At 34.9% G+C, this 127766-nt stretch overlaps 4 protein-coding genes and 2 long non-coding RNA genes across 9 annotated transcripts; 3 read left to right on the top strand and 3 right to left on the bottom strand.

Moving 5' to 3' along the window:
* The first annotated feature begins 28137 nt into the window (after positions 1-28137).
* On the top strand, positions 28138-43944 carry LOC132274244 (uncharacterized). Of its 3 annotated transcripts, none has more exons than XR_009470373.1 (8): positions 28138-28591; positions 29131-29274; positions 29725-29833; positions 29980-30244; positions 30413-30473; positions 30558-30602; positions 30729-30874; positions 31242-31358. It is a non-coding gene; the product is annotated as an uncharacterized LOC132274244 (long non-coding RNA). The 3 variants fall into 3 exon arrangements; XR_009470372.1 differs by lacking the exon at positions 29131-29274 and adding an exon at positions 43270-43944 and having other exon boundaries at positions 28146-28591; XR_009470371.1 differs by lacking the exon at positions 29131-29274 and having other exon boundaries at positions 28145-28591.
* Positions 31239-45624, bottom strand: LOC132274243 (putative laccase-9). Its single transcript, XM_059775483.1, has 7 exons — positions 45410-45624; positions 45000-45151; positions 43938-44182; positions 34188-34313; positions 33086-33674; positions 32235-32584; positions 31239-31943 (listed from the first exon to the last, which is right to left on the bottom strand). The coding sequence occupies exons 1-7, from the start codon at positions 45497-45499 to the stop codon at positions 31738-31740; spliced, it is 1758 nt and encodes a 585-aa protein (XP_059631466.1). The 5' UTR covers positions 45500-45624; the 3' UTR covers positions 31239-31737.
* An 11945-nt stretch (positions 45625-57569) lies between these two features.
* Positions 57570-61479, bottom strand: LOC132272792 (putative laccase-9). The gene is made up of 7 exons (XM_059773885.1): positions 61387-61479; positions 60406-60557; positions 59859-60103; positions 59549-59674; positions 58807-59389; positions 58173-58534; positions 57570-57772 (listed from the first exon to the last, which is right to left on the bottom strand). Exons 1-7 carry the CDS (start codon positions 61477-61479, stop codon positions 57570-57572), a joined length of 1764 nt encoding a protein of 587 aa, XP_059629868.1.
* A 7491-nt stretch (positions 61480-68970) lies between these two features.
* Positions 68971-70312, bottom strand: LOC132273334 (uncharacterized). 2 transcript variants are annotated; one of them, XR_009470088.1, is made up of 4 exons: positions 70020-70312; positions 69843-69924; positions 69471-69602; positions 68971-69142 (listed from the first exon to the last, which is right to left on the bottom strand). It is a non-coding gene; the product is annotated as an uncharacterized LOC132273334 (long non-coding RNA). The 2 variants fall into 2 exon arrangements; XR_009470089.1 differs by lacking the exon at positions 69471-69602.
* Positions 70313-76682: 6370 nt separating this feature from the next.
* On the top strand, positions 76683-114108 carry LOC132274241 (exocyst complex component SEC6). Its single transcript, XM_059775482.1, has 26 exons — positions 76683-76820; positions 76997-77217; positions 83709-83747; positions 83933-84021; positions 84175-84265; positions 84650-84739; positions 84847-84926; positions 86263-86355; positions 88809-88835; positions 89136-89243; positions 89407-89545; positions 89641-89685; positions 98434-98489; positions 99706-99814; positions 100879-101019; positions 101133-101312; positions 104029-104112; positions 104205-104291; positions 107828-107872; positions 111064-111142; positions 111951-112020; positions 112144-112231; positions 112384-112473; positions 112648-112764; positions 113021-113083; positions 113602-114108. The coding sequence occupies exons 2-26, from the start codon at positions 77089-77091 to the stop codon at positions 113731-113733; spliced, it is 2271 nt and encodes a 756-aa protein (XP_059631465.1). The 5' UTR covers positions 76683-76820; positions 76997-77088; the 3' UTR covers positions 113734-114108.
* Positions 114109-115847: 1739 nt separating this feature from the next.
* On the top strand, positions 115848-116261 carry LOC132272791 (ethylene-responsive transcription factor LEP-like). Its single transcript, XM_059773884.1, has one exon. It carries the CDS (start codon positions 115848-115850, stop codon positions 116259-116261), a length of 414 nt encoding a protein of 137 aa, XP_059629867.1.
* Positions 116262-127766: the final 11505 nt, after the last annotated feature.

Raw genomic sequence — 127766 nt, 5'->3', positions numbered from 1 at the left:
TTTTAATTACTTATACATATTGCATTATGGATTTATATATATATATATATATATATATATATATATATCTATATAATTTAAATTCAATATAAGAATGTTTTGGTACGTTTTTTTTTTAATCTTTTCTATATGACAAGTAATAATATTTAAAAAGGGTCAAATTTAAAAGAAATGCCATTTTAGATTTTTATTAATAATTAATTAATTTGCTTAGGGATTCGGTGTTCTAGGCCTCTTATTTAAGGAATTATAAAAACTAAATAAATAAATAATAGTCAACAAAGATATCCTAATTGCCATGAAAACAAATTCGTTGACAAAAATGGCATTTTGCCACAAGGATTGAAAATTCGTGGCAAAATAGCTCCTAATTACCACGAAAACAAATTCATTATAAAAAAGACATTTCGCCACAAGGATTGAAAATTCGTGGCAAAAGACACTATTTGTCATGAATAAAGCATCGTTGCGAATAACTAATAGTTTTGGCACGAAAGTAATTTCGTGGCAATAGAGCATATCATAGCCACAACTAATAATTCGTGGCAATATCCATCTTTTACCCAAGAGAAAAAAAACTTCATGCCAAAAAATTATATTTGCCACGAGAATAATATCATGGCAAATTGTAAAGTGATTTGCCACGAAAATATATTTGTGGCAAAAGAAACATACAATTGCCACGAATAGAATTTCGTGGCACAAATAGCATTTTGCCACAACTTTGTATGTCGTCTCTAATTCGTCGTAGCAAAATTGACATTTTACTATAAATTTTTAGGTCGTCCCTAATATTCGTGGCAAGAACTAGTATTTGCCACAAAAAATTTACTCCGTGGCAAACACTCATATATTATCCACAAGAAGTTTATTTTGTGGCCAAAAGGTACTTTTTGCCACAAAATTTTACGCGTGACAAAAAATTTCGTGGCAAGAGCCCAAATTTGTTGTAGTGTTTATATATATATTTTTAGTCATTGTTTTTTTAAAGTGGGAATGGAATGATCATTCCTTTTGTTTGAAAGTGGAATGATTTTGATGAAATTATCATTCTCCAATAATAGTGGGGAATGATGAATTCAATTATATATATATATAGTCATTGTTTTTTTAAAGTGGGAATGGAATGATCATTCCTTTTGTTTGAAAGTGGAATGATTTTGATGGAATTATCATTCTCCAATAATAGTGGGGAATGATGAATTCAATTTTAAAATTGCACACCAAACACGAAAAAAAAAAAGAAAAAAAAAAACACTATTCCATTCCACTTTCTTTTATTTCATTCCACCATACCAAACTAGCCCTTAGAGTGAGTAAAGTGAGTACATATGCACTAAAATTGTTATACATACTTGTTGAGAATATTATATTCGGCTTCAATTGCACCCATGTGTCAATCTATTGTTGGACCATGGATTATTCAATTAGTTCATTTGTCCATGTCAGCATTGAAGTGGCGCCACATGAGTTGCCAATTTTGTATGGTAATAAATCGATATTTCTTTGATTTTTGGGAATTAAAGAAAAGACGAAGTATACTAAAAAAAAAAAAAAAAAAAAAAAAAAAAAAAAAAAAAGCTTGTTTGTGCTGCGTGTACAGTGCACCTTATTAAAAAAAAAAAAAAAAAAAAAAGTGAATCCCACCACTGCTGTGAGTGAAGTGCACCATAGACTCGGCTCAAACAAGTTTTTCTCGAAGTATACTACTCTCTGTGCTGCTTCAAGCATTTAGGAGCTTCACTGTGTATCCAAGTTGTTAATATTATCCGTAAGTATAATGTAATTACATGAATTTCAAAATTAACATTGAGACTTTCCACCAAAACATGATCGGACTTACATCATTCTAGCATGAATTGGATGATTCTGATGTGGTATTAATCCTTTGAATTTGAACCTTTCCCATAAGTGTCGGTTAAATAAAATATTATGAACCACAAATACAATAAAGCGACATTTTATTCTAATACAATAAAGTTTGGAGCACCAAAATCACTACCTTTAATTTATATTTCTTTTCTATCCGAATGATAAAATTGTCGGAGCTAATTAGTGAATGGAACTTCATACTGAGGCAAGTTAAGCGGGGGATCACGAACACTCGTCTCAAGAGTGTCACCATTTTTTACTATAAAAATTGTGCTCATACCCCAATTTAAATGCTTAGCAAAATGACAATGCCAAAACCACACACCTAGTAAAAATATCCAATATTTTAGTGTTAGTATGCTCAAAAAATACATAAATACACAAAAAATAATGTGGCATACCTGGATTGCTGGCCACAAATCTGCTGGTAAGCCATCCATTCTTAGGGACTGCAAAAATAATAAGTGTACCTTCTACTGTTCGTGGTGCACGGTCCTGTCTCCCATCTGGAACAACTATATAAACCCTTGCACCTCCGTGCTGCTGTGGTGTTTGAACTTTCTGTTGGTCATCCTTGCGAGGCTTGGGACAATTACAAGCCATATGTCATTTCTCACGACAATTGTAGCAATGCCCGATGAACTGATGTGGCTATGCATCATGAGGTGTAGCTAGTACCAAAGCTGTGGATTAATCACCTTCACCAACTCTCTAGCGTTTCCCTACTGGCTAATCTTATCTGTCTCTCTGCTAAGACTGATCCTGCCAATTTCTCTGAGTCTGCTGCTGTTGAGCACTCTGATTCTGTAGAGAGTTGCTAGCCCCCTTACTTTTTTGTTCTGCCTTATGTTCCTTCTGTTTCTAAAAGATAATGTTATTATTCTCCTCTATCGCCATTGCACATTCCACAACATTAGTATATGTGTCATAACAATGACCAACCACAAACTTCTTCACATAAGAGATCAACTTTCGCTCGAACTTTCTGACCTTGTGTAACTCATTCGCAACATGTAATACTCATAATTTTAAAAGGATAGTCTCGGTATTTTAATTAATGATTTTATTGCATTTTTATTGAATTATGTGCTTATTTGCTTAATTGATTAATGGTGTATGTATTTAAATTAATTGTTTAATTGTAATTGTTTATTTATTTTAATTTAATTACTTAATTATTATTTAATTTAATTATTTGATTAATTGGTGTTTCAATTGACGTGTTTTATTTAATGGCTTGTATTACTTAATTGGTTTATAATTTTTATGTGTCGTATATAGTTTAGGTTTAGGGTTTTATTTTATGAGGTAGTGGTAGCTGACCTGTAATTCATTTGGGATTTAGAATTAGGGTTTAGTGAAAGCTTATATATATACTGTATAATCTGACTTAAGGTTTAGCGGTATATATATATTTTTGGTTATGTCTGCTAGGGTTGGAGAACCCTATTCACGTACTGTGAGGCAGAGAGATACAGAGAAAGATTTGGGAGGAAAAGAGAGAGAAACTTGAGAGGAAGCAGAAAGGCTCAAGGAATAAGGAAAGGGAGTTGTTTATGGGTGGAACCAAGAGGCAACAGAAGAGGAGAACAGTGAATAGAAGTGGAGAACAGTCTTGGGATTCGCCGAAATTCAAAGATGGTGGTTTAAGGTTTCAAAACTGAAACTGAAGGCAAGTTTTATTCTATCTCGTTCCCTTAAACCTGTGTTTTGTGCATTCTATATAGTCTCCAGGAATTTAATTAAACTTTAAAATGGATGTGTGATGCATGATAAATTAAACTGTAATCCGTTGTATGCCTTTGTTTAAACTGTAACTGTTTTGTTCATTAACTGTTTCGATCATGATTTAAGCTTCTGTCAATTAATTCATACTGGAATTTGAGGAGTTTCTAGGACTGTTGAAACTTAAATTGAACCCTAAGAACTTTAAAAAAAATATTGGGACAGAGACGTTGAACTTCGCCGGAAGCGAAGAAGAAGAACAGATGCGGAGAAGCTGGGCTCTTAGGGAAAGAGTCGGCTCCCTAATGGAGGGACCCGGCTCCCTAGGTGAGAGAGCCGGCTCTCCATGAGGGAGAGTTGGATCTAGAAGGGAGAGAACCGGCTCTTATGAAGGGGGAGCAGGCTCCCTTACTGAAACACCTACGGTGTATGTTTTTGGTATTTTTTCGACTGCAGGGGCTGAAATAAAAATTCTGGAAGGTCACAGGGGTCTTTAAATCATTTATATAGTATATTTAAGGCCAAGAATATTAGTTTATGCTATATTATGGGACATCATGAAATATAGAAAAATAATATGTATGTTGTCAAGGAAGGAGAAAGATTTGATTGCTAGTTGTTTTAGCCAATTGAATGGACTGAAAAGAAAGATATTTTTTTGGGATTTTATATCAAAGATATGTATCATATAATTAAGGCCCAGGAATGTGGGTTTATGATCTGGAAAGGGACGTCATGAAATTTAGATATTAATTTATATGCTGTCAGGAGTTGAGGAAGTTTTAATCGCTGGTTTTATTTTAGCAAATTAAATGGATTAGTATGAAAATACTATTGGGGTTTCATATAATGTGCAGTTTAGACTTCTGAGTGTCATTATATCATGCATAGGATTTATAGTTAAGGATTAAATGGACGTCGTGAGATTTAAATAGTAATTTGCAAGACGTCAAGGATTGAGGATGATTTAATTGCTGGTTTTAATTTAGTAAATTAAATGGATTAGTATGAAGGTATTTTTGTAATTATAGTATAATGTGCTCAGTTTATAATTCTGAATATTGTTATATCATGCTATGAATGTTAATTGATGAACTGTTTTAATTTATATTCTGTCAATTATATGGATATGGATATTTTAAATTGTTTATCATTACTCTAGCAATTTAAATGGAGGTTCTATGATTATAATCATATATTGGATGCATAATAGGATCTTTTCTATATCTGATTTCTATTATGTTTGTCTCTGGATGTATTTGATGTTCAAATGAGTGCGCATCATTTATAGATTATATGCATTATATGCACTGGTATGGGATGGTGGCATATTAGGGATGGATTAGATCAAAACGCTAATGCCTACCCATTAATACATACGGAATGGATTAACTAAAACAGTTAAATCCTACATGGATGCATATCTTGTCAACTAAAATAGTTGAACGACATATCGGATGTTTGTTTTATTTTTCTATATTATGAAGGATTTATATATATACTTATGGTACTATGATATGAGCTTGAGCCTCAGGATCATGGTTAGGGTGCGTATATTGCAAAAGATGGGTAACTAGATATTGCTGATGTTCCCTGATCGGTCTAGGTGCACATGCACACCGTAATATGTGATTTACATGTTACCTTCTATTCAGGGTGAACTACACTATAGGCTAGTAAGCATCCTATAGTGTGTATCTATATCTATATGGACTATTTTAGTTATTACCGAGCTATCTAGGATGTATCTGCGCATCGGGTTTCTGTATGGATTATTGTAGGATAGAACTTGCATGTGGGCCTGACCCATTCTTATTTTTTAGGTGTTCGTCAGTTCCAGGCTTAGAGCTTGATCGTGCTGAGCAGATACAGTCACTCACTCCTTCGACTATATAGGACTTCCGTTCTTATTTTTGTTTTGGATTTTGGTTCTGTAGTTTACTTTCATTTTGGATTATTAGGGGTCTACTATATGGATTCCCGAGTTATACGGATTGGAAAGTTTAAATTATATTAATGTATAATCTTTTGGAGGATTTTCATATTTAGAATTCTTTTCAGTTTTAAATTTATTTCTTAATTCTTTTGTATTCCTGCTTGTTTACATATTAATTGTCTGATATCCCTCGGATCTGTGCTTGGACTTGATCACCCGTGGCTTTAGAATCGAGGGGTATCATAGTTGATATCATAGCACTCCAGGTTCTAGTGTCCTTAGGAGTGTCTTCCGTTATATGACTTACGCGTTGCGTCTCTTAAAACTTAGAGCCATATTAAGGTTCGTTATACTCTATTTACGGTTCTTTAGGAGGAGCAGATGTCAATTATATTCCATAGTTATGGAATGGTTGATATTAGGAGGACGATGGGGTCCAAGGCAAAAGCGATACAGACCCAAAGGAGTAAAGGAGTACGTTATCGAGTTCTTTACCAGAAGCAAAACTTGGGATCGAGGGTTTAGTTCTGGTTGGTGTTACTTTTAAAAGTATAAGCCAATGAAGGATTTAGGTGTGTATGATAAGTCACCGCATCTTAGGCCTATAAGATTTTAGTTTTCTCAAAAAGGAGAAAATCGAAGAGGATGAGGCTGAAAATATACTGAATCTTAAAGATGAATGATCGCACAAGAGTGATTTTATTCGCTAGTAGTATAGTGAATGATACTGATAGAGTTGGTGTGAATCAATCTACATATAGTTAAAACTTTCGTTTTACCTTTAAAAGAGGTAGATAAAAAAACTCTTCAGGAGTTTAGGAATCGGATGGAGGTTTTATTGGAATGAAGTAATAATTTTATATCACATTCCGGAGAGTATGGGGATTAGGTTGTGAGGTTCTAAGTTGTTGTACAAAGCTACGTTAGATGGTTTGCATTCTGCATATAAGGAGGATGAGGGTTAAGCATTTGGTATTTGTTTAGGCACATAGATTTTGTTTTTAAGCTATGTTTAAAGGATATGGTTCGAGGTTGGGTAAGTACCTATGAAACTATAAAAGGAAATTGTGAACCAATCTGGAAAGGTTGATTCCAAAAGAGACTTTCTTTTCTAGAAAGAACAATATTTTAGGTAGGGTTATATTTTTGTTTATTATATGTATCTTATGTGTTTCATTTTCGTCAATTATTCAGGATTGGGAATGTAGTTTAGTTAGGAACGCAAGTGTGTGATCAACCAACTACTGTTTTGGAGGAATAGCATTACTTATGCTAAGATTATGAGCATGTGATCATAGGATTTGGTAGATATACATAATTTTAGCCAATTTATTGAACCTAGACATGCGTAATGATAGTATGTTTTCAGGATGGGATAATTAAACCAGTAGTACGAGTCAAATAATCTGGTACGATTAGTTTGATATACTTTAACGCCACGATAATATATCGGAGGTACTGACTTTGCTGAACATTTTTTTAGGAATTTCAAAAGTTGTTCCCAAGTCGGCTGGAGGATTTAGTATTGGTTTAAGTACTTATTGGAATGACACCGACTGAGGATAGTAGACGGACTAACTATTCATTAGTCTATTCTTAATCAAGAATCTAATTCATGAGAGCGGGTCATTAGGAGGAGTTGCCGGGGTTGTATATCGAGGAGGAAGAAAAGTCTCTTCATTTGCACAAATAATATGGGAAATTTTTTTTTTTATAGGTCACAGTTCACAACAAATAGTTGTTGCTAGGAAATTGCTGACTTTTTGGAGGATAGAAAGATTCCATATTCTTTTGAAGTTAGACAGGAAGTCTAATAGACACTTACTTATGTTAGTGCAGTAGGATGTCAAAGACATGAAGGTGAGACCAAACACCTAAGGAAGAGGTGTATGATGTATGTGGAAAAGTTGTAGTTTGTAGACTTTTGATAAATAGAATTACCGATTGACTTTCTATATCGGTAAGTATATCATGGATCAAAATGTATAGATTTAGATGCAGAGTTAGTTTTTAACGATGCTCCAAATTAAACAATGAGTGCAGATAAAAGCTGGTGGTACCAGACTACCGGTACTTTCTGTAGACAAATTGGACGGAGGATGTAAGGACTGAGGTTCACAACTCTTAGTTCTTTATTTATTTTGGTGGACACATGATGTTTCATGGAATGAAGCAGATGTTTGGAGGACAGGCAGGAGGAGGGACACAGTGATTTTGTCTCAAAGTCTAATATCTGTTAGATAATCCAGATGGACCATCAGAGATCGCTGGATCCTGGTAGCCATTTCTCATACTAGAGTGGGAATAACAGAGTAGGTTCCACGGATTTAGTTGAGAGATTGCTGATTCTACACAAGGGTCAGGATTCTAGTTGAAATATTGTTTGACTGATAAAATTAAATCAGCTTCATTTTGTTTATTTAGAACTAGTAAGATATTAGTTCATACGAATAGCACGGATCACGAGACGGCTTAGATGGATAGATGTGGTGATTCACACTTTGCATTAAGTTGCGTCTAGTGGAAGTAATAGGGAGGAGGATGATTTTATCAACGGATATGGTAACTGAACCTTCGGTGGTTATTACGCAATCAGTTGAGTTTTAGCATGTGTAAAAAAATAACATTTTCTATTACCAAGGTAATTAAGGAGGTCACCTTAGAATATTGGAGCTGACCTTAGAGGAGATGGTACCTTACTTAGATGAGCTTAGGGTACTGAAGGAGGATTAGTAGTTGGTCTAAATGATGCTAGAAAAGGTCGGGATGACTAAGATGTAAAATTCATAAATTTTACGGTGCAGTCAAATGGTTTTGAGTTGCATCACGTCATATAATGTTAGTTTTGGTAAGCGGTACGGATAGGGATATGTACATAACTGTCTCTAAGTGTATCACTTGTTACCAAGGTGGAAAAATTGATACTTGGATATCATTGGAGGTTTTTAGCTACTTCCTATATCAAAATGGGAGTAGGACTAATCAGGAGTAGATGGTTGGTAGAAATTACCCACATTGGTTGGAATTTTAATTCCATATGGCTTAAGAGTGGTGGATAAAGCAAGTTTAGCTTGTGGACATTAATTCTAGTAGTGTTTACTTTGGCGTTTCATATCAGTTCTGCATTGCACTGATAACGGAGTTATAGCATGTGGTTGTTCATTATAGTAGATAAAAGGTGCGCTATGTCAAAGAAATTTTCTGAAGATGTGGGAACAATAACTTTGCTTCGCATATCTAGACGGGAGAGTTGATCGAGACATTATATTTGATCATGGAGGATATACTTAGGAAATATATCCTAAGTTTGCATAGGTAATTGGAAGTGTTACTTCGTTTTTCAGTTATTATCTGTGCTATTGTTGGCACAAGGAGGTTAGGGTGACAACATTGGAGGTTTTGGATATTACGTGGTGCAGATCTCTCACTTGTTAGTCTGACATGGAAGTGAGGGTTATATAATAAGACCTTAACTTTATTTAAGGATACATTGGAGAGAAATACTCTCTTTTGTAGAGGATTGTGCTCGGTATGGAGGCGACAATTGGATTTTGTAAATAGTTGAACTCGTACATTAGAGTTTTCTAGCAGGAAATGGTTAATTGGGGATGTCTTTCGTATAGGAAGCAATGTGTTTTTGTGGTGGAAGGTCATTTTTGCATATTAAATTGACTTTTCACGGATTTTGTTTATCAATTTAGGCAGTGGCCTATAGTTTAGCGTTACCAACTTGTTAAACGCTGCATGCTAGGAATTCTGTGCGCCCTTGGGGGATTATGGATTTGTACCCTGGTATAAATACCAGATGCAACATAATTGGAGCCACCGAGTCGTTTTATCGACCGTCGGGATTAAATTATTCGGCATAAGGTTATCCCTTTAGTGCGTGTTCCGTAGGGTCACCACAATGAGGCTGAGTTTACCTAGAAATAGGAAGATGTCATTCGCTTGCAGTTTCCTAAAATCAAGGAAGAAGGTAAGAGCGAATTCCGAGGACGGAATTCCTTTTGTTAGGGGGGAAGAATGTAATACCTCTTATTTTAAAAGGATGGTCTCGGTATTTTAATTAATGATTTTATTGCATTTTTATTAAATTAGGTGTTTATTTGCTTAATTGAATAATGGTGTATGTATTTAAATTAATTGTTTAATTGTAATTGTTTATTTATTTTAATTTAATTACTTAATTATTATTTAATTTAATTATTTGATTAATTGGTGTTTTAATTGACGTGTTTTATTTAATGGCTTGTATGACTTAATTGGTTTATAATTTTTATGTATCGTATTTAGTTTAGGTTTAGGGTTTTATTTTATGAGGTAGAGGTCGCCGACTTGTAATTCATTTGGGGTTTAGAATTAGGGTTTAGTGGAAGCTTATAAATATACTGTATAATATGACTTAAGGTTTAGCTGTATATATATATTCTTGGTTATGTCTGCTAGGGTTGGAGAACCCTATTCATGTACTGTGAGGCAGAGAGATACAGAGAAGGATTTGGGAGGAAAAGAGAGAGAAACTTGAGAGGAAGCAGAGAGGCTCAAGGAATAAGGAAAGGGAGTTGCTCATGGGTGGAACTAAGAGGCAACAGGGGAGGAGAACAGTGAATAGAAATGGAGAACAGTCTTGGGATTCGCTGGAGTTCAAAGACGATGGTTTAAGGTTTCAAAACTGAAACCGAAGGCAAGTTTTATTCTATCTCTTTCCCTTAAACCTGTGTTCTGTGCATTCTATATAGTCTCAAGGAATTTAATTAAACTTTAAAATGGATGTGTGATGCATGATAAATTAAACTGTAATCTGTTGTATGCCTTTGTTTAAACTATAACTGTTTTGTTCATAAAATGTTTCGATCATGATTTAAGCTTTTGTCAATTAATTCATACTAGAATTTGAGGAGTTTCAAGGACTGTTGGAACTTAAATTGAACCCTAAGAACTTTTAAAAAAATTGGGACAGAGACATTGAACTTCGCCGGAAGCGAAGAAGAAGAACAGAGGCGGAGAAGCTAGGCTCTCAGGGAAAGAGTCGGCTCCCTAATGGAGGGAGCTGGCTCCCTAGGTGAGAGAGCCGGTTTTCCATGAGGGAGAGTTGGCTCTAGAAGGGAGAGAGCCTGCTCCCATGCTGAAACACCTACGGGTGTATGTTTTTGGTATTTTTTCGACTGCAGGAGCTGAAATAAAAATTCTGGAAGGTAAGTGGGGGTCTTTAAATCATTTATATAGTATATATTTAAGGCCAGGAATATTGGTTTATGCTATATTAAGGGACATCATGAAATATGAAAAAATAATATGCATGTTGTCAAGGAAGGAGAAAGATTTGACTGCTAGTTGTTTTAGCCAGTTGAATGGACTGAAATGAAAGATATTTTTTTGGGATTTTATATCAAAGATATATATCACATAATTAAGGCCCAGGAATATGGGTTTGTGATCTGGAAAGGGATGTCATGAAATTTAGATATTAATTTACATGTTGTCAGGAGTTGAGGAAGTTTTAATCACTGGTTTTGTTTTAAATGGATTAGTATGAAAATACTATTGGGGTTTCATATAATGTGCAGTTTAGACTTCTGAGTGTCATTATATCATACACAGGATTTATAGTTAAGGATTAAATGGACGTCGTGAGATTTAAATAGTAATTTGCATGTCGTCAAGGATTGAGGAAGATTTAATTGCTGGTTTTAATTTAGCAAATTAAATGGATTAGTATGAAGGTATTTTTGTAATTATAGTATAATGTGCTCAGGTTATAATTCTGAATATCATTATACCATGCTATGGATGTTAATTGATGAACTGTTTTAATTTATGTTCTGTCAATTATATGGATATGGATAGTTTAAATTGTTTATCATTACTCTAGCAATTTAAATGGAGGTTATATGATTATAATCATATATTGGATACATAATAGGATCTTGTCTATATCTGATTTCTATTATGTTCGTTTCTGAATGTATTTGATGTTCAAATGAGTGTGCATCATTTATGGATCATACGCATTATATGTACTGGTATGGGACGGTGGCATATTAGGGATAGATTAGATCAAAATGCTAATGCCTACCTATTCATACATACGGAATGGATTAACTACAACAGTTAAATCCTACATGGATGCATGTCTTATTAACTAAAACAATTGAACGACATATCGAATGTTTGTTTTATTTTTCTATATTATGAAGGATTTATATATATACTTATGGTACCGTGATATGAGCTTGAACCTCGGGATCATGGTTAGGGTGCGTATATCACAAAGGATGAGTAACTAGATATAGTTGATATTCCCTGGTAGGTCTAGGTGCACATGCGCACCGCAATGTGTGATTTACATGTTACCTTCTATTCAGGCTGAACTACACTATAGGCTAGTGAGCGTCCTATAGTGTGTATCTATATCTATATGGACTATTTTAGTTATTACCGAGCTATCTAAGATGTATCTGCATATCGGGTTTATGTTTGAATTGTAGTAGGATAGAACTTGCAAGTGGGCCTAACCCACTCTTATTTTTCAGGTGTTCGTCAGTTCCAGGCTTAGAGCTTGATCGGGCTCAACAGATACAGTCACTCACTCCTCCGATTATGTAGGACTTCCGTTCTTGTTTTAGTTTTGGATTTTGGTTCTGCAGTTTACTTTCATTTGGGATTGTTTGGGGTCCACTAGATGAATTTCCGAGTTGTACGTATTAGAAAGTTTAAATTATATTAATGTATAATCTTTTGGAGGATTTTCATATTTAGAATTATTTTCATCTTTAAATTTATTTCTTAATTCTTTTGTATTCCTGCTTGTTTACATATTAATTGTCTGGTATCCCTCGAATCTGTGCTGGGACTTGATCAGCCGTGGCTCTAGAATCGAGGGGTATTACACAACAATGTGAGGAGCGAATCGAGATAGCTCTGTAAACTTCCTATCGTACTCATTGACTGACATATCACTATTCTGCTCCAGCTGCATGAACTCAGCTGCCTTCTTCTCCTTCACCGCTAATGAAAAGTATTTGTCATTGAACCGAGTTTTAAAATCATCCCATGTCATAGCTGTAATATCCCCAACAGTCCTGATCTCTGACTGCTACCACTGGCGCGCCTCACTAGATAAGAGAAAAGCATCAATCTTCCTATTTTATACCTTAGTGCAGTTCATCATTTCAAAATATTTGTCCATATCTTCAATCCAATTCTCGGCATCAAGTGGATCGGTAGGTCTGACAAATTCAACAGCTCCCAATTTGTGTATATCTCTGATAAATCCAATCATAGGATTCGGCACATGAGGTACATCTTCCAACTGAACATTTTCATGGTCAACACCATCACGACAGGCACCTCCCAGACCTCTGTCTTTAGCAAGTCGTCCTCTGCCCCTTCCAGCTCCTGACATCCTATTTTCAGTAAAGAATATCAATAATAAGTCTCACAAGAAATTGTACTTTAAACTGGAGTATGGTAAAAAAGCAAATAATTCGTATAATTATATACTTATATTCTTATTATCACTTCACTTAACCAGGTAATTCTTAACCTAGGCTCTAATAGCAAACTGTCACACTCCAATTTTTAACATATATAAAATCTGGAGTGTAACTTACATTACCTCTCAACATAGATCCACAAAAAAAAAAAAAAAAAAAAAAAAAAAAAAAAAGGAGGAAGATTATTTTCCATCTTACAATTTTATTAAACACAAACATTCACGACAATCATAAACATCGTCTAAATTAACCCATGATACTCGACCAACTGAATAAAGTCTCACAAATAATAACATCCTTATTACAATGATCCCAATAAGGAAAACTGAACTAAACAAAATAATGCAAGAAAGCTTGCTAAATCTATCCCCTTCATTTGATTCCATCATGTTCCAACCCAACGTATACCTGAAATGTGATAATAGGGTGAGCTCACAAGCTCAGCAATAAATGCTAAACATAATCATAATTCAGTAAACTAACCTTACCCTGTATTCCCATAAATAAAAACAACTCAAATAAGTGTATTAATAAAAAATGTTTAACTTCAGTTAATCGTAAGCTCAATAACCATCATTTAATTTTTATTAAGTCTACATAACTCACATGAACCACGGGCTCCCCTCCAATAAAGTAATGTGAAACGTATAGTTCCGAACTACTGAAAACACACATGTGGCTGGGTTATACGTCTACTCCCCAGATGATTCCGGACCACGTCCACACAATAAAGGCACATAAGCCTATAACCATAATAAAAGAGTAATGCATTCCCAAATAGGCAGGTCCATGTCCATACCCAAAAAGTCATCATAAGGTCAGTCTCTGACTACCCCTCCGACTAATCCATCTCATCCATTAAATATCAATTATGGAGAATTATGAAAGACATTAATATTTAATAATCCTAATTAATATTTAAAGCACCAAAATACACTTTTAATTCAAAAACAGGACTCTAATGACCCAACTACTGAGAGTGCAAAAATTATGAACATAGCCTAATATTAGATATAAGATCCTGTAAAATTTCAAAGTCTAACTCTTAATAGTTTTTCCGTACTCTCCTCTGTAGCGCTAAAAAATAATACTTTTTTGAATTTTAATTTGATAAAACTCTTAAACATCATCTAGAAATAAGGAATTCAACAAACTAAGTTCACTATACCTAGAACTAATATTCTGGAATTTTTCTCAATTCTTGGGATAACAATACTATTTTTCATAGTTTCCTTTAATTAAAATCAATTAAAAAGAATAATAATTAAATAAAAGATGTACAATTTTAATCTGCACAGGAGACTCCAAAGTGGGTCAGGTTCTTCTACTGCATTAATAGCTAGGTTCTGACCCATTATATATATATATATATATATATATATATATATCACGTAGTAGCTAGATTCTGATCCATCTGATATATGTGTGTGTGTGTGTGTGTATACACTATATTATTTATTTAAGTTCATCCTCATAGTAAACCCATAGAAACCATTCACACATCCAATTGACCATGAATTTGATCAATAATAATTAAAGTGAAAACAAGACCCGCATTCCAACACATTCCCCTAGCCATGTGTGTGTATATATATACACACACATACACATACCACCACCAAAAGACATGCATCTAAATAAAAATAACCCTATAATACATGCACATGATTACTAAATCTCAACAAATCAATTTCTTTACACCAAATTTTGTACGTACATTGCCAGCTTCAATTCACGGTTGATAATCTTTGCATATAATTACTTCCAATTTATTAATATAAAGCAAAAGAAACATACCAATATATTTATACGTGGAATTCACTTACAGATCCATAGAGATCTTAAAATTTCTTATCACATATTTGATTAAAAACAAAAGATTGCATACAATACGTGTCCTAATCTTAAATAATAAGAGATTTATAACCATAGTTCATTAAAGCATGTTATACTAATTTATCAACAAACTAATAGCAGAGTCACGATTATATATATAAGTATACAAAATAAGATTAACTTGACTGATATCGCTAGTCCTGCCTTTCTATATGAATTTTCAGTTACCGTCCCTTCTCCCGACTATTGTAGAAAAGCACACCGTCAGATCTTTACTCTCTCACCAGGTCTCCTTCTATCACGATGTATCATAAGATACAGGGAGTTGATCTCACAGGTGAGGTAATTTATCGATCTTTATTTTAAATTTATTTATATACTAAAACTATCTCATTAACTATAATATCTCGTTTAAATTCAAAGGAAGGTATCAATTTATTTATATAAATATATATATTTACATGAGTATTACAAGTAATTTGATGAATGATACTATGTTCTGAACAAAATTCAACACATGGTGTTTTGTATTCACCACCTCTATCATTTCTTAACACCTTGATTTTATTTTTTTATTTTTTTATTTTTGCCAATTTAGTTACCAACCTCATTTTTGTAATGTTTAAACATTTCTAACATTTCGTCTTTGCTTCGTAACAAATATACATAACAGTATCTTATACAATCATTGATAAAAAGTAAAGAAGTGTCTTTTTTTCACCTCTAGTTGGCACAAATATAATATACTACATAACATCATATTACAAAAATAACTCAACTAATATTGAATTATATAAATAAATCAATAAACTACTTATATAACATGCTTCAATTTCACATAATATTGAACGCATCAATATTTAGCATATTATCATATAATAATATATATAACATTATTTTATTATATCTCAATTATTAGTATAATCTCTCTTGTTTGTATCTTAAATAGAAGTATATAATAAAATCGAAGTAAGGAATAAATTGTCTTAAAATTGTTGGAAAATATATGTTTCATGTGATATTTAAGATATAACAAATCTTACACTAATATGATATGAGATAATTAACAATATGGTAAAAAATAATTAATTAAATATTCAATTAAATATTTAATTAAACATAAAAGTTAAAGCAATAAAATAATAATTACTAAATAAAAAACCTAGATCGAGGCTAGTATTGAATATTATGTCCTTAAGATAATTTACGCCCCGTATGGTGTTGACAGACTCTATGGTGCTTGTTTCTCATGATACAACGGTCTACATCCACTAGTAACAGAACTTCAAACTCATGAATACGGCGACCATCCTCTGTGTAATACTCTGTTTGATTAAAAAATGCATCTATAATATATAAATAATGAATTGGATGCAATCTGAATCAAATGGATCAGACCAATTTTAATATAGCTCATCCATATTGTTCTCAAGTCTAAGTAGCTTGGACCACTCGACCTATGGCTTGAACCTATGCCCACTTGGGTTGGGTTCATGTTGAGAGAGTGAGAGAATAATGAAAAATGAACAGCACTACTGAAGCATGAATTTCTGAAAGTAGGGTTGATGGGTATTTATAGATTACATGGTGTCTATTGAGATTAGGTGTGTCACTTCACCATCCATTGCACCAATTCAATTCAACGACTGAATTTCTTTATTCAACAGACACCAAACACACTCCCATTAGACACAATGCTTTAATGGGTTGTATTGGTTCAAAGCTTACAACTGTCATACCTCTTCGTTCATACAGTTCTTCTCTATCGATAAACAATACGTGAATAATATAGCGTGCAACAATATATAACTCTTTCACACCAAATATTCATGTTGCAACCAACAACGTATAACATTTTCACACAAAAATATTCATGTTGCAACAACATACATAATATGCATGTACACCAGTATATCAATTATTGTACAACGTAATATACATGAACACCTAAAGCCATTTTCACATCACAGTTTTAATGTGATGAATGGTTGCAGGCAAGTTTCTTTCATATATGCCAATAGTTTCATGTATCTGTCTGGGGTCTAGCTATTAATTTCCTAGTGTGTTTTTTCTGTCATTTCTTCTATGTTTCTTAGCCAATGTACTGCCTTCCATAGTATATTTATTAAAAATAACAGGTTTTGAGAAAAGAAATATACAAACTTTTTATTTCTATATACTTTCTATTTATAGATTTATTTATTTTGGAAAGTATTCTATACATTTAGGGTCTGCTTGGTTTGTAACTCTGAAAACAGTTCTCAATAATTCAGAAAACAGAAAACTGTTATTAGATAACAATATTTTATAGTTATCTGAAAACAGACATTTTTATAACTGAACTAAACATAATTTATTTTACAATTTTCTGTTTTCTGAAAACATAAAACTGTTTTCATACTTTTCTCATAACTTAAACTTTTATATTTTCAAAGGTGAAAAAGAATCACTAAGTTATTGGTGGATAAACTATTGACTTTAATTAACAATGTAGAATGTTGTTGAAAAAATATATAATTATAATCATTATCATCGAACAAAGTTAATCACATGAATTATTTTTTCCCATTGATTTCATCCGTCCATTGGTCTCTTATGAGGCTTTGTTTGTCTTGATATAAAATATTTATTTTTTTATTTTTTGGTTTTTAGTTGTCGTAAAATATTTACGAAGAAAAAAAAAATATTAAAATTGAACTAAAATAGCTTACCCATCAATTTTTGACAAATTATTTTATACGCCCCGCCCGATGGACTTGATCTCAACCCCAACCTACACTTTAGCCAAACACGGATGAGAATCTGCTCTATTTCCCCCCTCACTGGAAACTATCCATTGAGAATTCAATGGCTGAGATGCAGCCACATGTCATAATCTTGCCATGTCATTGCTGAGTCATGCTAAGTCACTAATAATTTTACTGAGCTACGTTATGTTTTACAATACCTACAAATACTTCATACTTTATACATTATACACTATACACTACATCATATACAATGTTATTTTATTTCCATATATTTTCTCTCTTCTTTAAAAATTCCAAATCTCCTATCATAGAAGAAAACCTTAATATACAACGTTATGTTCTCGCCTCTTCAGACGGCGGCCAGCCATCAAAGGAAACCAACACTCAAAGTCACCTCATCCCCCACTCAAAGGAAACCAGATCAGACGCTACTATTTGATTTTTACAATCTTATGAATGAGATTTCTTTCCTGTACTGCAACTGGGTATTCAATTCTTCACCCAATCAAACACTACACAAGGCATCAAATTTCAGCTTTTGCCATGAACTCGATTCGTCGATGCCTGACTGTGAATCCCCGAATCTATAAAATGTTCAGAACCAGATCCAAGGAACTTTTAACCTTAAATAAAATCCAAACATATTAATTAACAATAATTCCAAAACCCATTTAAATTTTCAGACATTTATAAAGAATAGACAAACCCCAAATTAGCAAAAATGAGAAAAAATTTGGTCTGCAACTGGAAACATGAAAAGCAAATCGATCCATATGGCAATGAACTCCGTAACAGATCAGACGCAACTATTTGATTTATACAATCTTATGAATGAGATTTCTTTGTAAGGTTGGATTGGAGATAAGATACTACTCTCTTTTCGGTGTTGAAGAATTTGACATAAATTTTGTTAATTCGTTACATTTTTTTAGTGGATAACCAAGCCATTTATAATATTCTTATACCGTTTTAGAAAAATAACACCATAACGATTTTATAACTAACATTAAAACTAAATTTCATATAATGTAGGAACACATTTGTAATAAATATCATAACTTATTTCTTTCAATGTAACTTAAATTTGTAAATTTAACCAAAGTCAAGGGAAAACCAACCATGTATTATTACTAACATCATAACGATTTCATAACTAACATCACAAGTAAATTTTATATAATGTAGGAACACATTATATAAATATTGATTATGTATCAGTACACTTCAGTATCCAAATATAAATTTATTTGAGATTTTAGTGTATTGAAATAATTGACTAATTATATAGATTTTAGAGTTGTGGAAATTAATTTTTTTAACATGTTAGAAAAATATGTTGATGTTATATGCAATTCATATATGACACATGTTTTAAAAAGTTCTGATAATAATAATTTAATCTCTCCAACTTTTGTATTGTATGCTGTTACAAAAAGTAGATGATGAAATATGCAAATCTTCTTACATATATGTTGAAAGTATTTGTGGTTCTTATTATTAATTTAGGAATTGTGAAATTGAGTTGTGGAAGTTAATTTTTGTAACTGTGTTAGGAAAATATGTTGATGCTATATGCAATTCATACATGATACATGTTTTAAAAAGTTGTGATAATAATAATTTGATGTGGAAGTTAATTTTTTTAACGAGTTAGGAAAATATATTGATGCTATATGCAATTCATACATGATACATGTTAAAAGAAAGTTGTAATAATAATAATTTGATCTCTCTAACTTTTGTATTGTATGTTATTACAAAAAGTAGGTGATGGAATATGCAAATATTCCTATGTATATATGGAAAGTATTTGTGATTCTTATTATTAATTTAGAAATTGTGAAATTGAGTTGTGAAAGTTAATTTTTTTAACGTGTTAGGAAAATATGTTGATGTAATATGCGATTCATACATGATACATGTTTAAATAAGTTGTAAGCATAATAAATTGATCTGTATGCAGTTAGAAAAAGTAGGTGATGAATTCAGCTTTCAAATCACAATTCCATAATTAAATTGCAAAGCCACACATGAAACACCAAAATATTTATATATAGTATTCGAAGAAAATTTAACATTCATCGTCTAATATTAATATAATAACAATAATTGAACAAGTCATTGATTGTTTCAAATAAGCAAGATAAAAGAATTCTATAAACAAATCACAATGCCAACGACTTTGGACCTAGCATCAAATGGACAACTTTATGGACAACTTGTCCTTCTGTTTGTTTCTGCATTGGTAATTTCAATAACTTTCTCTGCAACAATTCCATCAAAATATTAGTATAACTTAATGCTCACAAAATTTTAGAACTCTTGGGTAATTAAATTCAGTTCTCATAAAAAATAAGGGATGTTGCACACAATAATACATTAAAGTGTCAAATAAAAATATAAATTCAGTTCTCATAGAAAATAGGGAATGTTGCACACAATAATGCATTAAAGTGTCAAATGAAAATATAAGCATATTGGCTCATCTTATCTTGGAAATCAAATAATGAGTTAGTCACATACATGAAAATAAAAATCAGCATTAATATATGTAAAAGAATAAGAAATCACCCGACCATTAACTTATTATACTTCTATTGAATAGCTATTAGCTTACATAAGGCTTCATTTTGTTCATCCTGGTAAAAGCAATTTTAAAAAGAGAAGGGACAAATAATTCATCCTTATTGCATAAACTTTAATCCGAAATACATTAAGATATGAAATTTGTGTACATACAGATTCCTCTCGTCCCTTATCTAAGTTATCACAATATTCAACAAGTTCAATAAATAAATTAAATTAAAATTAATATTCAATGATGCGTCCTTCCTTCACTTATCAGGTCCATTGTTTCCTTTAATCTCCAAAACCCTGGTTGCCTACAAATTTAACAGCTTTTGGAAGCTTAAAACCTTCTGCCTCATGACCCATGAAAATTTTATTAGCACCATTACTTCTCAATTTTTTTGCACGCCATTTTCTACAAACAATAAGAATATCCTTACAAGTCCAAAAATTTCTTTAAATTTCCAATTTATGAGGTAAGAGATCATGTTAAGCGATAGATCCTTAGATGCAGAAGTAGAAAGTCAAATATCAATTGTAGCATACAAAAATTTATTTAATATTCTATTTTTCATACCATCATTGAGAGAGAAGACAATATTAAATATGAGTTTGGTACCACCAAAATAATAGAAAAGAATGTCAAAGCTCCATCATATCAAGATATAACCTTTTCTAATATAGTTACCACAAATAGATCATATATGAACTCAAAGAGGCCAAGAGCCTAACATGTGAATCAAATTAATGAGCTTAAAAATATAATCATTGGCTCATTTGGAATAAATTAGTTAAAATATTTTCATCCAAAAAAAAAAATAATAATAACTGATAACTAAAAATATGAAAACATAAGTTGTTTGTCTAATGATACCTAATAAAATAAGGGGTTTTGGAAAAAAATTCATTAAAGATCTTGTATCAACTTGTTACACTTAAATAGCAATATATATAGGTAAATGCCACAACCATATTCCTATATTCCATGTCAAATTTATGTTCTTCCTGGCTTCTCCATTTTCGCTTAACACTCCTAGATAAAGATATTGTTGGAGTTATGTTTCAAATTAATTAGTTATTAATTTACTAAACCTCCAACATATGTCTCAATGAAGTTTTAGTAAACTATAAATAAAGTTTTCTTCATCTGATGTATTAACTTACTTTAACTTATACGTTATTTATGAAAATTAAATGCTTTCATTAATATTAAGTTTATTACAGTCCCACTTCTATTATGATAAATAGTAGGTTTACGAATCCTACAAAATATACACTCTCAATACAAGTAAGAGAAAAAAAGATATTTGAAAAAGTGTTTTCAAATTATTGAGTTTGAGTGTGTGAGTTTCATATTTTCTGTTAATCGGACGGAGATAAATACACAGGTTCATGAAAAAGAAGTACAACCTCCATGAACATACAGTTTTGATATTTGGGCTTAGTTGAATCTCGGAGATAGTGCTGCCATTTGTCTTCCGTTGCACGTGGGAGAGGCTTTAACTATCTTCAAGAAGCGATTACGCGCCTCTAAGGCTCGATACTCACCGTTTTAATATATCGGTTCCAACAATTTGAAGATAGTTTTCTCTCGAATGGATTCATTTTCGTTGTTGTCCAACACTGATTTTTCGGTTTCTCAACCGAATATCGAGGCTTTGATGGTGTGTGTGTATATATATATATACACCCTAATGGTGGAAAAGAAAATTTTATTTTTCCTTCGACAATTGAAAATCGCTTATGTCATGATTAAGCCATGTCCAGCTGTTCTGGCTGACAAAACACCATTGATCAAATTTTAATTTGATTAATGAGAAAATCACAAGGTGGATTGAATTAGCATCTCATCCTACTAAAGGTGACCAGAATTCTTCCATACCTAGTGGGGGAATCATGTAACCCAATATCATATGTTGGTGGGCACAAGGGCAATTGGATGAAATTGCAATTCTCGTAAACTGGTCATTCTAAAGGATGAACACCATATTCCTAATATTCATATGAATATGGTTTATAATTCATTTCCTTTCGAGTGTGGCTTCAAGGTTATCTTTAAATCTGGTATGTTCCTTGAAATAATCTTTTCATTAAAAGTATGTCTAAATTTGTGCAATAATTTATATTTATATTGCCAAAGTCATTGATTAATAACGTGTTATAAACATGGTCAATGAACTGAATCTTTTATCAAAGGATTTGCCAGGGATTGGTCGAAAGGTTATGGTAAAACCTATATGGGTCTATGCATTATAGATAGCATATGAAAATTTAGTGGTCTTTCATTTATGTTGAAAGAAATACGGTACCTTAAAACTGATCTCCATCAGTCACATTATTGATGCTCATTTTGAATATACTTATGTTTATTCCTTGAATTTTGAAAGCTCTAGTAGGTCACTTTCCGCATGATTAGATCATATTTTGTGATAAACGAGAAGATCACAAAAGAAGTTTATTGCCTTTCGGGACGCATGCCATCAGTTGATTGAAACTAGATAATCTCTCCACATTACAATTAGTTAAAATCATGCAAGATCTATGACTTGTGGGGGGGATCAGATGATAATATAAGAGGAAAACTCTTCAGCTTCTAAAGTGGCATGCATAAGCATAATTTCTGGTAAGTGATGCATCTGAAAGAGGTCTTCAGATTTGCAAATAATGGCTTCGAGGTGAGTTCTAAATTCATCAATTTTTCATCCAAAATTGGTATAATTGTTGAAATGAGCCACTTTATTAACGGTATGCTTTCCAGTTATAAAACTGATTTTTGGTTACTATAAATTTCTTAATTTATAGCATGTTATATACTTGATTACATGAGTTTAAATTCATTAATCAAAGGATAACCATTGGTAAGGTACATGTGGATCAAAGCATTACATGTAGCATGTAAACTTTTATTGATATGTTTTAAAAACACTAATACTGGAAATTTGATCCATATTGACATGTTTGAAATGAGCTAATTATTTTCATGAAGGAAAGTGATATGTTATCATTTTATTGATGATATTAATTTTTATACTTGAAAACTCATTTTTGAAAGCTCCTAAATAGAGGAATGAAAGTTTAGGAAAGTAATGATTGCAGCTGAATTTCATATTAATAAAAGGAGATTCCAAGGGAATTCTGGAAATTATTATATGCGTATTAAGTTCTTAATTTGAACTTTTAACATGATGGATCTTAAGGAAGCTGGTGTGATTGTGTAAATCAAAGTGTGGGGCCTCAACATGGATTTACTTTCACACAATCCAATTTTTTCAATTAATCTTGAAAGGTTCAAAATCTTATCAGATGCTGCAGTCTTTGTTCTTATTGATCCTATATCAGAGTCAATTTGCAATCAAGGCAGTGCAGAGAATCAACTTGAATTCTCAAATTGGTGGTCTTTATGACGCAATGAACTGCACCAGGGCAAACACAATTTGTTATCAAGTACAGAAATAATCTGGGAAGAGATCATTAAATTTCTCTTATGAGAATATAGAGGTACTTGCAAAGTACTATGGATCATGGGTCACATTATTGCAAACATCCAGCTATTCTTTGCTATGGATGCTCAATGTTCATAACAGCTTGGATCTTCACCCTGGGTGGTGTTGTGATTTCTTGGAAATTAAAAGGGTGGACGTGTATAACTCATTCCTCGATAGAATCTGAATGTTATTGCACTTTCTCAGCTGGAGAGGAAATTGATTGGGTAAAAATCTTATTGGAGAGTATTATTCCAATACGAAGTAAGCCTATACCGCTCTTGATATATTTTTGTGACAATAAGGTTGCGATGCTTCAAGCTCACAACGAGTGTTACAATGAAAAGTCCATACATGTGCAGTTGAAGCACAATCATCCGGAAGAAATCCTGGTAAATGGATTATCATAATTTACTGTGTGAAGGCCAAATCTAATTTGGCAGATCCACTGTCGAAAGACATATGAAAGGACTCAGTGTCCAATGCCAAATCTCATTTGGTAGATCCACTGTCGAAAGACATGTGAAGGGACCTAGTGTCCAGGGCCGAATCTAATTTGGCATATCCAGTGTCGAAAGACATGTGAAGGGACTTAATGTCTAAGGCCATATCTCATTTGGCATATCCACTATTGAATGACATGTGAAGGGACTTTGTGTCCAAGACATCTAAAGGGATTGGAAAGAGCCTGTAATTGATGTTGTGATGTTATGGGAACCCAACCCAGTGATATTTCTCCTCGATTCAATGGGAAAAACAAGTAACATAACAACTTATCATCAATGTTTTTTTTCCTATGATGTGATATGGGTGCTCAATCCTGTAATTAAGGAGGTTGAGATTTTAGATTTATTAATGAATCTATAGATCGATTTTAAATTGGAGTGTACAGGATCACTCTTGATAGATGCATCGTATAATCAATGAGGAGGTTGAGACATGAGTCTCTTAATGAATTCTATAGATCAGATTTCCGATTAGGGTGTTCACAAACACTCTTGATAGATTCACCGATTTATCTTGCAATGAGAGGAATGAGATTAAATCTCTTAATGAGTCCATAACCGGTATTCGGTTGGAGTGTGCAAGGTCATTCTTGATGGACACACCGATCTGAGTGTGGAAGAAGGGCCACTTCTATAGGATCCAGACAGGCTTGATCCTTAATGACACTCAGAAGTATGGATTCCGGATACGTGGCCGAAACGTGTCAAGCTTTAGTACTTTATCTCCGAACAAAAGTGTGTGTGTAGTATTTCTTATTCATCAATGTGGTTCTTGGTTCAAGACATCGTTTACCAAGTTCCTAGATGAAATCAAGGGTGCTTACACTAGGTAATGGTTCAAGTCCAAAAGACACCATTATTGATACACATGACTGTACCGATCAACAAAATGAATTTGAAACAAGTGGGGGATTGTTGGAGTTATGTTTCAAATTAATTAGTTATTAATTTACTAAAACTCCAACATATGTCTTAATGAAGTTTTAGTAAACTATAAATAAAGTTTTCTTCATCTGATGTATTAACTTACTTTAACTTATACGTTATTTTTGAAAATTAAATGCTTTCATTAATATTAAGTTAATTACAGTCCCACTTCTATTAGTATAAATAGTAGGTTTACGAATCCTACAAAATACACACTCTCAATACAAGTAAGAAAGAAAAAGATATTTGAAAAAGTGTTTTCAAATTATTGAGTTTGAGTGTGTGAGTTTCATATTTTCTGTTGATCGGACGGAGATAAATACACAAGTTCATGAAGAAGAAGTGCAACCTTCATGAACATACAGTTTTGATATATGGGCTTAGTTGAATCCCGGAGATAGTGCTTCCATTTGTCTTCCGTTGCACGTGGGAGAGGCTTCAACTATCTTCAAGAAATGATTACGCGCCTCTAAGCCTCAATACTCACCGTTTTAATATATCGGTTCCAACAGATATCATGTTACCAACATTAACCAAAGAGAATTTTACAGCATATGACTCCCACAATCCCCAATCCAATAAAGGATTTAAAGAAGACCTATCGGAGATTTTAGGCTCTTGTTGCTTTGCACTCCATAACCACCAAGACAAATAGGTAAATACCACAACCATATCTCTCATAATCCAAAATTTTCAATGTACTTATGCTTTGATAATTTAAAAGAGATAAAATATTCCAAAGATGGATTCTATTTCTGCCAGTTATGGGAACAACTTGATAAGAAAATTGATTAAGTAAATAGAAACAAATAGCAATAAAGGTAAAAACCTAAACAAATGAACAATGATATTAGTGTCTACACTAAAAATATTCTTTGTTTTTCTCAGGTTCTTTGTTAGCAAACAAATGAGTCATATAACATCCATTTTAAACATTAAGTGGATTGACACCCCATATTTGACAATAGATCAACAGCTTAAATACAATTGATATCACAAACTAAACTGAAAAAATAAAAGTTAAGAAATAAAACAAGAGAAAAATAAAATAAAATAAAAAACCATCATGCAGCCCGGAAATAAAGAAAAAAAGAAAAATCTCGGAAACTAGAACCTGAAAAAGTGAATATATTAATAAATCTTCATATTTTTAAAAAATAAAAAAATAAAAATTGATCCAACATTGAAACGGAAACAATCCGTTTTCAAGCTCAAACTTTTTTAATGTTAGAAAAAAAAAAAAAAAAATTTCCACCTTTAATTGTTCCGATCCAGGTATCAGGAACAAAAGAAAAAAAAAAAAAAAAAAAAAAAAAATCCTAGATTTTGCCTTCTCTCAGAAATTTGGAATATCAAAAGAAGATTTGAAACAATAAAAATAGTAAGGGTTCTAAAGAAGATTGCAAGAAAAAGTAAAAAGAAAATAATCTGTGCTTTATATATACAAGGGATAGATATGAAGAGAAAAAAGAGGACCAGACATCTTCACAAATGGCGAGTGAATTGTGACTTCCACCAACTACAAAGCGGACATTTTGGGGCTTGAGAGCTTTCATTGTGCAAATCCATTATTTCTCTTCACTGTTACCTTTTCTGGACTGCAACTTCTCCAGAGCCCCTGAGAGGAACATAGGAAAGGAAGATAATATTAAACCAAAATTAATCTTTTCGCAAACAAAAAACCCAAATCAAACCCTAAAAAACTCTTTTACGACCCAACATATATAAAAGATCAAATCAATCCCAAAAAATTATAAAAAGGAAGATAATATTCGGGAAAAAAATGCTTAGATGTGCTATTCTTGTTCGTCAGATACAAAACCCCAAATCAAATTTTATAGTTAAGAGAAGAGAGAAAGAACTCACTTTTGTTTTGTTTGGAAGAGCTATTTGGAAGAAGATGATGATTCGAGGAAATTTCAAAATTAAATCTAAAATTTTCAACAAGCACACCAACACATTAATAAGTCTTTACATGATGTGGGATCCAATAATTAAATAAATAATATAAATATACGATGTATAACTAAGTATGTATAGAAATGGTATAAGAAAAACTATAGTAACTATTCATTTTACCACCTCTGCCACATCAGTCGAGGGCCCACCACTGGACACTTTCTAGTGAGATGCGAATGGAGACGATTTTTATCCACCAAACACCGAAAAAATAAAAATAAAAGCTATATACAAGTGTAAATAACCAAATCACCTAAATTCAATTCATCAGTAATAAGCATCAATTCTATTTTTATTTTTATTTTTCATTCTCTCTTAGTTACACCTATCCTTTATCATTATACAATTTAAAAACCTGTGGTTAAAATAACAACTTTAATTAGCAATTGAAAGGTACACACACCCCTTCAAAGACGACCAGACTCCTAGCTATATTTTGGCCCAAAGACCTTCAGACTCTTAGCTACAGTTGGTCCTAAAACCTTCAGACCATTGGCTACACATTCACTATCCACTGCCGAGCCGAGCTTGAACAGTGGCAGCCGAAGCTCGAGCATGCTTTTTTTTGTTACGAGCCGAGCCCAAACACTCCAATCTCGGCTCGGCTCGACTCGGCCCGTTTACAGCCTTTGTTTATCGTGTTAGGACAAGTGGTATAGTGCTAGCAATACATGCTAGCAAAGCTTTGTTGGATTGCTAGCCACGTTAACAATTGTGTTGATGTGACTAGCAACAGTATATTGCTATCTTGTTTACACGGTGTGGGTTAATTGATATTCATTATTTTATTATTTTTTGTTGTACTTTTTTAATACATTTAATATTTTGAGTAAAAAAAAATTAAAAACATATTTATTTTTTTGTTTTCTTGTATTTTTTAAAACCATTTCTAGCAATATGATATTTTGTTTTAAAAAATTCGTTGACAAATTTTTTAAATTTTTTTTTCAAAAGACTAATAAGAAATAGAAATCATAAATATTTATTTCTAAATAAAAAATAAAATAAAATAATCAAAATCATAAATTTATTTTTTATAATAAAAATAAATTACATATAAAAAGAAATAGTAAAGAAAAAAACCAAAAGAAAAAAATAAAAAATAAAAAAACAAAAAATAAAGGGAAAAGAGCCGTTACTTGTGGGCCAAAGAAAAAAAAAATAAATAAAAACAAAACAAAAAAGAAAAAGAAAAAGGGATAACAGCCCGTTGTTGCAGGGCATGTGGGGCTTGTTTGGCTCGCAAGGGACTTGTTATCAGTTGCGATGTCCTTTGTTAGCTTTCCTCTGTGTCCACAGATTGCTGGCTTTATACCAATTCACATTCTAGCAACAGTGACTCCAAAGCTAGCAAACAATTTCATCTCTCTCTCTCTCTCTCAATATGAGTTAGGGTTCATCCCTCTCACCCAATTATCGCATGCAAACATATTAATGACGAGGAACGCATAACTCTGTCCACACGAATTTCATTTCTCAGCGATCGATTAAAGTGATTGATTCAGAAGGTCTCTGTGTTCGATTAATCGATCAGGTTAGAATTTTCTAGTGCTTTCTCTGTTTGGTTGTATCAAGAAATGCACCTGAATGTGTTTTTCTGTTACGATCTCTCTCCTAAATCATTAATTTGATAGCTTTGCAATTGAATGGTGTATTGATTACATTGGGGTCTAATTTGGTTTCTTAGGTAGGGTTTGAGGCCATGTGTCAATTTGAGGTGGATATTTGTTGAGTTTGCATGTTTTCATAGATATTGGTCATTTTATGTTCCAGAGTGTGTAAAGAAGAAAAAACATTTTAGTACAATAATTTATAGATATTCAACTCAAGTAAATATGTAATTTAATATATCTTCATCAACTGCATTTAGTTTAACATTTCATTTTTACTCCAGACTTTTGGAATTAATAATGGTGTTTTGCTTTAAAACACTGCATGCCCACAGAAAAGGAAGCTCAGCTCCCAGTTCATGGTGTTCTCCTACTTTTTCAATATATATCAAGAGCAGCATCATATTCATGTGTGGCTTCTTTCTTTTAATTGCTTCTCCCACTGTATTTTTTTCAATTTCAGATTTTTTTGGCCTGTCTGGACATTCTATCTGCAAAAAGATCAGCCACTTACCATTTGCTCACCATGTCTGGACATGTTGAATTACTTGGTGCATCTGTTGTTGTTACTTCACTTAGAACTTCAATATCACAGTGGCACCAATAGGTACTTGATTATTACCAAAGAAGTGGAGATGTACTGAATATATAGATATTACAAATTCTAGCAATTAAATTTTTTGAAGAAGAAAATATGATGACCCATTAGAAATCTCATAATTCTGTAAAGCCGAGAAAGTTAAACAGGTCTTCTTTTCATCGTAAGAAGACTAGAGATATTATTACAGACTAAAAAGTTTAAAAGGAAGAATGCTTAGGAACTTCAACTTCTCCGAATGCTTGGGTTGTTATTTAATTTCTTTTTGAGATTATCCTTTATTGGATAGGAGTACTATAACTGGCTCTTAGAGCATCGTAAATGTATAAATGTTTTAGTTTTATATGTTTCTGAAATTCTAAAATCTTAATAGTATTGTTTTGTATTTATAGAACAAATACTCTATGCTTTCCGGCAATTATTCAATATAAACAATCTTTAACTGCTTTCATTCTTCAGGTTTCCTCTCTGGCTGCTCAATAGCACTTGCACTGGCTATTGCTGTAGTTGTACATGCAAGAGATGTTCTTAAGAGTGAGCAGTGTGTAAAATATATTTCCACTTTATGGTATGTTCTGGTGATCACAACCATCTGTGGCTAGTATGGTTGTTAACTCTTTTGTTTGCTGTTAGTTTTGAGTTTATTTTCCTTTCTTCTTGTTCTTGTTAACCAAAAAGAGCATGACTTGATCAGTTAGCTGCAACTTTTTACAGCTTGTTTGTATTCATTGTTTTACACATGTTCATGGATGCTGGGAACATATACTTTGGGAGGCGTTACCAGATTAATTATCCCATAACCTTTATATTTGGTTTCAAGCAAGGGACAGGATTGGGTAACAGTGAAGGCCTCCTCCTCAGTTTTGGCCTCGCAGTACTCACAATGGCTGGTGTAGTCTCAAACTTGAACATGGAAATGGACCCCAGAACAAAAAGCTTCAGAGCTTTAACTGAATTGCTACCTTTGGGCCTAGTCACTGTAAGCTATTCATTTATCTCTTTTATACATCTTCCTTCTTGTTCAAATTAATTTTTATTATCTTTTTCTATGAGGTAATAAACATCATATCTAGTGAGTATAAACTAATGATATTTAAAAGCAGCGCGTCCTTCTTATAACATTCTATCCTTTCAACATCATTTACAGTTCAAGTCACTTCTTCCTTATCATTGGCGCATTTCAGTGTCTTTGTACTCCTCTTTATAAGGTAACGGGACCGAAATTTCAATGAATAAGACATATATGTAAAACTAGAATTGGATTTTCATTTTTTTTTTCTCTGCTTTTTTAGGTTGTCGTCCCTGATTTCTTCTTGGCAGATCAGCTTAGTGGCCAGGTTTAACATCATGCCGTTAGATTATTATTTCTTTTTCTGCCTTGATATTCTGAGATTTTTATTTTCTTTTTACTCAAGTTATTTTAAGAGAATTATAAGAATTAACACACACTGTTTCTATTTCAGGTTCAGGCTTTCAGGAGTTCGGAATTTTATATCTGTTACTATGGTTGGAGGGACTTCGAGAAGAGAGAAAACACATGCAAGGACAATGATGTTTAAAACTTTATGTCAGTGTCGCAGTTGTACCATATTGGATGCATTTTCTTCAGGTATGCTTATTTTTACACATACATATATGTAATGCAAAAAGTATTGACATTGCTATGAGATATGCCTCCTGGACACATTGACATACAACAATGACACTTTAAATATCTCTGTTTTATTTTCCTTTTAGTTCTTCAAAAATGTTTTTTGTGCTACGCAATTCTTATAGGCTTATAGGGTAATTCCAATATAATGTTGCAGTTTGTGCGACAGTGACACTGCGATGAGATATGCCTCTTGGACACATATTGACATGCTACAATTGACACTGCATCTCTGTTTATTTCCTTTTGGTTCTTCTAAAATGTTCTTTTTTTAATTCTAAAATGTTCTTGAATGGGCTCAAATACTTCTCAATGGTTATTGCAGTTGTTTTGAGGACAGGGTATGATCTGAAGTGGGGTATGCCTTTACTCCATAGAAAAGCCATTGCAATTATTGCGAGTTTGGAGAAAATTCATCTGTGGAATTTTGAAATTTCTTCAGGTTTGATATGTACATATATATATGTGTGTGTGTGTGTGTGTGTGTGTGTGTTTATTTTTCATCGTGAGAGTTTGTGTTGATGTGGATGCGGAGACGGGTCTTCCATCATCGGTCCCTTTGTGGGTCTCATCAGAAAACCATATAGTAAAATAATATATGAATAAGTACTAATAGTTGTCCTCCATATAAAAAAAAAAAAAAAAAAAAAACCTGCTTGTGACCATCCCAATAATTGGATCAATCTGTTCAGTTCATGTTTTGAAACACTGCTTCTAACTGAGGCTATTTTGATTGTGTTCCAACTTTAAATTCATGAATACAAAGACTTAAATAATTACTTTAAGGAATGGTTCATTTTTATAACTTCAACAGCATTCAATTAGTTTTCATCTTTTTCGTATAGTTCTCCGCCATCTGAATGATAAAATTCTTGAAGCCCGTCAATGAATGAAACTTCACATTGAGGTAAATTAGCTGGGGGATCACGAATACTCGTTTCTGGAGTGCCACCATTCTTCACTATAAAAACTGTACTCATACCCCAACTCAGATGTCGAGAATAATGACAATGCCAGTACCATACACCTAGCAAGAATCACCCATGTTAGTATCAATCTGTTAATGATATTCACATAAATGTCAGGAATTCATAATCAATTGCAACCTGCAACTTTTAGGTGACAATAGAGTAGCTTTACAAACAAGCCACTGGCCAGCGGTACCAGGCCCCTACTTCGCAAAGAGAGGTCAGGGGTTCGAGCCTCAGTGGAGGCATGTGTGTATCAACTAATAAAAAAAAAAAAAAGTGGCTTTACCATTGATCCAGACCCATATACCTTCACGCAAAAATTCATGTTTTCAGAAAGAATTATATACCTGGATTATTGGCCACAAATCTGATGGTCATCCATCCAACCTTAGGGACCGCAAATGTATTCACTCGAGGTGGATCAACTAAATTGTACCCTTTGGGGTCAACCTCTGGGTCAAAATTCCCAACTCCTGATCCGACCACATAATAGTCATGACCATGCAAATGCATCGGGTGAGACTCTGATGCATTCATGATATTCGTCCCTTGGAATATTATCTCCACTGCTTCATTGTAATTCAACATCTTCACCTTAGTCCCCAGAACAGTTAGTTCACTCTCCTCGTCCGATGTGAAGTTAAAGTAAGTAGGAGGTTGATCTGGAAAATCAGCGTTGTAAACCCCACTCATGTTCCTGTATTTCGTATCAAAATGATGTTAATTATCATCATTCATCAATGACCAGAAGCAAAAATTCATCAATGACCAGAAGCAAAAATTTACTCTTAATGAAAACAAAAAAATACAAGATAAAGATTTGTACATAATGACCATAACTTTTTTTTTTTTTGTTACTTTTCTAAAACAATGAATATTCCTAAAGGCTTAGTTTCTTTTAGAATTAAAGAAACTAATTAAAAGAGGCAAATTTTAATTTTAAGTACACCAATTCCTTCCCCTAAAATTAGTTAGATGTACCATTAGTTCATCTACCATCCTATGTTAATAGAAAAAAGGGTGTCTAAAAAAAACATGAATTAATTTGCAAAAAATCATCAGATGCCTAGATTAATTCAACTAATGTTTCTCTGAGCGATGATCACTATTTATTGATATTTATGGAGATAGCTATATGATTAAATTTAGGAAACAGAAATTGTCAAAAATAAAAAACAACAAATGGAAGGAAGCATACCAATAATAGGCGTGCAGCACATCGATATTAGGGTTCGCAAAACTAACATTGTTTAAGCTGGAAGCAAGCTTCTCTTCAGATGAAGTATTTGCAACAAGACCAAAATTCAAAGAAACTACTATAAACATACTGGTAGTTATATTTTGCGGTACATCCACCGGGTGGTCATGACTTGCTAAGCTCCTTAGGAGGAACAGGAATTTCGTTGCAGAGATAATATCATCATAAGAAGGAAGGTCAACTGGGTAGGTAGGGTAAGCCGGAGGGGTATAATTGCCTCTATACTCTAAAATCGCGGTAGCATTTGTTTGGTCATAATCGTCAAAGTTCTGATAGCCAGTAAAATATGTTCTGGTGGCCATGTAGTAGTGACCAAGGGGCTGGTTTGCTGTGAGTAGAACGTCCATGGTTTGTCCAGGAGAAATCACAATATAAGGTGTTGCTATAGGTTTTAGATAGTTTCCGTCCATTCCAACCACTGTGATGTTGTGTTCAGCAATAGCAAAGAAGATATCTGCATTCATCCCTGCATTGACTATGCGAAGAAGATAGGTCTTACCATAATCAATCGCCCTGCGATACGTTGTTCCTGTAACACATGATATATAATTAATGTATCAATGATGTCCAATTTCATTTTATCCTTTTAGGTTGGCCATAATATTATGCACTTGTATTTTTGTAAAACCATGCATGCTAGAAATTAAACTCATTATTAATTTGCTCTTATTTTTGTATACTTGCACTCCACTGATATAAGAAAATGGAATAACATAACCATCCTTTTAAAACATCCTCACAGTCCATTATTAATGGAAAGAGTAACCTTTATTGATTTTTTTCCTTCATGGCGCCGCGCGGGGGGGGTGGCGCGGGGGGTGGGAGCAATGAGTTGGGGATATCACATCATTTTCTTCTTTTATATTATATATATATATATATTAAAATTATATTCCAAGGTTTGAAAAATACGATTATAACTGGAAAATGAATTTTATTTTCATACAATTATAGAAACAAGTGGATTTTATCAATTAGTGACTTAGTGTCCTCCAAAATACTTGATGTTAGGGAAGCTAATAATCAGTTCTGGAAAACGTACCATTAGAGCAATCGCAAAAATCTCCTGGTTGGCCATTGATAAGATGAGCGTCTGACTGTGGCATGCCTAAACCAGTTTGGAGATCCTCCAAAACTTCTTCGTAGAGATCTCCTTTATACCAAGAGCCTGCAATGAAAAGAGTAAGGTGTATATATATATGAGTAATGTCTTGGAAGGATTAATTGGACATCCATTTTGGAATCTGTAGTTTCTTTAATTTTAAGATCTCTTCTATTCTCATTTTATAATTATGAATTGAATACACTGACCTCCCTTGAGGTTTGGCCTAATCACACTCGGATGAAACTTTTCCAAATTTTTGCAACGATCTCCCCTCTAGCTTACTATGTTAATATTTAGGGTGAAATGACCTTTGTGCCCCAATATTTTAACATACGAAAACACCAAAATATCTGCTTATCCAGCAACAACCACTTTGCCCCTATCTTCTTCCATCTTTCTTTCTCTCTCTTCTCTGCGTTCTTTTCCCTCTTCATCTCTCTTATTCTCTCTCCTTTTCACTTCCTTCGGCCGCTGCCACCTCCTCTCACCATCGCCACCACCCCTCTTCTATCTCCTCCACCTTATCCCACGGCCGCCCAACCTTCCACCGCCACCTACTTCCACCATTGCCACCACCCGTTTTCTCTCTCCTCCTCCACGGTCGGCCCAACTCTCATCTCCCCCATCTCTCTTATCTCTCTTTTTTAATTCTCACACACATATACTAAATACTGTATTCAAATTAGGTTTAATTTTCAGTTTGGAGATTTGGGGGTTTTGATTAGGATTTTGAGTAGGTCCATAAGAATGTTGTTTAGGTGGTGTTTGGCTGATGGTCTTCTGTTGCTGGCAACGAGAAGTGACAAAGGCTGGGATATTTGATGGTTGTATAAATTTCATGAGCAGCAACAAGAAATTGATGATCCCTGATTGTCAATGCTGTATAAATTTGAAAACCCATTTGCTTCCTTTGAAGGCCCATTTGTAGGAGTGGAAAGATAACAGAGAATGTTTGTTGAATACCATAGGAATTTGAAGACCCATTTGCATTTGCAAAGGTTTGTTAATTCAGTGAATGAGAGATGGGAATGGGAAGTACAAGTACTACCCATATATAATATATTTATATATATATACATATATATGATATCACTAAGTACCTAAATGTTTCTGATGAAGCAAAAATTCAAGAATTGAATATATTTTCCACTTAAATTGTGTAATCAATATATCATATTTGCTTTTCATTAGTTATCGGCATGGGTGATTTTGCCATTCTCTCTCTTCCCTTCACTTGGATAAGATTTCAAGAATATCAGATTCAAAGTGACCCCACTTCCCACCTAATTTTCAAACCTATATAAACAATTTGTTATATCTTCTACTATTTTATACTATCTAATCTAATCCCATGCAATTCAGGGGGGAAAAAAAAAAAAACTAACCCCATATAGAGAAATTCAGGGGGAAAAAAATCCCATGTAGAGAATCTAATTTCACTTATGTAAAAAAAAAGTAGAGAATCTTGGCTGTGAAATTTGAAGAATTGGGTGTATCTTCTTTTCTGATTGTATGGGTGCTTGTGTGTATATATATATGCACATATATAATAGAGAGCAGGTAGAGGGGGAAGAAGAGAAATGAGAAGAGGAATACTCTGTTGGTGGTGGTCGTGGGTAGGGGTGGGCAATTGTGGCTGGAGAGAGAAAGAGAAGGGCAATTTTGTCTGTAAAAATAAGGTATTTTGGTAATTAAAAGTTATTTTAAGGTTACCCAGGAAAAGAAAACTTATGTTAAGGTTATAAAAGTCATTTCATGTTGAGGGATGGACATTTTGGTCAGATCATAGGGGTGTTAGTAGCAATTGAGCAAACATGAGGGGAACACGGTACAAAAATTTTGAAAAGTTTCATCCGACTATCTGAGTGTAATTAGACCAAACGGAGCAAGCTCTAGCAGAAAACAAACAAAACCAAAGCAAGAGCTCACTGCTCTAACAAGTGGACTACTTTGGAAGCTTAATAAAGGAACTTGGAAGAGACTAATCTGCAGGCAGCAGCAATTTTTCTAGCAGAAATAGAGTCTTTGATTTGCAAGAACAGCGACATGAAATTTAACAGAATTCAAGATAAGTTTGAGAACCTTAGAGGGAGAAGAAGCAATGTTTCTAAATGCAACATGAAATTTAACAGAATTCAAGATAAGTTTGAGAACCTTAGAGGGAGAAGAAGCAATGTTTCTAAATGCCCAGAAGTTTTTCACCCTCCAAAAATGTTAAACAAATTCTAGTAAGGACCAGCCTGTTAACCATATGAACAATAGAATCATTACTCCAGTGGTTAGAAACCCAATCCAACAAGGACTTCAATCATTGGGCAAAATATAGAACCCACAATCATATTCTGCAACTCAATCCAAATAGCACCAGAAAACTCAAAATTGAAGAACAAATGGGATTGATTTTTTGCTTCACTCCAACACAAATAGCATCGAGTCATTGACAAATGGGATTGACAATCCAATCTTCTTCTTCTTCTTATTATTTTATTTATTTATTTTTTTACTCCTAATATTGCATCCAAGAGTGTAGAGCCACAGGAGCCATAGGGTAATTTTTAGGAGTTTGACATGTATCCATACTATCTAAAGAATTGTTAGGGTTGATGTGTGCCTTTCAAAGCCATTGATTGTAGTTTTAACATTTAGATTTAATAAATTTTGTTTTATTTATTGTCATACATATATGGTGAATGCTTGTATTGATTAGTTCATAAGTTATGAATTAAGTGTCTATTAATTATGATAGGATGATTTATGTGCATATGGAAGTGGTCTATGCTTAGGAAATATAAATCATTAGTATTCATAAATTCATAATTATAAACTTGTTCACAATCATTAATAATTTTATATATTTTTTAATTAAGAAGAATGTAACAAATTGGTTTCTACCTGTAGGGTGGCTTATCTCAATCATTTGAGTATAAAACTCAAAACCACACGTGTTGGTGTGTTGAACACACTGAACTAGATTGAGGATAAGTTGACAATTACTTGAGCCATTATGAGTATTTTCCTTATCAATTACTAAAGCAGACAGAATCTTAATCCTGATAGATTTATGGACTCTAGTTTATGCCTTATGGTCATGGTTACTTTGATTTACTTGAGTAATTGATAATTATGGGCTTTGCAATATATTTTCAAGATGCATGTGGTGTTTAAATTTTAGATTTGTTTGATCACAACTGGTCATTTATAAACCTAGTGGCCAAAATATGGATTAATCAGTATCTCGGATTGATGGTATTATGTATGCTAACTACTAATTAAGATAGTTTACAATATTTAGTGCCTGTTTGGATCGTCTTTTAAAACTCTGTTTTTGACTTTTTGAGCTCAAAAATCATTATGTAGTGTTTGGATGACTTTGAAAGAGCTTTGCACTAAGACGAGCATTTAGACGAAGCCTAGGTGAACAACTTTCAAATTGAGATTTCAGGAAGCTGAATTGTATTTTTTAAAACTTCCATAATGTCAGTATTACCCTCATATTCTGAACTAAAAAGAAAGAATTCCGCCCGTATCCCCTTACATGGCAATGTAACCTAATCGTTTTCAGAGACGTCGAACCAAGAACAGTAGCTGGAACCATCTATTCTCCAGCTGGAGAGAAACCCAGAAAGGTCAAGAGAGGGAGAATTATTTTCTCGTACGACATTTTTTTTCTGAAATTGAAGAGAGCAGAACAGTAAAAAACACAGAAACCAAGTTTAGGATTTTAGTAAACAGATGGTGATGCTTTTCCATTGCAGCAAAACAAGGTTCTCTTGAAGATATTCCAGCCTCTTCATCTTTTACAGTTCTTTTGTGTGTTTTAATGTTCTATTCTCTGGTTATGGAGGTTAAGGGGAGGAGCCTCTGTTGCAATAGTTGATGGTGTGTTCAATTTGAAGTTTGATTTGTTAAAATTATAGTGTTGGAATTGCTGATTTGTGTGTGACAGTTGGATATTTTAGAGTTTGAATCCACGCTGGTCTCTTGAATTTGGATAGTTTAATTTTAATATCAAAAGCGTTTATTTTTCGGTGGTAAGACTAAAATTTGGGATTTTAAATGTTGATACATTCACTATTCGTTGGTGATTCTAAAATTAAGATTATGATGGAAGAAGAAATACCACTATTTACTGATTCTAAATGCTTGTTTCTTCAAGTTCTGGTTCCCCCATCAACACTTAAAGTTCTGAATGCTACAACAAAAGTGCCAAAACTGTGCTTTAATATTGTGTGTGTGTGTGTGTGTGTGTGTATTGTATATATTGATGATTTGGTTCTGAATGCTTGTTTTTAATATAATTTTTGTTACGTTTTATATCTTTCATGAACCATAATTTGCTTGTTTGCATTTTTAGTGGGTTTTAACAATGATAATATCGGGACCACTAGCGAACTGTTGGGTGTCTCTTGTGGGGGCAATCGGGACTAGGCCTTAGCGATTCTTCATGCTACGGTGGAGGGAAAGAAGGGGGAATGGTTCAGTTTTCTAGAAGGAGCAGGAAGAAAAAGATCCTTTCGCCTTGGAAAGGGGAGAGGAAGCTGAGGAATCTATGTTTAGATGTGAACTATGATAGGACGCTTGTGGGGGAGAAGGAGAGGGACAGTGATAAGGGGGGAGGGAGGGGCAAGGGGGAGGTGGGTGTGCATGTTTCCTCATGAAGCTACGACTGTTGTCTTGGAATGTCCGTGGTCTCAATGACCCGGGCAAGCGGAAGGTGGGGAAGATGGTTGTGAGGAATTGGGGGGTTCATTTGGTGTGTCTTCAAGAAACGAAGAATGACTCTATGACTGATAGGGTGGTCAAGAGCTTGTGGGGTAATCGATTTGTTGAGTGGGAGGCACTGGATTCTGTGGGAACCTCTGGCGATGTCCTTATGTGGGATAGAAGATGGATGGCTAAGGCGGATGTCTGTAGGGGGCGTTTTTCTCTGTCTTGTGCCTTTGTGATGGAGGAAGATGGTTTCCATTGGGCTTTTTCTGGGGTGTATGGGCTGGTGGATGATCGTGAGAGGGATGGGTTGTGGGAGGAGTTGAGTGAGGTGAAGGGGAGGTGGTCTCTTCCCTGGTGTGTGGCTGGAGACTTCAATGTGGTTAGATCCCCGTCAGAGAGATCTACAGGTGGTCCGTGGATGCAGGCTATGATGCATTTTTCTGATTTTATTGATGGTCACCAGCTCATTGATCTTCCTCTAGAGGGAGCTTCTTTTACTTGGTCCAGCGGAAGGGAAGAGCCAACTTTTTCTCATTTGATCGGTTCTTGGTCTCTGGAGATTGGGAGGAGGAGTTTCCGGACGCTGTCCAGGCTGTGTTGGCTAGGGTGACGTCAGACCATATTCCTTTGGTCTTGGACTGTGGAGGATTGAGATCTTGTAGCACTCCTTTCAGATTTGAGAAAAGGTGGCTTCGAGCGGAGAATTTCCAGGGGATTGTGCATTCTTGGTGGGAGGAGGATCTGGTGGTGGGTACGGCAAGTTTTATTTTAGCAGGAAAGCTTCGACTTCTGAAAAATAAACTCAAAAGGTGGAACAAGGAGGTGTTTGGGAATTTGGTGTGGAGGAAGAATAGGGCCTTGGCTGATATCACTGAGATTGATAGATTGGAAGGGGAAGGTGTCCTTTTAGGAGAGCAGCTTGTCAGGCAAAATGTGTTGAGATTGCTGTTTTGAAGGAAATCTCATGGCGTTAGAAATCTCGGGCCTTGTAGCTCAAAGAGGGAGACCGAAATACCAAGTTTTTCCATAGAACTGCTAATGCTTATAGGAGGGGCAATCATATTGGGCGGTTGTGTGTGGATGGTAAGGTTTTGACCACGGAGGAGGAGGTTCGAAGCGGTATTGTCTCTTTTTATCAAGGGCTCTATTCTGAGCCTCTTAGATGGAGGCCACGGCTGGATGGTCTTCACTTCGATTCCATTTCTACGGTGGAAAGGGATGGGTTGGAGATCCCTTTTTCGGAGGAGGTGCTGAAGGCTTTGAAGAGTTGTAATGGAGATAAGGCTTCAGGCCTAGATGGCTTCACTATGAGATCTTTGTTGGAAAGCTGGGAGGTGGTTAGACATGAGGTTGTGGGCACCTTTCTTGGGTTTCATTCTACCAGGAGGTTCGAAAAATCATTGAATGCATCCTTTATTGCCCTTATTCCTAAGAAGGGAGGCGCTTATAGTGTTAAGGACTTTAGACCAATCAGTCTGATCGGGTGTATGTATAAGCTTATCGCTAGTCCTTGCACTTAGATTGAGGGTGGTTCTGGATGGGGTCGTTTCTGAGTCTCAGAATGCGTTCATTGGGTAGACAGATTCTGGATTTTGCTCTCATTGCCAGTGAATGTATGAATTCTAGACTTAGCTGTGGTGTTCCTAGTGTTCTGTGGAAGATGGATATCGAGAAAGCCTATGATCATGTTTGCTGGAATTTCCTGTTCTATCTGTTAGAGAGGATGGGTTTTAGGGAGAGATGGAGGAAATGGATTGTCACATGTGTTTCCTCTGTCCGATTTTCGGTGTTGGTGAATGGATCTCCTTCGGGGTGTTTAGGCAGTTCTCGTGGCCTGAGGCAGGGGGACCCTCTCTTCCCTTTTCTATTCATTATTGTTATGGAGGCCCTTAGTAGGTTGATGAGAAGGGATGTGGACTTGGGGTTCATTAGGGGCTTCAAGATTGGCCCTCTTTTGGTTCAGCAGATAGAGATTTCCCACCTGCTTTTTGCGGACGACACTCTTGTTTTCTGTGAGGCAGAGGAGTCCCAGTTGTGGTATCTGAGATGTGTTCTGGTTTGCTTTTAGGCTGTTTCGGGTTTGAAAGTCAACGTGGGAAAGAGTGTGCTCGTTCCTATGGAGGTTCTTCTGGAAGTGGATTCTCTGGCAGCTGTTTTAGGGTGTGGGATGCGACGTTTCCCCATTTCATATTTGGGCTTGCCTTTGGGTGAGTCGGCCAGGAGGGTGGGAAGTTGGAACCCGGTGATTGAGCGGTTTGAGAGAAGATTGGCTGGATGGAAAAAGCAATCTCTCTCCAAAGGTGGTAAAGTCACCTTAGTGAAGAGTACTTTATCCAGTCTCCCAACGTACTTCCGGTGGAACCCGATGATTCAAGTACCATCTTGTCCAGTGGGAGCAGGTTTGCAGGCCTTTTCAGTTGGGAGGGCTTGGGATTAGGAGATTGGCCCCCTTCAACAGTGCTCTTCTTGGTAAGTGGCTTTGGAGATTCGGCAGCAAAAGACATAGGTTATGGAGGAAGGTTATTTCATGTCGCTTTGGGGGGGAGGAGAGGGGGGTGGTCAACTACGCTAGTTAGGTCTGCTGTTGGTGTGGGTGTGTAGCGTTCCATCAGGAAGGGGTGGGATGAGTTCTCAAAACATATTAGATTCAGAGTTCGGGATGGAAGGGATGTCCGGTTTTGGGAGGATTCCTGCTGTAAGGATAGCCCATTGTCTCTTTTGTTCCCAAGGCTGTTCAAGATTGCTGTTGACAAACATGCTATGGTTGCTGACTGCTATCGCCTTGATAGCGGTAGGTTGTTTTGGGATGTGCGGTTCCGGCGATCTTTTCAGGATTGGGAGTTGAATGATGTCACTGGTTTGTTGGGTCTCTTATATAGACAGGAGATGAAGGGCACTGGTGCGGATTCCTTGACTTGGGTGCCTTCTGTGCAGAGGATGTTTCAGGTCCGGTCCTTCTTTTTCTATCTCTCTGGGTTTCATGGTTCCACATTTCCGTGGAAGACGGTGTGGCTATCAAAGGTGTCTCTTAGGGTGGCATTTTTTGTGTGGACCACAGCTTGGGGTAAGATTCTGACTTTGAACAATTTAAGGAAGAGAAGACATATTATTGTCAATCAGTGCTGTCTTTGCATGATGGATGGAGAGTCCGTGGATCACCTTCTGCTGCATTGTCCTGTGGCCCATGACTGTTGGAGTCTCATTTTCGGTCTGTTTAGTGTCCATTGGGTCATGTCCCGGACCATTAGGGAATTGATGGACATTTGGAGAGGCTAATGGGTGGGGGTGCATGCTAGAGATTTTTGGAGGGCGACTCTCCTTTGTGTTTGGTGGAGTCTTTGGAAAGAGCGGAATCGAAGATCTTTTTATGGGGAGGTGTCCTCTATTGGGGCGCTGAAATTCTCTATTATTTGTACTCTTTTTTGTTGGGGCTGGGGAAGAAATTATTGTGGATATTGTGGATTTTTTGGGCTCTTTGTGTTCATAGGTCTTTTCCATCTTTTTTCTGGTTGTGTACAGCTCTTGGGATGCGTTCTCCTTTTGAATGCTTTCTAATACATTTTACTAATAAAAAAATAATAATAATAATAAAAAAAAAAAAATGATGAAAAACTGAAATTGATGTCCTGTAATGCTGGAACGAAATAGGTCTTAGTGATTAGTTGTTACATCATCTTCAACTCTTGTCCAACCATTCCATGATGGCTAGATGACGCACTAAACTGTCATCCTATAATTGTTATAGAGCAACATGTTGAGAGAGTTTTCTGTTCTGGAGTTTACTAAACTGTCTCTCCGTTACTGTGTATTATGTTTGGTTAGAGAAAAACGCCAGGATGTATAAAAATCAGTATAAAGATGCGCAGTCCTTCAGCTTGGAATTTACAACCCAATTATCTTTCCAAAAGAAAAACAAAAAAAAGGAATTTACAACCCAATTAGACTCAGATTGTTTGGTTGTCAAAATGTTAACCGTCCTACATGGTTTAAACTTAAGCAGTAACCTCCTCCTTAGTTTGAGGTGTTGTGCAATTGTCCACAAGGTTTTGTTCGTCTATGCAGCACTTGGGGATTCCTCGTTGCTGACTTGGTTGTTTGCAAATTTGGGTGTTTTGTTGGTTGCTTGGCTGGTATTTTAGCATACCGTCCCTGTTAGATTATTATATCTTTTTATAATTGTTATACTTCAATTTTTTATTTATTTTTGATAAGTAATATATTCATTAAAAGGCGATCAATATATATATTGGATTGGATATATATATTTTTTGTCTGCATCTTATGCTCCATAAATTGTTTACATTTTCAGGTTGTGAAAAGGAGAGTCTGCTTTTCAAATTTGAGACTTTTTTGTTCAAAAATTGTGCAAATGGGGAGATGTTTGTAGTATTGGAGGGCCCGAAGAGCCAACTTGAATGGTTGAATGATCAACAATCACACCCCCATACCAAGTCATGCGATTTTGATATTTGGGAGAAAATGTGTTACTTGTGGTTTTTGGGCATATAATATTCTTGCTATGTATTAGGTTTTTGGGACATGGATTAATGATGTTAATATATGGTATTGTTGCTAGGTTTTTGGGCATATACTCCTTGTTATGTAGCGTCAATAACTTATTTTTGGGAATAATTTTAGCTGGCTGTTGCTCTATGATGACCTGCTTGAACTTAATTTTTATTACTAATAAACAATTTATAGGATATTTATTCCTGGAAAAGGATCCTCTCCATGGCTTGAGAGGGCCGGAGAGAATGTGGTTTGAGATTGAATTGGTAGATGAGATCGTCAAAGTTTTGCGGTGAAGATTGAATCATTAGATGGGACCCACTAATAATGGTCTACTCTCGTGAAGTGTTGATGTATAATCTCCACCTTTGATGGAGTGCAAGACGTCCGCAGTGCTCGAGAGGACCCAAGTACCCAAGTCCATTTATTCACACAAAAGCAATTACACTACAAAAAGAATGATGTTACCTAGTATGACGATTTCTTCTTCATCAGGGGTGGGAAAAGGATAACAAATTCCGGCGGGCGGATGTATAACAATGGCACCGTGAACACTGTTCCGAGTCCAATCGCTATGAGCATGCCACCAAAGGGTTCCTTCCTCTGTAGAAAGTATGACCTCATAAGTGAAGTTTGCACCAGGCTGAATGGGGCATTGTGTGATGTACTCTGGCCCATCTGACCATGGATTTCTTGGTTGCAGTACTCCATGCCTGAAAGTTACATCAATACCCTTTAGCCAAACACTTTCATATATTTGATATTTTGCATCACTAGAGTGGTCCAAAGAGTCAGCAAGAGATGCAGACAAGAATCTGCATAGGTGACTCGGGTGTCGTAATTTCGGAAGTTATAAATTCAACTATTATTGAGTGTAAAAATATTATGTGTGATTTGCCAGTTATTGCACGTATTTAAAATTCATGTGAGTTTCAGAAAAATATGTATGAACCTGATCCAGACTTGTGTAATTGTATATCTCTCTTATATATATATATATTTTCTAGGTCACTGGACAAGGGGAGAATGCTTTTTCACAATTTTTTCCTTTCTTGTGTAATTTTGAGTGACTGTAGTATTTGATTTATTGATGTTGGACCCATATGAATCCAAAATCAATGCATGTAACGATTAAACACCATTCAATCAATGCAACTCCACCAGTTACTTTAAAGTATTTGATTTATTGATGTTGTACTCCATGCGAAACCAAAATCAATGCATCTTACAACTAAACGTCATTCAATTAGTGCAATCGAACCGTTTTTGCATCTTTTTTTTTTTTTTGGTTAAATCTAAGGCAGTGAAAATTTGTAATGAATAATCTAGGGACAAATGTCCCACCAACCATATGGTAGATCTGTGCCCGTATATATGCACATATGTATATGTAAGAATTTTTTATTACCTTTCAAAAAAAAAAAAATGATTTTGATTCAAAGTGAAGATAATATGATATATATATTTTCATAGAAAAACTGAAAACAACATCACTAGATATATATATAAATATATAAAGAGAGAGATTACCAGTGCATTGTAACACCATAATACCCTTGATTGTGAACATTTACGTACACAGTATCTCCTCTATAAACACGAATTACAGGTCCCGGAAAACTATCATTCACAACTAACATGCTCTTCGTGCTACACAGCCTTGTAAAATTGGCTTCTCTCAGCTATAATAAAATATAAAACAAAACATTAATAAATATAGAGATTAAAATTTACAAACAAACAATATATCCTAAATTATCAAGCTTTAAAACAAGCTATCCTAGAGTAATAAAATGAAAATACAATCATAAAACTAACTCATAAACTATATATATTTAAAGATAAAAAAATAAAATAAAAACATTACCACATTGTTATTTGTTCGAAATTTTTTTTGTTACAGATATATATATATATATATATATATGTTGTATACTTACCACAAAGTCATAGTAATGGACGCGGGCCTGAGCCACGCAAAGAAATGCCACACCCAGAAACACAAACCTAAGAACCTCGTACGGAGCCATTCAATGAAGTGGCTTCAGAGTCTAATCTCCGCTGAATCGCAACTCTGTTGGCTAGTACAACATATGCACACACACCACACGAGAAGATAAGAAAAATGTTGTCAATTTCAATACATGTTTGTGTCGAAAAGTGAATGTCCACGTTTTTATGTTTTTTTGGTATGGATTGTATTGTACGTTGACTGTTTTTGTTTAGCTAATGGTCCAATGGTAGAGTTCACAGCATTCATAGATTTACAGGTGTAACTAGTAGTCCAATGGTATCAGTGTCTGGTCTCTGACTTGAGAACCATTTTTCTCACTAGCTACGCCAACTAATTAATTCTAGGTTTGATTTTTTCCTCCCTCCTGTACATCCGGAAGAAAATTCGTACTGTGACCGAAGAGATTAGACTCTATGCACGGGGCTTACTGTTGCTCTCGGCCTTGGAACTTGCTTTGTAAATTGGGTTTGACCACGATTAATTACTAACTATTGTCGGGTTAAAAAATAACAAGTTTATTTGGCTACAGTTGGTCCTAATACCTTCAGACTCTTAGCTACGGTTGGTCCTATTACCTTCAGACCATTTCTCTCTGTCGAGATCGCATCTGAATTTGACGTAACCACGCTATTGAAGGAATTATTATTATTATTATTATTATTATTATTTTTCTCCTCGAAAGATTAAGCCAATTGTATAAATACGAGTTAATTACAAGTGGGCCTTGCACATGCTCATTGACTTCTGTGATATGACATCTACTTTTCTAAGACTTATATGACATTTACTATTTTAAGAGTTAGAGAATCTCCGGCGGTAAAATGCTAAATTCGAATGCCAAATTTATATTTTGACAGTGTTATAGTGTTAAAATGTTATATTTTAGTAATTCTGCTCTAATGATGCATTTTATGCAAAATGTTATTTTTTATTTTTTTTCAACTACCATTTCCAACATTCATATTTGCATTAGTAATATTAATATTAGGTACATTCCAAGTCAAGTTGTAGACATTAAAAGTAAACTAAAATTAAACTAAATTAAAAAGAATAAAAAATTTAAAATATTTGGTCAAAAAAGAACCCAAATATATATATATATATATATATATATATGGCAAATCATTTCAGCCTCCCAAATCACCATGTATAGTTTTAGGGCAAATCATTTCAGCCTCCCCAATCGCCTCCATCTCTATTCTCGTTCTCAACTCTAAAATTGCCCCCCCCCCCCCCCCCCCCTCTCTCTCCAACTGCAAACTACAAAATCAACAAGAATCAGAAGTTCAAAAGCCATATCTTTCAGTTTCCATCGCTCGCTGTTCCAGTTCGGATTCGCCGTTCGCAAGCTTCAGTCGCTGTCTCTCAACTCTCAAGCTTGTCCCCCCTCTCTCTCTCCAACTGCTAACTTGTATGTATAGGGTTTTTTTTTTTTTTTTTTTTTTTTTTTTTTTTTAAATCAACTAATCAATGTCTTTAATTCTTGTTTTGCAAACTAAATCCTAGTTGGTGAAAATTTTTATGATCTTTTTCAAAACCAATATGAGAAGAAAGAGAGATATATATATATATATACACACACACACACATATGAGGATGAGAGGGGAAGAGAAAGAGAGAGAGACGGATAGGATTGAGAGATATAGAAATAGCTGTTGCTATAAGTTTTGCTAAATTTGGCACCAAAAATAGCAAAAGCAATTTTTGGCAGGTGAAATAGCAGCTCATTAGAGGGCCTAATTTTAACCCACCTGCTATATTTTGAATTGACAACCCATATAACAGATGGGCTGGAGATGCTCTTATATACCATCTAAACCAAGAGCTGAGCTTGACCGTTCAATTTTTTTGGTTTTTTATTATTATTATTATTATTATTATTATTATTATTTATTTATTTAACTCTTGACGTTGTATCATACTATCATATTCGCACAACTCTTTTTACATCAATCGTTTGCCCACAAATAACTCAAATTTCAACTAATTTTTTCATATTTGATTAGATAAATTATAAGCTAGAGTTGTTATATTGAAAAATAATAATAATAAATAAATAAACAATAAGTTAGAGTGGTTATATATATATATATATATATATATATATATATCAATTATGCTTTTCACCCTCTTACTTTTTGTAACTTATGTATTTTATACTTTCTCTACCTTTCTAATTTATATATATCACATAATAGATCATCTTTCCTTGAGATGGTTCTTTTTTTTTCTTTTTTTTTTTAAGGTTTAACTTAAATCGTGTGATGACAATGTAAAAATAAAAAATAAAAAAATAGTACAGGAAGCAAAATGTATGAGGATTTGGGGTGTCCTCTGCCCTTTTTTAATATCTATGTAATAGCAGTTGTTTAGATAGTTCAGAACTTTGAATTGGCTTCAACTAAATCACAGTTCGACTAAAAATATATCTTTGTAATACATGGCAAATTATGTATCATATTTTTCTTTTCTTTTTTCTGGGCAAGTATATTCATCCATAGACCCACATGCACAACACAGGAACACCCACATGATATGATGATCACCAAATCACTATTTAAAAATACTAAATCACTGTGAGTTTGTGAGAATCATTTAAATTGGTAGTCATATTATATAATAATTCTCCTAATTTAATTATTAAATACCTTTCCTTGACTCATTTGCCCAACAGGAAATCAAAGTCTCCAAAACCCACCCGAGGATTAGCAGATAACTAATTAAAGTCCATTCAAACAACTATTTTCTTAACCATATAATTATATAAGGACCCACATGGAAATTAGTCTAAATTAAGTTGCTTTCATATATAAATATTATTGAAAGACCTTTTTTTAATATGCAAGTGTTACATCTAGTTCTTTGGTGGAAGGCAACATTCATTATTATGACTTTTATTGTAATGCTCCGTTTGGTAGGATGGAAGAAATTTGGATGGAAGAGAGAGAAGAAGAGATAAATAAAACATTACTAGGAAAGAGATTGTGTAATTTCTTTTATTTCTTCGGTTGGATGGAAGAGAAGATAAGAGAATACGACAATACCTTATTTTGTTTCTTGTAATGCATTGTAATATACCATAATGACCCTTAATTGTGAACATTTACATATACTGTAATCTCCTCTATGAACACGAATCACGGGTCCGAAAAACTGTCACTCACAACTAACGTACTCTTCGTGTTACATAGCCTTGTAAAATTTGTTTCTCTAAGCTATAATAAAACATGGAATAAAACATTTACTAATAAAGATGAGGTAAAATTAACAAACAAGTTATCCTAGATTATCAAGCTTTAATTAAAGAATTAGGAAAAATATATACTCCGTATATGTATGTGACATCCACGGTGAACCCTAAACTAATTAATAAACAATTATAAACTATATTACACACACACACACAAACGGTATATAACATAAAAATGCAATTATAAAACTAATTAATAAACTATATATATATATATATTTTTATTTATATTAAATTCTAAGTATATATTTAAATATAAAAGAAACTCTAAGACATTATTTATTTGAAAATTTATATTGGTATCTCGGTTTTTCAATTGTGAGATTTTTTTCCCATTGAGATTTTGTGTTCGAGATATGTATTTATGAGCGAATATTTTTTTTTTAAGAAAATTAGATTTTGGTGCCCAAATTTTTTTTTTTAAAAAAAAAAATTACTCTAAAGTGATCTTAAAATTTAAAAAAACAAAAATTGCTCTAAGAACCCTACCAATTTGAATTTAACTAAAAAGACTTAACAATTTGAACCCTCGCCTTTTAATTTAAAAGGAGAGGAGATATCATTAGACACAAAAATTACTAATTAGTGATATATCATATTTATATGAATGTAACCCAAAATATATATGTTGTATACTTACTAATTAGTGATATATCATATTTATATGAATGTAACCCAAAATATATATGTTGTATACTTACTACAAAGTCATAGAAATGGACATGGCTTGTACCATGCAAAGAAATGCCACACCCAGAGCCACAAACCTAAGAACCTCAAGCAAGCCCATCTTTTCACTCTAATTCCTTGGATTGAAAGGAGACAAATTGGTCCTTCACTCTGATCTTTGAATCTTAGCTAGCTCTACATTTGCGTCGAAAAGTGTCCACAGATTGTTTTTGGTATGGATTGAACTGTGCGTGTGGACCTCTTTGTAGCTAATGGTCTAAAGACTCGTGTTATAAATGGTTCATAGTTTGTTGGCCCCGAATGGTCTAATCAAAGCTTGCATGCACCATTCATATATTCACAGTTGTAGCCAATAGTCTAATTGTAGTGGTTCTCTTATTTGTGAACCCTTTTGCTCAATAGGTGCACCAACAAATTAGGAAGTTCTGTTGCCATGTGAACCCAGTTGTGCGTCCTTCACCCCAATTGAGAGTTACATATGAGACAAATCATTTGAGACAATATTTTTTTTTTTTTTTTTTTTTTTTTTTCTCCGTTTAGGCCATAGATTTATGTTCTGTCCACTTGAATAGACAATCACAAGAAGAAAATGGAAAACTTTTGGATCAGGGCGGATAGTCGAATTATTATAAGGATCAAGTGCAAAAAAACAATCCCTTATTATATATACACAATAAATTATAACAGATGAGTTTACTTGTAGGTAAGTTTTAGCCTTAATTGCCATGCTTAGTTATTTTTTTCAACGCAATTGAGGTTTATGTGGGAGAAGACTATGAAGTGAGCTAACCATGAAAGAGCAATTTGTGTTTTTTTTTATTTATTTTTAAATGTTAAGCAACTGACATAAATAGTAAATATTTACAATAGTGGGCCTTTGACCAAAACAATCCAGTGAACTCGAAACAAGAAACAAGCCTAAGTAGGCAATTACAAGAAAGAAGCCCAGCCAAAGTGAAACAAAATGAATATAGGAGAAGCTTAACCCATTGGGTCCAAACAGATAACCACAATTAACGACTTGAATTAGCTATTGATGGTGGGTGTCTGTGTATCTTTTCGGTAATCAATCCCTAAAATTTAGGAGATGATGAACATGGTGAACAATGTTGATGAAGCTCTGTCCGGTGGTCGTGGTGGTAGACGACAACAAGATGGGGAAAGATTCCAGTCATTTAGAATCGTTCTAGCTGCTAGGCAATCTTTGAGGAACCCTAACTTGAGAATAACAGTGATGGTAGAGCAGACTCTGGCTAATGCTACTATTTGTGAAAATCAGTGCATTGCGTTTTTCCTATGTGTGATACACCACTGATGAGAGGGATACCTTGTGTAACAAATTTGGAGCTGAGTTTGACTTCCATCTATTGCTGATCCAGAGAACCAGAATATCCCAGCTACGAATTGAAGTGAAGAAATGGCATTTATCTCTGATGAATCTCCAAATTTGAAGAAGATGATGGTCAAGTGATTCAGTAGAGATTTGGCATAGGGCACATATGTTATAATGATGAGCCATTGATTTGCTATCAAGAGTTGGTAATCTGGATTAGACTGCCAACCATAAGTTGAACTTCATAGGAGGGATTATGGGAGACTGCCATAGCAAATTGTGCCATGGGACTGGAGGACATGCACCTGCAAGGTAGGATGAGGTGTGCTTAAAACTGTACAACCCTGTTGGAGATGCAATCCATATCTTTGTGTATCTTCTAGATGGACATGGTGGATTCAATAAGATCGAGCAATTCAGGGATGACAAAGGTGATGTAAGATGGAAATGACCATTATGTATTTGCAATGAATGTTTGAACTGTGGTGCCATCATTCACACCAGCATCAGTGAGAACATGTAATGGAAATCTTGAGCAGAAAGGGCCTCTTGGAGTCCAATTATCCCACCAAAAGGAGGTCTCAGTACCATTGCCAATTCCGTGTTTGATAAGAAGTCTTGCAGGGGGCCTTAGTTGAAGAATTTTTCTCCAGCTCCAAAAACAAGGTAATGGATACTTAAGTGTCTAAAGATTTTTGGATTTAATGAGGTGAGTTTTACACCATTTTATCCATAAAGATTTTTGGATTGACAGAATTGAGGTAATGTTATAACTTTGTAATAATGTTGGGGTTTTTAAAAATAGGTTAGGGTTTTATGATAAAAATTTGAAAGTAGTGGAGGGTTTAATGGATGGCGCATGTTCTTCAGGGGTAGTTTTGTCACTAAAATTTGATATCAATGTATGTGAAGACTACGCAATATCCCAAACTAACATAACTGGGGCAAAGTGATAACTTTACAATACTATTAGGTTCTTACAAACAAGTTAGAATTTTATGATTAAAAAAAAAAAAAAATGATAGTATTGGAGGTTTTATGATTTAAGTCTTTGTAACATTGAACCTGTCATTTAACCACTGAAAGATACATTAGTCAAAAAAAAAAAAAAAAAAAAATACATACATACATACATTCATTATTATATATATTGCCATTAAACCACTTATGGAAACAAATGTAGGTTTTTTTTTTTTTGGAGTATATATATGTATGTATAGTGTGCGTTTATATATGTTCATATAATATATATATATATATATATATTGGTTATTTAAAAGAAAAAATATAAGGAGGCGATATTCGCAATCCACTTTTCTCTAATTGCACTCCAATTATTTTTTTTCTTCTAAATGAAGTGACAAAAAGATCCTTAAATTCATTAATGCACTATAGCTTATTTTATAATGTCATACCTACCCTTTATACAATTTAATTTTTTTTTAACCTTCTTTAGTTCCTTTATTTTTATTTTTTTCTAGTGATATACTTTCCTTTCTTTTCAAATGTCCTCTCAAAAAAGATAATTTATTCCATACTTGATAATTTTATTTTTGACAGTTAAAAAAGATAATTCATTCAATAGTGACTTTTTTTTTTTGTGCAATCAAACAAATAATTTATTCAACTAACTTTTTTTTTCAGTCCTATCAAAAGAGGTAAAAAAAATTTTTTGTGATTTTTATGGTCCCGTCAAAAGAAATAATTTATTCAATAGAAATATATATATATATATATATTTGGGTCTTATTGAAAGAGATAATCTATTTAATAAAAATATATATTTTTTAATCCTCTTTTTTAGTACCTTTTTTTTATCTTGACAAAAGAGATCATTTCTACAATAAATTATTAATATTTTTTTTGTAAAAAAGAGAGAATTTTTTTAATTGTTACATTTTTTTTTAAGAGAATTTTTTCAACATAAATTATATTTTTTTGGTTTTGTAAGAGATCTAAAATATTAAAGATTAGAGGAAGGAGAGAAAATTTGAAAAGAGAGTTGTGTGTCATTTAAAAAGTAATAATCATTTATTTGTAAGGTTAATAATATAGTTATCATTTCCTATAAGATTGTAATGCATACATAAAAATGTGGAATGCAAACAGCGTCTCCCATATACATATACATATACATATACATACATATATATATATATATATTTTTATACATATTTAAAACTAATCAATTCTATGTTAAATTATATTTGGAAACTTTAAACTTACCATATATATTAGTATATTTTAAATTAATTAATATTTATCTTTATCTCTTCCTCAAGGTGTGTTCTATATTTGCCACCACCTTGCCACCTCCCTTCCTCTCCCTCCCTTCCCAAACCCTAAAGTCTAGGATCCAAAATCTCCTTGGCCCATTTTTACCTCTAAAATCCTTCAATTTCTCTTTAAACCGATAAAGCACCACTTGGTATGAAATATTTTTAGCCTTTACATCTTCATCATCTAAATTACTAAACAAATAGCATAACAATAAATACTTACACAAAGATAACTCCTAATAGATCATAATAGCAAACAACAAGATGTGACTCACCCAAAAAAAAAAAAAAGACATCTGAGATCTGATTTCGCAATAAAATAAATAAATAAATAAAAACACCCAAATCCACTTCTTAGTCAGATCCACCTAAATCCACCACTACAAATCCAATACTTGATCAGATCTTCTAAATATAAGATTCGAAATGTTACGGGTCTAGGTTTGTCTCGTCCTATTAGAGTACACCATTAAAGAGATGGGAGAAGAGAAAGTTGGGGTAGTCACGGTGAGAACGGAGATGATGGTGCCGACGGTTGGAGAGAGAGACGGTATGATCCGACGCCGTTGGACATGGTGGTGGTAAGAGGTGATGGAGAGATGGGGTGAGGAGGCAGGGGCGGTGGAGAGGAGAGTATAAGAGAGAGGAGGAGGAGGAGGAGGAGAGATGGTGTTTTACACAAGTTATAATAAGGGTCTCCATATATGACTTCTCACTTAAAGAGATATTTGCATATTCGATATTATTATAATATAAAAGGCATAATTGACTCTTCACATTAAAAGTCATTTTCTTACCCACATTGGACAGAAATGAGCATATATTATTGCCATTTTAAATTTCAAGGGCTATTTGTACCAAATTAATAGTATAGGGATATTTTACATTACACATGAATTATTTCGTACTATATCGATAATAAATGAGGGTTTTTTTGCACTTAACCCAAGATTAAATTTATAACAATGTTTTGGTTTGGTGAATATATTTATCAGGCTCTTTAACAAAGGAAGCAAAAGTAAAATATTGAATAGAATAGTTCTAAGAATTTAATTGTAATCTAGTAGCTTAGATTCAGGGAGTGATTTATTTCATTTTAGGACTCTTTAATTTGCTATAAATAATTGTAGAAACATCGTTGCAAAGGGCCGAGCACCTCACAATCAATCATATCAATACAATTTTCCTTTTCAATCACGCTTTCCTAATTAAACTTGATTTCCTTAATGTATCCATTATAAATTTCCTAGTTTAATTCACCAGTTGTTAGTTACTTCTTCTAGTAAATTTCTGTTTCTTTAGTTAATTAAATTTGGAAAAATTAGATGTTAGTGATCAAACGTAGACAAAATTATTAAAAAGTGACCTTAAAGTTAAAAAAGGATGGATAGTGACCGATTTTAAAACTTAATTGCTAATAAGTAACCATTTAAGGACAATTAGGTCAAAAAAATACTTACTTGTTTATAAAATATTCTAAAAATAAGTTTTAAATGACAAAATTGTTTATTAATTCTCCTCTCTTTTCTTGTTCTATTTTTTCCTTTTTAGTTTGCAACTTACCAGTTAAAAAATTAGAATTTCTTTAATAACCTTATATCTTAAATTTAAAATTTCTTTATTAATCTTATCTTCTTTATTTTTACAGCTCTCCACCGTGATCGAAAAACATGCTAAGCACAAAATTAAGAATATTATATCCATAGTTATAATTTATATGGATTTACATACTTTCAAATTTGATCGTGTGTGTGTGTCTATATATATATATATATATATCTTGTTTACAAAATAAAAGATTAAAAGCCACGACACCATTAAAATATGCTTCCATTCCCTTCTCTCTTCGTCTTCATCTTATCCCATTAAAGTTTTTCCATTCCTTTTGCAATTTCGTTTCCATCAAGATTCAATTCTGTTGTTTCATATACTTTCAATAGTATTAATTTCTTCTTTAATCGTCGCACACGCAATTTCTTTTCAATATTAATTTTATTTTATTGTAATTCGTTCCCATTTAAAGTCCTAAGGTAATTAAACTCATTAAAGAAAGTTCAATATTCTCTCTTTCTACAATAGCTTGGTTAATTATTTTCCAAAAGAGACTCGTTTGATCAAGATCTCTAACTTGAACCAGCCAATTGGTTCTGGCATGCCTACATCAGCCAATTTCTTAATTGACAGACTTTGCCGATTTAAGGGGTCAACAAAAAGTATCCCCAGCTTCTTTGGTACAGATTGAACTATGATCTTGCAATTGTAGCTAAGGTTCATGTGAAGAATGTTGTAGAATATTTTACCTATTGAGTTTAATATTATGTTAAGTATATAATATTATTTGAAAGTAGTGCTTAGATTAATCTTGCTATATTTTATTAAATTATATTGTTACATATGTGAGTTCAATATTATTTCTATAAGTGCTTATTTTTTTTTGAGATTACAATTTTGAGTTATGTTGTTAAATTACTTTGTGTATATTTTAATTCACTTTTACAATATAGTTTATTTGATGTGTATTATTGTCTAAGATATGTATAACAGCAAATGATTAATGAACTAAATAAGAAAAAGCTTTCCGATAATTTTAAGGAGTTTAATGAAAAATATTATGGATACACTAAGCTAGTATACCGAGAGACGAGTTAAATCAAGCTAGTTTGCTATAAAATCCAATTTAGCTAAAAGCTAAAACGTTACTAAGGTGCAAACTAATAATGATTGCTAAGGTGCACAGAACCTAAGAGGCATATAAAAATCTGTTAACTAGTTCTAGTTCTCAACTTGGTAAGAAAAACAAGAGGGTGATGAGTATCCATATGAGCTAAAAATCATTTTAGCTATACATCATATATGCTCCTATAGGGAAAAGAATAGTACTTAAAGTGAAGTTTTGGGAGAATATTCTTCAAAACAAATTCATCTACTACTAAATTAAACAACTTAGAAAAGTATGTACTAAAACTAAGAGCTACTAGAAAGGATAGCTGAATAAACTTAACTTCAAGCTAGTGTTAATAGCTGAGAAGTGCGTGTTCACAATAAGCTAGTAGTGATTGATGAGAAGAGTGTGGTTAGTATAAGTTAGTAGTGATAGCTGAAAAATGTGTATGCACTATAAGGTGATTGTATCCAAAGCTAAAATAATAAGTGAATTATTTGCTTATATGATTGAGTTATGTGATGTGTGAGATATGGAAGGTTAGGACTTGGTAATTATCATGTGAAATAAATTAACATGAACCTAAATAAAAATTGAATCAAATCATAAATATAGTAAAAACAAATATTAATTTGAGTTTATTGTAATTAATATCTATAACATTAATTCATAGTAATATCGGTGACTTATTATAAGAACAAATTAGAGTGAGTAAAGTGAGTACATATATATTAGAGATTGTTATACATGCTTGTTAAGAAGAAAAGGTGAAAACTCACACAAAGCCCATCATTAATCAGTGGCTGAAGCAAAATATGGACCTATATCTATAGCTCTTATTAAAGTTCACTCTCATAATGATGCTTGTTGGGCCTGTCTGCTTGGGCTTTTATTTACTCTCACAAGGATATCAGTCGGGCCTATATGTTTGGGCTTGTTTGAGTCATGCTTGGATTAGCCGACTTTGGGCCACAATGTACAGTTTACCCCACACACACACACACATATATATAATTGATTACTTTTTACAGTGGCAAAATTAAATGGCAAGTTGTTCCTTGCCCAAATGCCATCAGCTGAATTGTACAAGTGTTAGAATATTATATATATATATATATATATTTCTTAATTGATGCTCACACACTACTTTTAAGTGATTGTTTACACTTAGGAGGAGTCGAGCCTTAGACCTGATACTTCATTAAGAATCAGGCTAAGTGATTTACTCACTTAAGCCAACCCTTTGAGATTCTTGGAATTATATTCACTTCAATTGCACTCATGTATCAATTCATTGAACCATGAATTATTGAATTGGTTCATTTGTCTCTCTCATTTGTCCATGTCAACAACATTGAAGTGGCTCCACATAAGTTGCCAATTTTGTGTGTCAACAAATCTATATTTCTTTGATTTTGGGGAACTAAAGAAAAGAAAAAGTACGCTAGAAAAACTTGTTTGCGCTGCATGTATGGTGCACCTTATTTACAAAACAAAGTGAATCCCACCACTGCTGTGAGTGACGTGCACCATAGACTCGGCTCAAATAAATTTTTGTTGGAGTATACTACTCTCTGTGCTGCTTCAAGCATTTGGAAGCTTCACTGTGTATCCAAGTTGTTAATATTGTCCGCAAGTATAATGCAATTATATGAACTTAAAAATTAACATTGAGACTTTCCACCAAAACATAGACCGGGACTAACATCATTCTAGCATGAATTGGATGATTTTGACGTGGTATTAATCCTTTGAATTTGAACCTTTCCCATAAGTGTTGGCTAAATAAAATATTATGAACCACAAATACAATAAAGGGATACTTTATTATAGTACAATAAAGTTTGGAGCACCAAAATCACTACCTTTAATTTATATTTCTTTTCCATCCGAATGAAAAAATTGTCGGAGCCAATTAGTGAATGAAACTTCACACCGAGGCAAGTTAGGTGGGAGATCGCGAACACTCGTCCCAGGAGTGTCTCCATTTTTTACTATAAAAACTGTTAGTATAAAAACTCGTCTCATACCCCAACTTAAATGCTTAGCAAAATGACAATGCCAAAACCATACACCTAGCAAAAATATCCAATATTTTAGTATTAGTATGCTTGAAAAATGTTGGGTAGTTGAACAAGTCCCATATCGGTTAAAAATTAGAAAATCTGGGACTTATATAGGGCAAGGGTCACTTCACCTAAAAGGTTAACCTTTGGGTTGGATACCCACAAGCCCAACAACCGGTATCAAAACTCCTTCCCAAATACGAGAGAGGAGTCACCGGTCTCGTTCAAGGGAGACCGGTGACGTTCTATCCACCTCATTTAAGGGAGGAATTGTTGGGTAGTTGAACGAGTCCCACATCGGTTAGAAAATAGGGCAAGGGTCACTCCACCTAATAGGTTAACCTTTTGGGTTGGATTCCGACAAACCCAACAAAAAATACATAAATACACAAAAAATAATGTGGCATACTTGGATTGCTGGCCACAAATCTGATGGTAAGCCATCCATTCTTAGGGACTGCAAATGTATTCACTTGAGGTGGATCAACCAAATTGTAGCTTTTTGGATCGATTTCTGGGTCGAAATCCCCGTATCCGGATCCGACCACGTAGAAGTCATGGGCATGAAAATGCATTGGGTGAGTTTCTGGGGCAGCCAACAAATTGGTCCCTTGGAATATTATCTCCACTGCTTCATTGTAATTCAAAACCTTCACCTTGGTCCCTTTCGTTGTTGCTGCAGCATAAACCAAAGAATCACTAACTTCTGTGAAGTCAAAAAATGAAGACGGCTTGTCTGGAAAATCTGTGGTATAAACCCCACTCATGTTCCTGTATAAAAAAATTTAACAAAACCACATTATTTTCTACAATATATAATTGAGATTTGCTAAGCTTTCTTATGCTTAAATTGAGTACCATATATTTATTCAGTCTTAAATTTAAATTACTAGTGTTACCACTATAACAAGAAAAGAAGAAAAAAAAAAAAATTTAAAATGGGAGAAATGCTGATTTAATAAATTTTGTAACATTCCATCAATCAGACATATTGTCACCACTTCTTGATCATGAGAAAGGATGGAAGAAGAAGAGAAACATACCAATAATAGGCCTCCAAAACGTCGGTGGTAGGGTTCACGAAACTGATATTGTTCATGCTTGTAGCGATCTTATAATATTCTAGTGAACCATTTAGGAAAAAGGCATTCTGAGAAAGTATAATGAGCATACTAGTAGTGATATTTTCCGGAACCTTAACCGGATATTGTGGACATGCCAAGCTCCTTAGTTGATCCAAGAAATTGTCTGCTGCAACAAAGTCATCACTTGAAGGAAGATATGATGGGAAGGAAGCGTAAACTGGAGGAGTATAGTTGCCTCTATACTCGAGAATCGCGGTAGCATTTGTTCTGTCAAAGCTGCTAGTATCTAGACTGTGATATTGTCTCGCGGCCATATAGTAGTGACCCGATGACTGGTTTGTTGTGAGTAAAACATCCATGGTTTGTCCGGGGGATATCACAATATATGGTGTTGCTACGGGTTTGAGGTAGTTTCCGTCCATTCCAACAACTGTGATGTTGTGCTGACCAATAGCAAAGAAGAGATTCGCGCCCATTGCTGCATTGACTATGCGAAGAAGATAGGTCTTGCCATAATCAATCACCCTGCGATATGTTGTTCCTGTAACACATGATCGAATTGCAATAATCAATTTAATTGTGAATAAAATTTCAGTATATATATATATAGACTTGCTTAAATATGTGAATATATATATAATTGTGTTATAGTCCAATACATATATAAATAGGTACACACTACACAGCTATGCATATATACCATTAGAGCATTCGCAAAAATCTCCTGGTTGGCCATTGATAACATAAGCATCTGAGTTTGGTATGTCCACACCAGTTTGGAGGTCCTCAAGAACAACTTTGCGGATATCTTCTTTATACCATGATCCTGCAATTAAATACATTTGGGGAGTGAAGTGAGGAAAAAAAGTGGTTAACACTAACGAGTAAATCAATAAAACTCAAAAACATGAATATGTACGTAATACATATATATATATACACACATATATGGTATATTGCACTAATTAACAAGTCCCTTCTTGTGATGGAAAACACTTGAATATTCATACCAAGTACAATAATTTCTTCGTCATCGGGCTTGGGAAAGGGGTAAGTAGTTCCAGTTGCAGGATAAATGACAATGGCACCATGGACACTGTTTCTTGTCCAGTCACTATGGGCATGCCACCAGAGGGTTCCTTCTTCAATGGAAAATGTGACCTCGTAGGTGAAGTTTGTTCCAGGTGCAATGGGACACTGTGTGATATACTCTGGTCCGTCTGACCATGGATTTCTTGGTTGCTTCATTCCATGCCTGTTAGTTACATCACACATTTTAGCTATAATTGATCAATAACTCTTCTAAATATTAGATAATTCCATGCATAAAGTAAGTGATGTGTTTAACGGTAAAGACAATTTAAAACTTTCTCCTCTTCCCTCCTCTCCTTCCGGACAAAGTAAATTATTTGTTTCTTTTTTTCCCTACCATTCAACCGAACAAAAAGGAAGAAAAACACAGTGAACATGAATCACGGGTCGGGGGTAACTATAAGGACGAAGGTATTTAAGTTCATTATAAAATGGTATACTGTGGAGAGAGAATAGAGATAATACCAGTGAACGGTGACACCATAATTTTCTTGATTGTGAACGTTAACAAATGTTGTGTCTCCTTTGTGAACACGAATCACAGGTCCCGGGTAACTACCATTCACTACTAACATACTCTTCGTGCTACATAATCTTGTAAAATTGACTTCTCTCAACTGCAATGAAATATGAAAAGAGAAAATAAAGAAAAGATTAGAATAAGCCCATGCTTAACCAATTTTCAACTCTCCAAGGGTTCAATTCTTGGTAGATGATCGATAAGGGATGTGAATGCAATCCCCGCAAGAGGAATATTCCATTTTGCACACCAAAATGGCACTGTTTTAATGCACCAAACAAACTAAACCGTTGCACAATTGATGTTAGTTGTATGCTTAAAATAAAGTCAATCTTACTATTTCTTTTTTATTTTTTTCAAAAATTCATAGTAATAAATGTTGCCTTGCATATAAGGTGTTCGAAAATGGTCTAAGTAGTTGAATAGGAGGATCACTCTGACTACAATTCTTGGTAATTATTTTTTTGATTTTTCAATTAAAAATGATGTGTGCATATGTGATTGGACCGAATGAGAAAGTAGCTACTCACCGATAAGCAGGTAAGCATTTTCTTTTTTATATGTAATGTTTGAGATCATGTGGATTGAGTCTGTTTTGGACAATTGAACTAAATGTTTTAGTTGATAAAGTTGTTAGATTAGATTGTTATCGAATCAAATTGATTATTTTTACATTCGGCTTGTTTAGTTGAAGGATTTTGGAATTAGAATAGGTGACGGATTATCAATCTATCTCCGAATTATATACTGAATAGAGATCCCATTCATTAACAGATCTTAATTGACAAATTAACCCGGGATATATAACAACATATACATTTATACATGTAAAGAAAACATGCAGAAATTCTGAAAATGTCAGTAGATCGATCAAGGATATATCACATAAATATAAATAAGCAAAATTATTTTTGCATTATACTTACAACAAAGTCATAGTAATGGAAGTGGCCCTGTACCATGCAAAGAAATGTGATTGCTCCCAAAAACACAAACCTAAGAACCTCGTAAGGACCCATCGTTTCACTCATAATTTGTTCCTTGGAATGAAATAAAATCTCAGAAAGAAATCCTTGGAATGAAGTGATATCGAAACAAACTTGTTCTTATTTGAATCCTACGTACCTCTATTTATCAATAAGGTTTCCCTACTTTCGAATGTCCTTGTCAAAAGTACAACATTATTTCAGTTTTTTTCTTTCACCATTATTATATTATGTTGATTTTTATTTATGTTAGTATAGATTGAACTGTGGACTCGCAATTGTAGTTAATGGTCTAATTAAAGCTCGTACATATATATTATATAGTACCAATTATTGGTCAATATATGCAGGTGTGGCTAATGAAGGTGACACGCACCATTCATAGACATTAATTTACAGGTGTAACATATAGTATTGGGTGGTGGCACGCTCACTTGTGAACCATTTTGGTCTTTAGGTGCACCAACTAATTAGGTCATTCCATTGCCATGTGAAACCAGTTATATCCGAGATAATCATTTGAGACATTTTACCCCAAATGTAACTAATAGTATTTAGTGCATGAATAGCACCTTACAATGAAATCTCAAGTCCACGAAAGAAAAAAGAAAATTTTAGTTGTTTTTTATAAGGTAAGTACTCTCATACACTTTTTGTTGGGCCCGTCCAGGCTCAACTTCTCCCCTTGTGAAATAGCAAGGCTTGAAGCACACGAGTTAGAAAACTCATATGCATCTTTAATTGTCACGGTTGCAAAAAAAATACTTGCCAGAAGTTTGAATGTCCTTGCAGAGACACCATTAATTCACTTGTACTACATTAGACAATAAGAGATTTATGTTCATTTACATTTGTGTTGGATAGTGTCCAAGTTTTTCTTTTTTGGTTATAGATTGAACTGTGGACTTGTTTGTAGCTAATGGTTGATCTAAAGCTCGTGGTACGCACCAATGGTTCATAATTTGCAGGTGTAGCTATTGGTCCAATGAAGGTGCATGGCACGCACCATTCATATATGTATATATTTTCTGTTTTGCACTTGGATTTATGATGTTCTCTCTATTTGAATGGGTCGACATTTTAAAAGAGAATTCTGTAAAAACTATTTGGAAATGAATCCACTCTAGTAAAATCTCCTGAACTTTGTAAACATCAATTATGTGGTCCAATGATTATCGTGTTAAACTCCATGTTTGATATTTTTGTTAGAACGAAATTTAGGATAATGCTTAGCTACTCACTGGTGAGTAGGGTGAGTAAGGTGAAACTAAAACAACACACATCACCTTTAATAATAAAATAATCCACACATTTCACTGTTTTCTCGGATCAATCACGAATAAATGTATATAGTGTTTTCAGGTGTGAGTTATTTTATTATTAAATGTGATATGTTATTTTGTTATTAGACCACATAGGAGTAAGTAGCTTCACCCTATTCACCGGTGACTAGCTAAGTATTATCCATTTATAAATGGTACAAATAAAATGATAAGGTGACGAAGTTTGATTATAAGATTCAGATTTGCGCAATTGAAGAGTGATTTGAGTAAAGAGGACCGAGTTTAGAGATTCCATAACTATCTCTACAAGCAATCTATAGGTCATTATTGTATAAACCATTTTTTATGCTTGAAATTGTTTTCAGGTTTCTTCACACACAAAGTTGCCTTTCTTCACGTCTTAAAATTTTCAACTCTTGAATTTTGTTTCGCTTGCTCTTGAATAACTACTTCCACACTTTATAATTACGGCGTATTGATCTAGTCACTCAATGTTTCACAAGCACGGGTTTTTGGACTTTTCTTTATGCATCATCCACTTAAATTATACTATTGACTTTGATTTATTTTATGGTATTTTAATATTTTTTTTCCTTTTCATAGCATGATCATTTTAATATTGATAACGCGATGATACAATTTGTGTATTATACTCTTTGTCCAAAGTATGTTAATCTAAAGAGGAAATGCTTATGCATGCCGGTCATTTGTCACAACAGCTCAATGAGACACTATTGATCACTTATTTGTCACCTGTGATTAGGCTCGGCAAATATCGGCTTGGTTTGATGATATTTTTCATCATAATATGTCAATTTTTTAAATTCTAATACAACCATGGTTCGTCGTATCGATTGATACGCGACTCTTTTTAAGTTCAATACGTAATTTGTATCGATCAGTTTACACTGATTTTGTCCGAATCTGTTACACCGATCAATACCAATACCATGACCCACTACCCACCACCGCTGCCATCTACCACCCACCACCAGTGTATTATGTATATATGGCAGTAATTACCAATTATTCTAGAAAACAAAGCAAAGATGTGACAAATGAATCAGGGGCTCTCAAATTGTATGAAGGAGAACAAAATTTTAATTTTTTATTTCATATGCTAACCTGAGTCTTGGTACTGATTCGTGAGTCTCCCCACCTGCAATCCATAGTGAATGAATTTGGTATTTATCTATATACATATATAGAAGATATAAGTAATATATATTTGGTCGTGAATCAGCTTGACCCAGTGGAGTATGTACTTATATAGAAGATACGTGTGTATACTAGAATTTTTTTTATTTCTTTTTCTGGAAGGTTGTATGCTCCATTAGTACATCCATTTAAATTTTCAAGCATCCATGTATCCATACCAAACCATGCACTAATCATTAATTTTAGAAACACTTGAAACAATAAACTAAGCGTGTATTTATTATTATTATTAGGGGAAAAATCACATAACCCCTTGTACTAATTTTTTTGTTCAAAATGTCTTCACTAAAATTAAACACCCCTGAACTAACAAAACCCATCAAGTTGTCCCGAAATGACAAAACTACCCTTCTAAGTCAATTGTAAATTTGAAACTTATAAATCTAATTTCTATTTTTTTGGTTAAATTTCAAAATTGTGCAGATGTATCTTCCTTTACAGATCAAAGTCCCAGACTTTGATCATACTGAACTTCGACTCTACGGCGCCGATTGGGCGCCATCGTCCTCTCCGTCGACACCGACTCCGATGAGTTGCAACAGAAGCTCGAGGAAGAACCAAAGTATTGTTGTGAACACTTCCTTCTGCGGCAGTGTTGCCACAATCACCAACCCAGTCAAGTAAAAATTTTGATTTGGACCTCCTTGTGCGACTCCGGCAACATTTTTTCTCTGTTTGCTCCTCTTGTAAGTAGCTAGAAACACCCCAAATTGATCGGACTCTGTCTTCGCTTGAATATTCGCCGCCAAAGGACACCCTGACTCATCGATTCCGGTTGAAATTCTGGCAATTCTTATCGCCGGCGTTTCTAAAATGGGTTCGTCGATAGAGGACGATGTCATATTGGTCCAGAAAAGAAAGAAACAAGGTAAGCCCCATGGCGATCATCGAATCATTGGAAACCTGAACGCCCTGAACGCTGTCGCGAACATCGCTGTCGCTTCGCTAAAGAATCGACCTCAAGAGCCACTAATTTGACGCTTGCGAAGTCGCCGACTCGAAATTCATGTGCACCGGCGGACTCGAAGATGAGTCTCTGTATGTCCTTGTGGTCTCTTCCGACACCGTTCGACAAAGATTGACCGAGAAAGAGTCGTTAAGCCATCTGGTCCCCGACCGAGAGAGTCGTGATGGCCGCTGCGATCGTCGCAACAGTTGAGAGTGAACGGCGAGATCTAGTAGATCAGAATTACGTAGTCGTCGACAATGGCAACGGATGTTTGGTCGGCGAGAGAGCTGGATATAGCTCTAATCGCCGATGAAGTCGAGGAGTAGTGCCCGATTGACGAGAATTCGATGCGGATGAGTTTAAGTGTGTCGAAGGAGAATTCTTCCCATACATATGCAAGAATGTAAATTCACACACCAAGTCTAGTGTATATATATGTGTTTGTAGAATCTCTCTAATTTTCTGCGAATAAAACTACCCACAATGCTATATTTTCACACAAATTTCCCCCGTGTTCAATTTTTCTTTTCAACCAAACAAGTCAACACAAACAGATCAAACAACAATTATAATCAGAATGCTCTAAATCTAAATCATAGGAAGATGGAGATGAATATGGGTTTCTGGTGCTTAAAATCAAAGGAAGATGGAAATGAACAGTAGACCCACCAATCCAAGGGTATTTTTGTAATCTTACAATAATATTATAAGTTTTAAATTTACAATTAACTTAGAAGGGCAGTTTTGTCATTTCGGGGCAACTTGATGGGTTTTGTTAGTTCAGGGGGTGTTTAATTTCGAAAAAATTAGTACAGGAGTTATGTATAATATACCCTTATTATTATTATTATTATTATTATCTGTAATTAATATTTTCTTTAGTTTGAACACAAACTCTCCAGATTCTAGAAAAAGGCACTTAAAAGTACAATTCCAAAACACATGATTATATATACTACGTATATATAATATTAAATGTATATCTTATATATATCCTTTCAATATACACATTAACTACATATATACTTATATTGTAATATATATATATATATATATATATATATATACCCAGCACAAGATTTTGATCACAAAGGCAAAAGAATACATAACAGTGAATCCAAAAGCTCGATTCCTTCTTAGAGTGCTTGCTTGAAGGGAGAGAGAGAGGAAAAAAAAAAAAAATTCTTTACAATAAGTTGAGAGAAGTAAATGTCTTTATTGTTAAGGGGTAATTTTGCTTAAAAATTTATTTTAAAAACCACTTAAACGGATATTAGTTAAAAACACTCTCTAGAATAGTCAAGAAGAGTTTTTTTATCAAAATTATTTATAAGAAGAGTTTTTTTATCAAAATTATTTATAAGGAGAATTTTTTGCAACTGACTAATAATACCATTCAAAAAAAACTGATCGAACAAATTTTTTTATAACTCGCCCAAATATAAGACGTGAATGGAAGACTTTTTTTTCATGAATACATAACCTAAACTTAGATATTAAGAAAATGACAACGTCAACATCGTACGCTTAGCGAAAATTTCCAGTTAAGTGTTAATCCATAGTATTCACGTGACACATAAATTTAAAGATCAGAATAAATGTTTATTCATAACATAAGAAAAAAAATGCATTTCTCATTAATAATATACATGAATTGTTGATCACAAATCTAATGCAATTCCAATTTTATTGATTATATTAATAAACTAGTCTTAGTGGAAGAATTTTAAAATGCTATTTGACTTTTATTTATTTATTTATTTATAATCTATATATTTTAATCAATGCTTTATTTATTTATTTTTTTATGTTTACTTTTCTTTGCAAGACAAGCCGTTGAGACAATCCTAAAGCCAAGTCAAAGTGACAGCACCAAGTTAGACGGTGAAATCAGGGATGAAAGAAAAAGATCACCACTGTATATATTTTAAAGGAGTAAGTCCAAAACACTCCTTTCGTTTAAAGTTACAAATAACATTTCTGCCGTTCAAAAGGGTTTTTTGTAAGAGCGTAGATAAAAATACGAAAATATTTCCCAATATCCTTTATTTAATAATAATAAAAAAAAATTAAAAAAGTTGAAATTACTCAAATAGACATTGACTTAAACTACGTAGTTTTGGGTAATGAAACGCACAATACACTTGTAAACTACGTCGTTTGGCATTAGGGTTATCCAGTTTGGTTAATCAACAGTTGCTGTTTCTGGCGCTCTTCGTCAGAAATGGCGGCGAAAGCAACCTGAGTGCCCTTGATCGGCGTAGTTGGCGTCGATTTCTTCCTCTGGAGCGAATGCAACTCATCGATGGTCTAAGCCTTCACCGTCGGACCACTGTCGTCGTGACACACCTCGTCCTGCTTCTTCGTCTGAATCTTCGAAAGCCCGTTCCGGCCACTCCCATTATTGCTCGCAGCAAAGCTAAACTATCCGTTTCCAACTCCGTTCGCCGCCATCTCTTCCTTTTCTGCACTTTCACACAATTATATATAATATTCGGCGTTATCGCGTCGCTGTTGGAAGGACCGCAATATTCGGCGTCGCCGCGTCGTTGTCGGAAGGACAGACGCCGACCTCGAAAATGATACAAAATCGATTGGCAATATTCCCACAGAAAACTTGATTGTTAAAGCCCGTTTCTATTTATGCATAAAGGTGTTCCTTTGGCTCTCTGTTTTTTTTTTTTTTTTTTTTTTTACTTGGGCTTGAGATTGATGCATATTAGAAGGGTTGGGATTTTGATCCTCATAACCTGAAAATATAGTATCTATCTATATTGACAACCCCATGGTATGTGATGGGTCTGTTTGATTCGTATACTGGGTTTTGCTCCTCCTCTGTATTCTGGGTTTTGTTCCTTTAACCAATCCAATCTTTACGGATAATTTATTCATGTGAATCCAAACCGCATAAGTTAAATTACAATTGAAATCAACAAAGTAAACAAATTGTTGAAATCAACAATTGCAATAACCCCTTTTGGAACAAATGTGTGTGAGATTTCAGATACATATTTGCCTTGTCTTTTCAAAATAGCTGCAAGTCTGCATCGGTGAATCCCTTTTGGGAAGACGTCTGAGCTTGACTAACAACAAAATTGAGTCATGAAAGTGAGACAGAAGACGTCTGAACCTAACAAGGACTCATGAAAGTGTAACACACACACAGAGATTGGAAGCATGTTGAATAATCTAACAGGGGTGAAGTGCAAAAAAAATCGTAATTAATGATCAAATTTTGTTATTTTATCAAAATAATAATAATGATGATGATATATATAATGATCAAAATTTGTTGTTTCATAAAAAAATTTGATTAGCTCCACTGCAAATTCTCAAGCAGTTTCGGCTTTAATTTTTGTTTTGGGTGAATTTCTCTCTCTCTCTCCTCTTAACTCGCCGGTGTTCACGGTGAAGGAGGGTTTTCATTCAATCACCCGGTCAGTGGTTGCCTAATAAAAAATACATATATCAAAAGAAAAGCATTACAGATAAAGAAAAAATAAACAAAATAGGAATATTATATATAGAAATGAGGTGTATTATATATTGATTATTTATAAAAAGAAAATTAATTAATACAAATAATAAAATTAATTATTTAGAGAGAGAGCAGGTAGAGAGGAGAGAATAACAAATTTTCAAAATTTTGTTAATTATTTACAAAAAACTCCCCTGTACCTTCAAAAGTGTGCAAATATCCTCTTTAGGGATGGCAACGGGGCGGGTTTGGAGCGGGTTTACCTAAATCCATCCCCGCCTCGTTTGATTAATGGCAACTCCATACCCGCTCCGTGCCCCGCGACGGGTTAAATTTTTATATCCATCCCCGCCCCAACGATATACAAATTGTTTTCATATCCATTGTTGAAGGGGCGGGACGGGGCGGAGCCCCGGCGGGGCAATAAAAATTGCCACCACTATGTTTTAATACAAAAAGCTTGGAAATGACATAACATATATGAATCCCAATAAAAATAAATAAATAAATAGCATGCTCGTAGCATAATTCAAAGAACATAATCAACAAAAATAAGGGTTTAATACAACCAAATCATAACAAGTTCTAAGCTCCAACTTTCCACCATAACCAAAACAAAAGCAAGTTTACATCCCAAATTATTCAAAATTGAAGTCTAAAATTAACAAAAGATAACAAAAACACAAAAACTGATTTAAATCCCTTAAATGATCTATTGGCATTTGCAATCTCCCATGTCTTCCACAGTGTTCATGAATTAATCAAAACCTGAAAATTATGAACAAATGAATCGTTTAATACATAAAAAAATATCAACAAATTGAAGAAAATAAAATTTATATGAAAACTATAATTCCAATGATCATCAAGCAGTCTTGAAAAACAACAATCTTATGTTCAACACCGGTGTGCTAAATTGCTAGCTTGTACCAGTTGTACCTTTTCAATAAAAAATACAAATGTTCGTTACAATTCGTGACCCCTTGCCTCTCTGTTCATCAATTAACACATATGCACAGACAGCTTCACTAAAATGCTTCATTAAAGCCGCTACTGATGTTGAGAGAGAAAAAGAAAGCCAATGAAAGAGACTCACCGCTGCTCCTATAGAGACAGATTGGTGTCTACTACTAATTGATAAGGTCTGGTGTTCCACACAAATTTCTGCATCTTTTTCACGCTCAATATCTTCTGTAACTATCAACTATAACACTGCACTCTCCTAAGTCTGGATAATACAAGATAAATCAAAGTATAGTAGTACTAATTAGCACACTAAATTTTAATTTAATACTTGCATAACTCATGTACTATAACAATATCTGATGAGATCAAAACAGATCTTCTTTTAGTAATTGATGGTGACTAATTGTACAAAAAACTATACATTGATTTAACAATAGTTAATATTACTAAACTGCAAAAAGGAGGGGGAAGGAAAAACAAAAAAAAAAAAAAAAAACTATACCTTGAAGCCTTTTAATCTTTTTCTTCATCACAGATTGTTAACCGAGAGATTCCAGCAGAAAGAGTTGACGCCGATGCATTTGCTGCAAAACAGTGTAAAATTTTTTTTAAAAAAAAATGAAAAAGAATAAAACTAAATGGGACATTCAATATAAAAGCATATTTAAAATTTCATTACCTTCTAGATCATTCCACAACCAAGATTGAGAACACATCAAAGCCTCTATAAGGCCAGGACTAAGTCGACTGCGATGTGGACTCACCAACCTACCACTTGTACTAAATGCTGATTCAGATGCGACAGTTGATACTGGAATAGCCAAGATGTCTCGAGCCATCAGCTGCAATGTAGGATACTTACTCTTATTTGCATCCCACCAATTTAAAATGTTAAAATCCATGGTGCGTGGCAAGACAGGTTCATCTAAGTAATGGTCTAACTCTGATTTCACATTCCCAATCCTTGACAAATCACTAACAACTATATCATACTCGGCATAAATGTCCCATTCTTTACTTGTAGAGCTTGAATATGCAGCCAATCCACTTAGATCTTCACTTAGACTAGTTCCCTCCTTTACTTCTATCTTGATACTCTTGAAGTAAATCATAACATGCTTGGCGTACACGATCTTTTTGAGAGAAATATTCGTCCCCATGTATCCTCTGAAGAACATGCTCCAAAAAGGTCATTTTATGCCTTGGGTCTAACACTATTGTTATTCCTGCAACAAGATGGCACTCACTCCAATACTTATCAAATTTCTCCATCATACTTGCTGCCATTTTTTTTACCACCTCGTTCTCACAATTGCACCAACTACGCAATGCCAATTTTACCTCACAAATTTTTGGAAAGAGACAATTTGTGGTGACAAATCGAGTCCCAGAGAAAATTTCAGTAATAGAATAAAATAGTTCCAATCTCCGACAAATTTCTTGTGCTAAGCTCCATTCCTCCTCCGATGGCAAAGATGTATAAAGTCTCTCACGTTGTTTCAATCGTGGAAACACATCCTTATAACATATAGCTGTTTCAAGCATCAAATATGTAGAATTCCATCTAGTTTTGCAATCAAGAGACAGTTTTTTATGGCATGGATTTTTTAATTGACTGGCTGCCTCCACAAATTTTTCTTCTCTAGCTTGGCTAGCCGTCCAAAAGTGAACACTATCACGAATTTTCCCAATTGCGCCTCCAATTATATCTAGACCATCCTTCACAATCAAGTTTAATATATGTGCAGCACAACGCATATGAAAAATTTTACCATCCAAGAGAAGTGACTTACTACGAATAGACAACTTGTTCGAAAGACCCTGAATCAATGCATCATTGGTTGTACAATTATCTACCGTAATAGTAGATATCTTTCTGTCCAAGTTCCAATCCAGGAAGCAATTCATAAGTGCATCACAGAGAATCTCACTTGTATGTGGAGAAGGCACATAAACAAACCTGAAAGTATTCATGAATTAAATATAAAAGTTAGTCACTGATGGATAACTAACTTTTGAGATATCATGTTATTGAAACAAAACAAATAAAAAAAGATTAAATACTTACCCAATAATCATATTTTGCAAGCGCCAAAATTCATCAACATAGTGAGCAGTGATTGACATGTAACCTCTTTTCTGTCTAGAAGACCACATATCAGTCGTGATAGCAACTCGACTCTCAAGTTTGTCAAACAACCTATAAGCTTTCACTTTCTTCGACTGATAAAACTTCATAATATCACTCCTGATTGTATTCCGAGTCATCATTGTGAAGCCGGGCTGGAGGCTGCTAACAAACCTTTTAAATCCAATATGCTTAACAATACTAAGAGGATACTCATGCAAAAAAATTGCATTAGCAAGTTCATTCCTTGAAACTTCTTGGGTAAATGTAAAATTGCCAAATTGCATTGACCCATCAACATTTGGAGGACGTGCAATCATTTTTTGACGTATATCAGTATTAGTTCGCTTCACACACCTCTTTAAATGTTGTTTTAAATGACTAGTACCAGATGAAGGTTCAGCAACAAGCTTCTTCTTACAATGATGACAAATAGCAAAAGACCCCCCATTTGGCCCATCCAATATCACATTTTCAAAATCCTTCCAAACTTTTGAAGTCAATTTTCTCTTCCTCGCCTGTGATGTTGCGAGTCCTGTGACCCCTGAACTTGGAGTGGGTGCTGATTCAGAATTGATTTCAATTGGTGCATCAAAACTTGTAGGTTGTGTAGTTGATGCAGATGGCACACTTTCCATATTTTGAGTTGGCTGGGACATTATATCAACCACTTGCTAGATAAAAAAAATATAGAAGTAATTAATTTAAAGGTTCACTTTCAATTGATAATCAAACTGACAAATGAACATGATAAAGGAGAATGAGAAGTGCCAATATAATTGAATAAAACAAAAAAGCTTGGTTTTTTAAAATATAAAAATAAAAAAATAAAAAATTTAATTCCCAAGTGGGTCATCCACAACCCATTATCACGTAGACGAAAAAAAGAGTAGTTTTTTATAGATTAATCAATCAACAAATGTAAAATCCAAAACAACTAAAACATTATTGCATAGGAGAGACGAAAAAAGAGAAAAAAAATTACCTTCTCAACTAGTATTCAAATTTGTAATAGTCCAGTCTGAGGAGTTCAAGCTTTCATCGTCGTTCTACCTAGAATTCAAGCTATCTGTTCTAAAGGAACGTTATCAGACTCCAATGCACAAGTGGGTATGATAAAATATATATATAATAAACATAAATATATATATCCACTGAAATAATATATATATATATATATAACTTAAATCATAGACTACATCAAAAAAACAAAAAGATTTACAGAAATCAAAAACCTTAAAAATCAAGACCAAGTACGATATCAGAACCACAAACATAGAGACATAATCATACTATTCATACATGATATCAACGAAATAATATTAGAGTATGAAAAAACAAAAAAAGTCATGAGAGAGAGAAGGATGGAATACCTGATAAAGAGAAACAAAAAAATTAGGGTTGTGTAACTTGTAGAGTTGTTATATTATATAAATTGATTATAAGTTATTAATATTATATATATATATATATATATATATATATATATATATAGTTATATGTTTAGCGGGGCGGGGCGGGGCGGGACGGGGCGGATATGAATTAGAACCCGTACCCGCCCCATGACCCTCGACGGGTACAAAAATATATCCATACCCGCCCCAACGGTATAAAAATTGTTCTCATACCCGTTATTGAAGGGGCGGGACGGGGCGGAGCCCCGGCGGGGCGATAAAAATTGCCACCCCTAATCCTCTTTGGCCATTTTGGGTAGTGCAAAAGGGTATTTTAGTATTAAAGCACAATTTTTGCTCACATGCATGGCACATGGCAAATTTATTGGTCAGAAGCCCTTATTTGCAACTTTTTGAAATTAGAGGGGTCAATTTTGAACGACATGGGTGTTATTTGCAACTTTTTAAAACTAGAGGGGTGTTTTTTGCACTTACCGCATATTTTAAATGTAACCTAGTCTAAGTAACATAAAGCACAAGCGGGAACGAAAACTAATTTAAGAGCGAGAGCATGAGCGTGAGCGTAAGAGTAACAATTAAGTCATAAGTAGTGAGAATTTAAGCGAGAATACGTAAAAAGCGTGAGAGTGAGAGCACGCTCGGAACGTAATAGTAACACTTGTTGAGATGAATTGTGTGATTTAGAGCATCTCGAGCGGTTTGTTAAAAAACTATTTTGTGTAAAATATACACTGTCACATATGATTTGTAAATTTTTTTCATCTCCAGCAGTCTGTTAAGATAAACTGCCACATCACCCATGTATAAAAAGGGTTTTGTATTTTACACAGTACTTTTATACTGCCGTGTAAGCAATTATTTTCTCTCTCCTCCCCTTTCCCACCCGCGGTTCTCTTTTTTGTCTCTCATTCCTTTACGACTCTTTGTTTCCCACTTTTCTATAGTGCAATAGAGAAGAATATGTAACTGGCGGCAAGATAAGAACTGCTCGACCATCTTTTATTTATTTATTTTAATAAACATAGTTTGATTCATTATTTTCGTTTGATCTTATCTTCTGCAATTATACTGTAGATTCTAGGGGATTCTACGGTTTTTTTAAAAATTTTATCATATTGTAGATTCTAGAGTTTTTTTAGATTTTTTATCTTTTTACATTTTATTCTAATGAGATAAATATGTACTAGCCAGATATTAGATATATATATATTTTAATTACGTAGTTTCTACATACTTGAATCTTAATCTTATTTTATTATTTATTATAAGTTAGAATTCCGGTAGCGATAATGTGAAAGGTTTGTTATTGACGGGATGAGAAAGTGAAATAGAAGGGGAAATTATTTTTTTTTCCTAAGTGAGAATGATTGGGACGCGAGGTTTAATCGCCAAAAAAAAAACTAAATCAAGTAGATTTGTAAAAGTTATGTAGGGCCTGGGGTATAACACGTGGTTGATTGTTATTATAGGATAATTTTTTTACACAAAAGGTATAAAAATAACTGCTGGAGTTAAAAATAGTTAGTACAAAATTTTTGTGTAAATCTACTCTGACACACTAGATTTACACAAAAAAATTTAACAGACCACTGGAGATATTCTTAGGTACTAGTAGTAATTTAAGTAAAAATCTTTCTTTTTTTCATTTTTTCCTTTTAAGTACTTAATGGGTTGCATAACTCAAGTTGATATATATATATATATATAGTAGTGATATCTTACTCCACGTTAAGTAAGAAAATTCATTCCTATTTTTTATAGTGACTATTATTAGATGTAAACAAAGGGTCACGATAGAAACCACCTATATCTTTTCATTTTAATAAAAAAAAATCATTATCACTATTTATAGTTTCCAAATTTAATATTTACCAATTTTACTAATTACAAAGGTGAATGCTATGGATTAAGCATATTTTAATGATTATAAAATTGTATCTGATTTGAGATCTTCTAGTAATATAGTAAACAAATTCCTTCGTATGCTATTTAATAATATAATGCTTTGTAGTATAAACAACATTTCATTAAATAAAACAACAAATTGGTGAGATTGGAAAGCAGCCCAATAGAGTCCCAAAATGACTTTGATATTAATTTGCTATTTGTTTGTTCGAGGGATAAAATTATATTTATAAAAAATAAAGAGGGATTGTATGGTCTAAAATAAATTATCTACCCCGCAATTTTAAAAGCAATAATTCCCAAACACTTAAACATGCTATTTGGATGTAACAACTACCACCTAAAAGTGCTTTTTTTGTTCACCAAACACTTTTCCACTCAATTTTTTCGATTGAAAGCCCTTAAGAACAACCGCAGCGGGCTTGCACAAGCCCAAATTTCGCGAGAGTCAGGCTATTTGGTTGCGCAGTGGGCTAGCTAAAGCATGGGGGCCCCACTTTGCCTCGTAGGCCGGCTCGCGGTATTCAGTGAGCCATCCACGATAGCTGTTATTTTATTTATTTATTTTTTTCTAAAGCAAAACGGCGCCGTTTTGCGTGAGCCCATTTTTGTTTTTTTCTCAAGCGCGATTGAACAGTGCCTAAAGTCACTGTTTGGCAGAATTTTTTTTTTTTTTTTTGAAAAAACCTAAAAATTGGTTATTTTGATCTCTCTCTCTTTTTTTTTTTTAAAATAATAATAAAATTCATTAAATAAAAATATATATTGTTTAGGCACTGTTTGTCCAAAAAAAAAAAATTATTTGGGCCAAAAATAAATTAAAAAACCTTTTTTTTTTTTTTTTTTTTTTTTGCCCCCTTAAAATTTGTTTTTTTTTTTAAAATTTTTTTTTTTGCTTTAAATTTTAAATGTATACCACAAACAATGCATTTGTCCGTTAAGGCACTGTTTGGCTGACACAAATAGTGCCTTAACGGTTATAGTTTTTTTATTTATAAAAAGTATAATTATTGATTTTAATTTTTTAGTCTTTAGAAATATAGCGGTTTAGGAAAAGTTAAAAAAAAAATTAATTTTAATTTTTTAATTTTTTTTTGTTGGAGAGCGAAAATCTGGAGAGTCTGATGGAGTGTATGTTTTTTGAGAGCCAAAGCCTTGAAAAAGTTAAAGAGCCAAAATCGGGAGAGACTGGTGCAGATGGCCCAAGGGAGACATAGGAACTTCAAATGTGGTGATGGTGGCAGTGGTGAGATTGGAAAGCAGCCCAGCAGAGTCCCAAACTGACTTTGATATTAATAATTTGTTATTTGTTTGTATGAGGGATAAAATTATATTTATAAAAAATAAAATGGGATTGTATAATCTAAAATAAATTAGTTACCTAAAAAGATTAATATCTACCCCGCAAATTTAAAAGCTATCATTTCCTACTACACTTAAACATGCTTTTTGGATGTAACATCTATCACCTAAAAGTGCCTTTTTTTTCTTTTTTTTTTTTTTTTTTTTTTTTTTTTCACCAAACACTTTTCAACTCAATTTTTTAGACTGAAAGCCGTTAAAGGAGACATAGGAGGGTGAACTTGTAAATTCAGTTTGTATGGAGAAAGAGAAAATTCTCTGGTCTATGATTAATGAAGAGACTTGATTTTCTTGATAATTACTTTTTATTATTGTATTGATAAATATTTAAAAAATTAGAAAAAACAACGGTGGTTTTGTATTAAAAAAAATTGAATATATGTGGACTTTAGATTTAATAGTCTGCCATGAATTCTATGGGAGACTATATATATATATATATTAAATGTAACAAACAGTAATAATTTAAGTAAAAATATTTCATTTTTTTCCTTCTCTCTCTCTCTCTCCTTTTAATATCAATTCCTTTCATTGTCTAATAAAAGAGTTCACCGCAGTGGATCCAAACCCCTGCAGTCCGTACATCTCTCTAGCAATCGAGTTCGAGATCGAGCTACGAGCCTACGACGAAAGGGTATCGTCGCAGTCGCTAGAACGTCGCTAGAACCTGGTAAGATTTGATATCATCATTCATAATTTGTTCTACAGACTTTACATCTCATCTTTCTGCGAATTCAAACTCGGCTGCGTAGTGTTCGTTCACTCGTTACAATCTTTCGCTTTTGATTAAGATTACCAGGGTTTCATTTGTTGAATTTCATTTAATTTCAGTATTTTCTTCTGTAGTTCGTTTTCATTTACATCAGGTGGTGATTCAATCTGGTTGTAACGATTATATACATACATTGAGGTGAGATTACTTCATAGATTTAGCGAAAATGATGGTTGAAGATCTCGGCATCGAGGCCAAGGAGTCCGCGGTTCGCGAGGTCGCCAAGCTGTTGCCGCTTCCTGAGCTTCTGCAATCCATTGCATCAATCAAGGCAGACTACATTTCGCGTCAACAGGTTTGAATTCGATTTGTTTTCTATGCAAAATTTCTGAGTTCTTGACTATTTTTCATTTGAACAGTGTCCAATTATTCAAAATTATTGTTTCAATTGTTGTTTATTGAATTATTTTACTGGATGCATACTTATTAAAGGACTGGGTTTGTCATAGGTTGCTCAGTTTTGAACTATTTGGAAAATAGTACATTTTGGAGTTGGGTCTTGGTTTGAAACATGCCTTTTTTGGAAAGGTGTACTCTTTGATGCGATCTGGCGGATTAGAATGGCGCTCTTTTGTGTATTGGGCTAAATTAATAAGCATATGATTATCGTAATTGCAAAAGATTCACAACCAATTCTTATAAATAAATCTTACAATTGATGATGAAAGAGTTGCTCAAAATAATTATTTTCGTTACCTAGGATCAATACCCCAAAAAGATGGGGAGTTAGATGGTGACGTAATGAGTAGAATTGGAGGGGTGGACAAAATGGAGGCAAGCTAGTGGTATACTTTGTGACAAAAGAATACCAAATAAATTAATAGGAAAATTCTATAGAACGGTCATTAGACCAGCTATATTGGATAGAGCAGGGTGTTGGGCGTTGAAAAGACACAAGAACAACGCATCCATGTTGTGGAAACAAGGATGCTACGTTGGATGACAGGAATAACTAGAAAGATAAGATTAATAATGAATGCGTGTGGGGAACACTAGGTATAGCGCGTATAAACGATAACATTAGAGAAAGTAGACTTAGCTATAGACCCCATTGATATGTGATAAGCGAGGATAATGATGTGATGGTTCCATTTGTTAAGCATTTTCCTCTGCAAAGGAAAACTTATGAAAGGATGACAGATACTTTTGAACTAACCACATAACTGCATGGTTGGTGGAATTTGGAACAAAATGTTATAAGGTATGATGAATTAGTTGGTATTTGCCTCTCTTTTTTTTTTTTTTTTTTCCTGCTCTTGCTTTGATCGGATGACATGCTTGCATATTATTCATATTCAGAATTTTGATTTATTTGCATATTTTCAGTATTTTATCGGCAAGTGCTATAATCCTATTAACTAACATAAAGGTTTTTTAAAATTAAGCTTTATTTCAATGTTTGTATGTGCATTTGGCCTTCGAGGCCTTAGAACGGGAATAGTGCTCTAATACCAATGGATGTCGGAAGGAAGAATGCTTCATTGCTTTGATAACACTCTATGCAAAACCAGGAGATAAAGAAAAAGAAGGAGAAGAAAAATATAAGGAAAATAAGAAGAATTAAAGGGTAGAAAACTCTTTAGTCTTAACTCAACAAAGCCTTTTCCCAACTACTTGGGGGTTGGCTACATGAATCATATTTTTCATTTTGCTCTATCTAAGGCCAAAGTTGCAGTCATACCACATCTCGTCATGTCCTTTCTTACTAACTCTATTCAAATTAACTTTGACCTTCCCCTTCTCTTAGCATTACCCTCGATGTGGAAAGAGAGGTAACACTATTGTTAGTTGGTGTTGTCTATGTAAAACAGACTGTGAGTCCGTGGATCACATTCTTATGCACTGTCCTGCGGCGTATGATTGTTGAAGTCTCATCTTCGGCATTTTTGGCATTCATTGGGCAATGCCTCAGTCCTCCATAGAACTGATTAACGCGTGCAGAAGATGCCCAGTGAAAGGTCATGCTCGTGACTACTGGAGGATAGTTCCACACTGTGTTTGGTGGTGTATATGAAGAGAGAGAAATAGCAGAAATTTCAAAGGAAAGGAATAGTCTTTGGCGAACTTAAAAATTCATATTCTTCATTCTCTTTTCTGTTATGTGAGCTTGCTCCTCGACTGATGACTTAGTTGACCTTTTGGACTCTATTGGTCCTTAGGTTCAATTTTCGCTTTTTGTATTAGGGACGCGTTCCCCTATTGAACGCTTTTCTAATCAACTTTTACTTATCAAAAAAAAAAAAAACATTAACCTTGATGTGGACCACACCACTCTTTCTAACTAGCACACTTATTTGTTTTCTTTTTACATATCCAAACAATCTTAATTGATTTTCTCTCATTTATTTCTAATTGTTGCTACTTCAACTACCTCACGATTATGTTCATTTCTAGTTTTATCCTTTCTTATCTTGCTTTACATCCATATCAACATTCACGTTTCTTTCTTTCTTTCTTTCTTTTCTTTTTTTTTTTTTTTTTTTGATAAGTAAAATGTATTAGAAAGTGTTCAATTTTATTACACTTCATAGATTCGATTTTATTTCTACTTATCTTTTACTCTTTGAATTATAGAATTTTCCTCCAGACCTCCAATTTAGCACTTGGTCCTCTAGTTTTATCAATTAAAAAGTATCATTAGCAATTAACACACTCCATGGAATCTAGTCCTAAATGTGTCTAGTTCATCCATAATTAAGAAAAAAAAGATATAGGCTTAATGCTTACTCTTGATGTAAGCCTACAGTAATTGAAAATTCAGTTTTTTCCCACACAGTCGTTCTAACTATAGTCACACATCCATCATACATTTCCTTTGTGATTCCTTTTATTTCTAAAACCCTTCTTATTAGATCTCAAAGTACTCTATCATATACTTTTTCTAAATAAATTAAATCTTATGAAGATCTTTCTTCTCTCTATATCTTTCCATTAGTCTTGTCAATATATAATAGCCTCCATCATTGATTTCTTCGGCACGAATCCAATTTGATTTTTTGACACTTCAGTTTTCTATCTTAATCACTGTTCAATCACTTTCTTCCAAAGGTTTGTAGTGTGTCCCCTTTATTTTTATATTTATGTATTAAGATAAATTATCAAAAAATAAAATAAAAGTATATATATATTAAGATAATTTTGTGACAATCATCGGGCATTCTCTTAGCTGTTACTATCTTGTTAAACAAACTATTAGCCAAAACGCCCCATCATTTCCTAAACACTTCCAAACCTCAATACGGATGACGTCATCTAGTCTCAAAGCCCTTCCTGGTTTCATATTTCCTTATACATTTTTAACCTTGCACTTAGAAATATATGTTACCCCTAGGTTTACTATATTTTCTAAGCTTAACTTCCCATATGATTTCATTTAACAATTTCTCAAAGTAGCTTTTTGATCTTTCTTTATTTTCATCATCTTGTATTAAAATCCTTAAATCTTCACTCTTAATACATTTAATATGGCTAAAAATCTCTAGTGTTCCTCTCCCTTAGTATAGCAAGTTTATATATATATTATATTTATCCCCCATCTTTTGTGCCCAATTTAGAATAGAGATCACCGTATTCTCTTTATTTAGCTTTTCTCACTACTTTTTAAAACTTCCTTATTGACATTTTTTTTTTGTATTTTTTAAATGTTTCTCAATTTGTAATTTTTTTGCCAAACTTCATAGCATTCTCACTTTGTTTTTATGATGTTTTGTACCGGTTCATTCGACTTTTAAGTTTCTTTGGATAATGGCCCTGTTCCAAGGATATCTTTTGATACTCTTTCAATACATTCAATCATCCTACTTCGCATTGTGTTTGTTTCATCTTCTATATTCGACATTGCTTTTGTTAAGATTTTATTCTTAAAATAATTCTACTTTATCCCCTTGCAAATTTTTATCACCTAATTCTTGGGTCCATTATTCATTCTCTTCTTTCAGGTTGTCTTTATGTACATCTAACTAGTAGCATGTGTTATGATGTTAAACTCTTTCTTAGGGTAACATTGCTATCTTTACTTGTTAACCAATCTACCTTTCTAGTTAGTAAGAAGTTGATTCGGCTCATACTGATCCACTTTTAATGGTTGCAAAATAGTTATCTCTTTAAAATAAGTTTTTCCAATTATAAGATTCTATGCCACTGCAAAATCTAAGCAAGCCTCCCCAACATCATTTCTATCTCCAAATTTTTTGTCAGTCATGTACCGTCTCATACCCTCAGCCTCCTCTTATGTATAATTTTTTTCCTTCGGGTATCCCATTGATTAATCCATCTATATGCTCCCAAAATTGTGGCTTAACTTGTTCATCTAGTCCTACTTTGAAGTGCCCAGGCGCTAGGTATATTAACTATATTTCCTCCTAATACAAGTTTTACTCATATTTTTCTATCCTTGTTTCCAATAACGGTTACAAATTCTTCTTTTAAATTATCAATGATTACCCCTACTCCATTTCTTTGTCTATCTTTTCTGGTATGACAAAGTTTATATACCATCTTCTCAATTTCTCTAGCTTTTCCTCCTACCCATTTAGTTTCTTGTAAATATACTACGTTAAACCTTTTTCTATTTATAGTGTCTACCAACTCCATTCCCTTGCTGTTAGTGTTCCTATATTCCAGGTTCTATCCTAAGCCTACATTATTTAGCTAACTTTTTTTTAGCCGCGCTCGTCCAGAAAAACGTGAGAACCCAAAAATGTGAGAACCCATGCCTACTTTCTACTGCATTTGGGTGCCGATGCCTCGTCCCTTACCCATTTTTAAAGCATTTGGAAGCTGATGTAAACAAGTCGCTTAAAGTGAACTCCCTAGCATTTAGTCTTTTCATAGAGTCTTGACAAAAGTTGCCCAAATAATAAAAACAGTTCTCCCACCTGTAAATAAGGGTATCATCGCAGGTGCAACTAGATCTGCGAGAAAAGCTGAACTATGGAAGGATTCATGGATCTAGGACATTCAAAGGAAGAATCCTCATGGGGTAGATCTTCCTCAGCACACATGCCTTGGTCTTCCTAAACTCACAAACAACTCCCACCCCACAAAGGGGAGGAGTGATGGACTAAGTGTGGAAGATTCTCGGTATGCCCCGGGTCGCGAGAGAGCACATAAGGCTAAAATTAGCGATAGTGCGGCTGCATTGAGATAAGGGCTCGAGTGTACCTTCACTAAATCACTCATGTAGATTGATTAGTGGAGATACTATCAAGATAACTGTCTACGCTAAAGCCCACGATCTGGGATAGTGTTCTCTGTGATGGGGGCCATGTGAGCTTTCTATCAGTTCCTTCTTACAAGAGAGATGAGTAACATGTTGCGACGTTACCACCTTTTTTGATAGATGGAACCCCTGAAAGGGTCGTGATGGTTTCCAGGCTGTCGGCATGAATGCGCTGTGCCACAGCTTATTCTGCTATGGTGTCACGTTGATTCATACGGTGTCATAGTCCAGGAACGGAAAATTGGGTTGTTGAGGCACGGTGGATTGAGAGAAGGGTGAATCAGGCTGGGGTCGCGAGGGTCACATAAGTAACCCGTGAACCTCACAAAAGGGTAGTCGCGGCCTGACCAAAGAAATAACGGAATGGGCACATGGCGTAATGACAAGATTCCACAAAGGATGATTACTGCCTGTGCCAGGAAACCTATAAATGACGAAGGTACCTGTGACGTAACTCGTAAGGGAAGCATTCAAGATCCCCTTTCCAGTCTATTATTATCCTCTCCCCTCCCCCCCCCCCCCCCCCAAAAAAAAAAGTAAAAAATAAATCTTCATATCTCAAGTTCCTTCTCTTTTCAGTCTTAAGCGTGAGCCATTCCTTTATATTCTCACCCAATCATTTCTTATAGCAAAAACCCTCACAAAACCTAATTCTACCAAAAGCCCTTAATTCTACTAATCTTTGCCCCCTCTTTGGAAGTAGGTGTGAATCTTATGTTGCTCAAGTTTGTGAGTCGTGTGAGCCATTCCTTTATATTCTTACCCAATCATTTCTTTTGGCAAAAACCCTCACAAAACCTAATTCTACCAAAAACCCTTAATTCTACTCAACTTTGCCCCCTCTTCGGGAGTAGGTTTGAATCTTATGACGCTCAAGTTTGTGAGTCATTCCTCCACCAATTGATGCAGGATGGAAACCTACAGGATACCAACTTGTTGTAGGATTAGAAAGAAGGAAATGAGTAGGAAAAACATGAAATGAGGTGCTAGACAGAAAGGAATTAGAAGTCAGATATGCTTACAATATTGTGCATCTTACATCTGGAGGTCTGCCTTCGACATGCCTCTACCTTCTAGAAATTTTGAGCTTAAAGTTGTCCATCTCATCTCAAGAAGCTGGTGAGAAGTCAGATATGCTTGTCAATTATAAGCTCAGGCAACCTGCATGGTACACTATCAGTAGATGACTTGTTAGAATTTTAAGCATTTATAGCCTACAAGTTAAGAAAATGAATTTCTTTAAGTTCATTAGATTTCAAGATATGTGTAATGCTCTGATCTTATAAATCTGTCACAAGAATACAGATCATGGCATGAAGGATAATATATTGACTGATACGGTTCATTAAAGGAGCATCTTCTCTATGGCATAAGCTGGTCAATGTTTCAGATTATGAATATAATTATGACCCATATATTTGAGTGGATATCTGGTGCTATTGGGCCTCAACTTTGTATGTGTCCACTGTTTCCGTGGATTTAGTTAAAGCTTTTATGCTTTGTATTCCTGTTGTATAAAAAGCTTTCCAGTTTGTTTACTTAATAAATCTGTGCTTTGATTTCAGGCAAATGATGCACAGCTTAGTACGATGGTTGCAGAACAGGTACACCTGCACTCCTATCTTAAGTCCTAATAGTCAGAAAAGTTGTTATCAATGCTAGATAATTTTCCCACCCCGCTCTTTCTATTGTAGTTACCTTCTGATAAGCTTTTAGAGCTGAGGAAATTATATCTCTCTAATTATTGCATATTCTAATGTGTCCTACTTAATTATATCCTGAACTGCAGGTTGAACAGGCACAAGCTGGGCAAGAATCACTTACCTCATCTCAGAAGACAATAAACCAGCTTCGCGAGAACTTTGTTTCTATTGAAAAGTATGTGTTGGATGAGGCATTATAACTTTAAAAGTCAATATATGACTTTCCTAAAGGTTTCTTATTTTGTTGACCATTCGCATGATTGTTTAGCTTCCATGCAATTTGACATATTTAGCTGAGGCTGATTGGAGTGATTGCCTTGTGCATCAGGCTATGTCAAGAATGCCAAACATTAATTGAAAATCATGATCAGATCAAGCTCCTTAGCAATGCGAGGAATAACTTAAACACAACTCTGAAGGTGGATGTAGCTTTTATTCATGATTACTCTTTTTGCATATGTATGTTGGATGTGTACATGCGTGCTGCATATGTATGTTGAATGTGTACGTGCATACTGCATATGTATGTTGAATGTGTACATGCGTGCTACTGTATTCTAAAATTGCACACACCAGAATGCTGCCAGCAGGGTATTACCTGCTCGCTGCTAGATCCTTGAAACTCCTATAGAAAGTAAGGGGTTTCATTAGACCAGCAAGCCATGGGTGATTATGCTGTTTAACTCTCACTAGTTTTTTAGTGAAACAGGGTTCCATAAACTGTTAGTGCAGAGGCTTGAAGTTCTATGACTTCTTTATCTGTTTTCTGTTCGGTGGACATCTAACTTCTTACTCTTTTGTAGGATGTGGAGGGAATGATGTCTATTTCTGTTGAAGCTTCTGAGGCACGGAACTCTTTGAGCGATGACAAGGAACTCATCAATACTTATGAGGTAGAGCTGCTCTTAATATAATGAATTTCTGCCTGAGTAAATCTTACATTCTGACAAGTGGTGCATTGATTGTTGGTCTCCTATGTATAATTTTGCATTTTTCTTAGAGGTTAACAGCTCTTGATGGAAAGCGGAGGTTTGCATTAGCAGCTGCAGGATCTCACAAAGAAGAGGTCGGCAGACTAAGGTCAGCATTTGCTCCTTTAGTTTGAAATTTGTTACATTTATGGTAGTTCTTAAAGTAAGCTCACCTTGGTTAAAAGTTCCTGTCAGTTGCTGTGTAGCTCCCTTGATATGCTATGCATTTTTAATTACTTGCCACCTCACTGGTAGTAGTCCATCAGGACTAGGAAGAGTCTTGCTTTGACAATCCTTTGTTTTCTGTTATGCCAGCAGCTAAGCCATTCTGTATCACTTAGTTCTGAAATTTAGTATTTGGCACTGTCAGCATTGGTAATTTTTTTTTGGCTTGTTGGCAAAATCATTTACCATAAAATTAGATTCCAATGCTTATCTTTAGATGGAATTAGAGGTGAAACCTATGCTGGGGCAATTGTGGGTGAAAGAAGGAACAAAAAAAAATCACAAACTATGATTTTAAACAACAAAGAAACCCGAGTCTTTGTACCACTTATTATTTGTCCCAAAGAAAGTGGTATGTGCTAACAGGTTCCACAGTAATCACTTGGAGGATAAATATAACTGTTTGAGGTATTAATAATTAAATCTACACCCTCTTTAACCATTTGAACTTTTAAAGTAGATGGTGGTTGACATGGTAACGCGGTAGGCAAGGTTTTGAGTTAGAACTTCATTCACTATGATCAGTTATAATTGATGCACATGTTAGCCCACTCTTGATGACAAGTCTGGTCAGCGGTGAGGGGCCATGTTACACCCTTTCTAACAGTTTAGATTTAAGAGGAGATATTGATTAACATGATACCAGAGTAGGCAACATCATGAGTTCAAATCTTACTGCTACCCTGATAATTTATTTGGTCCACGTATTGGCCCACTCATGATGAAGAGCCTAGCTACATATGGCGGGGGGCAGTTGGAAGATATAAATTAGTTATGTTACACTCTAACAAAGGGTGATTAGCCATTCTTAGGATTTTCCGTTGAACTCTCATGTGAAACAATTGAAAACTCTGGCTATAAAATGTGTTATATTATAGAAATTTAATTCACAGCCCTATCTTATTAGTAGTGTGGAGTTGCAACTCTTGGGAAATGAGACAAGGATCAGACTTTTTCTGTGACAACTATTAGATTTTTTTGTATCTCTTCACAAGTGGACACAATATTGGGACAACTTTTAATATTACAATTAAATGATTCTGTAATTAAAGAAAAACCTTAACAACCTGTCTGTATGCACCATAACATGTATAATGTGGAGTAGATGATGAGTTGACTGAGACAGGCCTTTCAACATGTATAATTTCAACATGTTGATGATTTTTTGGCAGACATTACTAACTTGTTTATGTTGGATTATAAATGTGGACATTTCTCAGAGAATATTTTGAAGATGTTGATCGCACTTGGGAGACATTTGATAAGACATTATGGGGTCATATTTCAAACTTCTTTGACCTTGCTAAAGAAAGGTATACTTGTTTTCATTTGAAGAATTACTGGAATTTTGGTCGTTGATTTTTTGCATTAGGATTGTTTCTTATCTCATGTAATAAGATTCACTGAGATGCTTTTGCTAATGTCTTCTCACTTATATGGTTATATTATCTATATTTACTTGTGTAACGTATATGTGTTTGAACTTTCTTTTGGTCTAAGGGCTTACACAACAGGGGATAGCCTTTCTCCTTCCATAATCCCCTCCAACCTTGATAGAGATGGGATTCAATCCCAGGTTTCTAATACAACAACTTAGAGTTAGAGGCTTCACCATTAAGGCTTGCTTGCGCAGAAGCATGTCTCTCACTCTCTGCACACACAAACACACAAAAACTCACACAAAGATTAGGCAATATATGTTCAAAGGATAGGAAATGTGCTACCAGATCTTCCACCTACGGTAAGTCAACTTCAGGTCAGATGTGTTGATCTGGCCATTTTATGCAGTGATATTGTATTGTATTCTCAAGGCAGAGTATGGATGAAATTGCTGGAGGGAAGAATTTGATGAGATTATGTCTGTGAGCACTCATGAAAAGATTGAGGTTTGGAAGGAATTCTGACAGGCATCTTGTTTACAATTCGTTATTGGTTCTAGATGCAAATGTGAAATGGGCTGTTCTAACTATTATGTCTCTGCAATTCCCTATCCCAAGATAAACTGTATAATAAAAGTAATAAATAATGTGACGAAAGCAAAAATTTACACATTTGCCATTCTTGTTATTTTTATTCATAGTGGTGTGTTTTCATCATGGTTCAATTGATAAATTTGACAATTCTATTGAAGTCATTGTATCCTATCTAATATTGGATGACCGATCTTGGTAAAAATGCGTTAACTGTATAAAAAATAGCATAGTAGGATGGTATCGATTTAAAATGGAACTTAGCGTGTTATATGTTGGAATGTTATGGTTGGTGTAATGAGAGATCTCTTTTCTTTTCTGTTTGATTGTGTGCTTGCCCAAGAATGGAGTTTTGTTTCAACAACTCAGAAAGCCTTGTCTCATCTACTTGGGTTTTGTTATATGACTTATGTTTTACCATTCTGCTCTATGGAGGACATAATTTAATTAAACCGCACATTATCATATCATCCTTAACTATCTCAAATTAGGATCTAAGATGATTGTCAACACTATTGGAAGTTGGAATTAATGTTAATACATTATAGGGGGCCACTTGGTCATAGCAAGCCTTGAATGTGAGCAAATCAATGTTTGGAGTAGGAAAGAGTTGGATAAGATGAATTCGTGAACTCAAAATTATAATTTGCTGCCGATTTGAGAAAGCCGATTCAGAAATTTGGCAGCATCCGCACTCAAACCATGTAAGATGATTGTCAGAACTCTGAGAATTTGGGATTGATGGAAAATTTTGATAGGAGGAAGCTGAATAAGATGAATTTACAAATTTGAATTGGTGGATTCTAGAAAGCTGATTCAGAAGATTGCAGCCACATTTACGCACAAACCCCTGGTTAACTCTCTGAGCACCATAGAGGCACTGCTTTGTGGCAAATCGTGTGACACAGGTGAAGGATGACTCTGGAGAAACTAGTTACACTGGTATTGTCATCTACTTGTGTCATGATGAGTGATTATAGTTTCAATACAGCTGCCGTGGCAGTGTTAATCACTAATTCACCATTGCAATGTAGTTTTGGTGTTCTAGTGATTATTTTACCAAAATTATTATTGATAGAGTTGATAAGATATCATATCTTATTTCCAGCTTCTGTAAGTTTAACACAACCACCAACGGGTCTATGGTCTGCTTGTGCCCAATTTGAAGAAATGATTAAAGTTGAATCCATCAGTTGCTGGTGAGAAGTAATGAGACCTGAGCTTATTGAATCATAAACTCCCATTAGTGGTCAGTGGTGGTCCAAACAATTTAATGTTTTTACTACGCATCATTATTGTAATAATTTTTTTTTAAAGAAACAGAGGATAAGATTTCAAGCAGAGATATCATCTTTCTGTAGAGCCTTTTTTGGATTTTGTAAAGATTGGATTCTTTTCTGTATCCTTAGGCTTATAAAGTTTGTTTTATATACACAGTGTACATGAGTTGCATTCTGTATGTTGTCTTCTATGAATACGCATTCTGTATGTCGTCTTCTATGAATACTTTGCTATAGAATAATGGTTAATTGATAGTATATATGTCTGTATATTTGCATGTATGTAAGTTTTTTGAAAGCTTGTTAGTTCTGCATTAGTGCATTGAATTTGTCTTTGCAGTTTCCTCTTCAAGGATGTAATTGATTAACTTATTAGTCATATATACATATATATATTTTATTTGTCACCGTAAAAGTGTTGATTGTATTGTGCATCCTTCGGTAAGCCTCCTTACCAATGTGATTTATATGTTTTACGTGCTTTTGATTCTGACTTATTATTTATCTGTTTTGCAGTCCACAAACTTTGGTTCGTGCTTTGAGGTAACTTTAATTTAAATTGCATGCTTAAATTCACCCATAACTGTGGATTAAATTTGATATTGAAGAGACTAAGGCATTGGTTTGGCGATTATTACATAAAAATGTGGACTGAAATACTCTTTACTTTTGAAAATATTGCTAAAATAAAAGGATGACTTGTTATGGCAAACTAATTTCTTGTATTTTTTTGGGGGTATCATTACTTCAACAAAATTTACTTGTATGTATAATATATGATTTTGGGTTCAGTTTGCTCAAGTTTTACCTTATTAATCTTATTTTTCCCCATTTTCCTCATAGGGTTGTTGAAATGCAAGAAATCTTTGATCAGCAACTTGCAGAGGAAGCAGCTGAGGCTGAGGGAGGTGGCACAATTGCATCAATAACAAATCCTCGTAGAACTGCCAAGTATCTACCTTAATCAATTTTATGTATTAGCTCTCTACCAGATGGTTGCTTGTCTTTTCCCATGATATTCATTTTGTGACTCCCGCATCTATTATTGAACTGTGTTGTACTTGCTGTTCAACAATCCATCCAAAGTTGGTGACTGTTTTCTTATTGCTTGCAGGAAGTCTACCACTAGTACAGCTTCTTCTAGAAATCTTACACAGCAGAAGTTGAAGATTCAGGGAAAAGGCTACAAGGATAAATGCTACGAGCAAATAAGAAAGACAGTTGAAGGACGTTTTAACAAATTGCTATCGGAGGTACATCATTCACAATTTATCTGTCAAGTTAAAATGGAACAGGAAAATTATGAATTTTTCCTTAATGATATCTTTATAACTAATTCATGTATCAGCTAGTCTTTGAGGACCTAAAAGGAGCTCTAGAGGAAGCTCGAAAGGTATGTGCATCTGATCTTAAAAAACTTTGAACATTTTTGTGTTGACTTTTCTCCTGTGAAGGCTTCACGTTGAAAAGATTGTCACGTTTCAATGGTTTTCTTTTCCTTTCATTCATTAATAGCTAAGGTTTGCCTTGTTCTTAAGGGAGTATAGTATTCCTTTTAGGAATTTTCAAATATTTATAGAAGAATAAGATGGAGGTATAGAAAGCTTGAGAAGTTTCACTTTGAAATTTTTTTTTGATAAGTAAAAATATATTAGAAAAACGTTCAAAAGGGGAACGTGTCCCTAATACACAAAAACGAAAACGAAAGAGCAAAACCCAAATCTACGGACCAACAGAGTCCAATAGAACAAAAAAATCATCAATCGAGGAGCAAGTGCTACCTCTAACATAACAGAAAAGAGAGCGAAGAATAAGGGACTTAAGGTTTGCAAAAGACGATTCCTTCCCTTCAAAGTTTCTGGTATTTCTCTCTCTCCAAATACACCACCAAACACAGTGTGGGGTGACCCTCCAAAAATCACGAGCATGACCAGAAACAGGGCAACTTCTCCAAGTGTTAATAAATTGGAAAGAGTGCTTAGGCATTACCCACTGAACGCTAAAAATACTGAATATGAGATTCCAACAATCAGAAGCAACAGGACAATGCATAAGAAGATGGTCCACGGACTCACCATCAACTTTACAGAGACAACACTAGTTAACAATGGTATTACCTCTCTTACGCAGATTATTCAATGTTAGAATTTTTCCCCAGGTAGCAGTCCAAACAAAGAAGGTAACTCTAATAGGAGCTTTAGAGCGCCAAATACACTTCCATGGGAAATTATGCCCAATAAAATTGGACAAACACAAGAACATGGATCGAACTTCGTATCTACCATGAAGAGAGGGGGTCCACAAAATATCATCACAACCTCTGCCAACATCCTTCTGTCTATACAATAGGTCCAAAAAGACGCAAACTTCTGCTATCTCCCAATCCTGAAAAGAATGCCTAAAACGCACATCCCACGTAACTCCACTGTTATCAAGATGATAAAAGTCAATTATATAAGCATGCTTATTCTCGGCAATGCTAAAGAGATGAGGAAAGGAAAGAGACAACAACTGATCACCACACCATAAATCTTCCCAAAATCTAACATTCATACCATTACAAACCTTGAACCGAATATGGGTGGAAAACACATCCCAACCTTTCCGAATGAACTTCCAAACGCCAACGCCCCCAGTAATAGAAACAGGACGAGAAGACCAACCTCCACTCTCCTCCCCAAAACGACACGAGATAACTCTTCTCCATTGTCGATGACGCTCTTTACCGAACCTCCATAACCACTTCCCTAATAAGGCTCTATTAAAAGAGACCAACTTCCGGATACCTAACCCGCCAAACTTTAACGGTTTGCAAACCTGCTCTTAATTAACAAGATGATACTTAAACTCCTCTCCTTTTCCACCCCAAATAAAATCTCTCTGAATTTTTTCAATTCGTTCAGTAACAGAGCACGGGATTTGAAACAGAGATAAGAAATATGTGGGAAGGGACGAGAGGGTGCTCTTAATAAGAGTGACCTCCCCCCTTTCGAAAGATACTGTTTTTTCCATCCCGCTAATCTTTTTTCATACCTGTTAATCACTGGATCCCAAGTCCCCACTCTAATGGAGGAGATTCCCAAGGGTAATCCTAGATAAGGGAGTGGAAAAGCACCTACTCCACACCCAAGAACAGTAGCTAAAGAGGAAATATCGGAAACCTCCCCCACTGGGACAAGCACACTCTTTCCAACATTAATCTTAAGACCAGACACTGCTTAGAAGCATGTAAGAATGCACCTCAAATACCTGAGTTCGGAAACATCAGCATCACAGAAAACCAAAGTATCATTTGCAAACAACAAATGGGATATCTCAATCTGATTAACAACATCTCTCTTATGTACCCCAAATCCTCTGCCTTTTTCATTAATCTACTTGATCCTTCCATGACCATAAGGAAAAGGAAGGACGACAAAGGATCTCCTTGTCTCAAACCACGCGAACTCGGGAAAAAACCAGCAGGAGAGTAGTTCACAAGCACAGAGAACATAACTGATGAAATGCAAGATTCAATCCATTTTATCCATCGATCCCCAAACCCCATTCTCCGAAGCAAGTGAAGAAGAAATTTCCAATTCACGTGATCATAAGCTTTCTCGATGTCAAGTTTGCATAAAACACTAGGAACTTCACTTTTCAACCTGGAATCGACACATTCTCCTGCGATAAGAACGGATTCTAAAATCTGTCTACCACCAACAAAAGCATTTTGTAACTCTAAGATAATTCCATCCAAAACATTTCGCATTCTAAGAACAAGGACCTTGGCAATAAGCTTATACATGCACCCCACTAGACTAATTCGCCGGAAGTCCTTAATGTCAGAGGCGTTACCCTTCTTAGGAATAAGAGCAATGAAAGATGCATTTAATGATTTCTCAAATGTGCCATGAGAATGAAATTCCTGAAAAGTGCCCATTACCTCATTACGCACCACCTCCCAGCTCTCCTTCAGAAACTGCATAGTGAATCCGTTTGCCCCTGGAGCTTTATCACCATTACAACTGGATAACGCCTTGCGAACTTCCTCTTCAGAGAATGGAACCTCAAGCATATCACTATCCAGCGTAGAAATAGCATCAAAATGCAAACCATTAAGTTTTGGTCTCCACTCCAAAGTCTCGTTATAGAGCTGTTGATAAAAAGAAACAATACCCCCACACACCTTATCTTCTTTCCGCAGCTCTAAACCATTCACACGAATACGCCCAATGTTATTGTATCTTCTATAAGCGTTAGCAAGCTTGTGAAAAAATTTAGTATTGCGGTCACCTTCTTTAAGCCACAAAGCCCGAGATTTCTGACGCCACAAAATCTCCTCCATAGTAGCAATCTCAGCAAAAGTTGCCTGACAAGACACTCTTCAAGAGCGAAGAGATTCCGTGACTTGCCCTGTCTCATCAAGACGATCAATCTCAGCAATTTCAGCCAGGACTCTATTTTTCTTCCATTCAAGATTCCCAAACACTTCTTTGTTCCATTTCTTAAGCTCAAATTTGAGAATCTGAAACTTCTTAGCAAGCACATAACTAGTAGAGCCAGTAAACACTGGTTTCTCCCACCAGGACCGGACCTTCCCTTGGAAGTCTTCAGCTCTCAACCACATATTTTCGAAACGAAATGGAGTCCGTCTAGATCTCAGACCTCCATAATCAAGAACTAAGAGCACATGATCAGACGTGACTCTAACCAAAGCTGCCTGAGCGACATCCGGGAACTTCTCCTCCCAATCTCTAGAAATCAGGAATCTGTCGAGCCTCGATAAAGTAACTGATTCTCTGCCGCTAGACCAAGTGAAAGTTGCCCCTTCCAAAGGCAAATCAATAAGAAGGTGACCATCAATAAAATCAGAGAACTGGGTCATCTCTGAAGACCACCTCCCCCCTGTGGATCTCTCAAATGGAGACTGAACATAATTGAAATCCTCGCCTAAGCACCAAGGCAACGACCACAATTCCTTAATGTAACTAAGTTCCTGCCAAAAAACAGGTCTATCACAATCAATAACGGGTCCATAAACTCCAGAAAAACTGAAATTATCATCTTCCATCTGAAACACACATGACAAAGAAAAAAGCCCTTTCCAGATATTCATTCTGGACATCCATCTACGATCCCACATAATAAGAATGCCACCTGATGTACCAGAGGCGTTCAAGGCTTCCCAATCCACGAACCTACTTCCCCGAAGGCTTCTAACCACATCACCAGAAATAGAAGCCAACTTGGTTTTTTGCAAACAAATAACATGGGCATTCCACTTCTTCAAAGCAACTTTAACCACCTTTTTTTTGTCCGGATCATTTAATCCACGGACGTTCTATGTAATAATTCGTATCTTCATTGAGAACCAAAAATGATCAGTGCCCCTCCTCCCTGCTTCCCACTTTTAGTCCTTCCCCTTTCTTTATTCACCCCATTCTTCGCTTTGTAATTTACATTAAAAATAAGGTTCTTAACCTCCTGATCACCTTTCCGATGTGCATGTTTCTTATATTTAACAACTTTTGTGCTTTTAGAGGTATCTGTATTATTGTTTCCTGCCACAATATCATGAAGAATGGTTTGTGTTTGATCATCATCTCCTTCCGAGGAGACACCCAAAGCTTCGCTGACCTCGCCAATATTATCCAATACCTAGTCCATACCCAAATCGTTAACCATCTCTAAGCAATCAGGGTGTACAGTTGCTAAGGGTTCCATAATGTCCACATCAGATTGATCAATATCCAAGGCAAGAGGACAGATCTGTTGAGACTGATCTTCAAAGTCCTCCCCTTTGCTTTCAACACTATTCTGATACAAGTTTAATTGCAGATTCAACTCTGTTCCAGGGTCATCCGTAAAATTTGTCATCAAATCATGGGTAGAGTTTGTCCTAGTCACGGAGGGTAGACCATTTAAGCCTTCTAGAGCAACACAGAGCTTAAGTTCATTAAGTAAAGACACGGCTAAATCATCTGTTAGCTTAAAATGAAGGTCTCGTCCAACACAAACTGTAACCCCGTTGGAACAATCAATACTTTCGGACTTGGTCAATGAGGACGATGATTCTGCATCCCGTGGAACAATGGCTTCAGAAAGATCTCTCCTTTGATCCAAACGATCCTCCACTCCACCTTCACCTTTTCCCATCACCTCACACGAAGAAGGGGTAGAAGATGAGCTCTTAGGATGAGATACAGAGATCGAACCTGGAGAAGGAGAAGGAGAAGGAGAGCGTGCTACCCATTTCTATTTTTCAGTACGAGTCCATCGGGTACCCTGTCGACTAGCTGAGGCAACCGGCCGATTCCACTTTTCTTTCTCAGTCCGACGTTGAAATGAAGAAGAGGAGAGATTTTGATAATGGGTTTGAGTGTGAACATGGGCTTTCCTTGGATCTGATTCGTTAAGAACTGACACAAAAAATGAGTTGGGTCCTCTAAGAACTCGTTTTTTAGTGTGGGCTGGCTTAGGCCCAAAATCAGGCTTGAACCTTAACGCTTTAGTTTGACCATAACCCCTCTGGCCCAAATCAACTTTAGGCCAATCTGTACGGCCCAGCCCAGCTTCCTCACCAACCCTTGTAGATAAGGATAGGGTCGAATCTGGATTTGAGGCTCTATAAGCGCCACGTGTTAATTTATCCGTGTCAACTATGACGCGCGTGACCGGCGCGTGTCGTTTGCTTGATCTTCCTCGCACCCATTCTTTCTCCGGTATATGATGAGGCCCGTCGCCGCCTTCAATACTCTCTGTCGAGGGAACCAACGCCGGCGCAATTTCTTCTCAGATCGCCACCTTATAATAGAAAGTATCATCATTAATAAACACAAATTGCGGATAGGTCGATCCTATTCTCACTGTAATCTGAACACTTTTGGCATCCCTTGTTTCATCAGCAACAGCTCCCACAAATCCGCCACACAACTGCCCTACTTCAACAAATAAATTGTGACACCATAGATGAAGGGGAAGTCCAAACAGCCGGATCTGTTTGAGACCTTTTTCTCTAAGGACGCCGCAACAACCAACCCTAAAAGACCATACATCAATCCGCAGGGTTGCAGATCCCCATTGACGCCGGCCTTCCTTCAACACACGTTGGGCTTCGGCCTGAGAAGGAAACCTGAAAAGGAGCAGTGAATCAGGTAATGGAGTAACCCCCACTCCACAGGACATATTGCATGCTCTCGCAGCCCATTCCTCCACACAATCACAGCCCCCAACTTCCTTGTCAAAACGCCCGACCAAGCAAGATGAGAGAACTGATTTCCTCCCTGCGACGGACTCCCCGTCGATATACAAAGACGGTCTTCGATGTGGAACTGCCGACTTCACATCCCCAATTGTTGAAATTCTTGGAATCCTTGCAATCTCGAAATAAGATTTTATCACGAACGAAAACAAAAAAAGAAAAGAAAGAAAAGGACAAAGTCACCATCGCCTTGAAATCGCCCCTAGTGGGGTGAAATCGCCCACAGTGACGTCATATATTATTATTATTATTCTCTTATCCTTTCACTTTGAAATTGAAATGTGATGCCTTCAAAAAGGGTTTTGCATCTCTAAAAAAGGGAAAGTTAGCAGAGTATAGTAAAATATAATAGTCATACTAGTATCTAAAAGATGGTAGATTTCCTTTCACACAGTTTTGATTCAGATATATGTTTTGACTGAAATAAACAATGAAAACAGTTCTTAAACGATGAAAGGGACTCTTAAAGTAAGCCCCACAAATGTTTGAATTGTGTCAATGTGACACAATGGAAAAAGAGTACCTTCTGAAATCAAAGTTTGCCTTGTTTATTTGTCAAGGTCAAATTGTGGAATTTTCTTTTTGATTGGTAAAGAAGTTTTGTTTTTTTTGTTTTTTTTTTTTTTCCTTTTTCATAAGCTCGATTGGTAAAGTTTCACTATAGAGAGTCAAGGGGCCAATTCATGTACACACGAATTACACATATATTAACCTGTAGAAAGTATATCCACATCTTACCAAACTTTGCAAAAAATGATTGACAAAAGGTCTCCCCGATATCATAAATACAGAGAACATAAACTAAGAACTTAAGATTCAAAATTAAATATTGAAGGGACTCTCTATTCATTACCATATAAACACACAACCGTAGCCCTACGGGTGCCGACTACCTCACATGGCGAAGCTTTCTGCAGACTCTAGCCCCCTTCCCCATTTCGACTAGTCAGCACCACAGCAAAGGAACTAGGAAAAACCCAATAAATACCAAATAGGGGTACCAGAAGATCCAACAACACCCTCACGACCAAAAGGTGAACCAAGAAATGGTTTGCCATCTGTTCATCACTCTTGCCTTGAAATATTTTGTTGTTAGACGAGTGTGGAGAACAATCTCTTAAAACTTTGTACCATAATCAATGTTGAATGGCTTTTAAAAGGATCTTTGGAGGGTGATTTCTAATCTCTTTTTATGGCTAAACGTTGATGGAGATATTTGAGATTTTAATAAGGCAAGGAAAGTAAATTTTGGGTGCTGTTTTGGGAGCTGTGAATAGTACCCGTGAACTGTAACATGGCTAGGCTTTCTGATTCTTGAGTTGCTGGGTTTAATCTTTTAATGGAGGGAAGGATTCAGCTCACCTAAGTAGAATTTCTTTGGCTAGTATGACTGTAAATATAGAAATGCAGATTGTTAAATGAAGAGAAGAAGGATAGCAGCAGCAGCTTGCTATCACATCAAGCATTTTATAACCCTCATTGTGCCTAAACCATGGTCATATTGCATCTGATGTGCCACCACACTTACCCAGCTAATACTAATTGCCACATTGAGTCATGTCTAGTTGATAGAGAACAGTGGCAGCAGCCTTTTAAGGTATATAAAAGGCGTGGCAAGGAGGGTTCTAAGGCTTGAACCTTAATTTGGCACATGCTAGACGATGGGTCCACTTGGAGTCTTGCATAATTAGGGGGATTTGGTCAAATTGCATAATTATGGTAGCTTCCACTTGGAGTCTTGCATAATTAGGGGGATTTGGTCAAATTGCATAATTATGGTAGCTTGCATCAATTTCGATCAAATTACATCCGTCCATAGTAATTACTTTTATTATGCTAGAGTCAAATATTGATTACCTCAATTACGGGGTGATTACTTTTATTATGCTATAGAGTCAACTTTTGATTACCTCAATCATGGGGTAATCTGAGGGTCATAAGTTGCTATAAGAAGGGTATGATGTAAACTTGCTGAGGCAGTCAAGGAATGAATAAAAATATCTTTGAGATTTCTTTGTGAGTGATTCACAATTTTTGAGGGTGTGAGGCCTTCTCTAGGTGTGATACCTGGACCTGTTGGTGTGATTCCAGTAGGTTTTTGTTGTTTTCAATCCTTTCTCTCTACTAATATTTTGAACCATAGCTCTGTTTATTTTAATTAACAACCACTTCTTCTTTGGTTTTCTACATTTCTACTATCAAACCTCCAAATTTCTGCCCTAGTTCTTGAACTTTCAGACTCTGAATTCTTTGAGTTCTTAGCTATTAAAGGCTGCTCTCTTGTCCTACATCACTAGTCTTGTACTTAGCCCTAATTGCTTCCCTATTATGTCATTTTAGACTTGCATGGACCCCCTTGTCAGGTGTCAATAACTATGTGGTGTTTCAGACCCCCTTTTACACTATGGTCTTTACCTATAAATAGCCATACTTCATCACTATATCAAGGCCATGAATCCACATTTAGCGGGGATATCAATCCAAGCCATTTATAATTAAAGCACTCAATATTTCTTGAAAGCCTCTCAACCATTACCTCACCATATTTTGTACACCTGGTAACTTGAGGGGCTATACACATTGCCATCTCTCTTCTCTCCCTTTTGAGTTTACGCGGCTTCCCGCCTAGGCCTATCTCTCTGGATCCTTTGTCATTTTTTCAGGCTCCATCATCCACATCAGCACTAAGAACCAATAATATTCATATTTTGTTCTAATTTTATGCAAATTTCAAATGATATGGCTTGAGTCTTTTGTCTACTGAAATATTCATGGTATATACAAAACTCTATAAGTGTCAAATGTTGATACTAAATTCCTTAATTTTAATTTTATTTTTTCGATAAAAGCCTCATCTTTTGTTCATGGTAACCTTCAGTTCGCTTAATTGACTTTCAGATTGGAGAAGAGCTTGGAGATATATACGATTTTGTGGCTCCTTGTTTTCCTCCAAGGTTTGTCCTGCTGTCTTCAATATATTTATACTTGTGTTATCTGGTTTTGTGTAAAGCTTTTGGTGAAATATCAAATTTGCAGTTCAATGTTAGAATGATTTTGTTGCTTTCCAAATTCAATTTACTTTCTGAATCCACTGCTGCATATCAATTTTTTTTACGTTAAATTGCTTAACTTTGCATCTTGCCTGTGCACCCTAGGAACTAGTTACTTTTGAGTGAAAACACAATTCGGGATGACTGGAAATTAAAGATGCTAAAATACTGGTAGTGATGACTATATCTGAAAACTTAGCTTCTATATTAGTTGCATTGCTTAAATAGGGGACGAATCATTTGAGTCTGTAGCCTCCAAAATTAAATGGATTTTATAGGTGTTGGGAAGCATAAAGATTGATCAACGTCCAGACTCCAGGCTCCAGAGTGCGATGCATCAAGATGTCAAAACGTAGACAGTGATCCCGATCACAGTACTAAATATTTCAACTGGCCCTTCTTATTCCTGTCTAGTTCATGAAAACACTTCTGTAAACAAACAAATCCTCCAGACATTTTTTGTTTTGTTCCCATTGTGGTAGAATTTTACATGGTTTGTGCGGTATACAAGCTGCTGAAATAAACCAGTTGGGTACCAATATAACTTAACTCATTAGTCTGCATGTATGATGACTATCATGTATCTTATAAGATACTGTTAAAATGGGATATTTCTATATGTAACTATTTTCTTTTAAAATGTATTGAATTGTTTATGTCAAGATACTGACAACAAGAGATTTGTGCATGTTTATGTATCTGTGAATGCGTACTGCAGCTGAAGTTGGGGCATGTAATGTATAAATGTCCTTTTTAATGTATATGTTTTTGTCTTTTTGTCTTCCTCTTTTTTTAGTTTGATCTCCTGTCTGTTTAATTGTTGGTGCAATGACATGGCTGCACATCAAAGGGTGACTGTAAAAACTGTACAAATATACTTAGAATGCCATGTTAATGTTCTTACGTAGTGCTGGTAAGGTCATGAATTCCCATAGTGATAATCCGGATAGCTCAATTTTAGTTGCTGCTTCTCATATATCCGTGCATGTATTCACATGTGCTTGTTGATATAGTTGAACTTATGGGTATTTACTATTTAATATGTGAAGATTTTTTTGATGAATATTTTTTGCTCTTATTTATTTATTTATTTTATTGTATTTGTTGTTCTTGCTTGCAGATACGAAATATTCCAGCTCATGGTAAATCTTTATACTGAGAGGTTTATTCAATGGCTGAGATTGCTCAGTGACCGGGCAAATGATCTAACAAATATAGAGATTTTAAAGGTATTTCATTTGGACTTTAGATAATTTCAGTCTTGAAAAGGGTTTCATTTGGATTTTAGATCATTTCTGTCTTGAAACCATTGTTGCTATGATAAGGGTTTCACACAGGGATTTTTCTTTTTCCCTTTCTTTTCTCTCTACCAGTCTTGAAACCTTGACCTAGGGCTTGAGAGTTAAAACCCAAAGCCTATGGGACAAAGGTGGACCAGTCTCATAAAAGGGATTTTCCTCACTCTGGTGCTTTATTTTGGAATACAATCCTTTAATCTTACTTATCAAACTGTTCTCTTCTTTTCTTTCCACCCCACAACACCCCCCCCCCCCCCCCCCCCCCCCCGGGTTTTTGGGTGTTGGGGTTCCCTACTGAACTCAACAAAGTGTTTTTCTCAACTACTTAGGATCGGTTACACAAACCCTAGTTTTCCATTCCGCACTATATAATGCCATAGCCTCAATCAAACCACATGTTAACATATCCTTTCTTACTAATTCTAGCCACATTACTTTGGGTCTTTCCCTTCCCCTAGCATTACCCTCTATGTGGACTATGTACTCTTCCTAATTGGGGATTGTTTTTCCTGTTAATAAAATTAAAAAATTTACTTGCATTTTAGGCTACATGGCAATTACATGACTATTTGCCATGTCTTGATGTGTACTGCACAGCCCGTCACATTTTGAGTCTTATGAAATATCCAAATCCTGGTTGGAAGATGCAGTATCCTTGTTGCAAACACCAACTCTTATGCTCTACCTGTCAATTTTGATTTGCATAGCACCAAAGAACAAACATCGTATCTGACTACCAAGATATAACAGTATTCGTGGTACTTTAGTTGAAAAGCAATTAAAGTAAAATTAATTGTGGAATAAAAACTAATTTTAGTATTTCATTTGAATAGCAATTTCTTTTAACTTGTATATGGTTTTTCCATTTCACTATGTGTTCATGGTGTCTTTTGTTTCCTCTTCCATAAAAATTATTTAATCTTTCCTCGTAAATGTTGTTGATGTTCTTTTCCAGTTGTAATCTTTTGTTAATTCATCTATCTTGTTGCAATCAGGTAACTGGTTGGGTTGTTGAATACCAAGATAATCTGATTGGGCTTGGTGTTGACGAGTCTTTGGCTCAAGTTTGTTCTGAGAGTGGTGCAATGGATCCCCTTATGAACTCTTATGTAGAAAGAATGCAAGCCACTACAAGGGTAACTATATGTTATCGAATGGATTCATTAGTTTATTATTTATTTTATAATATTGTTCAGATGTCCTCTCTTTCTCATTTTACTATTTCCTTCTGCTCTTATTTTGTTATCAGAAATGGTACTTGAATATCCTTGAGGCTGATAAAGTACAGCCACCAAAGAAAACAGAAGATGGAAAGCTATATACGCCAGCTGCTGTTGATTTATTTAGGATCCTTGGAGAGCAAGTGCAAATTGTTCGAGAGAATAGCACTGATGTCATGTTATACAGAATCGCTTTGGCTATTATTCAGGCAAGTGTAGCTTCACAGATTTTGTAATATTAGAAAATGGAAGCCATCCGCTACCTATTTTAAGGGGGCGGTGGTGCTATTTGGCCCTTTTTTCATAGTTCATTGCATTTATCACTTCTTGGCTCATCATTGAAAATGATGTTCCCAGACTGCTTGACGCGGACCTAATTTAAATGTCCAGTCTTTTCATCCTTGACCACGTAGAAGACGAGAGTTCAATTGTGTTTTGAACTTTGATTATTTTGTCATGTCAATTATGTCTAAATTTTACATTTTTTGTAGTCACATCAATTTACCTATTGTCCTCTCCTCTATTTTCAAACTAAGTGTTTTGATTTTAGGTCTTTGTTGATTTGTTAATATCCTCTCCTTTTTTTCTTCCCCACCCCCAGAAAAAAAAAAAAAAAAAAAAATCCTTGCAATATTATTTATCTACAGGCCTAGTCATATGATTATTATACTAAGAACCTATTTAAATTTTAAACTTCCTTTCTTTCAATTACTTCTCATGGAATGATTGTTCTTTTCAACCAAGCTTTCCACCAATTTATGCTCGACCTTCTTCATATAAGAACTGTCTGATTTCCATAATGTCTTTGTCTAATCCTCTTTGAATATGAAATAGCATACTTGGGTTCAATTTCTCTTACACTCGAAGTAGTGATTTCAAAACCTGGGGATTTCTCACTTTCCTATAAAAGATTGTATGGTCTTGATGGGGTAAGGATCAGAACCCCAAGCTCTGATAGAGAGTAAGATTCGTGATCTAGACCTACAGGGAGGGGTGTAAAATAGGTCTTGATGGCAGCTTTAATAAATTTTAACTACTTTTTGAATTTTTAACCAACTTGCTGAAAATTCAAATGTAAACTAACACTAAATATTAAATATCAATCCATCCATCATGTCAATTAAAAGTAAATTAAGGTGATGTAAAACATGAACAATGGACACTAAGATTATATGTGAAAAATTCAAACGGGAAAATTCACGGGAACAATATCAATCCAGCCATCATGCTAATCATAACAATGTCAATTAAAAGCAAATTAAGGTGATGTAAAACATGAACAATGGACACTAAGATTATATGTGAAAAATTCAAACGGGAAAATTCACGGGAACAATGTCAATCCATCCATCATGCTAATCATAACAATGTCAATTAAAAGTAAATTAAGGTGATGTAAAACATGAACAATGGACACTAAGATTATATATGAAAAATTCAAACGGGAAAATTCACGGGACCTAGTCCAGTTAGATCAAATGTCTACTGTCACAATGAGATAGTACACTAGGTTAAAGTTCACATACCTCAGAACCCTTAGTTATCTCTTGATATAGACTGGTCCACCAAACACCCCACTTGAATCTCGAGGCACACAGTCCGCTACTTCGCTCCTCACGAATCTGCTTCTCAATAGCAATTCCAATATCTACACTAGTCATCCACTCCAATCTTGATTGACTGATTGTTTTTTGGTGTTGAACTCTTCAATACAGCTCTGCAAAAGTTAAGATGTCAACACTCATATGTGACACCCACCATTCTTATGCAATGTGATTGATGAATGCTAAAAGAAATATATATACATATACATTGCAGAAAATTTCTCTAGCTTTTGTGTCTATCTGTATGTCTATGTTTCTGATGTAATAGGGTATTGGTAATAGACAAAACAAAGTTGTAGAGAGGACATGGTTTTAGTGTTTCAAAACTGAAAGGAAACTGTTGTTCCGGACATCTTGACCGATCGGAATTAATGTCGATCGATCAACATGCAGCCATCAGCCTTTGGTTGATAGGTCGATCAATCGAAGTGCTTTTGCACTTTTCTTCGAAATTTTTTAGATTTAGCAAGTTTATGGAAAACACTTGTATGCAATTCAATTAGGTTATTTCAAAATCAAAACATGTAATCATGAAACTCTAATATATGAATGTATGAAACCTAATTTTTTGAGTGTATATGGTAGGGTCATTTTACCTTTGTACCCTTATGTCAAAGATTACGATTCTGTCCTTAGTTTAAACTTGCATCCCATCTTTGATCATGACCAAGTGGTAACTAATTTTAATATTCAAGCTAAACTAAAAATAAAACAAAATTACAGTCTATTTTTTATCCACGAAATATGCCAGCATAAGTCCTATTGACCTAACAGTTCTATTTTCATTGAAAAAGAAATACAAAATTACAATTTTATATTTCGGAAGTTCAAAATTTTAGAATGGTGCTTTACTTTCTTTGTTTAGAACTGTAACTTGCATGATAAATGAACCACAAAATTCCAAAGTACTTCTCCAGAACTTCAGAATCTTGAATCATGAATAGGAAGATAATTTTAGTTGTGGTCACTTTTTGCTCCATCTGTGGTGGCTACACTTATGCACCATGATAGTACTGAATATTTGGACCAGTGTTCCTTCCAACCCCCCCTTCCAAAAACCAACCCCCCCCCCCCCCCCCCCCCCCCTCCCAAGTCCTCTTTATAATTGTGTATGTGACTGGGTCACCTGAATGACGTTGACATTGCTTGAACTCATTTATCTCTTGATAGCTGTGTCATGATGTCATTTATCAGTGTTTAGAAATGCTCTAATTTTATTTGTGATAATTTATCTTCACTAGCTCTAGGAAACATATTTGTGGTTTTAGATCCAGTTCTAAATAGCTTTGACTGGATCTCTGTATGCAATGTATTTCCTCAGGTAATGATTGATTTTCAAGCAGCTGAAAGGCAGAGAATGGAAGAGCCTGCTTCTGAGATTGGTCTAGAATCTTTATGTGCTATGGTCTGTGAATTTTGTTGATGGGTAGCTTGTATTTACATCTAATGTCTTTCGTGGAAAGCATTGTATATCGAATTAACATTCCATGATGACAGATAAACAACAACCTGCGCTGCTACGATCTTGCGATGGAGCTAAGTAACAGCACCATAGAAGCCCTGCCACACAGTTACGCTGAGCAGGTTATACAATCATTCTGTGTTGTTTTTTTTTTTTTTTTTTTTCACACTTTTTAAAATTAATTCTGAGCTGCTGTGATCTTACATGCTCAGTGATGCAGTCTTATTTTATGAGCTTTAGATTTCTTATGATTTTCATGTTACACTGATGCAATCCTATTGGACTTCAAACACCTAATTTTCTTGTGACGAAACCACGAAACTATTATCATAAAAAGACTTTGAACTTGGTTGAGTTGTGTAGCAAAAGTATTATCTACATGAGGCCCCCCAAGAAGGAGGTTTGGGTTTAAAGACCCAACGAAGCTTCTTAGAAAAGAAGTGATCGTGTTGTTCTTGAAAGAACAGCGACCCCCCCTCCCCGGCCGCCGCTCCCCCCCCCCCCCCCCGGGTGGGCGTTCTATGGAAATAGTAAATGCGAAATCATGAGTTTTGCTTGCCCATTTTTTCAATTTTTGGAATGGAGCTTTTCTAGAAGGTTTAGTTGTTCCTACTATGGATAATTAGATTGCACATATGATCCTTATAGAACTTCTATTAGTATTTTGGATCTCCCATTGTAATTGTGTTACTCCATTTGTTAATTATCTAGTTATGTGTACTATTCCAACTTTGGAATGTGTCCAAATTAGAGAGTGACAGTCATTAACGGTGTGAAAATTTGGAACTGCAGCATTCGCGTAGTGGTGAAACTATATCTGTCATGACCAAATTCCCGCACAACAGAAATAATGGTGTGAGAATTGTCATCTTTGACGCATCATTTAATGAAAGTGTAGTTTTTATAGAACATTAAGCTTACAAAATCTCTTTTATATACATAATACAGATAGATTCTCTTTAGGTTTTCAGCAGCAATTTATTCTCTTTATTATTATTTATAAGTAAAATTAAAATTGTATAAAAAGCCCTCAAAAGGGTGGTTGATTTTTTGGGCTCCCTGAATGTCTAGAGGCCCTATTTGGCCTTGTGTAGTTCTCTTGGGATGCACTCCCCTTTTGAGTGCTTTTATGCAATTTTATTTATCAAAAAAAAAAAAACCCACAAAAGGGGAATGCGTCCCAAGAGAAATACACAAGGCCAAATAGGGCCTCTACACTCTCAAGGAGTCCAAAAAATCTACAATCTCCTCTAAAGATCTATAATTTCTCCCTTTAACCAACAAAAAAGATTGGTAATAATGGAGAACTTAGGCACGGAGATAGAAGCTTCCTTTTCTTCAAAGGATCTCCTGTTTCTTTCAAGCCAAAGACACCATTAGACGCACAAAGGCGTAACCCTCCAAAATCATATACTAATCCTAGATTCTCGTCAACTTCCAATTTCTTCATGTTTTGCTTTTTTAGGCTCGATTTTCCTCTGATCTTTGTGCATCTATATAATAGCAGGTATGGACATCTAATGCCCAGTAGGAAAGCCGTAATCTAAACCTATTCATTTAAGAAATCATTAAACTAACATTTTACTTTACTCCCAGTACAGAAGACAAGCCCCTTGCTAAACTCCCTTCTTCACAGAACTATCACTGCATTCCTAGTAACTCTTCTCATTCTCTACACATCTTTCACAGAGCTACCAAAGCATTATTCACTTTCTCTCATTACTTAGATCTTTATTCTCTATATACCCCTACCTTATCCTGGGCACCACCTCATTCTTAATCAAAACATTTTCAATTCTAACACATCCTCATCATCCAGTTACATAACCAGATCAATTCTCCATTTACTCTCTAAACCTTGAGATTCTCTTTCTTCCCAGTCTAGGTCATTCTCAACTTTTTTAACCCATCTATATCACTATTTTAATCACCATCATGACTCTCGATCCCAAATATACCACATCATTCCCACTTCTCGTCTCCCTCTTCAGTAGTAACCTTTTTCCCATTCATGACCCTAGCCACTTATCCTTCTCAATACCACAACACGTGCAGCTAGACTTTTCATCAGAGACCTCAAAACACTTATACTAACTGAGACCCAAAGTCCCAACCCTTTCCACGATCATTACACTGGGCTAGAATCCCATCACAACCCAAGTCAAAATGTCATGATATATAGGATTAGTACCCGGTCATTATTCTACTCACAATTTCTTAACACATCTGATTAGACCCCTGGTCACAACCCAGACAACATGTCACAATAGAACAACATAAAGGATTAGTCCCCTCATTGCAACCCTACTCACAACATCTCGACATGTTTGGTCAGGCCCCTGGCCACAACCCAGACAATAACACAACGCTAGACAGACCAGTAACTGCACACTTCCAACCAACTCCTGACACATCACACCATAGGCATGCCTCAACACAACCCAATTCCATAACTTGTTCCATTAAGTTCATCCTACCTATTGGCCCTCTTCTTCAAATAGTCACCCTATTAGCTTCCATTGAAATGGTTGACATCCTACAAGGGGCTCTATCCTTGGATTTCTATGTCGATGAGGTCACTTCTATCTATCTGCCCTTTCCCTCAAAGCAAACACCCTCGGGACTTCTCTACCTTTTGTGTTCACCTTTGTCTATAGGCCCTCTTCCTCTGAGCAGTCATCCGCTCAAGCTATTCAGTTTGAATAGGTCACTACACCACAATTGGGGCTTCAAAGAAATTTAAAATGATGAAGCAAGTAAGATAGAATTTTGTGTTACACCTGACATAAATAAGGTTCATTGGTGTAAAAAAGGAAATAATCATGTGTGTATATTATCCTCTCTTGTATTCTCAGTCATGGTACTTCTCTCTTGTTTTCTGTCATAATCAAGAGTATTGGAAGACCGAAGACCACGTTACACCCTTGCTCTCCTATATTATTTTCTTATAACCTTTTCAGAAATATATTCACATAGCAAACTGAAATAAATTTCTTCGTTTATATTTGGAAAAGAAACTTTGTTAGTTATCTTGGGGGAGAAAAATCTAAAAGTCAAACTTGCATAAATATCTCAGGTTTTTTTTTTTTTTTTTAGTTGGTACTCACACACACATGCCTCTACTGAGGCTCGAACCCCTGACCTCCCTTTGGGAAATAGGGGCCTGATACCGCTAGGCCACTGGCCTGTTGGTTACATGTCTCAGTTAAATGCTGGATAAGAAGCTTCCATTACCATTTAAGATACATTTAGTAGCCTATTTGTGGAATGAGCCCTAATGATGGTATGCACCATACTCTATTCAATTGACCTTTGATCAAACTACATTGGTCTTAGTTTATTTTCTTTAAAACTATTGGAAGTCTTATTTTAGAAGCTAGTTACATAAAAGAAATCTCGGTGCCAAATCTTGCTATTTTCACTGTTTTTTGTTAAGAATAAATTCTATGTATCCATCTGAAGGACATATATGAACCAAAGTTTTATGCTGGTCGGGGTAAGCTTTTCTAATGGTTGTCCATAATCAAGCATCCTGTATGAGCCACAATCACTTTAATTTGGTTTATTGATTTGGAGGATAAGTATCGTTAATTATGGAGTTCGTGCCTTTGCTTCTCTGGTTGTGTTTTTAAAATTGGTTTCTTTATCATCTTCACAGATTAATTTTGAAGACACTTGCAAAGGTTTTTTAGAGGTTGCAAAGGTACGTTGAGATTTCCTTCCCACAACCTTCATATTGTGCGTGGATATGCTGCACGCTGTCTATATGTATAGCTCTATATTTATTCACAAATTTCTACTTGATACCCTTGCTGAAGCTTTAAAACATATAGTTTTATGTGCATGAAGATTAGTGATGGAGCCCAGAATTTATTTCGTGGCCCCGGGGGGGGGGGGGGGGGTGGGGTTCGCAGATAGGATTTTTTCCGACTAATGGTGCAACACATCAAGCTAGAAAATAAGTGCAGTAATCAAGATTCAAACATCTCAGAATTCGAAAAAAAAAAAATGTTGTAAAGAAAATTTAGAAACATAAAATTAAGACAAATAAATGAGAAAAAGAATGAGATTTAAAAAGTTTACTGTACATACATCATAAATGAGTGCAAGAAGAAGAAATTTTAAGAAGAGAAAGAAAACAAAAGAAGTAGAATATAAATAAATAAATAATGAGAGAAATTTGAAGGGGAAAAAAAAAACTAGGTTTTGCTCAATTTGGCTGTTTCTTTGAATGTTTTATTGCATTTAATTGTTTAAAACATTTAGACAATGGGTTGGTTTCTGACTGTTATTGGAAATGTTTACCGAGTTCAATGATATTAGTTCTTGATACTGTGCTTTTGCTCTATGATAATAATGACAATCCAGTTAACCTGAAACTTCAATTCTGTTAAGCACTTAGGTTGCAACTTATGATTTGTGGGACCCTGCCCATGACTAAACTCAGAGATATTTTTGGAACATAACTGTCATTTGTGAGGTGAGCTTTCTGATGCGAGAGATCCTGATTTACAATGCACATACTTTCAGAATATAGTGAGTGGAGTTTGAAGGAGAACCAAACCAAATACTCTCTTTAAAGAACAACAATTTAGAAAGGGACAGGGGAGTCTTCTCCAAAATTAAGTCCGATTAACTATAAGTTATAACTAAAAAATTAGATACCACCCTCTTAAATTTATGGCGCTAGGGCTCCCAACTTTAGATTTTGTGTTTTTGGTTTTCATTGTGCAGAATTTCCTGTTTTATTGCGTTATGATTGTAGGAATGATACACAGATTGCAATTTATCATATGCAGAAAGTGTTATCTCAATCAAAAAAAAAAAAAAAAGTGACAACTTCCTCATTGGAAATGATGAAGTATAGAGAGCGAATCATATAAAGCCTAATGTACACACACACATATATACACACAACAAATCGGTTCGGATTGGACTGGATTTTTTCGCCCTCAATCTATAAACAAACCGATCTGAATGATTTCTGAAAAAATGGAACCGTAACCGAACTGATGACCCCTCAAAAACCTAGCCAAACTAAATGGATTGGATTGGTTAAGAATGAACCGTGGTTTGAACCGGATCCGTGTGCACCCCTAAAAGAAATTTTGGAATTAAAACCATAAGAAGTGTAAGAGTTGCCTTTGAATTATTTTAAATTGATTTGAAAAAGTAGAGAAATATAATTTTTTGTCATTTGCATTCCGTATATGAAATTGAAATCTTCATTTATGATGAGAATATTGTAGACTTGTGCTTAGCCCGTATCTCTATTATAGAGTACAACTCTGTACAAAAATACTAATAGATAACACGATAGAAATAAGGGTAAAGTACAATGACACCCCCTGAGGTTTGGGGTAAGGACAAACATATACAAGTTCGCCTATTTTTGGATAATGACACCCCTTCAAGTTTGAAAAAATTGACAACGAGACCCTGACAATGGTGAATTGACTTTATTACCCTTTGATATAAAATTGATATTTTAATGGACTTAAATACCCTTGGATCAAACCCTAACCCAAACCCCTCTCAAGTACAACCCATCTGAGAACCCTCTCTTTCTCTCTCTGTATGTGTGTGTGTGTATATATATATATATTCACGCATACACACACACACACACACACACGCATATATATACATCACCACCACCACTACATATACTGCAGCTGCCGCCGCATCATCACACCTCAACCGCTACAACCACCACCCCATCGTTAGCATCATCAGCAGTAGCAATATCCTCATATGCGCACATCACCACCCCCAGTTCTCAACCTAGTTCACACTGGCAACCTCTCGACCCAGTTCACACAGGCAAATTAAACGATCATCAACCAAAGAGACCATCAGTTCACGTGAGCCTTTATCATCGTCGGCCAAACATGCAAAGTTTGAAAGACCCAAATTGATGTACTGTTCCGGCAAATTCTAAGCTTAAACCGGAGGGACACGGACGGAACAACGAGGAGATCCTGTATTGTGATTGACAGGAAAGGGATCTAATCGGACGGCGGAGGTGATGGCCTCTTGAATAGAGAGTCGGGTGAGATGGGTCCCGTGGTTAGAGAACTCGGTGATGGAAAGGGCTCTACTCGGACGGCGGAGGCGATGACCACATCTCAAATCCAACGGCAAAGGCAATAAGGTTCAGATGAGCACGCTCCAGCGAGCGTCACTTGCAAGCCCGAGGAGGTGGTGGTGGCGATGGCAGAGCTCCTCTTCGGTTCTTTTTCGGTGCCCATCTTTGATTCGCAATTCTCTTCTTTGTACTCCATTGGTAGATTTAGATTGGTGGTGGTGGTGATGGAGGGGAAGATGGGTGGTGGCGGTGGCATAGCTCTTCAGGCGGGTGATGGTTGTGGTAGTGGTGACTGGTGTGTGGTTGTATATATATATAGAGAGAGAGAGAGAGGGAGAGAGAGAGAGAGAGAGAGAGAGATGAAAAGGGTAATTTGGTCATTTAATTATTTTGATATTTTACAATAAAAATTAATAAAATAGTGCAGGGTAAAGTTGACTTTTCGCATGTTTTAAGGCTCTGTTTGGATTGCAAATCTCACAAGGGGGTGTTATTGTCCAAAAATAAGACAACTTGTATATGTGTGTCCTTACCCCAAACCTCAAGGGGTGTCATTGTACTTTACCCTAGAAATATATATGAAAAAACCATTTTTATCTTTTGTTATACTGTTTCCATTGTTGATTTTGGACAATATGCTACTTTCAACATTTAGTCATGATGCCTGAAGAATTCTAATAGGTGGTCATGTTGTTCTTTTTTTACCCCGGTATACAAGTGGTGGTCATATTGCCTTCTGCATATATTTGTTTTTCTACGAAAGTTAGCATTGTCATAAATGGTACCTGATTTCTTTTTGATGGTAGGAAGCTTTGCATCAAACTGTTAGTGTCATCTTTGAAGATCCAGGAGTTCAGGAATTACTTGTCAAGCTTTACCAAAAAGGTGAACAAATTTTTACTATATGTTTTGCTTGAGGTTCTCGCACTTTATATCATGAATTGATCCCAAGCATTATAAAGAACTTAAAACAGTCAAGTCTTCTTCATGACTTGCAAATTGGCTGCATATTGTGGCTGTTCTGTGCACTTGTGTATAGGCAGTTTTACATTTTAGAACTATTGGTTTTGTAGTTTGTAGGAGCTGTTGATGCACTATTTTCCCAAATATGGCTGTCGTGTGTGTTCAAACACTATTTAGCCTTTTAAATTCTGCATAATATCCTCATATTGAACACTTACTAATATTCCTATTGATTGATAACATATAATTCTTTTAGCTACTATCTCTGTGTGGCATAAATTGCATGTGATGTTCCAAGTGATGAAGATTAAACAGTGTGTAATTGTTTATAAACTGATTATGTTTAAGCCTCGAGGAATTAGTTTAATTTTTTATGATATGATGTCTTATTCTCATTAGAGGCTCTAGAAACTTGTGTACAAGACTTCTACAACTTGTGCTAGTTTATGAAGTTAACTGGTTCACATTGTAAGACATGAGGGATCTGCTAGGCTGTCATATTATATTGTAATTAATTTGTCAGTGATCTTGAACTATTCATTGCAAATATTTTGGTGTATGTAATGTTTGATAATAGTTGTGCTAATTAGGTATGCATCACCAAAAAAGAAAAGGATGAATAACTTTTCTTTATTTTGTCTATTATTTTTGGATGGAATGAACTTTCTATTCTTTTCCTGAAACAATTACGTCAGCCTCTGACTTGGGCTTTTTCTTCTATGCATCTCAGAATGGTGTGAAGGACAGGTTACTGAGTACCTAGTTGCAACATTTGGTGATTATTTTACTGATGTAAAGATGTAAGATTTCCTTCTAATTTCAGTCATTCTCCTATTCTAGAACTTCAGGCTTGCATATGTTCTACACATTAAAATTTTCTTTGTTTCTAATTTACTATGTTTGTGTGCTATGGTGTTCTTTAGTTACATTGAAGAAAGATCGTTTAGGAGATTTGTTGAAGCTTGTCTGGAGGAAACCGTGGTGGTTTATGTTGACCATCTACTCACACAGGTTTAATTAAAGAAAATTATCCATGCTTCCTTTGTTGGATATACTTTTGCATGTATCTCTCTAACATCCATTAACATACTCGTGCATGTAATGGCCTATAATATCTTTTTTCCTCCATGAGGTGAATGTCTTAGTGATGCTCGTGTTTGTAGAAAAATTACATCAAGGAAGAAACTATTGAACGGATGAGGCTAGATGAAGAGGTTCTCTTGGATTTCTTCAGGGAATATATTAGTGTTTCTGTAAGTTATTTTTCATCTTTATCTAACACAATTATAATTGCAGAGCCTTAAATTATATGAATTTTGTAGCATTTGATCTGAGTATTGTCCTTTTCATGGGAAATTTCCTGTCTATAAAATATTTTGTAGCATTTCTAATGCTTCTTAATTTCGAATTTCCATGACATGCTACAGAAAGTTGAAAACAGAGTCAGGACACTAAGTGACTTAAGAGAGCTTGCTTCGGCCGAGAGTCTGGATTCTTTCACACTCATTTACACAAATATCCTTGAACATCAACCTGACTGCCCAGTAAGTGCTATTGAACACTATTGAACACTCTGTGGTGTGGGTAAAATGTTTCTCATTGTCAAACTGTAAATTAGTGTGTTGGCTACTTACTATGTCAATACAATAAAACATCATTTAGTCATCATTTGTGTACTTGTTTTATATCTGTTCTTTTTCCTCTCTTGAGACTGGAAAGGATTGGAATCTCTTGTCCTGAATTTCTCTGCTCAGGATCTCTCTGATCACGAATCTCATTTTTTCCCCCTTTGGATTGTAGGCTGAAGTTGTTGAAAAACTTGTGGGACTGCGAGAAGGCATACCACGGAAGGATGCAAAAGAGGTATATTTTAACCCTATAAGTAGTCCTCAATAGTGAAGTTAAATCATATTTACCATGGTGAACTGAACGCTGAGGGAATGATGATACTTACTCTTCGATTGGGTTTTTCCTATGGGACTAAATTACTTCATTTTGAAATATACAAGTTGGTAAATTGGTAATTTAAAATCAAGGAAACCATTTATTGGAATCAGAAGAGGCTGTGTATTAAAAGGAACAATTAGACCATGATATGGCATGTCAATTGTCATATCCTATGTGAAAAACCAAGGACTCAATTTTGTGGACGTCTACACCCCTCTCCCTTTTTTCTTTATTATTATTATTTTTTCCCATTGTTAGTTTGTGACTGGAGTAACAAATAAAATGCTTTCTAGGTGGAGGAAAAGATTGTTGTTTGTCTTTGACGAATCATATATTATCATTAGCATCTATTTTTTTTAATGACAAGTTGATTAGAAGGTAAAAGGGGTTTGAGTTTTATCCTTCAGACTTGATGCTATGTCCTCTATCGTCAGGTTGTACAAGAATGCAAAGAAATTTACGAAAACTCTCTTGTTGATGGAAACCCCCCAAAGGCTGGTTTTGTTTTTCAAAAAGTGAAGTGCCTATCTGCTTCCAAAGGATCTATATGGCGAAAGCTGACTTAGTTCTGCTTCAATACCGACGCCTATGCTTGGACAATTGGCAGCCTATTCGGTCAACTTCTTAGATGCCTCTGTGCAGATGTATAAAGGACAGGTCCATATTTTTACCCTCCAAACTATAATTTTTTCTCCGCATTTAATTCCGTTGATTTTTTGCATTTAGTTTATTTTGAAAATAATGTAGTATAAACCCCTCAGTAGTTCAGATTAATACTCAAATGTATTGAAACATAAGAAACAGAAAAGGTGAATGAAGAAGCGTGTTAGATTCTGTGATACGCGACGGGTACCACATGTAACATTATTGCTCTGTCAATACGTTATGATTGCTTCTGCAAACTTGATGTTTATCTTAATATTCTGTTCTGATTGTTTCTAGTTGATTGTAGTAGTCTTGAACCCTACATTTGATTCTGTTTTATATTGAGGTTTGTTTAAATTGTGAATAATGTGGTATAATCCCTTCTTCCCAGTGCCACAATTCAGTAACTAATCAAATGTCCAGGCTTGATATGTTCGAAGTGACTTGCAAATGCAAGTGCGACGTTACCCGAGTGGTTAGGTTGCTCCCCGTGTCTGAGAATCTGTGTTTGAGCTTTGCCCGAGTGGTTAGGTTGCTCCCCGTGTCTGAGAATCTGTGTTTGAGCCTTGCATCCTTTCCCTCCACTCTAACAACTAACCAATGACCCCCAACATTCTTGGCTTGGGAATTTTTTTTTATTTTTATTTTTATTTTTGAGGGGTTCACGACCAGGAAAATAAAAATGGGTCAATATATATATAATTGTTTTTTTTTTTTTCTCTCCCATAAAGCCTAATAATCGGATCAAAACCAGTTGTAAAGAGAACCGGGCTGACGTTATGGAACTCTTTAAAAGCCATTATACGGTGGTTCCTTCTTTATGGCCCAAACATTGTAGAATTCAACATGTTACCCATTTTCAGTCCGAAGGAAAAATCGAATTTACACTAAATTGCGTTAAAATTTTAGTTCATTTATTACAAGTCAATTTTTACACCCTTTTATTTTATTTTTTATGTTTCAGTATTTTTAACAAATGGACTTTTTGGCAGTTCAGAAATTTTTAATTTTTTATTAAAACAAAAGATTGGGCAAATTAGTAGTTTTTTATTTCCAGTAACGACGGTTAATGTTGTGGTCTAATTTGAGCATTTTGTGTCGTGGGAGTATTATTTGCATTGTGAATGGAATTTTTTTTTTTTTTTTTAATTTTTTATTTCCTTGGTAAGTAAGACTAACATCGAGCAGTTATTTGCAACACACTGCATTTTCATGAGATTATTGGCAATAACAAGATTGTACAATTTGCCCTTCGTTATATTCCATTCTTGAGAAATATGGACACAATTATCGTATATAATAGTCACAAAATGTAAATTCTCCCACACATACATTTTTTAAACAATCCACCTATTTATATAGTGGTGTTATTTATTTATTTTAAAAAATATATAACTTAACAAGAAAAACATTCACACCACAGTGTTCCTATAAAGATTTGAATTCTCTATTAATTTTGAAAGGTGAGAATGTACCATTAAAACTATGGAAAATGTTTTTTGCATCGAATAGTTGTAATTAATTATTAGACTTACTTTTTTAATTGATCAATTATGCAATAAATAAGAAAGTGGAGTCCTCCACTTAGTTATATTTGATATAAATAACTAATTAAAAATTATTCGGTTGGGCAATTTCTGGATATTATTTGGAGAGAGATCATTAGCCAACAAGTGACAACGCAAGGAGTGAGTGATTTGCGCATTATGTTCACACTAATCGTGTCATTAGCGAGGAAAATAAGGAAAGAATCACAAAAATAAACTACCATAATAGAAACAATTCACCACATTTCCTACTTTATTCTATCTTAGACTATGATTCTCCAACTGCCCCACTTGACTAATCATAAATTAACATATAGAGACAACCTTTACACTAAATTTCTAATGCTGTCCAATGGTGTACTATTTTTTATTATATTAACAAAATCCACTGAGATATTCCTTGTTTTATCATATATAAAAGAGAGGCCTTGAGAGCCCTCCTTTGGCATTATAACACAGCCTCTTTTAAGTCCTCTAGACGTACCAAAATGGAAAATCTTCCCCAAGTGTGTAACAGAAATCAAAGGAGAAGGAGCTCCAGACACTCCACCGGATACCTCGGAGTACGCCGGAGGCCGTGGGGCCGATACGCCGCGGAGATTCGGAATCCGTATACCAAAGAGAGACATTGGCTGGGCACATTTGACACTGCTGAGGAAGCTGCATTGGCTTATGATCTTTCATCCATATCTTTTAGTGGGATTGAAAGAGCTCGGACCAATTTTTACTACCCGTTTTCGGCTCCTCCGTCGCCTTCACCACCACCTCCGCCGCCACCAACACCGGAATTGGAAGAGGGTGGCCAGCATTGCATGGAGATGAGTTCCGTTGAAGATGATGAGTCTCTTGTCATTGCGTCCATCTTACAGAGTTTTTGCCAATCTAGTAACCTTTCAATTTAGTTTCGACTCTTAAGTTCTATAAAATCCATAAAAGTTGGGCTTTTAAAGGGCAATTCTTACTTTATTGCATACATCTTGGATGCAACACTTTCTGAATTTTAAAGAATCATTAAACTGAGTGGAAAAGGCAAGCTAGTTTTTGAATTTTTTTTATTCTTTTGCCACTTTCCTTCCATGTTCTGATTGGCTTTTTTTGCATGTTCTAGTTATAAGAATGAATTTATTTATTTTATTTATTTATTTAAATTTTTTTTTTTCTCTCTCTCTCTAATTGGTACTGCTACACACGTGTCTCAGGTTCGAATCCCTGATCTCCCTTTGGACAGTAAAAATTTGGTACCGTTAGGTCACTGGCTTATTGGTTAATTATAAGATTATTGTTACAATCAATAGTAATATATGATCATTGCTATCATGATAAAAACAAGCGCGTTTTAATTGAAAGTACTGCTTGGGCACTTTAAACTTGAAATTAGAAAAACTAAGACCGTCAATTCAATGCTCTCAAATTAACTTTACAGTTAAATTCGAGTGCTAATATCTGTAAATTATATCAAGGGCTATGTATGTACCTGATTTGATGATTCAAATACGAGTTTGTATAAATTTGTACCCAAGGTTAGGTCAATACCTATTTTATTTCTTCGACTCCCTTTATTAATGGAGACTGCATTAGATTATTGTCTTTTTATTCAATTAGCATGAACTGATATATACACTAAAGTTACAAACAAGGAGATGCTCCAAAATTATACTCTATCCACTACAATATATTTATAAACAAAGTGACAAAAATATCCTAAACTATCTCAATAACGGGTGATTTTTTTTTTTTTTTTTTTGATAGCTCTCTCTTCATACTGTACACAGTACAGTTCACAAATTTTTTTTCATACATATGTACACTCAATGTTCAATTTTTTTTTTTTTTCAGAAAGTGAAAATATATATATATATATATATATATAATATGGAAACATGTAGAGAGAAAGCAAAGAGAAAAAGAAAATAGGGATAATTACAGTCAAATGAACTTAAGGTGGTCTTATTACAGTCTTGTGAAGTCAAATTAGATTCTAGTAAAATTTTGAAATATGCTGAGGTGGACATAAATTTTTACCGTGCATTTTATTAAAATACCTAAGTTGCCCTTCCATTTTATTTTTTCTATATATACTTATCAGAATAACAAACTATAACATGAAATGAAGTTTATAACTGTAGAGGATATATGTACCCGTTTAACGTTAATAGTGTTTGAAAGAATTAAGGATCGCTGAAGTAATGTCTAAACAATTTAAAACGAAGATAAAGTTTCATAGAACAAGAAAACGCTGTTTGAGTTGTCTCATTAACTGAATCAAAGTGAAGAATTAAAATTATTGTCTCATTAATTGCATCAAAATGAAGAATTAAAATTGTTTTTAAACGAGACAAACAAAAAAAAAAGGGGATAGAGACCACTCAATAAATGAAATAAATGCCTAATGATTTTTCTTTGAGCTATTGAAGAGTTATCCAACTTGAGTGACCAAGATCATTATATACATTTATTGGTTTATAACTCGGCAGAGTCAGAAATATTCATTTGGGGACCAAACTAATAATATATGAAATTAAGATTTAAAAATAAACAAAATAATTGTAACGATTTTTCTTTTTTAAGAGCGTGTCCATAAATGATATGAAAAGAATAGTTCACAACTAATAAATGAGATTGTTAAACATTCTTTTTCTTCTCTTGAATTCATAAAAAATAATATATATACAAATATATTGGGGCAATGGTTATAATAATAAATTCGCACCTTACTAGATTCAAGTTTCATACAAACAAATTAGGTGTGTGAATTTCGTGACAAAAGTAAAATAAATAATAAATAAATAAAAATAGAGTCTGCCATGCACAGTGATACCAATTAATCTCTTTGCCATATGTGTGTGTGTGTAAGAGAGGGAGAGAGTTGGACCATTAAGGTATTGGAGGTACCAATATATCGCTGCTGAGCCTGCTGGCTTGCTCCCTCAAAGGTGATGAAATGAACACGTTTGACGAAATGAATAAATCTTAGGAAGTCCTGCATAATGCATTAAAGAGCACATAAAATAATAATAAAATTCTACTACACAAGAATTTAGGTTTAGCACACTGCATATATTAAATATGGGTATAAAATATTAATTAATTACACAACATATCACAAACACAAACAAGCAGAAATAACACTAGTCCCACTGTACGTCTCACACACGAACACTAGGAAGTAGGGGTGAAATAGATCTGAAGTAACTACAATCAAACCAGTTATATATATATATATATATATATATATATATATATATTAATTATATATGAGAATAGCTAATTAGGAGGGGTTGGAGTTAATTAGTCTGACCACCATGTCCTGGATCAACTGGTGGCTTTGAAGGGCCACCATCTCTTAGTACTCGTTCTGTGGCTGCAGCTGGTGGGTCATGACTTGTTGGAGAGTGCTCTTCAAACCCTAAACATTTGAGAATAGCACTGAGAGCTTTTTGAAGAGAATAGCATGAACCAGTGTAAGAATAATAAACTACTCTTCTCTTCTGTGATGGACACTCCATTTCTTGATTCTTTTCTTCTAAATCTTCTTGATCTTCTTGTGTTCTTTACTGACTAGCTCCTCATTAATGGTGGTTGATGGTTTTTATTAAATGAACTATGTCTCTTCACCAGGCATGGTTTTTAATTGACAAAGATATATATATATATAGAGAGAGAGAGAGAGAGAGAGAGAGAGAGTGTGTTTTTTTCATCCTCCTTTTGTGTGATTTTTACCCTTTGGAAAGTCCGTTGTAAGTATGTTAACAAAGACTTTTTTATTATATTTTTACCCTTTGGAAAGTACTTAGAATAGCCTAATAACAAAGACTTTTTTATTTGGTGTTATAAAAAATAATAATTTTAATAATTATCAGGTACTCTAAGGATAAAAGACATTTGACATTAGGTAAACTCTACGTAAAATTTAATTGTCTTCTATATCGTTAAGTAATAAATAAATCTGAATAAAAAACATTCTAAATTTACTATAATGATGTTACATTCAAGTATATATTTAAGACTCCACGCAAAATTTAATTGTCTTCTATATCATTATGTAATGAACAAATCTGAAATAAAAACATTACAAATTTGCTATTCTGAGCTAGACTCCATTTCTTGCTTCTCATCTTCTGTTTTAATGACTAGGTCCTCATTAATGATGGTTGGTAGTTTCTTGATCAGGTAGGATTTTTGACAAAGGTTTATCCTGCATTTGTATGTTTTATTACCTTTGGAAAGTCCGCTTCAGTTGGCACGTGCTTTACAACATGCATGCATATAAATGTCAACTTAAGGGTTAATTACATCAATTTCGCCTATAATTTGTCATAATTACATAGACTGTTTTTATGGTTTGAAAAATTACTCGGACCTTCCTTCTATTATAGTCAATGAATTTTGCTGATGTCATGTACTACCCTTCGTTGTACTCAAAGACATTTTGAACCTTAAAAAACAAGAAGAATTACTAAAATACCTTCTCCCTACGAGATATGACGCCGCCACCAAAGTCATCCAATGAATCATTTACCACCGGAGGTGAAATCTGTGTTGAGCTAGCCAAAGTCATCCAATGAATCATTTAGCATAATGGGTTGTACACATCCTTACCGTTCCGATTGTGTGATCAAATATGTGGCTTCAAAGTTACAAGAAAATATTACGCAGATTCGATGCCCTGTTCCGGCCCGTGGAGGGTTATTGGAGCCCGAACATTGCTGACCCAAAGTGCCACCGGAGGTGTTTGATAGGTGGGGAAGTGCTCTCTGCGAGTCGGTGATTCTTGGTCGGAGAAACTCTACTTCCCTTACAAGGATTGCTTGGCACTTTTGATTGATATATAAGCCAGACAATGGACAGGTTATTACTCGATCGAAGCGTGTCCCGATTGCAAAATGTGGTTTTGTACGCAGTGTAAAGTGGCTTGGCATGTGAGGACGGGGTGTGGCGATGTTGAGAAATTGAACAGCTATCCTCTGAAAGCAAGATCAAACCCAGAATTTCATGTTTGAAAGTAAGATTCAACCCAGCCCAAGAATCGATGTAGTCTTAATTTAGTCACCAGTGAACAATGTGGGGGTGGTGGTAGGCGGCCGGAGGGTGGGTGGTGGTGGTCGACCGTGGTGGGGGTAATGGTGGTCTGCCGGAGGAAAAGGTAGGTCGGCGGTGGATTGTATATCCCTACAAGCATATGGGTAGTTCGGTTGCAATTTGAGGGTATTTCAATAAATTAGACACGTCTTTTAGTTTATTTGACGGTCCGAAGTATGTATAGGTTAGTTTTATTTTTAGAGAAATTCTGAGTAATTTCTTAAATCATTAGGGAAATTTCTATAATTATAACAAATTATAAGAGAGGTACGTATAATTAATTTAAATAATAAATAAATAAATAAACATCACCTTCAAGTTTCATCGTGGGTATTCACACCTTCCCAAGTAAATAATAATGTTAATAACAATAATAATAATAAATTAGATATTCACATAGCCCATTGAGGCTTTGCATGAGCTACTAAACACAAGCCACAAGTCACACAATGTTTTGTTTTTTTCCCTTCAAAGTAATATCCTTTTGTCAAGAAAAAGTGGAGCTAAATAGATCCATCCAAGTGAATCAGTTAGGAGTTAGCAACATCACTCAAATCACACAAAAATATGAAATAATTTTTTTAAAAAATGAATATAATATATATATATATATATATATATATATATATATATATATAAAAAGTGAGAGAAAATATGCTATCACATGGACTAATTAAAAGGCATTCCATGAATATGTTAATAAGTTGATATAGTCAATCAATTTAATTGTCTTATGTATCATTACTTAAATGAACAATTCTGAGATAAAAAACAGGGACGATATTTGCATGACCCATTTATTGCATTCCAACATTAATAAAAATAGCACATTTAATCTTAACTTCATAAAAAAAAAAAATAATAATAAAAATAATCACGATTACACTTTCAATTATGAATTGATCTTTCTCTCTCACTCCACCCAAAACAGATCACCTCACCTACAAGTTGCAAGTACTAAATGAGCAAGTCACAAATCTTAATGCATATAAGATTTCTATTGTCAGACACGCATGATCGAAAATATTCAGATTATGGTGGTTCCGGTGATAGTTAAGTCACTTATTAGAGAAGTTACACTATTTAGTGAACTATTTATCAATGGACCCCTTTTTGTTGTTTATTGATTTACGTGGCTATTACTTACAGTATTTAGTTATTCAAAACCATCACATCAAATTGGTTGCAGTACCCTTTCAATCCATCCTAATCCAGGAGCAAATGTTGACCTAAGAGTACCAATTCTTTTTGACTTCACAAAATTTTCAAATAATTTTAATTCTCAAAACATAATCACAACATAAAATCTAATTTGCAAATATTGCATAAAAATTTAAAAATTAATCTAACAACACATTCAAAGTAAATGGTCAAAGATTGAAGCCCTATATTGAAGGGTAAGTTTTTCAAAGACATACGGAATCTGCCCTCTTGATGATTCCCTACATTAATAAGTATCTCATTCAAAGATTCAATCTTTACTCTTTTTAGCTTTTTGAGGAAGGAAAAGAAGGGTTTCTTTGTCTTTCCTTTTTGGTTGGTTCTTAGTCAATTCTTGTTGTTAATGCTATTGTCTATCATATATATAGATATAATATATATATATATATATATATATATATACACACACTCAAATGCAAATTATCAAGTAAAAAAAAAAATTGTAATTGTAGTGTTCAGTACGCAATGAAGTGTTTCTTCCCCATTAATCAACCATCATCATCAATCTAAGTAGCTCATAAACACAAAATATAACAATTTCGGCAATGTTTTATTTACGTAGTGAAATTGTTCTTACATTTTTATGTACATGCATTTTTTTCTTGTAGTAGCTTAAAATACTCAACCTCTTCGTTTTTTTTTTTATTTATTTTTATTTTTTTATTATAATAATTTTTAATGTATTGTACAACCCAGATCTATTAATTTTTTCAGTAAATTTTAATTTTATTTTACTTTTGCTTACTTTATTTATGTATTGTATTATTGAGCTTGTTGACAAAACCAGTTAAGTTTATGCTATATGCATGTTGTACAATGCCACCAATGAGGAAAAGTAAAACCCTATAGGTCACTCCGAGAATGCAACACTTGTTCAACCTAAGCATCAAGAGGAATTAGGAGATCAAGACAACATTTCATTTTTTGTATGCTTTATTCAGCAATATAACAAATAAAGAACTAAATAGTACTCATCCCAAAAAGGAGAGTATTTTTTTTTTTTGGGAACTAAAAAGAGGAGTTTATTGCCAATCACAAGAAGTTAATGGTGGGTTTATGCAATTTGCCCTTAACTCCTGTGCTTGTGTCAATTATATCAAGTTGAGTCTAAATGGATGACTAAGTCCTCCTCATAAGGATAAATGTATGTGGGTGTTTGTCTAAATTAGTTACAAATCTTAGGTTATTGCCTATTTTATATCTTCCACTCCCTTCATTAATGGAGGAGATTGCCTTGGATTATTGCCTTGTTATTCAATTAGCATTGATGGGAAAAAATAAACCTAACCTATTTTAACCTAACGATAGAGGCAACTAAATGTTGACCAATCGTCAGATCTCTTCTACTTTCGAAAGATAATATTTCGTTATCAAGGATAACGATTTTCATTGGATAAGTTCTATGAGATAATGACAAATCTTATCAAGGATAAGATTTCCATGTGATAAGGATTATGATATTCCCTTATCAAGAATAAGGGAAGTGACGATATATAGGAAGACGACTTGGGAATAAGGTACGACGAAAAAACTATTATTAAATCCCTGCCTTTCTTTTAGACCTCTGGTGACTAACTTGATCGTCGGGGAGTTCTTGGTAGGCACCACGCTGGTGCCGTCAAGATTCATCGATCTTCTACTATCTTTTTTGCGGGAAAACGGTATCGTATCGGACCGCGTAGATTTCACCCTCAACAGTTGGTGCCGTCTGTGGGAACGATGATTCCCTTAAATCAATTACTCGGTTGGGTATATGCACTTGCAGTTCGGTATGATAACTGAAACAGAAACGTCGTTGCAGGGATCCATTCAAAGAAAAGGGTCAGGTGAGCACCCAGATGTCCCGAATGACCAGGAACGGCTTGCAGCGTTAGAACTACAGGTCCAAACTCTGCATCAGAGTATGGACCAGTTGATTTAACAAAATGAAGAGATCCTGCGATATCTTATCCCAGTGGGACCACCACCTCAACAAGAATTGTCCGACCCATGTCCTCCTAATCTGAATGATGGGGGACAACATATGGAGGACCGAGAAAACAATCCTTCTCATAAGTTCGAGGCAGAACAAAGCCAAGTCGGAAACCGACACAGAGAACCTCCTTTTCCGCCTTCACAGAATCCCCAGTCTCAAACAGGCACAACATTCTGTGTTAAGGAAAAGACAGAGAAAGTTACCTATTTCGACTTACAGATCGAGGATCTCAAGGCGAAAATGGAAGATGTAATGCAGGCTATGAAAGGGAAAGGTCCTGCCGTCATAGATGACCTGGTGCAAAAGACCAACATGTTATTCAGTCTCGCCATTATGAAATGCCCCCTGCCTAGTAAGTTCAGGGTGCCCTCGTTCGAAAGCTTTGATGGGACCAAAGATCCCTTCGATCACCTGGAGACCTTTCAAGCTCTTATGCATTTGCACGCTGTGCCAGATGTAATCATGTGCCGAACTTTTCCTACTACACTTAAGGGATCGGCAAGAGTTTGGTTTAACAAGCTGAAGTCAGGAACCATCAACACCTTTGAATAACTGAGTAAGTAATTTGTGAGCCACTTCATTACAGGTCAGAGGCATAGGAGGCCGGCCACCTACCTGTTTACCGTGAAGCAACAGAAGGGCGAGTCTATTCGGGAATACATCACTAGATTCAACATAGAGATGTTGTATGCAGAAGAGGTGGACGACAAGGTGGCTTTGACCGCTTTCATAGGAGGACTCCAAACCTCCAGATTATTGTTCGCCTTATCCAAAGAACCTCCCACCAACATGACAGAGTTGTTGATCAGAGCGCAGAAACACATGAACCCTGAAGACGCTATGAATGCACGGAAGGGAAAGGAAGGAGAAGACAAGAAGAGGTCAGCCCCTCTCACCAGGGATGAAAAAGATACCAGCTATAAGAGATTATTCTTCAGCTAAAGTGATAGGACATATAGTGAGGAGGACTCAGATAAGTATACCGACTAACAATTGTCTCACAGTTGGAATTAGCATTATCAAGTCATTCAAAATAAAGACTGGGGGTATCTCAGTTCATCATTTCACGTATTATTTTATTTTCCAATAAGGTCACCATCACCATTGAGATGGATGACCCTCAATTTTACGTAATAAAATATTACGTTTTTAGTTACATACTTATGTAGTAATATTAAGCTCATAGTAATCTATTTTTCTCATTAAAGGAACCAAAGGCCAACAACACATTCTTCCCTCATTAAAGGGACAAGAAACCGATTACTTCTTCTACATAGAAGGGTAAGATAATTAAAGCTTCCTTCATTTACTAGAGAGGCGAGACGACTACCTCTCGTATTAAATGGGTCACCCTCATTCAGACTACACCTCTTTCCCCATAAAGGAACGAAGGGATTTCATTTTCTTCCCTCGGTAAAGAGATGGAGGGTTAACTACTCCCTTATTAAAGGGTGAGCTCACAACGCTCGAGTAAATCTACTTCCTTTATTAAAAGGGGCAAGAAAGTAATCATTAAGCATGCTTAGCTCAATAGGACTTGGTATTCCCGACGCTTGACAAAAATCTAATTCCCTTACTAAAGGGACGAGCTGGGTGAAGCTTGTAAAACCTAATTCTCTTACTAAAGGGACGAGCTGAGTGAAACTCGTAAAACCTAATTCCCTTGCTAAAGGGACGAGCTGAGGGAAACTCGTAAAATTTAATTCTCTTACTAAAGGGATGAGCTGAGTGAAACTCGTTCCCTTATTATAGGAGTGATAAGCTAAGTAAAGCTCATAAAATTTATTCCTTTGCCAAAGAGATAGGCTAACTGAAACCCATGAAGTTTACAATTAGTATATTGGATTTTTAAAAGAAATATCCAGTTTTACATCACTAAAAGTCATTGACCATGGGTTTGAATCTATGCCCTTCCAAAACAGAACCTTGATTTGGTATCTGTGTTAATTTCACCATTGGGAAGAGTACCTAAGGAAACATTACCCAAGGGCAGAGTACCCACGAGAACATTACCCAAGGGAAGAGTACCCAAGGAAAGAGTACTTAAGGGAACATTACCCAATGGCAGAGTACCAATATTACCCAGGGGCAAAGTATCCACAGGAACATTACCCAAGGGAAGATTACCCGGGAACATCACCCAAGGGAAGAGTACCCAAGGGTTAAAAAAAAAAAAAAAAAAAAAAAAAAAAAAAAAAAAAAAAACTATTGTTCAATGAACAGTATCGGCGAGCAGTGACGGGGACAAAAAAAAAAAAAAAAAAAAAAATTTACATTCCCAAAGCTAGACGAGCAAGCTTGGGAATGGGGGGCAACTGATAGGAAAAAATATACCTAACCTATCTTGACCTAACGATAGAGACAACTAAGTGTTGACCAGCCGCCAGATCTCTTCAACTTTCGAAAGATAATATTTCGTTATCAAGGATAACGATTTCCATTGGATAAGTTCCATGGGATAATGACAAATCTTATCAAGGATAAGATTTCCATGTGATAAAGATTATGATATTCCCTTATCAAGAATAAGGGTAGTGACGATAAATAGGAAGACGACTCGGGAATAAGGTACGACAAAAAAACTATTATTAAATCCCTGCCTTTCTTTTAAACCTCCGGTGATTAACTTGATTGTCGGAGAGCTCTTGGCAGGCACCACACCGGTGCCGTCAAGATTTATCGATCTTCTACTCTCTTCTTTGTAAGAAAACGGTGTCATATCTGACCGCGTGAATTTCACTCTCTACAAGCATGAACTAATAGAGATACTAAAATCACAAATTATATATATACATATACATATACATATATAAATATATATATATTTATATATATTCAATGGAGAAATTCATTATTCAAATTTCAAATATATATATGTAATATATATATATATATATATATATATATATATATATATATATATATATATATTCTTAGTTAGGACTCACACACACTGGCTCCACTGAGGTTCAAACCTCTGACCTCCTTTTGGGAAGTAGGAGTCTTGTACCGCTAAGCCACAGACCTATTGGTATATTTATTAGGTTTATAATGTAGAGTTAAACGAAAGGTTATGGTCCAGTGATATTTTATTTTTATTTTTTATCTTTTAAAGTGAAAGGTTGAGGATTTAAACCTGCACAAGGGATGTTTGTGAGTTTCTTGCTATGAAGCACGGATACGGACACAAGTACGATACGACACGGATACGGCGATACGGCAAATTTCAAAAAAATAGGACATGGACACGGCAAGGATACAACAATAAAATAATAATATACTTTATTATTATATAAAAGAAATTATTCTTTTCTCAATTTCTTATTTATATTCATAAATATAACTTATTTAAATTAGTCCCACCATACATCTCATATTTCTTTATTTATTTTTTATTTTTGAAAGATTAATCAATTATACATAATAATGTAGATAATTAGGTGGGCTTTGGCCTAGGCTAAAAATACATGCAAGTAGATAAGCTTTAAAAAGAAGTATGGCCATAGTAGGCCCAAAGAGACGGCCCATAGGGCAAACTAAGTTTTGAAGCATCTAAGATTTTCTAGGTCATTCTGCCGCATCGAAGAGAGAGAGAGAGTTGTGCCACATCGAAGAGAGAGAGAGAGAGTTGTGTTCGATCACATCGTTCTGTTATCTCTTCACCTTCTTTTTCAATCGCATGTTCTTATCTTCCTTTTCCTCTATGTCTCATGATCTGCTCCATCTCCTTCTCTGCCCTTCACGTTTTCAGTTCTCAAGTCAATTGTTATAGAGAATTGACACACACACACACACACACACACACACACACACACACACACACACACACACATCATCTTTTTCTTTTTCTTTCATTTTTTTTTTTTTTTTTTTTTTGAAGCTTGATCGGCGATCGGCGTGTCCTTGGGCATGTCCATGAGGTGTCGCTGGCCATGTCTGATCCCAAAAAAAATCTAAAATAATGGGAATACGTTTTTCACGTGTCCAAAGCTTGGACACGTGTCTGACACTAGTACAGTACTACATATTGACGTGTCGGTGCTTTATAGGTTTCTTCCTATGAAAAATATAATGGAGCTTTAGGATTTCCTTGCCTTGAATTAACTAACATGGTCTCAAATTTGAAGCATCT

The sequence above is a fragment of the Cornus florida genome, unplaced genomic scaffold (assembly GCF_030987335.1).
Source record: "Cornus florida cultivar Cherokee Brave unplaced genomic scaffold, ASM3098733v1 CherokeeBrave_3.0.0_Hap2_Chr09, whole genome shotgun sequence".
In the NCBI taxonomy this organism is placed as follows: domain Eukaryota; kingdom Viridiplantae; phylum Streptophyta; class Magnoliopsida; order Cornales; family Cornaceae; genus Cornus; species Cornus florida.
This window is presented reverse-complemented; position numbering and strand designations above follow the sequence as displayed.

Bases quoted from the DNA above. Each gene is read 5' to 3' on its own strand.
- LOC132274241 (XM_059775482.1), top strand. From the start codon at position 77,089: ATGATGGTTGAAGATCTCGGCATCGAGGCCAAGGAGTCCGCGGTTCGC. The intron at 83,748-83,932 runs GTACACCTGCAC...CCTGAACTGCAG, and splicing joins GTACGATGGTTGCAGAACAG to GTTGAACAGGCACAAGCTGG. The intron at 111,143-111,950 runs GTGAACAAATTT...TATGCATCTCAG, and splicing joins TGTCAAGCTTTACCAAAAAG to AATGGTGTGAAGGACAGGTT.
- LOC132272791 (XM_059773884.1), top strand. From the start codon at position 115,848: ATGGAAAATCTTCCCCAAGTGTGTAACAGAAATCAAAGGAGAAGGAGC.
- LOC132274243 (XM_059775483.1), bottom strand. From the start codon at position 45,499: ATGGCTCCGTACGAGGTTCTTAGGTTTGTGTTTCTGGGTGTGGCATTT. The intron at 44,183-44,999 runs GTAATCTCTCTC...TGTAACTTTCAG, and splicing joins TATGGTGTTACAATGCACTG to GCATGGAGTACTGCAACCAA. The intron at 33,675-34,187 runs GTACGTTTTCCA...CATGTGTTACAG, and splicing joins TTTTTGCGATTGCTCTAATG to GAACAACGTATCGCAGGGCG.
- LOC132272792 (XM_059773885.1), bottom strand. From the start codon at position 61,479: ATGGGTCCTTACGAGGTTCTTAGGTTTGTGTTTTTGGGAGCAATCACA. The intron at 60,104-60,405 runs GTATTATCTCTA...TGTAACTAACAG, and splicing joins TATGGTGTCACCGTTCACTG to GCATGGAATGAAGCAACCAA. The intron at 59,390-59,548 runs GTATATATGCAT...CATGTGTTACAG, and splicing joins TTTTTGCGAATGCTCTAATG to GAACAACATATCGCAGGGTG.